This window comes from Hylobates moloch, unplaced genomic scaffold (assembly GCF_009828535.3).
Source record: "Hylobates moloch isolate HMO894 unplaced genomic scaffold, HMol_V3 SCAFFOLD_13, whole genome shotgun sequence".
Taxonomy (NCBI): domain Eukaryota; kingdom Metazoa; phylum Chordata; class Mammalia; order Primates; family Hylobatidae; genus Hylobates; species Hylobates moloch.
Genome location: NW_026652288.1, coordinates 26,357,472 through 26,498,510, shown reverse-complemented (window position 1 = coordinate 26,498,510; position 141,039 = coordinate 26,357,472). Strand labels below are relative to the sequence as shown.

At 50.5% G+C, this 141,039-nt stretch overlaps 3 protein-coding genes and 1 pseudogene across 5 annotated transcripts in view; 1 reads left to right on the top strand and 3 right to left on the bottom strand.

Annotated features, from left to right (window-relative positions):
• Positions 1-27,767, bottom strand: part of CENPA (centromere protein A) — a 46,437-nt gene extending 18,670 nt beyond the window's left edge. Inside the window, exons 1-5 of one of the 2 annotated variants that reach the window (XR_009209507.1) lie at positions 27,539-27,767; positions 21,695-21,804; positions 21,102-21,179; positions 20,609-20,790; positions 20,045-20,126 (exon numbers count right to left, since the gene is read on the bottom strand). Coding sequence is in view for 1 of the 2 variants with exons in the window: in XM_032172471.2 (XP_032028362.1) it covers positions 20,656-20,790; positions 21,102-21,179; positions 21,695-21,804; positions 27,539-27,629 (414 nt within the window). In the remaining variant the exon portion in view is untranslated. Of the gene's footprint in view, positions 1-16,392; positions 20,127-20,608; positions 20,791-21,101; positions 21,180-21,694; positions 21,805-27,538 lie in introns of those variants that run through there. The other variant, XM_032172471.2, reaches the window with a different exon arrangement.
• A 7,085-nt stretch (positions 27,768-34,852) lies between these two features.
• SLC35F6 (solute carrier family 35 member F6) lies at positions 34,853-49,666 on the bottom strand. 2 transcript variants are annotated; one of them, XM_032172470.2, is made up of 6 exons: positions 49,520-49,666; positions 39,392-39,464; positions 38,499-38,670; positions 38,044-38,256; positions 37,238-37,348; positions 34,853-35,665 (listed from the first exon to the last, which is right to left on the bottom strand). In XM_032172470.2, exons 1-6 carry the CDS (start codon positions 49,594-49,596, stop codon positions 35,196-35,198), a joined length of 1,116 nt encoding a protein of 371 aa, XP_032028361.1. In that variant the 5' UTR covers positions 49,597-49,666; the 3' UTR covers positions 34,853-35,195. The 2 variants fall into 2 exon arrangements, with proteins under 2 accessions (XP_032028361.1, XP_058283008.1); XM_058427025.1 differs by lacking the exons at positions 39,392-39,464; positions 49,520-49,666 and adding an exon at positions 39,018-39,237.
• Positions 49,667-82,101: 32,435 nt separating this feature from the next.
• On the bottom strand, positions 82,102-125,425 carry KCNK3 (potassium two pore domain channel subfamily K member 3). Its single transcript, XM_032172469.2, has 2 exons — positions 124,949-125,425; positions 82,102-87,942 (listed from the first exon to the last, which is right to left on the bottom strand). The coding sequence occupies exons 1-2, from the start codon at positions 125,229-125,231 to the stop codon at positions 87,041-87,043; spliced, it is 1,185 nt and encodes a 394-aa protein (XP_032028360.1). The 5' UTR covers positions 125,232-125,425; the 3' UTR covers positions 82,102-87,040.
• Positions 125,426-140,269: 14,844 nt separating this feature from the next.
• Positions 140,270-140,588, top strand: LOC116480449 (large ribosomal subunit protein eL37-like; annotated as a pseudogene).
• Positions 140,589-141,039: the final 451 nt, after the last annotated feature.

Genomic DNA, 141,039 nt, shown 5'->3' with positions numbered 1-141,039 from the left:
GGGTTATGTTGGGAGGCCAGCACTGAGGAGTGGGTTCCTTTGGCCCACATCCAAGAAGGTCAGTTCCAGGACTTGTACAGGAGATGTGAGGATTCAGAGCTGGAGGTCACCCCGAGGCCTTGCAAGTTCTACGACAGTTGTGAGGAGAGGGGGTGAGGAAGGAAGCCACTGTTCTGAGAGAAATAGGAAGAATGATGCTTTTGTGGAAGGACCAGGCTTGCAGAAAAGCCCAGTATGCCTGAGAATTCCAGCATCCTTGTCAGAAGTCAAGGAAGAAGCTTCTTGGAAAAGCTGCAAGATGGAGACTGGTTTGAGGAGAAGACGAAGGGTCTGGGTTTAGAAACAATGTATTGGGGCCGGACGCGTAATCCCAGCACTTTGGGAGGCTGAGGCATGTGGATCACCTGAGGTCACGAGTTCAAGACCAGCCTGGCCAACATGTTGAAACCCCGTCTCTACTAAAAATACAAAAATTAGCTGGTCATGTTGGTGTGCGCCTGTAGTCCCAGCTACTCCGGAGGCTGAGGCAGGAGAATCACTTGAACCTGGGAGGCAGAGGTTGCAGTGAGCCAAGATTGCACCACTGCACTCCAGCCTAGGCTACAGAGTGAGACTTCGACTCAAAAAATAAAAATAAAAATAAATAGCAACATTGTATTGGAAGAGCCCAGGAAGTTGAGCAGCCAAGGAGCTGAGACCTCCTGGATTTAGAAACATAAACCTCAAATCTGGGATGGGGATTGGAGCCAGAGGGGTGGGCTTGGGGACCCACCTGCAGAGAGTTTTGGCTGAAGCCAGGGGAGAGTGGAGGAGTGAGGTGAGAGTGATGAAGGAAGAAGCTCGGGATGTGCATGGGTGGAGGCACAAGGCGGGTGCTGGAGGAAGGGGAGGGCTGAGGTCTACCTATGCCAGGCACGTAGTGAAGGCTGAGGCCGGGAGGAGAAGCCCTAGCTTTAGACTTGGACTGTTGGGAACTTGAACCCAGATGCTTACTGTGAGCCTCCATTGCCTTGTCTGTAACCTGGCTTAACAGTACCCATCTCACAAGGTCATTTTAAAGTGGATGGCATAGCACCTGCGGCTGTAGACTCCTCAGTATGCGGCAGTTATTATTTAGGAGAATGGGAATGGTGATTGGTGAGCAACGGTAGTAAAGGGTTAGGGTGAAAGTCTGCTTGGAGGACTCAGTAGCGTGTAGGGAAAAACTAGAAGTGATCACGTAGATCAATCCAGGGGAAGCGTGTAAGGAGAGGAGGGGGTAGGAGGGGCAGGGGGCAGTGACTAAGCTGATGGATGATAGGGTCTGGGGAAGCTTTTTCCCAGGTGAGAGGACATGGCCACGTTTGTAGACAAGGAGAAATGTCCTTAAAAGATGCAAGAAGCCTAGTGCAGAAGGGAGATAGAGGTGTGGGGGACTGAACAACAGCCCTGGGTGAGTGGAGGGGGAGGGATTGAGGGCACAGAAGGAGTATGGGGGTGCCACGGGAAGGAGAAAATAGCAGACTCAGCAATGCAGGGAGGATGCCTCCCCAGCGTGAGACTTAGTGTGGCTGGGGGATCTGCCTGTCATTCAGGCTTCAGAGGCCCAGGAGGCCACTTCCATTGTACTTAGGCACCTGCTCCTGGAGTTCAGAGAGTGGGGCATTTGCAGCACTATTGTGAGCTGTTGATTCAAAGGCCAACTTCATCCTGGCCTTCCAGGACCTGGCCCTGTTGTGGTCTGTGTGGGTTTCACAGTGGGCCATGGAGATGCCAGTGTGCTGTGGCCATCTGTGAGGGGCAAGTCCTCACTTGGGAAAGGCTCTCAGGCTCCCTGGGCTCCCACTTGCCCGTCTGTAAAATGGGTCAGTCCCACCGGTCTACCTCCCAGGGTGCCACTGAGGCGGCATGCCAAAGCCTTTTGGAAACAGAAAGAATTCTACAATCTCAGAGATGGTGACTGACACCAAGCTATCTCGTAGATGAAACAGGTTTTCCTCCCTGGCTTCTTCTCAGGAGAGTCTGCAGGAAATGATTTTGAAGTGCTTTGATCTCCTTTGCAGAAAGACACTGAATCCATTCAATATGTTATGGCACATTAGCCCTTCTGCTTTGGAACCGAGGGTGACCAATTTTATTCAATAGCTGGTGACAACCTTTTGGAATTGCCTAAAACCCCTGAGCACCATGAAATCCTGGCCCCTATACTGGCCTGAGTATTGTTTCTGCTTCTGTCCCCACAGAGGACCCTGAAATAGGCCCGGGCTCCCTGTGAAGGCGATTCAGGGGCCGGCCCCCTGCTTATGCCGTCATGTTCCTCGCTTGGTACCAGGGTGCCCATTCTTGGCAATTTTTCCCGTGACTTGGGTCTGCTGGCTGTGCTCAAGTCCCAGTTCTGCCTTGTGGTTACTCTGCCTCTCCGAGGAACAGGAATAATCCTTGTTGCCACCACTTACTGGGTGCTGGCACTTTCCCCACATTGGTAAGGTTGATGCTCACAATACCCCAGTGAGGAGGTCTCTCATCTCCATCTTCCAGACTAGGTAACTGAGGCTTAGAGGGAATGAGCGCCTTGCCCGGGTCACTGAGCTACTGTGTCAGAGTTGGGGTTCACACCTGGGGCTGTTCCATGCCAGGCCTGTGTTCTTTCCACTGTTATTACCTCCTATGGAAGCTGGGGATCCTACTAACTTCAGAGGAGTGTCATGAGCAATAGGTGAGCGTTGAAACATAGAAGGTGGGCATGGTGGCATGCACCTGTGGTCCCAGCTCCTCAAGAGGCTGAGGTGGGAGGATAACCTGAGCCCGAGAGGTGAAGGCTGCAGTGAGCTGAGATTGCACCACTGCACTCCAGCCTGGACGACAGAGTGAGACCCTGCCTCAAAATAAACAGAAAAGAAAAGAAACCTAGAAAGCTCATGTGTACATATATGAGCCTTCTGGGTTTCTTTCATACGTATACATGTTTCCCAGGTGGGAGGACATGGCCACATTTGTAAACAAGTAGAAATGTCCTTACAAGATGCAAGAAGCCCAGTGCAGAGGGGAGATAGAGGTGTGGGGGACTGAAGAAGAAGGGCCCTGCGTGAGTAGAGGAAGATTCTCAGTCAGACCCTTTGGTGAGCCCAGGTTCTGGGCCCCTGAACGTGCTCACCCCCCATGCTCTGTCTGGTTGGCTCAGTGATTTCTGCAGCCCAGTGTCTCCTCTCCCACCTTCTCTGGAAATCCTATGGCTTGGAGACTGACCGTTCAGTCCCTCCTTTCTGGTCCTGTCCGGTGTATCAGCAACACAGTGATGTGGTTTTGTCTTTCCTTTCCATGCTGGGCTCTGCGACTCCCCATTGTGTCTTCTGCTCTGGGACACCCTCATCATGCGACAGCGAATGTGAAGAACCTATGAGAATAGGATTAGCCACATCCCCTTTCCGTTTCCCCCTAGTCAGAGGGCAGGCACACATTCAGCTGTCAGGGAGAAAACAGCACTTCTCCTCAACCCTCACAAGTTCATGGTTGGGACACAGCCCTTTAACAGAAGACAGATTAACAAAGAAAAAACAAGCAAGTGTATTAACATGTGCACTGCACATCTTGCGGGAGAAACCTCGATGAAAGGTAACTCAGCAGTGGCTTAGAACTCTGCCCTATAAACCATCTTCAAAAAGAACAATACATTTTAGAGATGTGACAAGACAAAGCAAAGCAGTTCTAGGCTTCCGAGGGCAGGAAACTGTGGGAAGGTAAATATATGAAAGTACACTAACGGGGCAAGATTTGTTGGCAGCTTCCTCTGGTGCCCCCTCTGATCTGGTAAGAGCTGTCTCCAGTAAAGAAGAATTTATATCCTGTCTTCAGGTGGAAAAGGGGGGAGGACAGAAAGCACTCTTTCTCCATTTCCTGCTGCTTTTTAAAAAATTTAATTTAATTTAATTTAATTTAATTTTTTTGAGACAAAGTCTTGCTCTGTCGCTCAGGCTGGATTGCAATGGTGCGATCTCGGCTCACTGCAACCTCCGCCTCCTGGGTTCAAGTGATTCTCCTGTCTCAGCCTCCTGAGTAGCTGGGATTACAGGTGTGTGCCACCACACCCGGCTAATTTTTGTATTTTTAGTAGAGATGGGGTTTCACCATGTTGGCCAGGCTGGTCTCGAACTCCTGACCTCAAGTGATCCACCTGTCTCAGCCTCACAAAGTGCTGGGATTACAGGTGTGAGCCACCACGCCTGGCCCATTTGCTGCTTCTTAATTGCCTTTAGCTCAGAAGTAGTTATGTCAAAGAGACATATCCTGGGGTGACACATTCTGGATTCCCCCAGTGGTGCTGGGCCTCCCCTCCTCTTCACCTTGCTCAGTGCCTCTGCCCTCACTACCACCCCACTGCACCAACTGCACACAGGTCACAGCCACACAGGAGTCACATCCTTGGGATGTGTTGCCCTGAAGAACAGGTGAACAAGGCTGGCCATGATGGCTCATGCCCATAATTGCAGCGCTTTGGGAGGCAGAGGTAAGAGGGTCGCTTGAGACCAGGATTTCGAGACCATCCTGGGCAACATGGCAAAACCCCATCTCTATTAATAAAAAAGTTTTAAAAAATTATCCAGGCATGTTGGTGTGTGCCTGTAGTCCCAGCTACTGAGGAGGCTGAGGTGGGAGGATCCCTTAAGGTGGGAGGACTGCTCGAGACTGCAGTGAGTCATGATTGTGCCACAGCACTCCAGCCTGGGAGACAGAGTGAGATCCCAACTAAAAATAAAGAAGAGGGGCTTAAGAAATGTAAATTTTGAGTCTTAAAAAGGTTTCGGTAGGCCGGCATGATGGTTCACACCTCTAATCCCAGCACTTTGGGAGGCAAAGGCAGGAGGATCACTTGAGCCCAAGAGCTGGAGACCAGCCTGGGCAACATAGTGAGATGCTGTCTCTTATAAAAAATAATTAATTTAAAAAACGAGCTGGGCACAGTGGCTCATGCCTGTAATCCCAGCACTTTGGGAGGCTGAGGCAGGAGGATCACTTGAGGCCAGGAGTTTGAGACCAGCCTGGCAAGCATGGTGAAGCCCCAACTCTACTGAAAAAAAAAAAAAGAAAAAGAAAAAGAAAAAAAATTAGCCAGGCGTAGTGGCATGCACCGGTAATCCCATCTACTTAGGAGGCTGAGGCAGGAGAATTGCTTGAACCCTGGAGGCAGAGGTTGTAGTGAGCCAAGATGGTGCCACTGCACTCCAGCCTAGGTGACAGAGTGAGACTCTGTCTCAAAAAAAATAAACAAATAAATAATTTAAAAATGAAAAAAGGAAATGCTCAAGGGCCTACAAGAAGCTGTCACCTCCTTCCATACACATCGAATGAACATTTTCCAATCCATAACAGAAAGATGCAGGTGGGAGCCATGGATCCCTTCCTGTAGAATATTCACGTCCACCAGAGATTTCAGGCCTCCCTGGAACAATAGTGCTATCTAAGTAAGCCCTGCCCTTTGAGTTTAACCCTGGAAATAAAAGTGCAGGTAGGTTTGGCAGTTAGACTGACATCAGACTTAGAACCAGGCTCCCTGCTTTTCTAGACAGTGTCTGGTACCCAGAAGAGCCCTACCCCTGGGGCATTCTCTGTGCAGCTAGAAACGGGAAGGGGGGTGCTTTCCCCTTACCTCCTGCGGGATGGAGAAATGGGGTCTCCAAATGCACCTCCTTAGCTTCAACAAAGACTTTGACCCAGAATATTCTCTGTTCTCTCCTGGCATCTTCTGCTGCTGCCCTTGGCTGGCCTCATTGCCATGGAAACAGAAGGGGAGGATCGTTTTGGACTGGCTCAGCAATTCCCATGTGCTTGCCTCCTGGAAGGCAGCATAGAAGGCACGGGGATGTTATCTCAGAAGGATTCGCCAGATCCTTGATTTTCAACTTTGAATCACTATGATGTACCTATTCTACTTTATGTAGAAAGAAGTATAAAAATCTTGGAAAATTCCTGCTGCTTCCATGGCTCTTTGATGTTTATCAAAAAGCATGCTCTCCTGGCTGTCAGGTTGGCTGCACAGCTTCCTGTTCTGCCCTTTTTTTTCCCTCTTCATTTAGTATTAATAGTACACTTACATTTTTATAGATGAACATAGTCACATACTTGTGATCTTTTCAAGTTTTATTATGAAAATATTAAATGCCAGCCTGGGCAACATAGTGAGACCCTGTCTCCAAAATTTTGTTTTGTTTTGTTTTTGTTTGAGACAGGGTCTCACTTGGTCACCCAGGCTGGAGTACAGTGGCATGGTCTCAGCCCACTGCAGGCTCGACCTCCTGGGCTCAAACAATCATCCCACCTCAGCCCCCCAAGTGGCTGGGACTACAGGAATGCACTACCACACCCAACTAAGTTTTTGTAGAGACAGGGTCTCACCATGTTGCACAGGCTGGCCTAGAACACCTGAACTCAAGCGATCTGCTCAGCTCGGCCTCCCAAAGTGCTGGGATTACAGACATAAGCTACTGTGCCTGGCCCACATTTTTTTTTTTTTTTTTTTTTTTTTTTTGGTGATTAGACAGGCATGGTGGTGCACACCTGCAAAGATCATGCTATTGCCCTCCAGCCTGGGCAACAGAGTGAAATCCTGTGTCTTAAAAAAAGTTTTTTTTATAAGTTTCTTTTTCTTTTTTTTTTTTTTTTACTTTCTTCTTAACTGCTTCTTCAGCATTAACAAAAATTTTTTTTTTAAAGAAAACAGGCTGGGTGCAGTGACTCACACCTGCAATCCTAGCACTTTGGGAGGCCAAGGCAGAAGGATCGCTTGAGTTCAAGAGTTCAAGGCCAGCCTGAGCAAAATCGAGACATCCTGTTTCTATCTTTTTTAAGTTAAAAAAAGAAAATATTAAATAAGTCATAATGTTTATTTAACAGGTAAAAATGTATATAAATGTTCAATAAATTGTAAAGAAGAAAGAAGTTCCCTTGTGATCACACTTCCTACCCAATGATGGTTTGCATTTTGCAGAGTTCTTCGTCCATGGACACACAGGTATTGGTGGTGTTGCCACGATTATAACAATCCCTTTTGCTGGCTGCCTTGTATCCTGTCCCATCAAGGACCATGTGTTTTGAGGCAATTGATCTGTCCTGCACCTTCCCAGTGCCAAGCTTGGCATGCACCAAACATGTGGTGCTTGACAGAGGAAGGTGAAGATGCTATTCAGTTCAAGGCTCCAGGAAGGTGATTTGGGAGGTGGGGCAAGTCTTGAATGGAGAGACAGAGAGGGCAACCTTTGTGCCAGGAGGAAAGGAGAGGCTGTGGGGACCTGGGTGTGGCCCTCCGAGCCCCTGTGGTTGATCTCCACTGCCTGTCCCATAGCCTCTGGTCCCCTTCTGCCTTCTCTTTGGGCGCTGTCAGCCTGGATCCTTCTTACAGTGAACCCTAGGAAACCACTCTAGGCACCCATCCTAGGGTGATGCTTTTGACCACTCACTGGTGCCAGATGTGCCTGTCCTTGGGGGCAGACAGGTGGACAGGGACTGTGGGTTGCAGCCACCCAGAGCTCTCACCAGCTGGAGGAGCAGCACTGCCTCTGGGGCGGTTCAGGTGGAACATCCAGATCTCTTTTCCCAAACAACATATGCCAGGGAATCATAAACTACCAAACATTATGAGTGGCTGTCATCCAATTCTGAAAGTAAAACTTCCTACTTTAGTAGCAGAAACCAAAATTGGGCATGAGAGGATCACCATTAGGTGCCAACACCATTTCAAGTGGAAGCCCCATCTTCTCTGGCTTCTGGTAAAAGTATGCATGCATCTCTTTTTAGTTCACAAGTATTTGGATGTATATTAACTTAATTCCCAAATCGAGTCTGCAAAGTGGGGCAGTATTCCTTATTTTGAAGATTGATATGGTTTGGCTGTGTCCCCACCCAAATCTCACCTTGAATTGTAGTTCCCATAATCCCCACCACGTGTCATGGGGGGGGACCCAGTGGGAGGTAATTGAATCATGGGAACCGTTACCCCCATGTTGCTGTTCTTATAATAAGTGAGTTCTCACGACATCTGGTGGTTTTATAAGGGGTTTTTCCTCCTTTTGCTCAGCACTTATCCTTGCTACTGCCATGTGAAGGACGTGTTTGCTTCCCCTTCTGCCGTGATTGTAAGTTTCCCGAGGCCTCCCTAGCCATGATGAGCTGTGAGTCAGTTAAATCTCTTTCCTTTATAAATCACCCAGTTTCAGGTATGTCTTTATTAGCAGTGTGAGAATGGACTAATACAAAGATGAATATCCAGACTTAGGAATAAGACTTTGACTATAAATCCTGCATTCCTTTCCATGTATTTTTCCCACACTACCTACTTTACGAAGGGCAGTGATGAGTCAAACTGTGTCATGGGGTGAGAGGCCCTGAACCACATAATAAAGAGAACAACTGAAGAAAGTGGGGCCTGTAATCCCAGTGACTCAGGAGTCTGAGGCTGGAGGATTGCCTGAGGCCAGGAGTTTGAGACCAGTCTGAGCAACGTAGCAAAACCCAAATAAAGAAATTAGCTGGGTACTGTGGCATGTGCCTGTAGTACTAGCTACTCAAGAGGTTGAGGCTGGATGATCAAATTCCTTGAGCCAGGAGTTCCAGGCTGCAGTGAGCCATGATTGCACCACTGTATTCCAGCCTGGGCAACAGAGTGAGCCTCCAACTGAAATATGGAAGTAGGAATAATTCACCTGTGGAAGGTGTGAAAGTTGCCAGAATCAAAATGGACTCACTGTGTTAAAAAACAAACAAACAGACTGGGCTTGGTGGCTCGTGCCTGTAATCCCAGCACTTTGAGAGGCCGAGGCAGGTGGATCCGCTGAGGTCAGGAGTTCGAGACCAGCCTGGCCAACATGGTGAAACCCCATCTCTACTAAAAATACAAAAATTAGCCGGGCGTGGTGGCAGGTACCTATAGTCCCAGCTACTAGGGAGGCTGAGGCCGGAGAATGGCATGTACCCCGGGGGCGGAGCTTGCAGTGAGCTGAGATCATGTCATTGTACTCTAGCCTAGGTGACAAAGCGAGACTCCGTCTCAAAAAATAAAACAAAACAAACATTAATAAACAAACAAAGCCAGAAGGCCATGAAGAGAGGGTTCTTATGCATTAATGGCTGATGACAAAAACTATCATAAAAGATGCTACAAAAACCAAAACCTTACTTAGACCATTGTAACCTTAACACACACAAAAATTCTTCAAGGACATCTGCTCAGCAACTGCCTGTTCAACCTCAGACTGCTGCCACCCTTGTTATTGATCGTTGTAGCCAAGGATAATTATCTCAAAACAATATGTAATCCTCATTTTTCCTTTAAAAACCTTTGTCTTTCTTCCCTTCCTGAATATGCAGTTTACTGTGGCATGTGTATTCCCATTGCAATGCTCTATTGGTGAATAAATATTTTATTTTAGAGACAGCCTCTCTGTTTTTTAGGTTGACACAGGGAAGATAGTGGGGACCTGATGACTCTCTTCAGTTACGTGGAAGATAAATTAAATTCTCTGGTGGCTGGGTGCAGTGGCTCACGCCTGTAATCCGTGTACTTTAGGAGGCCAAGGCAGGTGGATTGTTTGAGCCCAGGAGTTCAAGACCAGCCTGGGCAACATGGTGAAACCCTGTCTCTACAAAAAATAGAAAAATGAGCTGGGTGCAGTGGCGTGCACCTATGGTGCCAACTACTCAGGGGCTGAGGCGGGAGGATTGTTTGAGCTGGGAGGTCAGGGTTGCAGTGAGCCAAGATTGCGCCACTGCACTCCATCCTGGGTAACAGAGTGAGATCCTGTCTCAAAAATAAATAAATAAGATAAATTATTCTCTGGGGTACCAAAGGCATAATTAATGAGGTTAAGACAAAGGAAAGCAAAGTTGAGATATATATGTGTGTGTGTATCTTAAATATTTATACCTAATATATATATATATATCTCCCTATGCATAATATATATGTATATATCTCCCTATATATATAAAATAAATACTTAAAACTTTCTGAAATGTAATTACTTGAGTGACTTTTATTTTTTAATCACTGAAGATATTCAAATAAAGGTTGACTGTTACAGAAGACATTCAAGTAAAATGACTTTTTTTTTTTTTTTTTTTAGACAGAGTCTTGCTGTGTTGGCCAGGTTGGAATGCAGTGGCATGATCTCGGCTCACTGCAACCACCACCTCCAGGGCTCAAGCATTTCTCATGCCTCAGCCTCCTGAGAAGCTAGGATTACAGGCATGTGCCACCACTCCCAGCTAATTTTTTTTTTTTTTTTTTTTAGTAGAGACAGGGTTTCACCATGTTGGCCAGGCTGGTCTCGAACTCCTGACCTCAGGTAATCCACCCGCCTTGGCCTCCCAAAGTGAGTCACCACACCTGGCAGTAAAATGACTTTTAAGATATGTTTTGAGGCCGGGCGTGGTGGCTCACGCCTGTAATCCCAGCACTTTGGGAGGCTGAGGCGGGTGGACCACCGGAGGTCAGGAGTTTGAGACCAGCCTGACCAACATGGAGAAATCCCGTCTCTACTAAAAATACAAAATTAGCCAGGCGTGGTGGCGCATGCCTGTAATCCCAGCTACTTGGGAGGCTGAGGCAGGAGAATCACTCGAACCTGGGAGGCGGAGGTTCTGGTGAGCCGAGATTGCGCCATTGCACTCCAGCCTGGGCAACAAGAGCGAAACTCTGACTCAAAAAAAAAAAAAAAAGACATGTTTTGACCCTGAAATTCTATGATGAGTTCAAGCTGAACATCAAGTATGGCAACAGGGAGAGCTGAGGGATCACAGGAAGGGCGCGGTGGCTCGCGCCTGTAATCCCAGCACTTTGGAAGGCTGAGGCGGGTAGATCACCTGGGTCAGGAGTTCGAGACCAGCCTGGCCAACATGGTGAAACCCCATCTCTACTAAAAATACAAAAATTAGCCGGGCATGGTGGCATGTGCCTGTAGTCCCAGCTACTAGTCCCAGCTACTAGGGAGGCTGAGGCAGGATAATCACTTGAACCTGGGAGGCAGAGGTTGCAGTGAGCCAAGATCATGCCACTGCATTCCAGCCTGCAACAGAGCAAGATTCCGTCTCAAAAAACAAAACAAAAACAAATAAACAAAGCCAGAAGATCATGAAGAGAGGGTTCTTATGCATAAATGCCTGAAAACAAAAACTATCATAAAAGACTCTACAAAAACCAAAACCTTACTTGGGCCATTGTAACCTTAACACACAAAATAATGGTCTGTAGGCTGGGCACAGTGGCTCACACCTGTTATCCCAGCACTTTGGGAGGCTGAGGCTGTCGGATCACTTGAGGTCAGGGGTTCAAGACCAGCCTGGCCAACATGGTAAAACCCTGTCTCTACTAAAAATACAAAAATTAACCGAGTGGTGGTGGGCGCCTGTAGTCCCAGCTATTCAGGAGGCTGAGGCAGGAGAACTGCTTGAACCTGGGAGGTGGAGGTTACAGTGAGCTGAGATTGTGCCACTGAACTCCAGCATGGGCGACAGGGCAAGACTCCGTCTCAAAAAAAAAAAAAAAAGGGTCCATGAAGCACTTTCAGACCCAGTGCCTTAGACCTAGTGTCATCCTGGAAGTTGCCATAGCCCTTTCCTTTCCCCAGTTGGAGCTTATCACTGCCTCTTAGCCCACTGCTGGACGAGACTCAGCTGTCCTCCTCCACTCCTCTCTCCAGAAAACTCCACTGTCATGAGCATGGAGGGAAACAGCCTTGTCCCCCAGGATCACAGCCCTGTAGAGTTCCTGTGAATGTGCACAACTCAAGCAGGCTCTCCCCACAGCCTAGGCCAAAACACAGGGCCGGAGACACCAAGGGCTCCAGCCCAGCCGAGAATTTCAGGGCTCTCAGGAACGGATGAGCAATGACTTTTTTTTTTTTTTTTTTGAGACGGAGTCTCCCTCTGTCGCCCAGGCTGGAGTGCAGTGGCCCAATCTCAGCTCACTGCAAGCTCCGCCTCCCGGGTTCACGCCATTCTCCTGCCTCAGCCTCTCCGAGTAGCTGGGACTACAGGCGCCCGCCACCACGCCCGGCTAATTTTTTGTATTTTTAGTAGAGACGGGGTTTCACCGTGGTCTCGATCTCCTGACCTCGTGATCCGCCCGCCTCGGCCTCCCAAAGTGCTAGGATTACAAGCGTGAGCCACCGCGCCCGGCCGAGCAATGACTTTTTAAAAAGTCATCAGTAAAGTGAAGCAGCTGAAGATGTGCTGAGTCCCAGTGGTGTTTGAAGGGTGCTGGTTGGGGCTTGGGAGAGGATGAGTATTTTCAGGGAGAAACAAGGATGATTTGGGGCCCCCTGGATTTGGTGGGCCAGGCCAAATAGAAGTGAGTCAGGCAGGCTGCTGGTAAATACAGAGCAGACAAATAGGCTTCTCTAAACAGCATTTAGGGCCATGGATTTGGAGGTTTGTAATAAGAGGTTGCAGAAAAGCAGGGAACTTAAATTGATCTTAGAAACAATTAGGAATCTACTTCTACCCTTCTGCAATATTGGCCCAGTGCCAGGAAGGGAGGGGAGAAATTCTCAATTCAAATGCTTCGGCTGCTCCTTCAAGATGAATTTGGTTTTTCAATCCACTCAGTGTCTTGGGAGCTCCAAATCTGTCTTGTATAAGTGATGTGTTGTCTGCAGTTGAGAGCATCAAATCAGGGCTAAAAGAGCATTATACACTGAAAAGCTGTATCAGTGTAAGGCATTATTATTACTCTGTTACTCAAGTGGAGGGATGTTCTGCGGGATGGAAAATTGAGGCAAATATTCAACAAATATGTGTCAAATGACTTTGTTACACATTTCTTAAAAATCTATGCAAAAATATGCAATATACTTACTGAGAATATTAATGTGAGGTTGGAGGCAGAATAACTCAGAATTTTAGAAGGGGGGCTCATAACCATCTATGGAGGGTGGACTTGAGGATCTCATGGAAATCATGGCTTCTCTCAGAAAAGTGCACAAAACACAGATTTATGAAGTTACACAGAATTTTTTTTATTTATTAAAAAAAAAAAAATAGAGACAGGGTCCAACAGGCTGAGGCAGGAGAATCGCTTGAACTTGGGAGTTGGAGGTTGCAGTGAGCCAAGATCGTGCCACTGCACTCCAGCCTGGGTGAGAGAGTGAGACTCCGTCTCAAAACAACAACAACAAAAAACAAAACAAAACAAAACAAAAACAGAGACAGGGGCTTACTGTTGCCCAGGCTGGTCTTGTCTCAAAATCCTGGCCTCAAGCAATCCTCCTGCCTCAGCCTTCCAAAGTGCTAGGATTAGAGGTGCTCAGTCGGAATTTTTAAATATATATATTTAAACATATACACAAATATATATATATATATACATATATATATATATTTGTGCATTGGAAATTAATTTCCTTCACACATTCAGAACATTTATAAAAACTTTACAAAGAACTGCCTCTCAGGCTGGGTGCAATGGCTCACACCTGAAATCCCAGCACTGTGGGAGGCTGAGGAGAGTGGATTACTTGAGCCCAGGAGTTTGAGACCAGTCTGGGCAACATGGAGAAAACCCATCTCCACTAAAATAAATACAAAAATGGCTGGGCACCGTGGCTCACGCCTGTAATCCCAGCACTTTGGGAGGCTGAGGCGGGCAGATCATGAGGTCAGGAGATCAAGACCATCCTGGCCAACATGGTGAAATCCCATCTCTACTAAAAATACAAAAATTAGCTGGGTGTGGTGGCGTGTGCCTGTAATCCCAGCTACTCGGGAGGCTAAGGCATGAGAATTGCTTGAACCTAAGAGGCGGAGGTTGCAGTGAGCCAAGATCGTGCCACTGCACTCCAACCTGGTGACAGAGTGAGACTCTGTCTAAAAAAAATAAAATAAAATAAAAATTAGCCAGGTGTGGTGGCGTGCTCCTGTAGTCCCAGCTACTCAGGAGGCTGTGGCAGGAGAATCACTTGAACCCGGGAGGCAGAGGTTGCAGTGAGCTGAGATGGCACCACTGCACCCCAGCCTGGGCCACGCACCCCACCCAGCCTGGGCGACAAGAGCAAAACTCCGTCTATATATAAACAAACAAACAAACAAAAAAAAAACCAGTCAGGATAACAATTATCCTTGGCAAAGTAAGTATTGACTAGAACGGGGCAGGATTCTGAGATGCATTGATTTCAGTTTGTGAAAACTAATTGAGCTGTAAAATTGTAATCTGTATACATTTGGATTTTTGGTATATATGTTATACTTTAATTAGAAAATCTTTTAAAAAGAATGGAGCTTTTCAGTTCCTGTAAACAGCATTAAAATAAATCCAAAGTATATAAAATAGAATAAAACTCTAATGCTGCTCAAAGTATATTACTAAGTTGGCGCAAAAGTAATTGCCGTTGTTGCCATTGAAAGTAATGGCAAAAAAAAAAAAAAAAAAGTAGGTGCCATTGGGCTTTTAAAAATTTGTAATTGTGACACAGTGCTTCATATGGTGTGTAGGGAGAACTCTAACCATGTTTTTCCTCACTCTCACAGCACAACAATCATCCATGCAGAAGATTTCTGTGACAAAACGTTGGAGGTGGTTTCCCCACACACCAAGCAGTGGACACCAGCTGGGTGTCCTCTAATTCACTTCTGACAATGTCTACCCAGAGATGGTGTCAGATCCCGTAGGTTGAGGGTTCAGTCCCCAAGACTGCCCACCCCCCAAAACCGGTCACAAGTCCGGGCCTCTAGAACTGACTGGCTTCAAGTTGGGGTTCCCATGACCCCCTCTTTGATTAATTTGGTGGAGTGGCTCACAGAGCTCAGGGAAACACATTTAGCAGTTTGTTATAAAAAATATTACAGGCCGGGCGCGGTGGCTCACGCTTGTAATCCCAGCACTTTGGGAGGCCGAGGCGGGCGGATCACGAGGTCAGGAGATCGAGACCATGATGAAACCCCATCTCTACTAAAAATACAAAAAAAAAAAAAAAATTAGCCGGGCGTGGTGGCGGGCGCCTGTAGTCCCAGCTACTCGGAGAGGCTGAGGCAGGAGAATGGCGTGAACCCGGGAGGCGGAGCTTGCAGTGAGCCGAAATTGCGCCACTGCACTCCAGCCTGGGCTACAGAGCGAGACTCCGTCTCAAAAAAAAACAAAAACAAGAACAAAAACAAAAACAAAAAAAAACAATTACAGGCCGGGCGTGGTGGCTCACGCCTGTAATCCCAGCACTTTGGGAGCCAAGGTGGGCGGATCACGAGGTCAGGAGATCGAGACCATCCTGGCTAACACAGTGAAACCCTGTCTCTACTAAAAATACAAAAAATGAGCCGGGTGAGGTGGTGGGCGCCTGTAGTCCCAGCTACTCAGGAGGCTGAGGCAGGAGAATGGCGTGAACCCCGGGGTGCAGAGCCTGCAGTGAGCCGAGATCGCGCCACTGCACTCCAGCCTGGGCGACAGCGAGACTCCGTCTCAAAAAAAAAAAAAAAAATTACAAAGGATACAGATGGCTGGGCGTGGTGGCTCACACCTGTAATCCCAGCACTTTGGGAGGCTGAGGTGGACAGATTACCTGAGGTCAGGAGTTCAAGACCAGCCTGGCCAACATGGCGAAACCCCGTCTCTACTAAAAATACAAAAATTAGCCGGCTGTAGTAGCCCACGCCTATAATCCCAGCTACTCGGGAGGCTGAGGTAGGAGAATCGCTTGAACCTGGGAGACGGAGGTTGCAGTGAGCCAAGATCGTGCCACTGCACTCCAGCCTGGGCGACAGAGTAAGATTCTGTCTCAAAAAAAAAAAAGAAAAATAAAAAATAAAAAAATGCATGAAAAACAAAAAAAAAGGAAACAGATGAAGAGACGTGTGGGGTGAGGTATGGGGGAATGAAGACAGAGCTTCTAAGCCCTCCGTAGGGGGTGGGGGGTGTGGGGGACACCACCCTCCAGGAACCTCCCCTTCAGGTTCAGTTATCAGGAAGCTCCCTGAACCGTCCTCATGGGTTTCTATGGAAGCTTCAGGACCTCCGCATTCCTTCCCCTAGGGTATAGGGGGAACCTCTCTGGGGAGGATCTTAAGACCCACAATCTGAAAGCCTGAGAAAGATTAGAGTTCTGTCTTGGGGCAGGTGAAATGAGGGCAGGAGAAGGAGGGATTCTGTTTCCTGAGGCCTAACACATACCCAATATTACAACAAAAGAACTAACAAGGGCTATGGGAGTTATGAGCCCGGAACTGTGGACGAAAACCAATGTCTATCATAACACCACATGTGGTATAGCAGACATCTGCTATTTTTGTCTGCCCTGTCTACATTCTCTCTTACCTGTTAAGAAGCCTCAAATTTCCTTGGGAAACCACTTGTATTAGTTTCCTATTGCTGCTGTAACAAATTAGCAACAACTTAGTGGCTTAGATAAAACACAAATTTATTCTTACAGTTCTGTAGTTTAGAAGTCTGACACGAGTTTCGCTGGGCTAGAAATCAAGGTATTTGGCAGGTCTGTTTTCCTCTCTGGAGGTTCTAAAAGAAAATCCGCTTCCTTGCCTCTTCGCTGCTAGAGGCCACCTAGACTCGTCAGTCTGTGATCTCTCCCTCCATCTTCAATGCCAGCAATGTTGCATCTGCCTGACCATTCTCCTACTCCTATCTCTAACACACTTCTCTCTCACTCTTCCATTTTTAATGGCACTTGTGATTACATTGGGCCCACCCAAAATTCCAAGGTACTCTCCCCATTTTTTGCTTTGTCCTTTTTTTCTTCTAAAATCTCCCTATTTTAATGTCAGCTGATTAGCACTCTTAATTCCCCTTTGCCATGTGACATGCCAGATTCACAGGTTCTGAAGGCCTGCCTGAAAGTGACACTAACAGAAGCAGCGAAGGGTGAAGAGAGAGACCAAATCTCATGACTTTGTTACAGCCCTTTGATTTGACTGTAGCGAAACCAGAAATGCCTCTGGGCTTTTCAGTTACATGAACCTTCTCCTCTTAAGTCAGTTTGAGTTGGGGTCCCCAAACTTGCAATTGAGAGTCTTGATTGTTATATATGACAGCATGTGTTATGTTTGATGTTGAATACATTTATTTTTGTTTTATTTTAATGGCAATAACTACATACTAAAGTAATGATGAGTATGAGAATATCAAGAGACACATCAAACTTCAACTTCCAGTAATGGTAGAAAAGGTCATTTGGACCACTCTCCTATCAAAGAAAACTGAAAAAGTTGGAGATCGCACCACTGCACTCCAGCCTGGGTGACAGAGCAAGACTCTGACTCAAAAAAAAAAAAAAAAAAAAAGAAATCCATACTGAAGACACATCAAAATGACAATGCAGAGCCAGCCAGGCATGATACAATGGTCAGAGCTGGGGATCCTGACTTTGCTCAGCGGCAGTGGTACAGTTCAATGCAACGGTGGCAGGGATATGCTTCCAGCAGAGCAGCAGTGGGGGTGGGCACTGCGAGCTTCCTGATCTTTGGGCAGCATCCTCTTCTCTTTGGCTCATCCAGCCTTCCTGACATTACTATAGCCAACCCCTTCCACCAAATCCCTTTTTGCTTAAAATATCTGGAGTTATTTCTGTTTTTTTAAGTGAATGCTGACTGACTGGAATACTATAAAAAAGAAACATTCCCAAAATAAGGAGTTAATTGGATATTAAAAACATGAAATCAGAAATAAAAAATTCAATTGAAAGATTAGAAAAGAATGTTGATGAAATCACCCTGAAAGTAGGGAAAAACAAAATAAAAAAATAAAACAGGGGCGTGGTGGTGAGCATCTATAGTTCAAGATACTTGGGAGGGCGAGGTGGGAGGATTGCTTGAGCCCAGGAGTTTGAGGCTGCAACGAGCTATGATTGCTCCACTGCATTCCAGCCTGGGTGACAGAGCGAGACCCCCCTTTCTCTCAAAAATAAATATGGCGAGGCCTGGTGGCTCACACCTGTAATCCCAGCACTCTGGGAGACTGAGTCAAGCAGATTGCTTGAGTTCAGGAGTTCGAAACCAGCTTAGGCAACACGGCAAAGCCTTGCCCCTACAAAAAATAAAATTAAATTAAAAATTTAAAAATAATAATAAAAGAATTCATAAAACCAAAACCGAGCCAGGTACAGTGGCTCACGCCTGTAATCCCAACACTTTGGGAGGCCGAGGCGGGTGGATCACGAGGTCAGGAGTTCGAGACCAGCCTGGCCAACATGGTGAAACCCCACCTCCACTAAAAATACAAAAATTAGCTGGGCGTGGTGGCGTGGGCCTGTAATCCCAGCTACTTGGGAGACTGAGGCAGGAGAATTGCTTGAACCCGGGAGGCAGAGGTTCCAGTGAGCCAAGATCACGCCACTGCACTCCAGCCTGGGCGACAGAGCAAGACTCCATCTGGGAAAAACAAAACACAAAAAACCCAACAACATCATAAGTGCTCAAAATTTATAGTAAACTGTAACAATATCATGATGTAAACCACTTATTCTCATGTTATCATATAAATATTATGTGGTGCTGAGAGCCCGCATCCTGCCTGGCATTTGAATGTGATGTACATGTATTGCAGCAGTATATTGGTTAATACAATTTCAAGAGAGCTGAGAAGTGTCAGTTTAAAGAAAACTAGAGGAAGATTATACTCTTCTAACTAATGACCACTGACAAGAACATTAAATATATTTGTGGCTAGATAAGCTTTATTCAAATGCCTGCATAAAAATAAGCTGATGTTAAACAGGAAGAGGTTTTTCCAAAGGCTTAAAATTTATTAAACAGGCTGGGTGTGGTGGCTCACGCCTGTAATCCCAGCACTTTGGGAGGCCGAGGCGGACAGATCACTTGAGGTCAGGAGTTCAAGACCAGCCTGGCCAACATGGTGAAACCCTGTCTCTACAAAAATACAAAAATTAGCCAGGCATGATGGTGGATGCCTGTAATCCCAGCTACTAAGGAGGCTGAGACAGGAGAATCGTTTGAACCCAGGAGGCGGAGCTCGCAGTGAGCTGAGATCGCGCTACTGCACTCCAGCCTGGGCGACAGAGAGAGACTCCGTCTCAGGAAAAAAAAAATTATTAAACAGTAGAACTTGGCGCATCTCTTTAATCTGTCTCTGAACTCAGTTGACTGACACATCATTATTAGTAGTCTGCCCTCACTAATCATTTTCACCACATACAGATCTTTGGGTGACACTTCTCATGTCTCTGGAAATCTTTTAAATTGCTTTCAGTTACAACAGAAGGGCAAGGTTTTCATCTGGTCATACTCTACTCCACCAGAGGCAAAACCACCTCCCTTAATTATCTTGTTTAAATTGTGGCTGTTTGCAAACAAATAAAGAACTTATTGTTAACACATAAAAAGTACAGTATAATCTCTATGCTGTAACAGTAAGTCCATTTTCATTAAATAATTATTTTGATTTTTATTATCTCTCTACAAAGAAACTACAAAAATACCTGTAAAAGCATCGAAAAGGTACTTTAAAATCCTGAACTGATATGATACATCTTCTATGATTTACAAGAGTAAAATGTTAAATTCTCCAAGTTAGAATTTCTCAATTGATTTTGACAGGAATTTACTAGAAGGAACCAGAACATCAAAGCTTACAGATTTTCTATTCAGCCCCAATTAAGTTTCTGAAAAGCTACACATCTGTTGACAAGCACAGTCCACTCAGTTACTTGATGCTGCCACTAATGGTGAGGCTACTCTGAAGGGCAGAGGTCTATATGCTAGAAATGCCCAGCCTTCCAGGCAACTGCTCAAAGTGGTCTTATTTTTTCCCTTATGTGTAAAATAAAAGTACAAATGTACAGATGGTAAAAAATGTAAATATTACAGAAAGAGCTAAAATAATAAGTACATATCCTTTTCTCCCATACCACAGCAAGTCTGATGTTTTCAAAACCCTCAAATAGTCACATGAGTAACTCGCAAACTAAAGTCAACCTTGGAGTCTCTTTATCTGAAAATTATTTTCAGGCCTTTGGAACAGTGTTGATTGTCTCATATATTACCTCTGTTACAAAGGAAAGTCATGCAGACTACTCCTTCTCAAAAAACAAACAAAAAAATGCTTAAAGCAACGCACACATACTGTTCAGAGACAGCAAAGTCCAGACAGCATCGCAGAATCCATTGGATCTAGTCATGGCTCTGGAGAGTCCCCGGTATCATCCCTGAAATTAAGGAAGCACACTTACTAACAAGCCATTTTCAAAAGTAAGAAAACTTTCTCTTAATCAAAAAAGAGAAAGTTTTTATTGGAAAGTTTTCTCTTTTATCAGAAAGTTTATTAGAAAGTTTTCTCTTAATCAAAATGAGGTCATCTGATTCTTGTAATTTCAACACTTTGGGAGGCCAAGGCAGGAGCTGCAGTGAGCCACGATGGCACCACTGATGACAGAGACCCTGTCTTATAAAAATAAAACAACAATAACAACCAAAAGAAATTGGGGTCATCTGGTCATTATTTAATAGAAAGATATCTTTTATCTAACATTGTACAAAAGGGCACAAACCACAAAGTCCCAGGCAGTCAAAACTAGATCAAACCTTTACTAGAGAGCAAAGGGAAGGTGAGGTGGCAAGCACTATGGATGGAGAAAGGAAATTCCTTGAGAAATTCCAGCCCCAGTCCTGTGAAAGAGGATGAGCTTACCCCCTGGCTGAGCAGGAAAGACTGACAGAAACACTGGGCGCAGGAGCTCAGCCGAGTCCCTCCTCAAGGCCCCGGATCCTCCGGGCCAGTTGCACATCCTTTGGGAAGAGAGTAACTCGGCCGGCATGTAAGGTGAGGAGATAGGCATCCTCAAAGAGATGAACTAGAAATGCTTCTGCTGCCTGGAGACAGAAAGAGAAAAAGACGGACACAGATGAAGGGCCATGGGCTGCTTTTTCTTGGAGACCTGGTAAACTTAATCTCTGAGGGCTCAAAGGATTGTAGGAAACTGTTCACAGAATGAGACTGAACTTTGCTAGGGAATTCTGCTGTCACCACACAGCATCCAGCCTCCAAACCCTCAGGGGTTACCTCGTTGTTCTTTTCAAGAGGTCAGATTCAGCATGTGACACTCCAGTCAGCGTTGGAGAATTCTAGGCTGCCTCTTTCTCCCACTCAGCCCTCACCCAATTGTGCCTTGGTGCCTTCTTACCTCTTGTAGGGCCAATAGGGCCTGGGCTTGCCAATTGAAGTCCACACCACGCGTGAATTTAACACATATTTCTCTTGCCTGTGAAGGAGTGGGGAAGGGGAGGAGTAGGAGTAGGGAGTAACAGAAGAGAGATTCAAGGGACAATGATGCTCTCCATGAGTTCCAGTGAATCCTCCTTTCCATTATTTTTTCCTGGCCCTTAATCTTAGGACCCAATTAGGAGCAGGTGTTGACTCCTGGGAGCTTAGGAACTGGCGGATCTCTTACTGGTGATGGGGAAATCACCAGTAATTGGGTGATGGGAGGCAATCTCCCAGGATAGGAAAAGGGATCTAAGGTGGACAAACGAGAGAGTTCCTATTTATACAGTCAAAAACTACAGTTTTAAAAAGGTAGTAGGGGTTAGAAATCAATTCCATAAAAAATTATACGGTGCTCTTGGAGGGCTCATGTTTTCAGAAAAGATTCCCCTACCAGGTTACAGAAGAGGTCCCTTGGCTATTTAGTTAAGAGACAATAGGGTTCCTAATACCTGGAAAAATTTTAAAAAAGGAGGGTGGCATAGGGGTTGGTGGGAAGCTCCCAGAGCTCACCAGGCGGCTGAAGGGGAGCTTCCTTATCAAGAGGTGTGTGCTCTTCTGAAGCTTTCGAATCTCCTTTAGCCAACCTTGTCTCCGCCAACCGTGTTGACGGGAGGAAGCGCCTGAGCAAAAGAAAGGTAAATTCAATGGAAAACAGGTGGTGCCTCGTAGCTTGGCTGAGTCAGGTAAGCTGTCAAATCGCTAGGCTATATCTATGTGCCTACACTCCACAGAGCAGGGATTTTTGTCTGTTTTATTAGGATGCTGCAAAAGTCATTGCAGTTATGGCAAAAACCACAATTACTTTTGCACCAACCTGATATATAGTCATTTTTCTGCTATCTTCAGCAACTAGAAAATGGCAGATAGGTGCTAAATAAATATTTGTTAAATGAATGAGTGAATGATCCTCTGCGGTTGATTTTAAATGCTAACTCTTCCATGAAGCCTTTCCCGAATCCTGATCCTTCCAAACAGATGGGTGACCGCCCTCCTCTGGGCTTTGCAGGACTTTGTACAAGTCTTAGATCTTTCCTACCTAGATTGGAAGCTCAGTTATTTTGTTTTTAGATTTTTTGTTGGTTTGTTTTTTACACCTGGAAAGAATCTGAGAGACTAGTACAATTCCCTTGTCTTGATCATCCTGAGGCCCAGTGAGGTGAAGATGGTTGGCCAGCCCTCATTAGTGGCCAAGCTGAGACCTGTGTAAGGAGTGGTCTAACTCAGTGTCAGTGTCAGGCACCTGGGCTGTGGAGACAGAGCCTTTGCCTCAAATCCTGGTTCCAACAAGAACAAAAAAGAAAATAATTTTAAAAACGTTCCCAAAAGTAGAAATCAAAAAAGCCATATTCTCTAATTGGAAATTAAAAATTCATGAATCAAAAACCAGTTTCTTCTAACTAACCCTGTGTTGAAGAGGAAACTTAATTGAAATTAGACTATTTAGAAATGAATAACAATAAAAAGTCCATATCCCAAAACTTATGAGATACAGCCAAAATAGTACTAGAGGAAAATGCGTAGCCTAAAAGTGTTCCTATTAGAAAACAAGAACACTAAAAGGTATCTGAGCTAAGCAGTCAAATTAAGTATTAGAGAGTTATTAAAGTAAACCAAAACAAGATAGAACAAAAGAAATATTAGATAATAAGTTAGTGAAAATGAAAGTTAAAGAAAAAACAGCACAGTTGTTCCATAATTACAACCAAGGATCAAGATGAGTGAACCTCTGATAAGTTGAACAAACAAATAAAATACAAAAATAACATTTTGAAAGATAAAATTGTTTCAGAAATGTTATTCAGGATCCAGCCAAGAAAAGAGACTCTACACCAAGTTCAATAGAAGGCATTTAATACAATAAACTAATCACAAAGTGTTAGAAGAGCTGCAAGAGCAAGTAGGGTAGGTGAGACAATCCAGATATGGCCTGTGCCAGGCAGCCAGCAGAGGAGACCATCCCTGGTTGAGGCTAGAGAACATAGGCCAATGAAACAGGGCAGTGTCCAGGAGACTGATGACATTTAAAACAGGGAAGACCCATACCCAGGAGACAAACTACTGACACCTCCTTCCCTCCCCACCACCAGTTGGCAATCCAGTCACTGGAGGCAGTCTTTAATAAACAGACATAGGGCCGGGTGCGGTGGCTCACGCCTGTAATCCCAGCACTTTGGGAGGCTGAGGTGGGTCAATCACCTGAGGTCAGGAGTTTGAGACCAGCCTGATGAGCATGGAGAAACCCATCTCTACTAAAATAACAAAAATTAGCCAGGCATGGTGGTGGGCACCTGTAATCCCAGCTACTTGGGAGGCTGAGGCAGGAGAATTGCTTGAACCCAGGAGATGGAGGTTGCAGTGAGCCGAGCTTGCACCATTGTACTCCAGCCTCGGCAACAAGAGTGAGACTCTGTCACTCTTGTTCACAGAAAATGTGAAGATGAACACAACTAAAGATCACCCAACAATTTAAGAAGGCCAATACCATGAAAGAAAGGAACCAAACTCAACAAACAAAATAACCAATACCAGAGGAAATTGAGTTAATAGAGAAAAGAGACAGAAACTTTGAGAGAAAAATGGATAATAACCTCAGAGAGGTAACAGAGATATGAAACCATGACCCAAGAACAAGTGGTTATGAAAAGTAACCAATTAGAGAGATCATGGAAAAGAACTGGGATCAAAAATTTAGTAGTTGAGTCTTGAAATGCCAACGTGAGGAGATGGAATTTAACCCTAACGTAATAAGAAGCCAGGGAAGAGTTTTATGCAGGATAGAGATGTGGAAGGTCATTCCAGCTACTGTGTAAGGAAAGAAGTAGAAAGGGACAGAGTGGAAGTGGAGTGGCAGCTGATTAGGAGGCTCTCACAGTTGCTCTTGAGAGCTGCTGGTAGCTTGGACTAGGCTAGTGGGAGCAGAGATGGTGAAAATGGAGTGATTAAGGATGCAGTTTGGAAGTAGAATTATCTGGACCTGCATTTGTATTGGAAATGGGGGTCTTCTAGGCTTGTGGTCTGAACAACTTGGTGGGTAGTTGTGCCATTTACTGAAATGGGGAAACTGAGGATGAAGGGGCTGGAGGGGAGTAACCAAAAGTTCAGTTTTGGGTGTGTTAAGTTTAACATAACCAAGAGCCTTCAGGTAGAAAGGCAGTTAGATATAGGTATCTGGGGTCAGAGGAGAGATCCAAGTATACATAAATTTGAGAGCTGTCAATGTATGTGTGGGATTTAGAGCCACGGAGATGAGACCATCTAGGGAGGGGGTAGAAAGGAAAAGGATGTCAAGGAAGTCCAACATCAAGGAGCCGAGGGAGGCAGCACAGGCAGTAGAGAACACTAAGCAGAACTGCCAGAGTGCACAGTGGCATGGAAGCCAAGGGAACAGAAAAAGAGGCCCACTGCATCAAATGCTTCTGAGACACAGTAAGAACACAGACTCGCCTACTGGATCTGGCACTACAAAAGGTGCTAGTGACCCTGACAGTAGTTCAAGCAGATTAGAAGTGGGGGTAGTGGTTGTGGGGAGTCAGATTGGAGTGAGTTGTAGGGTCACTAGGAAGGGAGGAATCAGACGCAATGTATGTGGACCTAACAAGTCTGGCTATTTTAAAAGGAGAGCTATGAAGGGAAGTAGAGAGAAATGGGAGGTATAGGGAAGTGAGAATGTGGGGTCAAGGAAACACTCCTGCCCTTTCTCTTTTTTTTTTTTTTTTTTGAGACGGAGTCTCGCTCTGTCACCCAGGCTGGAGTGCAGTGGCGCAATCTTAGCTCACTGCAAGCTCCGCCTCCCAGGTTCACGCCATTCTCCTGCCTCGGCCTCTCCAAGTAGCTGGGACTACAGGCGCCCGACACCACGCCCGGCTAATTTTTTGTATTTTTAGTAGAGACGGGGTTTCACCGTAGTCTCGATCTCCTGATCTCGTGATCCGCCCGCCTCGGCCTCCCAAAGTGCTGGGATTACAAGCGTGAGCCACTGCGACCGGCCTGCCCTTTCTCTTAAGATCGTAAATACGGCCGGGCTAATCCCCGGCACTCTGGGAGGCCAAGGTGGGCGGATCACTTGAGGTTGGCAGTTGGAGACCAGCCTGACCAACATGGTGAAACCCCGTCTCTACTAAAAATACAAAATTAGCCGGATGTGGTGATGCATGCCTGTAATCCTAGCTACTCAGGAGGCTGAGGCAGGAAAATCGCTTGAACCCGGGAGGTGGAGGTTGCGGTGAGCCGAGATCACGCCGTTGCTCTCCAGCCTGGGCAACAAGAGGGAAACTCCGTCTCAAAAACAAAAACAAAACAAAACAAAAGATCATAAATACTAGAGCACATGTGCCAATGCCAGTGTGAAGTGTCTGGATTTATCTAAGCACAGGTAGAAAGCTTCTTTGTAGGTGAAAGAAGGATATGACCAAGACCCCATGTAGAAGGAAGGGCTTTGATAGGAAGGGGGACACCTAGTCGAGGCCATTATTGGCTAAGAGTGAGTGGGGGGAATGGAGCTGTAGGAAGTCGAGGAGGGAGAAAAAGGTATGAAATAGTCATGGGGAGAATGGAAAAGCAAGAATTCCAGACAAAGGCCAGGCACGATGGCTGTTTTTTTTTGTTTTGTAGAGACAAAACAATTTGTCTCTACAAAAAAGGTTTAAAAATAGTCAAGCATGGTGGTGCACGTCTGTCAGGCTGAAGCAGGAGGACTGCATGAGCCCAGGAGGTCAAGGCTGCAATGAGCCAAGATAGCACCACTGCACTACAGCCTGGACGACAAGAGTGAGACTCTGTCTCTAAAATTGAAGAAAGAATACCAGACAAAGGTGGTAGGACTGCCAAGAAGTGTTGACTGCCCATTTGAGATAAACCTTCCATTTAAGCAGGAGTAGAAGGATGCTTCTACCTTGGAAAGCAACAGCAAACATCATACTTAATATTCCTGTTAAAATTACAAACAAGACAAAGATGGCCAAAACACCACTCTTCGTGAGTCTCAGGGCCTTACTAATACCATACAATAATAAATAAAATGTGTGGAAACGAAAATGGAAGATTCAAAAGTTATTTGCAGATGACATAATAGTCTACTTAAAAATTCCAACCGAAGCAACTAAAAAAGACTAGGATGAATGAGAATTCAGCAAGTTGGCTGGAAGCAAAGGTTAAATGTTCATGTTTTGGGAAAGAAAAAAAATCCCATTCGCAACAGCAACATCTAGAAACAACCTACTCCGGCCTAGGCAACATGGCAAAATCCCATCTCTACTAAAAATACAAAAAATTAGCCGGCATGGTGGCATATGCCTGTAGTCCCAGCTACTTGGGAGGCTGAGGTGGGAGAAGCACCTGAGCCTGGGAAGTTGAGGCTGCAGTGAACCCTCGTGGCATCACTGCACTCCAACCTGGGCGATGGGCCTCAAAAAAACACAAAAAACCAAAAAGCTTATAGGCACAGTGGCTCATGCCTGTAATCCCAGCACTTTGGGAGGCCCAGGCAGGAGGATCACTTGAAGCCAGGAGTTTGAGACCAGCCTGGGTAACATAGGGAGACCCAGTCTCTACAAAAAACAATGAAACAAAGAAACTACAATACACTTCCCATCTTCCTCATAGCTACGTAGCAAGAGTTAAGAGATAAGTAAAGCAGCTGTTGCCACCGTGTAGCATACAGGCATCTGCCTCCTCCTGCCCTTGGGTCTCCCATCCACCAGCTCACCATTACAGGCAATGAAGACACAGACTTCGGCCCCGTTCCCCGGACACAAACTCTGGAAGGCAACAGAGTGAGCAGCGCAGAGGGCCTCGGTTCAAGGCCTAACTGCCTCTCCCGGAAGGAAAAAAAAAACCTGAAAGACACCTCCTAAGAGGACTCCTGTTTGAAATCGTCACCGAAAGCAGTCAATACTTTTGCAATTAAAAAATGCACAAAAGTATTGGAAATGCACAGAGGATTGGAAATCCCGTGTCCGCCAGAACAACAAGTTGTGTGACTCTGCTCAAGCTCTCTGGCCTGTGCGTCGGCTTTCTCATTAGCTGTAAAATGGGCACGATATGAAGCTGAGATAACGCACGAACAGTGGGAGGCAATGCCTGGTTGGCAGTGGGCGGTGGGCGCTGGATAACCACTAGTCCTAACAAGAAGACGGCGTTAGGAGCCAAGTGGCTACGCCGGTCCCTTCCCGCTTTCGGAACCGCCTGCTCCAGTCCCTCGCAGGGCTGGCACCGCCCGTGCCCGGAGCGGATGCCGGACGGCGGAACCGCGTCGTCCCCCAGCAGGGAAGGCCACGGGATCGGGACTCGGGAGAACCGGGCTCCGCCTGCGAGCCTCGGTTTTCTCCTCTACGAGATGGGGCCGCGGCCGGTTACCTGAGGGGCCCCGCCGGGAGGGGCCGGGGGTCGGGCTCGGGCTGCGCCTCCTCGGGGCCTCGGGCTTGCGGATCCGGCGGCGCGGGCCCATGGCACGCCGCGGAGGGTGCTGGTGCCAGGCCCCACGGCTCCTGCTCGGGCTGCCTGGTCCGGGAGCGAAAGGCTGGCTTCTGGGGAGCCCAGAGAACGCTGGGCCGCGAGCCTCACAGGAGCCGGTGCTTGGCCGCAGTCCGCGCCGCTCTCGTTCAAATCTCTCGCTCCGCCCACTTCACGGCCGGCGTTTTTTAAAACACGAATCTAGCGACTCCCAGTGGCTGACTCTGGAACGCCCCTTACGTAAGCGACTGCAGGTAGGGCCAATGAGAGCATGCACCGAGATACAAATAGCGGCGGTGATAGGAGGATAGGGGAGACTGACGGTAAAATCAACCAATAGACGCCTAAAGAAGAGGGGGCGGGAAATTCTCCTGCCCTGCTTCCAAATCTGGTTGCTGGTCTTTGAGGGACCGTACTGACATCCTCAGGTGCCCTCCAGTCAAAACACCGAAGCTCAGTTTGGAACGTGGATGGTGTGTTTGTAGAACGTGCTTTTCTAGACAAGTCGCTTTCCTCAAACATTTTATGCTTTGCCCTAGCAACGCAGAGATGGCTTTTAAAGATGAGGAAACAGACCCATAGAGAATGTGACAACCCCATGTCGTATCTGCGACCCTTCCAGGAACTATCCACAGATATACTCAGAAGCCAGTTCAACTGCAGGAACTTTGCTGACGCCTGGGGTCGCGGGGACGGCGGGATCGGCGAGGCTTTGAGGATGAGGTCCGGGCAGGGCAGGCCTCGGCACTATAGCAACGCAATTGTCCCAGAAAAATGATCTCTTCCCTTTGTTGGGGATAATAAAAATTCAAGTCATGTCTCGGTATGTAGAGTAAGGGGAATTTTAATTTTCTAAATTTTATTTCTTACATTTTCTAAATGTTCTACAGTGAACATGTACTGTAATCAGGAAAAATGTTAGTTATAAAATTTAGTGATTTCATGGAACCCTTGTGCATTGCTGGTGGGAGTGCAAAATGCTGCGGCTGCTGTGAAAAATAGTATTGGTGGTTCCTCAAAAAATCAAAAATAGAATTACCAGATGATCCAGTAATTCCACTTCTGGATAAATATCCAAAAGAATTTAAATATAGCCAGGGACTTGAACAGATATTCTCACACCCATGTTGATAGCGGCATTCTTCACAACAGCCCGAAGGCAGAAACAGCCTGAATGCCCGCCAACAGATGAATGGATAAACAAAATGGGGTGTAAACCACAATGTTATTCAGCCTTTAAAAGGAAGGGAATTCCGACACCTGCTGCAACACAGATGAACCTTGAGGACGTTACGCTAAGTGAAATAAGGCAGTCCACCAAGGTACAAATGCTGGGCCGGGGTGCTGTGGCTCACGCCTCTAATCCCAGCGCTTTGGGAGACCAAGTTGTTCAGAACCCCTGAGTTCGAGTTCGCGTCCAACCTGGCCAACATGGCGAAACCCCATCTTGCCGAGAGTGGTGGCTCACGCCTGTAATCCCAGGACAATGGGAGGCCGAGGCGGGCGGATCACCCGAGGTCAGGAGTTCAAGACCAGCATGGCCAACATGGCGATACCCCGTCTCTACTAAAAATACAAAAATTAGCCAGGTGTTGTGGCGCACGCCTGTAATCCCAGCTACTCAGGAGGCTGAGGCAGAATTGCTTGAACCCGAAAGGTGGAGGTTGCAGTGAGCCGAGATCATGCCACAGCACTCCAGCCTAGGTGACAAGAGACTCTGTCTCAAAAAAAAAAAAAAAAAAAAAAAAAGGACAACGCCGGGTGTGGTGGCTCATGCCTGTATAATCCCAGCACTTTGGGAGGCCGAGGCCAGCGGATCATGAGGTCAGGAGATTGAGACCATCCTGGCTAACATGGTGAAAACCCGCTTCTACTAAAAATACAAACAATTAGCCAGGCGTGGTGACACGCGCCTGTAGTCCCAGCTACTCGGGAGGCTGAGGCAGGAGAATTGCTTGAACCTGGGAGGGGAGGGTTGCAGTGAGCTGAGATTGTGCCACTACACTCCAGCCTGGGCAACAGAGCAAGACTCTGTCTCCAAAAATTAAAAAAAATAGGGCAAATACTGTATGAGGTACCTGGAATAATCGAACTCATACACAAAGTAAAATGGTGGTTGCCAGCGAGTAGGGGAGGAATGGGGAGTTAGTATTTAATAGGTGGAGAGTTTTAGTTTGAGAAGATGAAAAATTCTGGATATGGATGGTGGTGATGGTTGCACAACACTGTGAATGTGCTTAATGCCACTGAACTGTACACTTAAAACTGGTTAAAATGGTAAATTCTATGTTGTGTGTGTGTGTGTGTGTGTGTATATATATATATATTCCCCCCCAACAGGGTCTTGCACTATTGTCTAGGCTGGAGTATAGTGGTGCAATCACAGCTAACTGCAGCCTTGAACTGCTGGACTCATGCAATCCTCCCACTTCAGCCTCCTGAGTAGCTGGGACTAACAGGAATGTACCATCACACTTGGCTAATTTTTTTTTTTTTTTTGAGATGGAGTCTCACTTTGTCACCAGCCTGGAGTACAGTGGTGCGACCTCCACTCACTGCAACCTCCGCCTCCCGGGTTCAAGCGATTCTCCTGCCTCAGCCTCCCAAGTAGCTAGTACTACAGGCGTGCGCCACCACGCCCGGCTAATTTTTTTTTGTGCGTATTTTAGTAGAGACAGGGTTTCACCAAGTTGGCCAGGATGGTCTTGATCTCCTGACCTCGTGATCCACCCACCTCGGCCTCCCAAAGTGCTGGGATTACAGGCATGAGCCACCGTGCCCTGCCACTTGGCTAATTTTTTAAAAAACATTTTGTACTGCCCTGGTAACTCTAGCTTATCATATAGCCCTTACTATATAGTCATGTATATATAATAAAGGCATTATATAGTTCCCATGCTTAACAATGGGGATATCCTCTGCGAAATGTGTTAGACGATTTTGTCATTGTGCAATCATAAAGTGCACTTACACAAACCTAGATGGTATAGTGTATTACACACCTTGGCTATATGGTATAGCCTATTGCTCCTAGGCTACAAACCTGTGCAGCATGTTCCTGTACTGAATACTGTAGGCAACTGTAACGCAATGGTATTTGTGTATCAAACATATCTAACCTAGAAAAGGTACAGTAAAAAAACAGTGTAAAAAATGGGCTGGGTACACTGGCTCACCCCTGTAATCCTAACATTTTGGAAGGCCAAGGCAGGAGCATTGTTTGAGCCCAGTAGTTCGAGATCAGTCTGGGCAATGTGGTGAGAACTCATCTCCGCAGAAAATAAAAAAAATTAGCTGGGCACGGTGGTGCATGCCTGTAGTGCCAGCTACTCGGGAGGCTGAGGCAGGAGGATCGCTTGAGTCCAGGAGTTTAAGGCTACAGTGAGATAGCATCATGCCACTGCACCCCAGTGACAGCAACACAGCAAAACTCTGTCTCTAAAAAGAAAAATTTTCCTTCTTCAGTAATAAATTAACCTTAGCTTAATGTACCATTTTAACTTTATAAGCTTTTTAACTGTAAAATCTGACTCTGTTAATAACACTTAGCTTAAAACACACACTGTGCAAGTATACAAAAACATTTTTTCTTTATATCTTTATTCTTAAGCTTTTTTTTCTTTTTTGAGACTGAGTCTCACTGTCACGCAGGCTGGAGTGCAGCGGCATGATCTTGGCTCACTGCAAACTCCGCCTCCTGGGTTCAAGCGATTCTCCTGCCTCAGCCTCCCGAGTAGCTGAGATTACAGGCTTGTGTCACCATGCCCAGCTAATTCTTGTATGTTTAGTAGAGACAGGGTTTCGCCATGCTGGCCAGGCTGGTCTCGAACTTCTGACCTCAGGTGACCCGCCCACCTCGGCCTCCCAAAGTGCTGGGATTACAGGCGTGAGCCACCATGCCTGCCCTCTGGCTGCAGTATCTGTGGCAGAATGGGACAGGCAAGGACTGAGAACCAGGACATCTGACTTTTGCCTGTAACTGGCTGTGTGACCCTTGGGAGGTTCCTTCTGCTTTTTGGGTTTCTTCATTAGAACAATGAATGGAAGACTAGGCAATTGGTATGCTTTTCAAACATTAGATTTTCCACACCAACATTCTAGAGGCTAGCTCCAGACACCCTCTTGTGCCCCTTCTCTTTCATGAAAAATGTCCAATACTGCTGATATAGTTTGGATGTGTCCCCACCCAAATCTCATATTGAAATGTAATCCCCAATCTTGGAGGTGGGGCCTAGTGGGAGGTGACTGGATCATGGGGATCAATTTCTCATGAATGGTTTAACAGCATTCCACTTGGTACTGTCCTCTTGAGAGTGTCCTTGTGAGATCTGGTTGTTTAAAAAGTGTGTGGCACCTCCTCCTGCACCCCCTTGCTCCTAGTCTGGCCACGTAAGATGTGTCTGCTTCCCCTTTGCCTTCCACTGTGATTGTAAGTTTCCTGAGGCCTCCTCAGAAGCAGATGCTGCTATGCTTCCTGTGTAGCCTGCAGAACTGCGAGCCAATTAAACCTCTTTTCTTTATAAATTAAATCACCCAGTCTCAGGTATTTCTTTATAGCAATGCGAGAATGGATTAATTGCCAATTTTCCTTTTCTTTTTTTTAAAAAATAAAGCCAAAATAACACTCTTAAGATCCCAGGTTTTAGACAAGGCAGCTGTAGTCTCTCCATCATCCTCACTGTCCATTTGCTTCTTCCTGGGACAGACACTGTGGCCAAGAGAAGCTGAGGGGACCCTGGGATTCAAAGCTGGTGGAATGGACCCTCTTTTCCCCCACAAGCTATAATAACCTGCTGGAATCCCACACAACCTGAGGGCTTCACTTGTCAACAGCTCCCTTCCCTCAGAGGCTATTTTAAGGCAGGCATTCAGTGTTTTATGACTGAGCTGCCCAGGAGAATGGTTTAAGGCTGCACTCAACTGTTCCAAGGAGCAGCACTGGACCAAAGTCTGCTTGGTTCCCTGAGGTTCCTGATGCCACCCCTTCTCTTCAGGGTGGTTACCTAGAGGACAACAGTACATGAGGCTTCCAGCCCAGCCCTAGAAGATCCATCCCAAAGACCCCACAGAGACCTGCATGGGAGGTGGGGCCACAGGTCTGGTATCAGGTAAACCTAGGTTGGAATACTGGCTCCATAAAGAGGAAGTCACTTAACTTTCTCTGGGGTATGGTTTCTTCATCTGTTCCCACCTCTGAAGCCTATCATAAGACAGAATGAAAGTTAAGCAACTTAACGCAACGCCCAGGATACCAGAATTACTCTAAATGGCAGAATCCTGGGAAGTCTGTCATCTTGGGGGTTCTCTAGGCAGGCAGGTTGCCAGGGGTGGAGCTGAGATCCAGATGTGCTCTAAGTCCCAGTCTGCTACAGAATCATGTGGCTGCTGGACCTGGGGGTCCCCCAGGTCCTTGCAGGAACTGAGAGTAGGAGACTCCATTTGCCAAACAACTTAGAACTTTGGGCCCCAGTTTCCTTGTCTTTAAAGGAGCAGGTAAAGAATTCATAAAAACATGGCCGGGCGCGGTGGCTCAAGCCTGTAATCCCAGCACTTTGGGAGGCCGAGGCGGGTGGATCACGAGGTCAGGAGATCGAGACCATCCTGGCTAACACGGTGAAACCCCGTCTCTACTAAAAAATACAAAAAAATTAGCCGGGCGTGTTGGTGGGCGCCTGTGGTCCCAGCTACTCGGGAGGCTGAGGCAGGAGAATGGCGTGAATCCAGGAGGTGGAGGTTGCGGTGAGCCGAGATCGCGCCACCGCACTCCAGCCTGGGGGACAGAGAGAGACTCCGTCTCAAAAAAAAAAAAAAAAAAAAAAAAGAATTCATAAAAACAATTGACAAGGGCTGCCTGGAATTTCCCTGCAATCTCTCCCAGGCAGAGGAGGCCTCGGAGGTGAGAGTAAGAGCAAGAAAACAGGGACAGGTCTCACTCTGTTGCCAAGGTGTGGTGGCTCAGGCCTGTAATCCCAGCACTTTGGGAGGCTGAGATGGGAGGATCGCTTGAGGCTAGGAGTTTGAGATCAGCCTGGGCAACACAGTGAGACCCATCTCTGCAAAAAAAAAAAAAAATAAATAAACCAGGCATGGTGGTACATACCTGTTAGTCTTAGCTACTCAGGAGGCTGAGGCAGGAGGACTGATTGATCCCAGGAGTTCAAGGCTGCAGTAAGCTGTGCCTGGGTGACACAGCAAGACCGTCTCTTAAAAAAAAAAAAAAGGGCTGGGTGCGGTGGCTCATGCCTGTAATCCCAGCACTTTGGGAGGCTGAGGCAGGTGGATCATGAGGTCAGGAGATCGAGACCATCCTGGCCAACATGGCAAAACCCCATCTCTACTAAAAAATGCAAAAAATTAGCCGGGTGTGGTGGCACACGCCTGTAGTCCCAGCTACTCAGGAGGCTGAGGCAGGGGAATTGCTTGAACCCGGGAGGGGGAGGTTGCAGTGAGTCGAGATCACACCACTGTACTCCAGCCTGGCAACAGAGCAAGACTGTCTCAAAAAGAAGAAACAAACAAAAACAAAAACAAAAACAAAAAAACAGCACAGAAGGGTGGTGCCGTGGGCAGAGGGGTATTTCCAGTGGATGGGCTGTTACTGTTTTCTCAGGTTGGTCAAGATCACAGTCCCATGGAATGCTGGGGCCGGAAGGCACTAAGGCCACAACATCAACATCTACTTCCCAGAGCATAACACCTACTACCCAGAGCAACTGGGTAATGTGCTGGGAGCTACAGTGAGTTTGAGGCAGAGTGTGGGCTAAAACCCAGATCTCCAGATGGGTTTAGGGAGGATCTTAGAAGTTTTAGAAAACATAATGCTTAGTTATGGCTGGGCATGGTGGCTCACACCTGTAACCCCAGCACTTTGGGAGGCCGAGGCAGGCAGATCACCTGAGGTCAGGAGTTTGAGACCAGCCTGGCCAACACGGTGAAACCCCCATCTCTACAAAAATTACCCAGGCATGGTGTTATGCACCTGTAATCCCAGCTACTTGGGAGGCTGAAGCAGGAGAATCATTTGAACCTGGGAGGCAGAGGTTGTAGTGAGCCAAGATCGTGCCACTGCACTCCAGCCTGGGCGACAGAGCGAGACTGTCTCAAAAAAAAAAAAAAAAAAAAAAAGAAAATATAATGCTTAGTTCTGGTTTAAATTTGCTCACTGACTTTTCTTCTTTGGAGAATCAAATCTAGCTTATGATTCATAAACTAGATAACTATGATAATCCAGTTTATGATTCAGATACACTAGGGTGGTAAATTCCTACAATTCAACTTCATGATTTAGCTCTAGTGCTGTAGGAGGGGTCCAGAGAGCTGGGGTCTGCCACTGCACTCAGGCTTGTGGGGGCTGGGTAACACCACCCTGCAGGTTGTAGTGAGAAAAAGAGGACTTGGGTGTTGTTATCTTCTGTGGCAGCAGCTGCCCTGGGGGTTCTGCAGGGAGGGGACAGGGTGAGGCCTTGGGGACAGGGCATTTGGGGCCCACCAGCCTGTGTGGCCTCAGTCTCAGGGTGAAGGAGCACCCGGGTGGCAGGATTCCTGAGGCATCCAGGAAACCTCAGTTGGCATCATTGATGGGAGTCCGGGTGCCACCCAGCAGTCTCTCCTGCTCGCTCTCCTCTGCCGGGGGCCGGCCCCTGGACAGGCGGCCCAGCAGCGGACGGTGTAGCCCATTGTAGAGGGCAGTGCCTATAAGGAGTATGAGGAAGCCAAGGATCTGCAGTGCATGGAAGGCCTCCCAGCCCAGTGCCAGGCTCAGTGCCCAGATGACAATAGTGCGCAAGCTGTCCAGGACCATGCGGGTGGTGGCACTCAGTTCCTTGGTGACGCTGATGCCTGCGAAGTTGAAGAAGGCAATGCTGCTGATGTTGCCCAGCAGTGCCACGGCAATGAGTGGCTGCCGGCCCACCTGGCAGAAGGCGTCCAATGCATCCTCCAGCGTCCCACGAGGGTTTCCACTGAAGGAGCTGGCAGGGATGTAGTACATGGGCACCAGTAGCAGGGAGAGGATCACAAAGCCAAAGAGGCCTGGGGAGTAGAGGAGACAGTTACACTCTCCACCTTCCCCCAGACCCCCAGCACAGCCCACTGGCTTGGCCTCCTCTGATCTCGGGTCATTCCCTCCCAGTGGTCCTCATGCCGGCTCCCTCCTTTCACATCCCTCAGCCTCTCATCAGGAGCTTGTGGCCTATTAGATGGGTTCTAGCTGTCCCTTCACTTTTACTCAGGGTTTTTTTGACTGCATCAAGAGTAAGAAATACATTTTATATTGTGACCCAGTACACGTATGCACAGGTTCATGGACACACACACATACACACACACACACACACAAACATAACCACCCTTACAGTATACAATGCTCTGATATTTAAAAATTCTACTCATTTAAAAATAGAACTGCCAGCTGCAACTGACTACATTATTTTCACAAGTTTGGAAAAACACAGCTTTCTAGTTCAGTGTGTTACTGGTCTGTGACAAGGAGCTTGCGCCAGAAGGTAAGTCCATGCACTGCTTCACTCATTAAGGTCTTGCTAGAAAACAGAAATGAGTGGAAGTAGACTGCATGCTCAGTGACATAGCTGATTCACATTCTGCCTAAGTCCCTCAGCTCACTGGGGGCCAGATAAGAGCTGCTCCCCAACAGGCACTAGCCCCCAGGCCATTCTTTGAAAGCACAGCTCTATCTTGCTAATCTCATAATTTTGATAGTTATTTCCCTGCTCAAAAACTTTCAGTGATTCCTCCCTGACTGTCATTTAAAGTCTAAATCTACTTGGCTGATAGTAAAGTTCCCTAATGACAGGACCCTGACCTACTTAATTCCTGATTATTTCCCCAACATCAAACCTGTACTGCACTCAAATTATTATTATTTTTTGAGATGGAGTCTCGTTCTGTTGCCCAGGCTGGAGTGCAGTGGCGCAATCTCGGCTTGCTGCAGGCTCCGCTCCCCCATTTCAAGTGATTCCCCTGTCTCAGTCTCCTGAGTAGCTGGGACTACAGGCATACACCACCATGCCCAGCTAATTTTTGTATTTTTTGTAGAGACGGGGTTTTGCCATGTTGGGCAGGCTGGTTTCAAACTCCTGACCTGAGGTGATCCACCCGCTTTGGCCTCCCAAAGTGCTGGGATTACAGGCGTGAGCCACCGCACCCGGCTACACTCAAATTATTCCTCACTGGTTTTCAATTTCACGTCCAGCCACTCGTGCCTTTGCTCTGTTTGGAGTTGCTCCTACTACTGCCTGTTGAAATTTACAGCTCGAATGCCACCCTCTCTGTCCTGAGAGACTCAGATAGGCATGGCCAATGAGACATCAGTTGAGCACAAGTGGTCCAAGTTTGAATTCACTGACTGCCCTTTCTTCCTGCTGGTCACCTCCTCTGAAGGCCTTGCATCTCATTCATCTCTGTCCTTGGTCTCCTCTAGCTCCTGGCACAGCAGGTGTCAGAAGATTTGTCAAAACACATCTGGAAGGCAAGGGGGGGCAGGAAGTTCACCCCCCACAAGTGAACCCTGGCACCTTGTTCTGTGCTCAGCTCCCCACGCTCCCTTCTACCCCACTCCTTCCAGGCCCCTGTGCCCACACACACCCTCAGTGCCAACTGCCCGCAGTGGGTGCACATTGTGTTTGTAGACGAACTTCTCCTCTAGCACCATCTGGATGGCGACGATGATCTGGGCCATGATGATCAACAGGTCCCCTGTGGGGAAGAAGGGACCCAGATGAGAACAGGGCTGCACTGGGGCTGGGGGCCAGGAGAGCATGGCCACAGGGACAGAACATGCCAGCCCCTGACCTCTGCAGGGCCCCCTATAGTTCACAGGCACAGTCACCACTGCCGGTCCCTGATTCCCTGGTCCCTGAGGGGCAGGCCAGCAGCACCAGGCTGAGGCCTCCGAGGCCTGCCTGTGTCTAAGAGCTGCCCCACGGGGTAAGACGCAGGTCTTTCAAGAAGCAACGGGCTTTAAGATAGACATTTCTTGGTTGATCCTGACCCTAAGTGACCCAGGACAGTCACTTCATTGTAAAATGGGCTGTGATGCATCCCTTCGGGGCCTGTGGGAGTCACTGTGATGATGAACACACAGTGCTCAGCACCAGGCTGGGCACTTGGTAAGCACCCATTCCTTTCCACTCCCAAATCCAGTAGTTTGTATGTCTGCATCTATATCAAAGGACAAGCCAGCCCCTCGCCCTGCCCAGACTGCCACACATCCTTGGTGGAGCCACATCCCTTTGCAGTCTTCCCTACATTCTATCCATCACCTCCAGAACTACCCACCTCACCCAGGGCTTGGCATATGGCACATGGCAGAGCCTGTATGAGTCTTTGCTGGGCTCCCAAGGAGGACAGGGCAGGATAGGGCAGCCTCGTGTCCCTGCCCCTGGACGCACCTGTGATCACTTCGCTGAGCTTGTGCTGACTGTCGTGCTTGCTCAGGAGGTCAGCCAGGCCCACGACCACCAGCCCCGCGATGGTGGCTAGGATGCCCAGCCACTGGCTCAGCACCAGCCTCCGGCCTAGGAAGGCCACCGAGAACAGGCCAGTGAATATGATCACCGCACCCCGCAGCATCTGGAAGCTGGAGGCACTGGTCATGTTCAGAGCTAGGAAAGGAGAAACAAATGACAGTTAGCTTCCCAAGGCGAAGGCCATCTGTCACTAAGGGGTCTTTGGGGATGGACACATGCCAAGCTCGTAGTAAGTGCTCGATCAGTCCTGCCTATGTGCCTGTGCGTGTGAAGTCTGGTGGGATGAAGTGGAGGCGGGTGGGATGGGGCTGTTTCACCAGTAGCCCCTTCAGCCACAGCTTCCCCTAAGCCCTTCTCAGCCTGGCCTGGTTACTCACCCACATACATGAGGCTGGTCCCTGTCATGTCACAGAGCGCGGGGGGCAGGAAAAGAAGAGGGTTGAAGGGCTGCTGGGGGTCTACGCTGGAGTCCGAGTGCCCTGCGGCTCTGCACCGGAGGAGGTAGAAGGCAGCCAGGCAGGAGAATTCTCCCAGGAACATGCCCACTGCCTGCAGGGATGAAAACCCAAGGACTTCAGAGCTGGAAGGGACCTTGGGGATCATCTTTAACTATTTTTTTTTAATGCAAACTTCTGTCAAACAAGAGCTTACCCAGAACCCCAACATGTACAATAGACAAATGTGGACCAGCCATGGAGGCTAGAGACAGCCTCCTAGGTCTGCCCCAAAGCCCCCATACATCCTGATGAACCCTAAGGCTGTGCAGAGCCCTTTCTGAAAGCCATCCATCTAGGCCAACCCCTAGTCAAATTGCAGGTGGAGAAACCTAGACCCAAGAGAGGCTCAAAGACTTATGTAAGGCCACAAAGCAAGTTGCTGGTAGAGCTAGGGCTTACATTTGAGTCTCCTGATTCTCAGTTCAACAAATAGTGTCTTCCATTTATGGTGTCTGCCCTGTCCCAATTGGGGTCTGGCCTCCCAGTGGATAGAGAGCCAACTCTTGTCACTAGGGTTGATGTTTTCCATGTGTCCTGACTTGGATGTGGTGAGGACATGACCACTTGCCAGGGCTTTTGCAGAGGATGGTGCTCTTTGCCCTCTTCTAGACCTTGGATTCTGCTCTGGGGAGGGAGAGAGAGAAGTGGATGGCTCTTCTGGGAGCAGGAGACGCCTCCACTTCTAGGTCAGGAAACAGCCTGGCCTCATGGGTGGAGGGAGTGCCTGGTCTGAGGCCCGGGAGACAGGAGGTAGGAGGGACAGGGCCAGATACCTGGAGGAAGGGATGCTGGAAGCTGTGCTCTTTGCTCCCTCCGCAGCCCTCAGCCGTGAAATTGTCCGCCCATCTGTAGGAGAGAGAGGGAAGGTCAGACCCTGGCAGAATCCTGCCCTGGTGCTAGTGAAGAGGCTCACACTTCTCAATGTCAAGAGGCCCAGACCTGGGTGACTGGGCCCCAGAGTGGGGCTCCCTCTCTCAAAGGGGCCAGTCTTCACCTCAAGGAGTTTTTTTGTTTTTTTTTGAGACGGACTCTTGCTTTGTCACTCAGGCTGGAGTGCAGTGGCACGATCTCGGCTCACTGCAAGCTCCACCTCCCGGATTCACACCATTCTCCTGCCTCAGCCTTTGGAGTAGCTGGGACTACAGGCGCCCGCCACCACGCCTGGCTAATTTTTTTGTGTGTTTTTAGTAGAGACGGTGTTTCACCGTGTTAGCCAGGATGGTCTCGATCTCCTGACCTAGTGATCCGCCCGCATCGGCCTCCCAAAGTGCTGGGATTACAGGCGTGAGCCACTGCGCCCGACCCAATCCTTGGTCTTTTTATTTACACATTTTAAAACATTACTGTAAGAAGAGGTCCATAGGCTGTGCCAGACTGTCAAAGAGTCCCATGGCATGAAAAATATCAAGAACCTCTGGTCTACAGGAGTATTTGGGCCCTGGGAAATGACCACCTAATACAGACCACCTGCTCACCTTCAAAGAGCCTGAATGGTTTGGAAGATCTTTCTAATGCTGACTTTCAAGCAGGTGGCAAAGACATCACACTCATGGCATGAACTCGAGTCAGCACCCGGCAGATGGTGATGACTGATTATGACATACTTCCCCAATGAGCCTAGACACAAGCCCAGAATCCTTTGCGGCATAGTGCTTTGGGCAGCTTAACCACCAATCACTCTGAACTGTCTGCCATCTGTGCATGAAAATTCTCTGTCTTGAATTTCATCTTTGCTGGGCTTGGTTAGGTCTGTGGAGTCTTGTCTGATCTTTCATTTGAAAGCCCTTTAGGTATCTGGGGACTTGTTGACCTTCTGAATCTTCTCATCTCCTGGCTAAACAGCTCCAGCCTCTCCTAACTTTTCACCCCTGGCCACTGACTTCTGGAAGTACTCTGGTGTACTCAGGCCCAGAGCCAAGAGCATATGATCTGGCCCAGACTGAGGCTAGCAAGGCGTGGCCCCTCCCTCATGTTGACACCCTGGGTTTGTTGACACAGCTCCAAATGCATCAGTCACATCACAGTCAACACGGACCCAGAGCCGTTTCCTGTGGGCCACCGACCTGCTCCCACTGCAGCAAACCCTGCATAGGCAGTGGATGTCTCTAAAGTGCAAGACTTGGGACTTCTTTTTATTAAATGCCTTTCCTTGAAATGTCTTTCCAGGGCAGTCAGATTGCAGTGCACAGCCATTGGCTCATCTCTGTAGCGAGCCTCAGCTCCCAAAGGCGGGGGGAGTCCTCTGGTTCCTGTACCTCCCCCGCAATGCCCCAGAGCATGTGCCACTGGTTGTGCCGCAGTTAGGGTCTAGATTTGACAAAGACCCTGTCCAGCTTTGGCTTTTCTATATGCCTCTGAGTTTGAGGAAGAAAACAGGGCTATGGCAAACCTATTCCACAGTGAGAGACCCCACCAGCTCCTGGAGATGTGGAGAAAGAGGGGTAGTTAGTACTAGGTTTCTTCTAGGAGGGACTAAAATGTTCTAAAACTAGATGCAGTGATCATTGCTTATCCCTGTAAATATATTAAACAATATTGAATTTACACCTTAAATGGGTGAATTGTCTGGTATGTGAATTATATCTCAATAAAGCTGTTAAGATAAAAAAAAAAAAAGAAAGAGGGGTAGTTAAGACTGCTTGTGGTTCTTGGGAATGGCAGGGGCAAAGGAGAGTTGAAGGGAGAAGTTCGGACAGAACTGTTTAGAAGGCAGAGAGAAACCTAGAGCCTGGCATGGCTTGGGGACCAGGCTGTAACCAGTCCCAGTACCAGTGGGGCAAAGAAAGTGCCTGCTATGGAACAGGGAGTCTGGGAGCTGGGGAAGCCTCCACCCCAGGTCAGGAAAACACCTGACCTCATGGGCTGGAGTCTCATTTCTTTCTCTTTTTTTTTAGAGAGAGGGTCTCACTATGTTGCCCAGGCTGGTCTTAAACTCCTGGGCTCAAGCAATCCTCCCACCTCAGCCTCCTGAGTTGCTGAGATTATAGGCATGAGCCACTGCACCCATGGTGCCTAATTTCTGCCTGATTTGCTGGTGGCTCTTGGATCCCTGGCCAGGACAGGACATGGAACGTGGGTAAGGGCCACAGACCCAGCAGGGCTGCTCTCGAACCCAGTCTTGCTTTTGCAGAAAGAGCCCCTGAGAAGGCCTGCATGAGGCAACTGAGTGAAAGAGGCAAAGCAAGGAAGAGAGAAGAGGTCAAGCCTTAACAAGGGCACAGAGCCAACTGCCCAGAGCAAGTGAAGTCAGAGAGATGGGAATCCCCAGGCCAGGAGCCAAGGCTCCTCTAGGAGGGACAAGGGAGCTATTGCCAGGTCCATGAAGGTCGATCAGAAGCTTCAGGCAAGGATTATTGTTTATTTTATTATTATTTTTGTCTGTAGGGGGCAGGTATGGAAGCTGAAGACACGTTTCCATGAGTCCTACTTCCCACCCGAGTCTGAGGGCCCCCTGCTGGTAGAACAAGTTGGTCCATAGGGGAAACACCTCGGGGCCTGTCCTTCCCCAAGTTTGGGGCGCTTCTCGGGGAGCTGACTATAGGGCTGGTGCTGAGCTCCCCACCTCCCACAGGGGTTGTCTTCGCTTTCTCCACGGGTAGGTCTGCCTAGACAGGCCTGGCTGGCAGCGCTCCCGGCTGGGGAAACGGAATCTTTTTGTATCTGAGGGCCTGGGGCAGGCTGACAGCCCAAGGGATTGGGTGTCAGCAGCATGGGCTGCCTTGCCCAGCCTGAGATGCTCAGGCCTGCAGGTACCTTGGGGCAGAAAGCCAGGCTTCTCATCCTGGATTGGAGACAGGCTTCAACTCCTGGCGCAGAATCAGAAAGACCCCAGCCTCACAGGCTAGAACAAAAATCCAGCCCCAGTTTGCCTGGGGATGACAGCAGTGACCCCTAAGGTGGGCAGCACTTTGCTGTCAGTCCTTCACAACGTTTGTTTTTTGTTGTCTTTTGTTTTTGTTCTTGTTTTTTTTTTTTTGAAACGGAGCCTCCCTCTGTCACCCAGGCTGGAGTGTAGCGGCGCAATCCTGGCTCACTGCAACCTCTGCTTTCCAGGTTCAAGTGATTCTCCTGCCTTAGCCTCCCAAGTAGCCGGGATTACAGGCGCCCACCACTATGCCCAGCTAATTTTTATATTTTTTGTAGAGACAGAGTTTCACCATGTTGGCCAGGTTGGTCTTGAACTTCTGACCTAAAGTGATCCACCCGTATCGATCTCCCAAAGTGATGGGATTACACGTATAAGCCACTGTGTCTGGCCAACGACGTTTGCCTTTTTGTTTTGTTTCTTCAGACAGGGTATTACTCTGTCGCCCAGGCTGGAGTGCGGTGGCACAATCACGGCTCACTACAGCCTCAGCCTCCCAAGGCTCAGGTGATCCTCCCACCTCAGCCTCCTGAGTAGCTGGGACTACAGGCATGGGCCACCATGCCCGGCTAATTTTTGTATTTTTTGTAAAGATGGGGCCTTGTTTATGCTGCCCAGGCTGGCCTCAAACTCCTGGCCTCAAGAGATTGACCTGCCTCAGCCTCCCAAAGTGCTGGGATTACAGGTGTCAACCACTGCACCCAGCCCATGTTTCCTTAAATGCACAATTCATAGGACACTTCATGGGGGCTGTCCCGTTAAGCCTTACAACAAGGATCCTCATTTTAGATGGGGACTCTGAGGCTTAAGGCAGATCCAGGGTCAAACCTTGCTTGAATTTATACTCAGAAAAGGCAGAATACAGAGAAAACCCAGAGTTTTGAGTCCCACAGGCTGGACAAGTTACAGGGATAATCATACCAACACTGACAAACTGTCAGAAGCAATACATGATATAAGGATATATACATGACCTGGCACATGGCAGGTATGCAGCAAAACTCATTTTCTGCCCTTTCTCCTCTCCCTTCACTGAGCAGAAGCCATCTCCCCCTTGTTGGGGTCAACGTGGCCCCAGCTCCGCTTCAGCCTGAAAGCTACTGGAAAAACATCTGGAACCTGTCCTGCTGGCTAAGGCAGAGGTGGCTGGAAGGGCCTCAGGCTGTTGTCCCTGCAGTTCACGGAGCCACAATGCTGAAACAGAAGAAACTCAGCCATCAGCTGAACGAAACTCCTTATTTGACAGACAGGAACCCAGCGCCAGAGAGGGCTCGAGGGGCCCACAGCTCCTCAGGTGTTGAGACAGGGCCAGTACCCTGGAAGCTCAGCAGGCAGTCATGCGCCCCCTCCCTGATGCTCTGAAGCTCTCCTGAGTTCCTGCACCCCTAGCTGGTGGGAGGAGGGGGCAGCCCAGCAGGTGGGCCTGTCTTCTCCACAGACACTGCATTCTAGGGGAGATGACCTCCAGGGCAGGAGGCCCGAAGGGCCCTAGCGGGGACAAGCTGAGGCAGCTCCTTTCGGCGGGCAGGCTGGGGAGTGGGCTCTCCGTGCTGGGTGGTGAGTCACTCCCTAGCATGGCCAGGCCCAAACTCAAAGCTCAGCATTCTGGGAGGTGTGCACGTCCATGTGAGTGGGGGTGGCGAACACAGACTGAGGAAGTGGCGATGGGGCTGGCTTGGGCAGATTAGCTGTGGCCATTCTCACAGAATCTCTGCCACTTCCTCTTGTGTCCCCAGCTTGTCAGGCCCAGTGAGTCCCCTTCTTTCTCCTGCCTGGGACCAACAGAAGGGCCAAGGCTTCTCCCCTCTCTGGGGTGCCACAGCAGGTGGCCCTGGCTCCTGAGGTGACAATGGTGAGCCCTCTCATCTCTATGGACTAGAAAACTTTCCTCAAGCTGGGTTTGGTGGTGCATGCCTGTAATCCCAACACTTTGGGAGGCTGAGGCAGGTGGATTGCTTGAGCCCAGGAGTTTGAGACCAGCCTAGGAAACATGGCAAGACGCTGTCTCAACAAAAAATACAAAAATTAGGTGGGCATGGTGGCAGGTGTCTGTGGTCCCATCTACTTGGGGGGCTGAGGTGAGAGGATGACTCAAGGCTGCAGTGAGCTGAGATGGCACCACTGCACTCCAGCTTGGGCAACAGAGAGAGACAGTGTCTTTAAAAAAAAAAAAGGCTGGGCACAGCGGCTCACGCCTGTAATCCCAGCACTTTGGGAGGCTGAGATGGGCGAGGTCAGGAGATGGAGACCATCCTGGCTAACACAGTGAAACCCCGTTTCTACTAAAAATATACAAAAAAATCATCCGGGCATGGTGGCAGGCACCTGTAGTCCCAGATACTCAGGAGGCTGAGGCATGAGAATGCGTGCAGCTGGGAGGCGGAGCTTGCAGTGAGCTGAGATCACACCACTGCACTCCAGCCTGGGTGACAGAGCGAGACTCGGTCTCAAAAAAAAAAAAAAGGAAACCTTCCTCAGTAGATCTTCAGTGTCCAGGAAGAAGGTAGGGCAGGGATCACCAAGTCTATTTTACAGATGAGGAAACTGAGGCTCAGAGAGGTCCAGTGGCTCATCTATTCCCCAGCTCCCAAGCTTCATGAACTTTCCACTCTACTACACTGTCCTCCTGAGTTAAGGCTTCCTCAAGCTGGCCCAACAACCCCTTTAAAGCAATTATCCCACGCCAGTTCATGGAACCCAAGGGTGGTGGGGGCAGCTGCCAAGGGCAAACATTGGAGCTGGCACAGAAAGGACACAGAAGAAGAGCAAACACCTCTTCTCTAGTAGAGGCCTAGTGGTTTCCAGGCTTCCTGCCACTTTCTTGGCAGGGTCCCTGGCCTGGGCATGAAGGGAAGTCAGGCTCATATCCCTGCCTGGCTGGGAGGGCCCTACAGCCTGCAGAACTTAGGAGGGGAGCTGAGCCTTACTTAGTGGGCATCTACTTGACCCTGGCTCTATTAATTAATTAATTATTATTATTATTTATAGAGAACGAGGTCTCCCTATGTTGTCCAGGCTGATCTTGACTCCTGGGCTCAAATGATCATCCCACCTTAGCCTCCCAAAGTGCTGGGATTACAGACTGGAGCCACAGTGCCCAGCTGATCCCGGCTCTTCATATGTAGAACCTCAGTTGGATTCAGGAGACTGGGGTTCTGAAATGAGTACCTGCGGATGGGGTACTGGCTCAGGCAGACAGAAATGGCTTGGCCTAAAGAAGATGATCGACAGAAGGTGCTAGTGAGGAGGTTTTGAGAAAACAGCCAGGGAAAGAAGAAGCCACTTCACAGGGAGGGGCCCCCTGCCAGGACCCAGGGATGGGGCCACAGGGCCAGCATGGCTGGTGGCAGTCTCCCAAAGCCTGCTGAGCGTGCAGAGAGGAAAGCTGACCTGCGGCCCCAGCACAACAGGCAGCACGTGCTCAGATGTGCTTCCTCATCCACTGCCTTTCTTCCTCCCAAGAACCTGGGAAGGGAAACATCATGCTCTTGTCACAGGCCAAGAAACTGCCAGAGACAACCATAGGCTGTCAGTCTGAACCTTGAGTGGCCTGGGCTCCAGCGGGAGGACCCTGTCAGCAGGGTCTCCGGGCTGGCTGAGAGGCTTGCCGCCCAGTCCTGGAGAAAGGACACATCAAAGGCTGAGAGGGCAGATGCCACTTACAGGTTTACAACTTCCACAAGCACAGGCTTGTCTGTCCTGGCCTGGGGAGCTGTGACAGCAAACCCCCAGGAAGGAGGGACTTTGGGGTACCACAGTCATAAAAGAACAGGACTTAAAGTCCTGAGGCCTGGGTTCCAGCCTTCATTCAGACACCAAACAGTTGAATCACAGAAAGAAACTTCTCCTGAGGCCTCCTTCGTAAATTGTGGGGATTAGACTGGATGATTTCTATGCTTTTAACAACTGTAAATGACCCCAAAATGACTGGAGAAGTCCCCAGCCACACCCTCCAGTGGTGGTTAAGAGCATGGATACTAGAGCCAGACCATGCTGGCTCAACTATAAACTCTGCCACTTAGTAGCTAAGTTGAACTTGATTAAGGAATTTAATCATTTCCTACCTCAGTTTCCTTATACAGGAATATCAGCCCCTATCTCCGCCTGTTAGGGTGTGGTTATGAGAATTCCCTGAGTTCACACATGAAAGGGCAGAGCAGGGCCTGGGGCATGTGAGGTGCTCTTTGTGCATGAGATGCTTCTGCTAGTTGTTAGCACATGCTTGTCCATCTGTGCCTGCTGGAAATCGTGGGTCAAAAATGTGATTTCTTTTTTTTTTTTTTTTTGAGACCGAGTCTCACTCTGTCACCCAGGTTGGAGTGCAGTGGTGCAATCTTGGCTCATTGCAACCTCCGCCTCCCAGGTTCAAGCAATTCTCCTGTCTCAGCCTCCCGAGTAGCTGGGACTATAGGTGCACACTACCACGCCCGGCTAATTTTTGTATTTTTAGTAGAGATGGAGTTTCACCATATTGGTCAGGCTGGTCTCAAACTCCTGACCTCAAGTGATCCACCTGTTTCCGCCTCCCAAAGTGCTGGGATGACAGGTGTGAGTCACCGTGCCCAGCCAGAAATGTGATTTCAAATCCATACTTCACATCGGGGTGTACGCAGCTGCTCCCACACGTTCTTTCTCCCTAAGAGTATCCTTCTCGTGGTTTGACCTTAGAACACTGTTTAGGGTCCAATTTGGGGGCCCGTCTTGGGGTGGGAGGATCTTGAGAGGCCCCACACCAGCTGTCAGGCAGGGGACAGGACCAAAAGTTGAGTCTGTCACCTGGCAGTCTCTTTCCTGACTCTCAGGCAGCCTCTAAGGGTGACACTTTCTGGGATTGAGGATCTCTAAGCTTCCTACCTGACTGATTTGGAGTTTTCTAAGGAAGGAGGTGAGACAGCACAGCTTACACCAGCAGTAACTGGCAGTCTGGATTCTCCTTGCAGGCAGCAGCCCTGATGGACTTACAGCCACTCTCTAAGCACTTTACAGAGGCGTTGGCTGGCATGACAGAACAGAAGATTTGCTTTGCTGCGTTCAGATCCTGAGATGGGAGCCCTCAGGCTGGGGCCTCTGAACAGCTAAGGATTCAGCATGAGGAGTGATCCTCAGGAGGATGCAGGGCCTGGGAAGCTAGCAGTTCTCCACAAGGCACAGTTGGCCAGAGGTGAACCAGAGGAACAGGTGGGGCCCACCCAGGGCTCCACCGACTGTGCCCACCGTTTGAGGAAGGGAGAACACTGTGACTGCCGTGTGCGTACATGTCTGTCTCCTCCACCTCAGATTCCAAGCATCTCAAAGGCAGGGATCACCTCTTGGTCACTTCTGTCCCCTTCCCTCACACACGGTAGGTACCTTATACATGCCTGATGAGGCACTTTTCATACCACTGATGGAGTTTGCTAGGTATAAATGCCTCAAAAATGAATAAGAAATGGCCATTTCCCCTTAAAAAGCTCACAGTTTCTCAAAGTGTGAAGCCGGATAGAAAACCTAGGGGACCTGGAACACCATCTTCAGAGTGGAAAAGCTCCTGATGAGGGCTTCTCCACACCACACCGATCCCACCTCGCTCTGGAGCCTGACAGGGCCCAGATGGACATGAGGTCTAACCTGGAGAGGGCCACTGTCCACTGTTCTCCATGTACCTTGGTATCATTTCAGACAAAGGCCACTGGGCACTGCAGCTCTTATGGTGAAAAGGAGGGGCAGGGGCCAGGCACGGTGGCTCACACCTGTAATCCCAGCACTCTGGGAGGCCAAGGTGGCGAATCACCTGAGGTCGGGAGTTCAAGACCAGCCTGACCAACATGGAGAAACCCTGTCTCTACTAAAAATACAAAATTAGCCGGATGTGGTGGCGCATGCCTGTAATCTCAGCTACTCAGGAGGCTGAGGCAGGAGAATCGCTTGAACCCAGGAGGTGGAGGTTGCAGTGAGCCGAGATCGTGCCATTGCACTCCAGCCTGGGCAACAAGAAAAGGAGGGGCAGGAAGGCCCTGCCCTGAGATGGAAACAGAGAGAGACAAAGAAATGCCATCCTGCCCACAACAGAGGGGAGGCTAGGCCCTGTCCCTCAGCCTCATGACTGCCCTGGGTCCTTAGTCCCTAACCTCCTGGGAACTGTCCCCCTGTCTCACCCCCATACATCAGAGCTGAACTGGCCACTTGCCCTCTCTGTCTGAGTTAATGGCACTTCTCTTCTCCCAGGCAGAAACCCTGGAGTGATCCTTGTTTCTTGCTCATGTGGGTCAGGCCTGTGGCCATTTGGCACCTGGTCTCTCCCACCAGTTGTCCCTTCCTTTCTCTTCTCACTGCCATCTCCTAGTTCCCCTCATCTGCCATGCAGCAGTCTTGGAGTGGTTTTGCCTGCACCAAACGACTCTTCATGTCATTGAGTGAATCATATCACTTTCGACATGTCATTCCCCAGCTCAAAAGCACTTTTCTGATTATGGGAAAAAATCTAACCTGGGCATTTGATGCTGGTTACAATCGATTTTGATCTGGCCTTTCCGTAGACTTTCCTTGCCTTAAAGTCTCAGACACATTCCGAAATCCCACCTAAGCTTCAAGGCGCAGCTCTAACCCCTCATCCTTGAAGGGCCGTGGGGCACCTCCCTGTCTGCTGCTTGAGGCCTCCACGCTCACTGGGCCACTCGGCCTGCACAGCCACTACTGTGGCTCGTATGCACAAGTCCTGGGGTCTCTCCCAGATCGTGGAGGGAGGTGCTCAGGCTTGGACGCCAGCACTGGAAGGGCCGCGGAAAGGAATCCGCCAACCCTCCTGTTAAAAGATGTGGAAACAGGCGCAGAGGCTGTACAGCAAATCAAAGCCGGGGCTCGGATCCCCCCGCCGGGGCGCAGCCCCGCTCCGCATTTCCCCGAGCCTCGCATCCCTTGGGTGGTCATAAAGCGCGCGAACTGACCAGGGCAAGTGGGAAAGCAGAAGAAGCCGCGAGGGCAGGGCCAAGAAGTGGGAAGGCGTAGAACGAGCGCGGGGGTCGCCAGGGCCCGCACGCCCAGCAGGGCCCAGACTCACTTTGCCGAGAGCGTGTTGATGGAGCCCGTAACGAGCATGAGCCCGGCTAGGAACAGCTGGTACTTGGTCCAGGCCATGTCGGCAGACGCTGGGGCTCGGTCCACTTAGCGGCGCCCGGCCCCGTCACCCGGGGTCTCCTGCGCGAGCGCTTCCGGGCCGGGTGTCACGTGACCCCTCCCGCTCGCCCCGCCCCCGGGGAGCGCGCCTGAGCCACGGTGCCCGCGCTCTGCAGAGTCGTCCTGGAGCGCTTCGGTGGCCACGCCATGACCCTGGCAAATCATGGCCCAGGTCTTCCAATTTTTTTTTCCTTCTCTTCCTCGCTCTCCCCCCTTTTTTGGGTTTCTTTTTTCTATTTTTTTGAGAAGGAGTCTCACTCTGTCGCCCAGGCTGGAGTGCAATGGCATGATCTCGGCTCACTGCAACCTCCGCCTCCTGGGTTCAAGCGATTCTCCTGCTTCAGCCTCCCGAGTGGCTCGGATTACAGGCGCCCGCCACAACGCCCAGCTAATTTTTTGTATTTTTAGTAGAGACAGGGCTTCACCATGTTGGCCAGGCTGGTCTCGAACTCCCGACCTCATGTGATCCGCCCGCCTCGGCCTCCCAAAGTATTGGGATTACAGGCGTGAACCACCGCGCCTGGCCTTGATTTCTTATTTTTATCTTTGGGTCTTCCTATTTGTAAAAGGGGCGGATGGGACAGTGCAGTGAGGGTGCATCGTGGATATTACAGCATTTTGTGAATCGTTTTGAGAGTCTGAGCTGGGCGGTGTCAGAAAGGAGCCCTGAAGTGGGCCTGCCGGGAGTTCCTCGGGGACCCTGTAGAGAGGAGATTCCCACGCTGGACGTTTCCACTTCGGGGCTCCTCTCTGATACCGCCCACCTTGGGCACAGTTCATATCTTTTTTTTTTTTTTTTTTTTTTTTTTAAAGGGGCTTTCCCTCTGCCCCCCCGCCTGAGGTCAAGGGGGGCAATCTTTGTCCCCTGCCAGCTCTCTGTCACCCAGGCTGGAGTGCAGTGGCGCAATCTTGGCTCACTGCAAGCTCCGCCTCCCGGGTTCATGCCCTTCTCCTGCCTCTGCCTCTCCGAGTAGCTGGGACTACAGGCGCCCGCCACCGCGCCCGGCTAATTTTTTTTTTTTTTGAGACGGAGTCTCGCTCTGTCGCCCAGGCTGGAGTGCAGTGGCGCGATCTCGGCTCACTGCAAGCTCCACCTCCCGGGTTCACGCCATTCTCCTGCCTCAGCCTCTCCGAGTAGCTGGGACTACAGGCGCCCGCCACCACGCCCGGCTAATTTTTTTGTATTTTTAGTAGAGACGGGGTTTCACCTTGGTCTCGATCTCCTGACCTCGTGATCCGCCCGCCTCGGCCTCCCAAAGTGCTGGGATTACAAGCGTGAGCCACCGCGCCCGGCCTAATTTTTTGTATTTTTAGTAGAGACGGGGTTTCACCGTGGTCTCGATTTCCTGACCTCGTGATTCGCCCGCCTCGGCCTCCCAAAGTGCTGGGATTACAAGCGTGAGCCACCGCGCCCGGCCCACAGTTCATATCTTTCAGCAAAGTGGTGAAGGCATCTAGCTCCAGTTGCCGAGGAGACCATTTTATAGCTGAGGACAGTAAATTCAGCCAAACAGAGTGATTTGCTTAAGAACCTGCTGGTGAGCAGTGGGGTAGGGATTTGCACTTGGGTTCTCCAGTCTCCAAAAATCCGTGCCTTCCGCATGGCCCCTGCACCAAGCCCTGCTTCACTGCTCCTTTGTGGACTTTCTGGTCGCAGCTCAGAGGCATCCAGGCAGAAAGACCATCCCTAGGTTTGTTTGAAGAGGATGTTGACGAAGAGTGAAACTCTGAAATATTTGAAGGGATTTATTCTGAGCCAAATATTTGTGACCATGGCCCGTGACACAGCCCTCAGGAGGTCCTGAGAACGTGTGCCCAAAGTGGTCGGGGCGCAGCACTTTAGAGAGACACGAGACATCAATCAAATACATTTAAGAAATACATTGGTTTGGTCCAGAAAGGCGGGACAACTCAAAGACGGGAGGAGGGGAGAGGGTGGGGCAGGAAAGGGGAAAAATATCTGTCTATGTTAATAGAGATTTTTTTTTTTTTGAGACGGAGTCTTGCTCTGTCGCCCAGGCTGGAGTGCAGTTGTGCGATCTCCGCTCACTGCAACCTCCACCTCCTGGGTTCAATCAGTTCTCTGCCTCAGCCTCCCAAGTAGCTGGGACTACAGGCGCCTGCCACCACGCCTGGCTAAATTTTGTATTTCTAGTAGAGATGGGGGTCTCACTATGTTGGCCAGGCTGGTCTTGAACTCCTGATCCACCCTCCTTGGCCTCCCAAAGTGCTGGGATTACAGGCGTGAGCCACCATGCCCGGCCAGTAATAGAGATTCTTTACAGATGCAAATTTTCCCCCACAAAGGACAAATTTGCAGGGCCATTTCAAAATATGGCAAAGAAACATGTTTTGGGGTAAAATCTTTTGACTTTCTTCTTAGTCACATAATATTATGCCAGAGTCAGATTGGAAAGTAAGTCATGATATATAGGGTTAAATAAAACCCATCTGATGAGAATTTATGGTTTGTAGGGCATGACTCTCCAGACCTCTTAGGTAGGAATTTGGGCAAGGTAAAAAAATCAGAGCTTAGTCCTCAAGGGGTTCTGGCTTTTAAAATCCCACTCTTGGCTGGGCGTGGTGGTTCACACCTGTAATCCTAGCAGTTTGGGAGGCTGAAGTGGGCTGATTGCTTGAGCTCAGGATTTCCAGACAAGCCTGGGCAACATGGCAAAACTCAGTCTCTACTAAAAATGCAAAAATTAGCTGAGTGTCATGACAAGTACCCGTAATCCCAGCTACTCAGGAGGCTAAGTAGGAGGATCCCTTGAGTCCCTGGAGGTGGAGGTTGCAGTGAACTGAGATCGTGCCACTGCACTCTAGCCTGGGTGACAAAGTGACACCCTGTCTAAAAAAACAAACAAACAAACAAAACAAAAAACAAAAAAAAGGCTGGGCGCAGTGGCTCACGTCTGTAGTCCCAGCACTTTGGGAGGCTGAGGCAGGTGGATCACCTGAGGTCGGAGTTCAAGACCAGCCTGACCAACATGGTGAAACCCCATCTCTACTAAAATACAAAAAATTAGCCGGGTGTGGGGGTGCATGCTTGTAATCTCAGCTACTCCGGAGGCTGAGGCAGGAGAATTGCTTGAACCCGGGAGGCGGAAGTTGCAGTGAGTCAAGATCGAGCCATTGCACTCCAGCCTGGGCAACAAGCGTGAAAACTCCATCTCAAAAAAAAAAAGAAAGAAAAAGAAAAGAAAAAAACTGCTCCTAATATGCCATTCCCAGCGCTCTAGTCTGCACCCATGCCTTGTCATGCCAGTGACAAGACCCTTTTGTTACCAGAAAGGGGTTCTGATCCAGACCCCAAGAGGGAGTTCTTGGACCTGGCACCTTGCGGGGAATCCATAAAGTGAAAACAAGTTTATTAAGAAAGTAAAGGATAAAGAATGGCTACTCCATTGGCAGAGCAGCCCCAAGGGCTGCTGATTGGCTATTTTTATGGATATTTCTGGATTATATGCCAAACAAGGGGTGGATTATTCATGAGTTTTCTGGGAAAGGGGTGGGCAATTGCCAGAACTGAGGGTTCCTCCCCTTTTTAGACCATGTAGGTTAACTTCCAGACGCTGCCATGGCATCTATCAACTGTCGCGCGCTGGTGCAAGTGTCTTTTAGCATGCTAATGCATTATAAATAGCGTATAATGAGCAGTGAGAAAAACCAGAGGTCACTTTTGTCGCCATCTTGGTTTTGGCCAGCTTCTTTACTGCATTCTGTTTTATCAGCAAGGTCTTTGTGACCTGTACCTTGTGCCCACTTCCTATCTCGTCCTGTGACTTAGAATGCCTAACCTCCTGGGAATGCAGCCCAGTAGGTCTCAGCCTCGTTTTACCCAGCCCCTATTCAAGATGGAGTTGCTCTTATTTAAATGTCTCTGATACTTTGGAAAACGACTTCAGACCCAGCCAACACACTTCCCCTATGCTGCAAATCTTGTTTCTGTGGTGAGAAAAGAACTTTTACCTGAGGAATGCGAGTCCTATAAGTTATCAGGCCCAGAGAGACATTAAAATGAGACAGCAATCACGTCCTACTCCCACTTTGAGTTATGTATTTATGTCTTGAAACTGCTTGCTATTGCCACAGGTAGCTATAACCTAACAATGCTGCACTGGACACCATATCTCACATCCTATAGCTTAACACTGTACAGCCAATCACTAATCAATGTAATTTCTGTAAACCAATGAGAATTTCTGACAAAGAGCTTTGTATCAGCCCACTCCCTGTCCTCCTTTTTCTGCCTTTAAAAACCTGTTTGTAACAAAGAGGGAAGGGAGCTCACATCCAAGATTACTTGGGTCTGAGTCTTTTGGGCAGCTGTCCTCATTTTGGCTCAAGTAAACTCTTTAACTTATATTTTGTACCTTGGCACCTTCTTGTTTTTTTAAAGACAAAGTCGTGCTCTGTCGTCCAGTCTGGAGTGCCGTGGCACAATCTCGGCTCACTACAACTTCTGCCTCCCAGGTTCAAGCAATTCCCCTGCCTCAGCCTTCCGAGTAGCTGGGATTACAGGTGAGCACCATCATGCCCAGCTAAATTTTTTGTATTTATAGTGGAGATGGGGTTTCACCATGTTGGCCAGCGTGGTCTTGAACTCCTGACCTGAAGTGATCCACCCACCTTGGCCTCCCAAAGTGTTGGGATTACAGGTGTAAGCCACCACGCCCAGGTGGCTAGCAACTTCATTTTAGATGAACAGGAGGTGGCCCATGTGGTGGCTCACACCTGTTATCCTAGCACTTTGGGAGGCCGAGGCCTCCTGATCCCAGGATTTTGAGAGCAGCTTGGGCAACATAGACAGACCCTCATCTCTACAAAAAAATTTAAAAATTAGTCAGGGGTGGTAGTGTGGGCCTGTGAGCCCAGTTACTGGAGAAGCTGAGGCAGGAGGATTGCTTGAGCACAGGACTTTGAGGCTGCAGTGAACCGTGGTCACACTCCTGCACTTCAGCCTGGGCAACAGAGCAAGACCCTATCTCACACACACACAAATTTTTTTAATTAAAAAAATAGATCAACAAGAGGTATAGAGATAGGACCTGTCTGCCAACTCCTCCTACTTGCCCTAAGACAGCCTTGAACTTGTGAAAATGGCCAGAGTGGACTCAGAACTCTCAAGGGGCTGCACCAGACCCCCTTATTGCAGGAAGAACTGCTGGAGAAGATGTGTAAGTGGGATCCTGGAAAAAACATAGGAGGTCCCCAGATAGATAGTGGAAGGGCTTTCTTGCAGATGGACATGGCATGTACAGCAGTGCAGAGGTGTGAGTGTGGAGCAAGTCTGGGACTCACAGAATGTTCTAGAATTTTCTTTAATTGGAACCTCTTCTCCTTTCAGTCAGTGCAGAGTTGGAAGACCCAGAAAAGGTTTCTTCCGAACTTTTGTTTTTTGAGATGGAGTCTTGCTCTGTTGCCCAGGCTTCTCCTGCCTCACCCTCCCAAGTAGCTGGGAGTACAGGCATACACCACCAGGCCCAGCTAATTTTTGTATTTTTAGTAGAGACAGGGTTTTACTGTGTTGGCCAGGCTGGTCTCAAACTCCTGAGCTCAGGTGATCCGCCCACCTCGGCCTCCCAAAGTGCAGGGATTGCTATCGCCGCAGGTAGCGTGAGCCACTACACCTGGTCTCTTCTGAATCTCTTGTCTCCAACAACACCTCTAGTTTTGTGTGATTTCAAAGGAGTTCATTGATTTATCAAAAAATGTTTATTGAGATGTAGGATGAATAAAACACAGCTTCTGTCCCAAGGGGCAGACTGGAGCAGCCCACAGCAGCAGACACTAATCTCTATCAGAGGCCGTTCCTATAGGGCACAGTGACTCAGTCAGTGAGGCTCTGGACCATTTTCCCCACATGTCCAGGCCAAGGGCACTGTCCTGAAGCAAACGTTACTAATGATCATTATTAATTACCAGACTGACATGATGTCACTAGCAGCACAGTCTCTGTCTGTGTCTATAGCCACATCAAACAATGAATTTTGATTTATCACAATGTCCTGACCATTCATCAAACTGCTGTCTGTGGATCCCAGGAGACAGAGTTTATTGGCAAATATACATGGAGTCCACTAAGTTTAAGGCCTAGAGCCAGATATGGGGTCCTAAGGAAGCAAGACAAGGTCACTGCCCTCAAGGAATTTGAGATTCATTGGAGGAGAGGGGTCAACCCTGCATTAACCATGCAGCAATGTGAGAATGTGTAAGAGACAGAGGGGGTTGAGGGAGAGATGGATTACCTAAGGGAGTGGGCAAGGAGAGGGGACAACAGTGACAATCAGAGCTGTCCTGGACCAGGTGCCCTGTCTGTGTCAGGCCTGTGCCTGGAGCTTGACCTCCGTGGCCTTGGTTTTCACAGTAGCCCTGTAGAACTGGAATTCAGAGGAGACCTGAGTAGGGACTTGAAGGAGGAGCAGGATTGCTCCAGGTGCGGAAGGCAGGGTCACCCCAGGCAGAAACAACCATGTAGACACCATGGGGTGGCTGATCAGCCCTCATGCCAGGGTGTGACCTACAGTGAGGCTCCAGGTCCCTGCCACCTGGCTAGAATGGGCTTTAGGGGAGAAAACTAGGATTGCGTTAGTGCCTCCAGGTAGCAGTGAGCCCCAGGCTAAGGTATCAGGGCCCAAAGAGACAGGAATTCTGAAAAAAATACAGAGGAATTGTCAGAAGCATTTGAACGAGAGCAATTCTATCTTGAATAGGGGCTGGGTAAAATAAGACTGAGACCTACTAGGCTGCATTCCCAGGAGGTTAAGCATTCTTGGTTACAGGATGAGTCAGGAGGTTGGCATGAGATACCGGTCACAAAGACCTTGCTGATAAAACAATATGCAGTAAAGAAGCCGGCCAAAACCCACCAAAACCAAGATGGGGACAAGAGTGACCTATGGTCAAAAAGGGGGAGGAGGAACCCTCAGTTCCAGGAAATCCCCACCCCTTTCCTGGAAAGTTTATGAATAATCCACCCCTTGTTTAGCATATAATCAAGAAATAACTATAAGTATACTCAGTCAAGCAGCCCATGCCACTGCTCTGCCTATGGAGTAGCCATTCTTTTATTCTTTTATTTTCTTAATAAACTTGCTTTCACTTTACTCTGTGGCTTCACCTTGAATTCTTGTGTCTTGCTCGAGATCCAAGAACCCTCTCTTGGGGTCTGGATTGGGACCCCTTTCCGGTAACAGAATTAGGGTGAATAAGTACATGCATAGGCTTTGCAAAATCTGTCTATCCACCTGAAATAATCAAAAGGTTCAGAATTCAATTTTAAAGAGTTTATGCAGGTGAAAAGCTGGGAGTAGCCACCTGAGAAACACAGGCACCAGAGAAATGGGGCCAGTGCTCTAAAGTTCAAAGTTAAGGTCTTTCTCATCCTGGTTGGCTTGGGGAAAAACCAAAAAAGTTAAGGTTTAGCTTATATAGGCAGGAAACAAATACATTTAGTAGGATTATAACATTTTCTACAACAGGCTGGTTTATGAGTTACAACAGTTAGTTTTTCTTTTCCATAGAGCTTGTTTTCTTTACAACTTTTTATTTCCTTTCCAATTGAGAAGAGTGTATTTAACATCCCATCTTAGACAACGTGATAGTCATGAAGTCTTTATATAGAAAGTTAATCTGTAATGGCCGGGCGCGGTGGCTCACGCCTGTAATCCCAGCACTTTGGGAGGCCAAGGTGGGTGGATCACTTGAGGTCAGGAGTTTGAGACCAGCCTGGCCAACATGGTGAAACTCCATCTCTACTAAAAATACAAAAATTAGCCGGGCATGGTGGCGGGTGCCTGTAATCCCAGCTACTTGGGAGGCTGAAACGTGAGAATCACTTGGACCCGGGGCGGAGGTTGCAGTGAGCTGAGATTGCACCACTGCACTCCAGCCTGGGCAATAGGGCGAGACTTGGTCTCAAAAAAAAAAAAAAGTTAATCTGTAATGAAGATCAATAGTGAAGCAAGGGGGTCTTCCTTGGCACCCTTTAGTCATTTATATTTTACAAAACAATGTAGGTAAGGAAAAAAGCTAATCTAATAGGAGAAACAGAGGTTACAGCGGCCTGTCATGTGACCCAAGCCTCATAATCATATTCCCTTAAGGCTCAATATATGTTAAAGTTCCAACAGCATAAATTTTGAATTACTAATTTTCACACATCAGATTATTATTTGATGGAATTTAGAGATAGAACTTAACCTGTACGTTGGATAAAAATTTGCCTCATATTTTTGTAAGTCCTGATTTCCTGGGTAAAATATTATATCTGCAAACCAGCACAAATGTTAACACTTGGCCTGTGTCTCCACCCTTCTGCATTCCTGGTATCCTTGAGGACACAGCCTAGAAAAGACAATTGGTGGCTGTGGCCTGCAGTCAGTGAAGATAAGGGCTAGGGCAAGGTGGGACAGGGTTCTCTTTCCTTTTCTGAGTCTTTAGAAAGTGAAACGTCAGTCAGCCTTAGTTGTATGGTGACCTCAGCCATACAATTGTCTCCTGATTGCTCACATTTTTTTTTTTTTTTTTTTGAGAGGAAGTCTTTCTCTGTTGCCCAGGCTGGAGTGCAGTGGGGCAATCTCGGCTCACTGCAACCTCCACCTCCTGGGTTCAAGCGATTCTCCTGCCTCAGCCTCCTGAGTAGCTGGGATTACAGGTACCCGCCACCAGCTAATTTTTGTATTTTTAGTAGAGACGGGGTTTCACCATGTTGGCCAGGCTAGTCTCGAACTCCTGACCTCAGGTGATCCACCCACCTCGGCCTCCCAAAGTGCTGGGATTACAGTCATGAGCCACCACGCCCAGCCAATTGCTCACATTTGATTTGTTAAAGCTGATAAAAGACAGCAGCTTTTGTAAAGTTACAGATCATGAAAGGGAGCAAATTCAGCACATTTTTAGCAAAGGAAGGAATTTTACTGTGAAGGGTGCCCCTGCCACAGAATCCTCAAGTGTGAATGGGGTGGTGGGAGGACATAGGAGTTTCTTCATGTATCCCTAAGAATGCAGAATCTTCAGACATGCAAGGACACCTACGCAAGTTGTCGCTAACTAGGGAAAAGTGAGAGGAGGGCTCTGGCTGGGTTTGCCACTTTAAGCAAGGTGACGATGTTTGGGTCACTGAATCACTCAGAGCCCCAATTTCCTAACTGTAAAATGGAAATGACATTCATAGCTTGTGTAGAGAGAGGACAGATGTGGAAGTGCAGTGCAAGCCCCGCTGGGGAGAATTACTACAGCTGCTGTAAGACCACAGCCCACCCAATGGGGGTATGGAGAAAGCCCTTAGCCCACTGTGCCTTCAACAGCACTCCTCACGGTTTGCATACGAGTTTGATCCAGACTTCCAGCCTTTTCTCCCAAAGTTGGGGACATTTTGAACACATTTGCATGCTACCTGCAAGCAGGCTTTAATTTCCAGTCACTGCAAACCCTGCATTTGTATTCAATGCTTACTGCCAGCCTGTGGCTTGTCTGAAAGACTGAATGCTTTCCCAATCAATGTAATCACATTCTGGATTAAGAGAGAGTCGCTTTACCCTGGAACGGACAGAAAGACGTGGGCAGACAAGCCAGGTCACACCTGCTTTTGTTTTTTCTTTAAACAAGCTTTTGCTGTGTATCCTTGGGCCGTTTCCCTCCTGTGTAGTCTACTCCCTGGCTAGAATGTGACTTCCTCGTGGGCAAGGACTGGGTATCTTGCTGCCTGTCTCTCCCAGTGGGCTTGGTATTGATGGGCAGCCACCTGAAACTGTGGCTAGAAAGAGGAACAAGAGGCTTGAGAGGAAGAGGACTGGGGTAGATTCCGGCTGGAAGCAGGTCTGACAAGAATAGGTCTTGGAGGAAGGGAGTGTGGACTGTCTACAGTGGCAGAGAGGCATAGATATTGGAGCTCATCAGCTCATTCTGGCTGAACTTACAGCTGGTTTCTATGGTGACCAGAGATGATCAGATTGTAACTCACCTGCTCCTTCTAGCTGCAGGCCCTCCTAATGTCATTCTGAAACCTTCTCTTTTTTCTTTCTTTTTCAGTTTTTTTTTTTTTTTTTTTTTTGGAGATGGAGTCTTTCTCTATCACCCCGGCTGGAGTAGAGTGGCACGATCTCGACTTACTGCAACCTCCACCTCCTGGGTTCAAGCGATTCTCCTCCCTTAGCCTCCCAAGTAGCTGGGATTACAGGCATGCACCACCAAGCCTGGCTAACTTTTGGATTTGTAGTAAAGACAGGGTTTCATCATCATATTGGCCATGCTGGTCTCAAACTTCTGACCTCAAGTGATTCGCCCGCCTTGGCCTCCCAAAGTGCTCGGATTACAGGCATGACCACTGCACCTGGCCTCTCTTTTCTTTCTTATCATCTCCTTTGGTCTCTACCCACCTCCCTGCTCCCACCTCTCACCCCCATCAGTGCTGATCACTAATCTTTTTTTTTTTTTTGAAATAAGGTCTCACTCTGTTACACAGGTTGGAGTGCAGTGACACGATCTCGGCTCACTGCAACCTCTGCCTCCCGGGTTTAAGCAATTATCCTGCCTCAGCCTCCCGAGTAGCTGGGACTACAGGTGCCTGCAACCATGCCCAGCTAATTTTTGTATTTTTAGTAGAGACGCAGTTTCACCATGTTGGCCAGGCTGGTCTGGAACTCCTGACCTCAGGTGATCTACCCGCTTTGGCCTCCCAAAGTGTTGGGATTACAGGTGTGAGCCACCATGCCCAGCCCTGATCACTAATCTTGAGGTGGTCATTGGATTCTGGAAGCTTGGTCCTCTAAGAGCAGGATCAAGTCAGATTCAGATAAAACAGAGACTCCCAGTTAAATTTGATTTCAGATAAGCAATGAGTCACTTTGTAGTATGAGTATGTCCCTAGTGTTTAGGACATACTTATGAAGCTGTCCTCATAGGGTTAACAAGAATCCTGGACAGAAATAGAGTTGTAATTAAGCATTAATGAGGCTGCACTTTCACCCACTTCCTTGTAACAGAAAGTCACATAGCACTAGATACTGACCACTTGAATCCCCATTGTTCCTATAGATTGGATCTCTGACATTAGAATCATAAAGCTTGGCTGGGCCTGTGATCCCAGCATTTTGGGAGGCTGAGGCAGGTGGATCGTTTGAACTCAGTGACCCACCTGGCCAACATGACAAAACCCTGTCTCTACAAAAAATACAAAAAATAGCCAGGTGTGGTGGATCTGTGCCTGTAGTCCTAGCTACTCGGGAGGCTAAGGTGGGAACATCACCTGAGCCTGGGGAGGTTGAGGCTGTAGTGAGCCATGATTGGGCCACTGCACTCCAGTCTGGGCAACAGAGTGAGACCCTGTCTCAAAAAAAAAAAAAAGAATCATAAGGGTTTTGTTTAAGAATTGCTTAAGATGTTTTTCAGGTCCCTGAATTCCAGTGAAACAGCTGATGCCCACCAGTTTGAAGACCCCCACAGAGGAATGAAAGCAACATAAGAATAGTTTCTTCATTTCCTTGTCCCATGACTTCATGCACTCTTTGCCTAATCAATGATCTCCACACTTCAGCCCTCTCTAAAACCCTTAAAAACCCTAGCCCCAGGCCAGGCGAGGTAGCTTACACCTGAAATCCCAGCACTTTGGGAGGCCAAGGTAGGAGGATTGCTTGAGCCCAAGAGACCAGTCTAGGCAACAGAGACCCTGTCTCTATAAAAAATAAAAAAATTAAAAAAATTGAACCAGGCATGGGCACACGCCTGTGATACTAGCTGTATGGGAGGCTGAGGCAGAGGATTGTTTGAGGCCAGGAGGTCGAGCTCCAGTGAGCCATTTTTGCGCCACTGTACTCCAGCCTGGGTAACAGAGAGAGACCCTGTCTCAAAAAAACAAAAAGCAAACAACAAAAAACCCCCAGCCCCTGACTCCTTGGGGAGATAGATTTGAGGTTTCCTCCCTGTCTTCTCATTCAGTGGCCCTGTATTAAACCTCTTTCTCTGCTGCAACCCCGTGTCTGGGTGTATTGATTTGACAGGAGTGTCGGTCAATTAACCTATTACAGTTACGCTTAGAGTAAAAAATGATTCATTATTTATCTGAAATTCAAATTAGATATGCATCCTGAATTTCATTTCTCAGTCTGGCACCCTGCTGGTCTGGCATCCAGCTCAGAGCCCTCGCTCAGAGACAGTGACTATGACAGCAGCTAATTGAATTAGTGCATCTCAGGCACGTTTTCCTTTCTATTATGCTGTTGACTAAGCTTATGATATTTTCTCCCTCTGACTCCGTTACATCTCTAAATTGATACCAGCCCCCTTGGACATGGCCTTCACCCTAGGAAAGTCTAGGTTCCTGTATTTAACACCCTTCTCTTTTTTTTAATTTTTAAAAAATGTGTTATTTAAAAAAAAATAGAGACAGGGTGTTGCTATGTTGCCCAGGCTGGTCTTGAACTCCTGAGCTCAAATGATCCTTGTCCTTTGGCCTCACAAGGTGCTGTGATTACAGGTGTGAGCCACTGCACCCAGCCCTGTATTTAACACCATTCTGACGCAGATCATCAACTCCAGTAGTCTGGGGCTGGGCATCTAGAAAATTCAGAGCACAGACAGATTGAGAACACTTTCCTCTTTTGCATACAGTTTCAGGGTATTCCCAGATCTCCTGAAGCCCAGGTGTGGATTGCCCCTGAGATAACTTCTTATCCAACCCCCTGCTTTTCAGAATAGAAAACACAGGCCCAGAAAGAAGGTGACTTGCTCAGGTCAATAGCAAATGACTGTGAGCTAGTCAACTCCATGTATTTATTTATTTGGCTTAGATTTATATGAACTAGTTTAAACCTGATAGTAATAAAAAAATTCACTGGCCCTACAAATGCTTAATTACATTTAAAGTAATACAACCTATGAACAAATGAACTGTAAAAAGATATTTTTGGCCAGGCGTGATGGCTCACGTCTGTAATCCTAGCACTTTGGGAGGCCGAGGCAGGAGGATCACTTGAGTCCAGGAGTTCCAAACCAGCCTGGGCAACATGGTGAAACCCCATCTCTACAAAAAATAAAGAATTAGCCGGGCGTGGTGGCACGTGCCTGTAGTCCCAGGCTGAGGTGGGAGGATCACCTGAGCCGGGAGAGGTTGAGGCTGCAGTGAGCCATGATCGTGCCACTGTACTCCAGCCTGGACAGTAGAGTGAGACTCCCACCTCACACACACAAAAAAGATATTTTTGAACTTTTGGGAGAAAGTAAAAATGATCTATAGAATGAGTTCTCTCGCTAGTTTTATTGGTTGTATTAGCTTCCTGTTGCTGCTATAATTACCACAGAGTGAGTGGCTTCCAACAACAGAAACTTATTATCATACAATTCTGGTGGGTAGAAGTCTGAAATCCAGTCACTGGACTAACATCAATGTATTGGCTGAACTGTGCTTCTGGAGGCCCCAGGGGAGCATCCATTTCCCTGACTTTTCCAGCTTCAAGAGGCCGCCTGCATTCCTTGGCTGCTGGCCCCACATCACCCTGACCTTTGCTTCTCTAGTCACATCTCCTCTTACTCTGACCCTCTTGCCTCCACAGAACCTTTGTGATTACATTGGCACTACCTGGGTTATCCAGAATACCCTGCCCATCTTAAGATCTATATCTGAAAAGTCCCTTTTGTCACATTAGGCAACTTATTCCTGGGCTTTGGGAATTAAGGCATGGGCATCTTCAGGAGGCCATCATTCTTCCTACCACAGTTGTGATAAGAGGTATCATGATTACATTTTTTGAAAAAAGTTCTTAGCTATTAGAGAGTGAACTGATTATAGGTGAAATTATTTGCTTTAAAATCCTCTAGACCAGGCACAGAGCTCATGTCTGAAACCCTAGCACTTCAGGAGGCTTAGGTGGGAAGATCGCTTGAGTCCAGGAGTTCCAGACCAGCCTGGGCAACATGGCAAAACCCCATCTTTACAAAAGCAAAACAAAGATTAGCCAGGCATGGTGGCATGGATCTGTAGTTCTAGCTACTCGGGAGGCTGAGGTGGGAGAAACACCAGAGCCTGGGGAGGTTGAGGCCTCAGTTAAGCCAGTTAAGCATGATCCTAGGTGACAGAGTGAGACCCTGGCACTCCAGCCTGGGCAACAAAGTGAGAGCATGTCTCAAAAAAAAAAAAAAAAAAAAAGAAAGAAAGAATGAAAGAAAATTGAAGGGATGTGTTGCCTCTCCACACCTGTGGGCGTTTCTCGTTAGGTGAGACAAGAGACTTAGAAAAGAAAGAGAGGGGCCGGGCGCAGTGGCTGAAGCCTGTAATCCCAGCACTTTGGGAGGCTGAGGCGGGCGGATCACGAGGTCAGGAGATCGAGACCATCTTGGCTAACACGGTGAAACCCCGTCTCTACTAAAAATACAAAAATAGCCGGGCGTGTTGGCGGGCGCCTGTAGTCCCAGCTACTCGGGAGGCTGAGGCAGGAGAATGGCGTGAACCCGGGGGGCGGAGCTTGCAGTGAGCCGAGATCGCGCCACTGCACTCCAGCCTGGGGGACAGAGCAAGACTCCGCCTCAAAAAAAAACAAAAGAAAAGAAAAAGACACAAAGTATAGAGAAAGAAAAATGGGCCCAGGGGACCGGCGCTCAGCATACGGAGGACCTGCGCCGGCACCAGCCTCTTGAGTTCCCTTAGTATTTATTGATCATTATCGGGCATTTCCCGGAGAGGGGGATGTGGCAGGACAATAGGATAATAGTGGAGAGAAGGTCAGAAGGTAAACATGTGAACAAATGTCTCTGCATCATAAACAAGGTAAAGAAAAAAGTGCTATGCTTTTGATGTGCATATACATAAATATCTCAATGCCTTAAAGAGCAGTATTGCTTCCAGCATGTCCCACCTCCAGCCCTAAGGTGGTTTTCCCCTATCTCAGTAGATGGAATATACAATTGGGCTTTACACCGAGACATTCCATTGCTCAGGGACGAGCAGGAGACAGATGCCTTCCTCTTATCTCAACTGCAAAGAGGCGCTCCTTCCTCTTTTACTAATCCTCCTCAGCACAGACCCTTTACTGGTGTCGGGCTGGGGGATGGTCAGGTCTTTCCCTTCCCACAAGGCCATATTTCAGACTATCACAAGGGGAGAAACCTTGGACAATACCTGGCTTTCCTAGGTAGAGGTCCCTATGGCCTTCCGCAGTGTATTGTGTCTCTGGGTACTTGAGATTAGGGAGTGGTGATGACTCTTAACAAGCATGCTGCCTTCAAGCATTTGTTTAACAAAGCACATACTGCACAGCCCTTAATCCATTTAACCCTGAGTTGACACAGCACATGTCTCAGGGAGCACAGGGTTGGGAGTAGCGTTACAGATTAACAGGATCTCAAGGCAGAAGAATTTTTCTTAATACAGAACAAAATGGATTATCTTATGTCTACTTCTTTCTACACAGACACAGTAACAATCTGATCTCTCTTTCTTTTCCCCACAAAAATAGAGAGGGGGAAAAAAAACCCTTAGAAAACACAAATGGCAGAAAGTTGATGATTGTTTGTTTTGTTGTTTTTCTGTTTTATTTATTTATTTATTTTTTTAGATGGAGTCTTGCTCTGATGCTCAAGCTGGAGTGCAGTGGCGTGATCTCGTCTCACTGCAAACTCTACCTCCTGGGTTCAAGCAATTCTCCCGACTCAGCCTCCCAAGTAGCTGGGATTACAGGCATGTGCCACCACACTCAGCTAATTTTGTATTTTCATTAGAGACAGTGTTTCACCATGTTGGCCAGGCTGGTCTCAAACTCCCCACCTCAGATGATCCACCTGCTTTGGCCTCCCAAAGTGCTGGGGTTACAGGCGTGAGCCACCGTGCCCGGCCAGTGATTGTTAAAGCTGAGTTATGTGTACATGGAGGCTCACTGTACTATTTCCTCCAATTTTTTGCATATTTGAAATGTTCCATTATATAAAGTTAAGCATTATAGATCTTTATGTTGTGGTACTGGTCCATGGACAGATGAGTAACTGTGAAAGAATAGGAAGTCCAGAAATGCACCCTAACACATGCAGAAATTTAATAAATACAATACAAATGTGGCATTTCAAATCAGTAGGGATTATTTAAATGTTATTGGAACAACTGGGTAGATATCTATGAAAAATAAGTTTAGAGGCCAGGTGCGGTGACTCATGCCTGTAATCCCAGCACTTTGGGAGGCCGAGGTGGGCAGATGGCCTGAGGTCAGGAGTTCAAGACCAGCCTGGACAACATAGTGAAACCCCATCTCTACTAAAATACAAAAATTAGCTGGGCATGGTGGCGTGCGCCTGTAGTCCCAGCTATCCCAGCTACTCGGGAGGCTGAGGCAGGAGAAATGCTTGAACCTGGGAGGCGGAAGTTGCAGTGAGCCGAGATTGCTCCACTGCCCTCCAGCTTGGGCGACAGAGCAAGACTCCGTCTCAAAAAAAAAAAAAAAAAGTTTAGATTCCCACCTTTTACCTTACACCAAAATAAATTCCAGCTGGATAAAAGATGTGACTGGAATAAAAAAATTAAATTGTAAAATCTCTAGAAAGGAACGTGGAAGAGCCATTTTGAAGACATTATAATAGTTCTGGAGTAGGAAAGGTCTTCTGTGTGTGATTAAAAAAAACTTGCATGGGGGAAAAAAGCATAAATAAAATAAAAGATATATGACAGACACAGGTTGAATTTCCTTGACATATAAAGAGGTCTGTATGGCGTAGCCATACAATGGAACATCATGCAACAATAAAGAAGAATGAAGTACTGATACATGGTACAACATAGATGAAACTTTATTTATTTATTTATTTATTTATTTGGAAACGGTGTCTTGCTCTGCCGCCCAGGATGGAGTGCAGTGGTGTGATCTTGGCTCACCGAAACCTCCACCCCCGGGTTCAAGCAGTTCTCTTCCCTCAGTCTCCTGAGTAGCTGGGACTACAGGCGCATGCTGCCATGCCCGGCTAATTTTTTGCATTTTAGTAGAGATGGGGTTTCACCAGGTTGCCCAGGCTGGTAACTCCTGAGCTCAGGCTCTGCCTGCCTCAACCTCCCAAAGTGCTAGGATGAGAGGCATGAGCTACCTCGCCTGGCCAGATGAACCTTGAAGCCATTATGTGAAGTGAAAGAAGCCAGCCACAAATGACCATATATTGTATAATTCCATTTATACAAAATGTCCAGAATAGGCAAAACTATGGAGACAGAGAGTAGATTAGTGGTTGCTTAGGTGTGGGGGTGTTTGGTGGGGGAGGCATGGAGGTGTATGGTGTATGCATGGTGGGGGTGATTGCTAATGGGTACTGGGTTTCTTTTGACAGGGAGACAAAATGTTCTAAAATTAGATTGTGATGACAGTTGCGCAGCCCTGTAAACATACTAAAACCACTGAATTGTACATTTCATATGGGTGAATTTTATGGTATGTGGACTGTATCTTAAGAAAGCTGTTAACAAAAAATCAATACAAATAAGGCCAAAAACACAAAAGCAAAATGGACAATGAATATAACCAGACAATCCATGGGAAAAGAAGTACCTCTTAGGCCCATGAAAGATGCTCAACAGTGCTCATAATAAGAGAAATACATTAGCCGGGTGTGGCGACACGCACCTGCAGCGCCAGCTACTAGGGAGGCTGAGGCAGGAGAATCACTTGAACCCGAGAGACAGAGGCTACAGTGAGCTAAGACTGCGCCACTGCACTCCAGCTGGGGCGACTAAGTGAGACCCTGTGAAAAAAAAAAACAGAGAGAGAAAAAAATACAAGACTGAGCATGGTGGCTCATACCTGTAATCCTAGCACTTTAGGAGGTTTAGATGGGAGTATTGCTTGAGCCCAGGAGACCAGTTTAAGCAACAAAGTGAGAAGGGTATCTCTACAAAAAAATCAACAAAATTAGCTGGGTGTGGTGGCACGTATCTGTAGTCCCAGCTACTTGGGAGGCTAAGGTGGGAGGATTGCTTGAGCCTGGGAAGTTGAACCTGCAAAAGTGATATAAAAGTACAATGAGTATCATTTTCACCTGTTCGGCTGGGAAATTTCAAACAAAGTATGATAATGTGCTGTTGGTCTGACTGTAAGGAAACGCTGTACACTGATGGTGGAAATCAAGACAGTTCAGCCTTTGAGAAGGGCAATTTGGTAATATCTATATAATTAACACATTCATACCCTTTGTCCCAGCCTGGAGCTACCATGTGCCCATGAACTGTCTTCTTCTAGGCTTGTTTGCTGTGAGATAATGAGGCTTTACATAATTAAACTCTTATTATGATGGGTTTTCTGGTCTGTGAGACCAAAATGAAAACTGATAATTGTAGCAATTCCACTTCCAGGAATTTATTCTAACGTGTTTTCCCTACGTGTTTTTCTTTTTCTTTTTTTTTTTTTGAGACAGAGTCTGGCTCTGTCCCCCAGGCTGGAGTGCAGTGGCACCATCTCGGCTCACTGCAAGCTCCGCCTCCCGGGTTCACGCCATTCTCCTGCCTCAGCCTCCCAAGTAGCTGGGACTACAGGCGCCCGCCATCACGCCCGGCTAATTTTTTTGTATTTTTAGTAGAGACAGGGTTTCACTATGTTGGCCAGGATGGTCTCGAACTCCTGACCTCGTGATCTGCCCACCTCGGCCTCCCAAAGTGCTAGGATTACAGGCTTGAGCCACCGCACCTGGCCACGTGTTTTTCATAGCAATGAATTGGGAACCACCCAAATTTCCATCTAAAGAAGAGTAGTTAAATACATTATGGCACCTCCATATACTGCCATGCAGGGAATACAGTATTGCTTTACAAAGGAATGATGATGCTCTTCATGTGCAATGGACAATGATCTCCAAGATGTGTTGTTAAGAGCCCCATGTACGGTTGGGCACAGTGGCTCACGCCAGTAATCCTAGCACTTTGGGAAGTCAAGGTGGGCAGATTGCTTGAATTCAGGAGTTCGAGACCAGCCTAGGCAACATGGCAAGATCCTGTCTCTACAAAAAATACACAAACTTTAGCCAGATGTACTGGCATGCACTTTTAGTCCCAGCTACTTGGGAGGCTGAGGTGGGAGGATTGCTGGAGCCTGGGAGGTGGAGGTTGCAGTAAGCCAAGATCACACCACTACACTGCACTCCAGCCTGGGTGACAGAGTGAGATCCTGTCTAAAAAAAAAAAGAAAAGAAAAAGCCCTGTGTATGATATGCTACTATTTATGTAAAAAGCTACAATATATGTATATATTATACTTGTAAATATAGAGAAAATCTCTGGGTGGAGATGTGGAAAGTGATAATTGTGTGGTGGAGGGCTGGGATGTGAGAGACTCACTTTTCACTGCATATCCTTTTTGTGCCTTTTGAATTTTATACCATGTGTAAATTGACCTATTCAAAATGATAAACAGAATAAAGGATGCCACGCCAGGAAGATGGTGCACACTGAGAATAGGACTGTTTCTACCTTCACTTCACAACTATCAGATATGGCTCCAGATATGCAGCTTCTCCAGAACACCAGGGAAATTCGAAAAGCACAGTCTTGTTGCCCAAAAGCTGGGTTATGGTCCTGGAGATGGATTCTAATTTGCCATGTGCCTTTAGTCGGGTTACTTCCCATCTCAACCTCTGCTGGACCACCTGACTCCTAGGGGCCTTCCAGATCTCAGGCTCTGCTTCTGCCGCTCGGCCAATACAAGGCTCACTAGACAGCCACCAGATGGCGCGCTGACCCTGCTTCCAAAGGAAGATGAGGCTGGGCCCATCCAGCTTTTACAAACGATGGGTGTCACTGGAGGGAATTTTAATACTGAAAGTATCAAAAAGGTCACTTCTGTAATCCCAGCACTTTGGGAGGCCGAGGTAGGGGGATTGCTTGAGCCCAGGGGTTAGAGACCAGCCTGGGAGATATAGCAAGACCCTTATCTCTATTTATTTATTTAGAGACGAAGTGTTGCTCATTGCCCAGGCTGGAGTGCAGTGGCACGATCTCGGCTCACTGCAACCTCTGCCCCCCGGGTTCAAGGGATTCTTCTGTCTAAGCCTCCCAAGTAGCTGGGATTACAGGCGTGTGCCACCATGCCCGGCTAATTTTTTTTTTTGTTTGTATTTTTAGTAGAGACGCGGTTTCGCCATGTTGGCCAGGCTGGTCTCGAACTCCTGACCTCAAGTGATCCACCCACCTCCGCCTCCGAAAGTTATGAGATTACAGGCGTGAACCACCCCACCTGGCACCCCCATCTCTATTAAAGAAAAAAAAAAAGAAAGCATCAAATGGGTGTGATTCAGGGAGCTGCATAAAACAAAAAGAGGTGCTGAGGGCTGAGTTTCTCCAGGAGTCAGATGGTGGAAGACACAGTCAAGTGCCCTCAACCAGGAGGGCAGGGTGGCCTAGCATAAGAGGCTAGCGGGACTGCAGGCTGGCAGGAGGTTTCAGCCTCCCTGTGAGCTGGGGAGGCCTTGGCTGGGGCAGAGAGCCATGAAGGGCATGAGCTGTGGAATCAGGGGTGGGCAGGTCTGTTGACCTCTCTGAGCTTGTTGCCATCTGTAAAATGGGGTAATTCTGTCAACTGTGATATTGATTGTCATTCTTTTAATAGTGTTTGTTCTTGACACATTAGAAAGCTCAGTAAATGTAGCTGTTATGTCTATATATAACAGGGAAGCTGCCTCTACAGAGGACACCTTTTCTTGGGGCTTGATGTCTAGGCTCCTAGCCCAGAGGGTAGGCACGAGGGCTTCTTGGAGGAGGGAGACACCCGTGTGAGGCAGCGGTACTCTGTAGGAGCTGTTCATTGCTGGGCTCAGAAGGAATTCCCTAGTTGTCTAATGTATGGCAAACACCGCAATTACTTTTGCACCAACCTAATAGATATTTCCCAGTTTTTCCTTTTTATGTGGACATGTGAGGAAAGTCCTGTGTATCTTTGCCTTAAAATGGTTCTGTTTAAATGTTATAAAGTATAAATGCTATGGATTAAAAAGAGCGGGTGGCCTTTTTAAGACATTTCTGGCTGAAGCCAGCATTTGAAACTGCTGGAAACCACTAGGGCTGTTAATGTGTAATTTTTAGCGACTCCGGGCAAAGTGACCTTTTCTCCAGAGCAGAGATTGGCGTTAGTGGGGAGGGGTGCCGGCAGGATAAATGCTGCAGTGGGACACTCTTCTCCGGAGTGAAAGTGACCAAGTGGGAGGAGCGTCTGCCTCAGGCCTCTGCACTTCTTCCTCTCTTTCTCAGCTGAAGGAATCTTGGAACTATGCGCTTATAAGAAGGGAAATCTTTTTTCCCCCCGCGGAAAGGGGCTCTTTGCTCACCACATGAGGTTGTACCTCCTGGAAGAGGCTCCTTGTTAATTCCATCAAGGGGGCATATCAGCTGGCTTTGGCCCTGGTGGAATAGAGTGGAAATTGGTTTTCCTTCCTCAAAAACAGGACCAAAGTCTTTCCTGAGAGCAGCAGATTCCAGTCTTTATTTCTCCAGAACAGTGCTTCCAGAACCTTCCTGTTAAAATGCAGATTCCCAGTGGCCATTACACAGTGATTCTCAAGAGGGTAGGTCTGGTGACTTGGTCCTGACAGGCCTGGTGGCAAAAAGCAGTTCCAGCTGCCTCAGCCCTCCAGCAGGGGCTGGCGGATGACAAGGACATGGAAAGACCCCAGAGCATGGATGGGAGGGAGCTGGCTCAGGGGCCACAGGGCCCAACCTCAGGGGTGCAGGCTGAGCAGGCAGGTAGGGCAACACTACCCCAAAGCAAATAGCAGGGTGGCCTCTAGGTCTGAGGGGAAGGAGGTGGAGTGGGAGAACATTGCATTTGCAGTCCAAGCTCTACTCCTTACCACCTGGGTGACCTCAGACAAGTCACTCAGCCACTTGGGCCTCACCTGTAAGTTGGGCATGGTGATTCCTGCCTGGCATCTGATAGAAACTCAACAGAGGTAGTGGTTTTCTTCCTTGCATTAGATTATCTGAACTTGGCCCTCAGGTCCCTTGGGGAACAGGCCTCAGAGTGTCTCTTGTGCTGTGAGAATAGGGGAGGGAGTGAGCTAGGCCTACGCCCTTTGTAACAGTACCCACACATACCCCTGCCCCTGCTGCGGATCTCCTTGGCTCACCTGTTCCAGTCGCTCCCGGATTCTTGGTCTCTTATGGCAACTGAAAGTACAGATGGTCGTGACTGTCTCCTGGGTCCTTATCAGGCCTCAGTTTCCCTAGGGGTGAAATGAGGCAGGCTGAGATGCCTTTGGGGCTCCTTGCAGCTCTGGCCAAATCTTGCAAGAGGATTTGTTCTGCCCTGTGCTGACTGAGGCAGGGAAGGGGAGCCATGTCATCCTTCATGGCCCTGCTGCAGGCGTCCCCTGGGGACCTCGGCTGACTTCCTGACTACTTTCAGGTTCTCCTCATGGACATGAGGCTTTGTCTGAATGCAGTGGTCAGATTTTTCACCGTGAACCCACCAGAAAGAAGGGGAGAAGTCCTCTCCATGATTGTCCAAATCAGAGTGGCTTTTTGGCTTTAGCCTGACTCTGTTACTTTTACGGTGTGACTCTGAGCTTATCTGAGCTTTCTGTATCCAGCCTCCTCATTAGCAAATAGAGGGGGGGAAGAGGTGGTCCCTGTAGGGCCTTTCTGTAAAGGCAGACACACTTGGTCCCACTGTGAGACTCTGTACATTTCCACTGAAGATCCATTCCTCATGCTTTGAGGGCCCTTTTTGAGGCTGGCTGGGGAGCCAAAGCTCCCTCTTCCTGAGCATTTTAGCTGTGGGGTTTAGACAGGTCCACTGGCCTAGTGGAAGCATGAAGCCCTCATTCACAGAGTGGGCACGATTTTGACTGCCTTGCCCACTTCACAGGTTCAGAGAGTGGACAGAAGGGTCCACTAGAAAGTAAGTACTGTGCTGGGTATGGTCGATTACGAGGTCCATTTTTGCAGCCCCAAGCAGGGGGGAAGTGGGAGCTGATGTTCACTTTTGATGCTTGGACTGGGATGCCTGACAGCAGCCTGGCCCCGGCAGCAATCTGCCTTCAGCATCCTGGAGCCCCTCAGCATGCCCCTCACCACACCCAGCCACAGGAGGTGGCGTCCTAGGGGAGGGTCGTGGGCCTTCCGAGGCTCCTGAGCTGTTAAGTGGTGAGGGAGCCAGGTGGACAGGTGGTACCAGCCCATCCCCAGCCTCAGCCCACTCCTGCCCGTCACGGCTCCTGCTCCCTGCTCTGAAGGCAGGGCTGCTGGGGCCACCGAGGCCACTGGCATGACTATCAGGACATCTGATTCTTGAGTTGGAGGCTGCTGTGCAAATGTGAGGCCGAGGAGAGCCCGGAAGATTCCATTACAGTGTTTTGACAATCTTCTCCCTTGGCTGTGCCACAGGCTCTCCTTGGCCTCCCTGCCAGGCAGGGGAGTAGCTTGTTCTCAGCTCTGGAAGCAGCAGCTGGGGCATCCCGGGCCCTCCCAGCCCACAGAGAAGGGCTTGCTATGTACCCTCCTGCCGTTCCCCTGCCTAGGCTTGTGTAGAGAGAGTGATCTTACAGAGGGTAGGCGTTGGGCTACGAACATCTGTCAGGAGTGAGTGATGCCAGGTGAATCTTCTAGAAACTCTAAATTCCATGAATTTTTCCTCCACTCTGAAACTTTTGCTGGCTCCCTGCTGCCTGTGAGTAACAGAGCTAAGAGCTGAACATCCTGTCTGGTGGATGCCTCCAATGTCTCTTCCATTCTCTCCTGCCTTTCCGTACTCCTTCCCTTCTCCCCACACTTTCACAACCATCTTTGATGCCTATTAAGTGTAGGTATGGCCTGAAGCTCCAGAGATAAAACCACAAAAGAGACGGACACAGCCCCGGACTCATGGAGCCTCACCCCCTCCCCTTCCTAAGGAGATCCCCGGGCTCTTCTCATTGTTCTCCAGCACTCTGGGAACATTCCCCCATGGGGCCTTTGCTCAATTTCCTGCACCTGAAATGCTGTTGCCATGTGCTAGATCCCACCATTCCTTCCAGGCTCAGTCAGGCCCAGCCCCGGCCCCATGTCCACACCTCCCCAGCCTTGGAGCCCTCTCTGTCTCACTTGGCACTCAGCCCACACACCTTTACCTTGACCTTCATTTCTGTCTACAAGGCTCCATCAGCCCTGTGCTCACACTCATGCTGGCAGGCAGGAGCGGGTCCTATCCAAGTCCCTCCCTGGGGCCCAGCTCCTAGTACTGGAGAAGGGTGTGGGGGTCCCCATGGGGTCAGCACTGGGCTCATCCAGGAATGCAGACCTGACTGGCTGGGCTGAAGGGCTTTAGGGGCAATTTTGCATCAGGATCTGTGGTGCTTCTTGGCCAGCCTCATCTGAAGGGAAGCAGGCAGACCACAAGGGAAATAAATAAAAGCATAGCAGAGCATAGCACTGAGGTTTGTATGGTTCCTGCCACACAGCCCAGTCCTCATGCACTCAGGAGAAAGGGCTAAGTCACAGAGAGGAGGCTGAGTACAAATCCGAAGCGTTTTCACTAAACCCACCGTGAAAGTTTGGAGCACCAGACAACATGCTCTGAAGTTGCAGGATGGAGTGTCACAGTAGGTGGGTGGGGTTTGAGGACTGTGCTCATTGGGGCAGACTCTGCAGCCTGAGCAGCAGGATGGCCCACCTGTCTTGACTGCTGTAGGCAAAGAGGAGCCTGTCTCCTTGAGCAGCTCCAGCCCCAAGCGGCAGGTAGCAGAACGATTGGGCCACATGGCACCTTGTCCCTCACCCTGGTATGCGTGCCAGCCTAGGCAGAGGTTACCCCATAGTGGTTTAGATGGGATGAGACCCTTTGGGACTCCTGGAAAAATTTGGGAGAGTAATTTTAATATGTGAAGGAACAGCCAAAGAAATGGGGTTTCATGGGCTCTGGGGATTTTCCATTTACCCTCCGCCTGCTAGGGCCTGAGAGACCTTGTTTCCCTAGGCAGAGGCACAATGTTTTAGATTAGCTCCTGCCCCATTGACCTTTGCTTGATGTCTGGCTTGTGCCAGCAACAGCCCATGGGGACCTCACGGTTGCTTGTTACATCCATATACTGATATGTGTCCAGCTTCGAGTGACACTAGTGACACCTGTGCTGACAGCTGGCCTGGTCTGGGGTGGGCAGAAGTTGACCAGAAGCATTGATCGCCTCCCCGCTGACCCTCTCATAAAGAGGCATGGGGGACTTACACCCCCTACCGTGGCCATCAGAACAAAACAGGTGTGGGTGGGAGTGCTTAGCTCATCTGCTGGGCCGTATGCAAAGCCTCTATGGTTTGTTTTTTCCTAAACAGCTTCTTTGAGATAAAACTGACATAAAATAAACTACACATATTTAAAATGTAGAATTGGGTAAATTGACAGATGTATATACATGTGAAGCCATCACAGAGAGCAAATGCATCCTTCGCCCCAAACCTTCCCTTGCTCCCCTCCTGCTCCCCGCCCCCTGCCCCCCAACTTTTTTTTTTTTTTGAGACAGTGTCTCACTCTATCACCTAGGCTGGAGTGCAGTGGCACAATCACAGCTCACTGCTGCCTAGACTTCCTGGGCTCGGGTGATCCTTCCGTCTCAGCCTCCTGAGCAGCTGGGACCATAGGCGCGTGCCACCACACCTGGCTAATTTTTTTGATTATTTAGTAGAGATTGGGTCTCACTATGTTGCCCAGCTGGTCTTGAACTCCTGGGCTCAAGGAATCCACCCACCTTGGCCTCCCAAAGTGCTGGGATTACAGGCGTGAGCCACTGTGCCTGGCCTGCTCACCTTTTTAATCCCTGCCTCCTCCCCTGGGCCAGGGCAACTGTTCATCTGCTTTCTGCCCCTCTAGATTAACTTCTGTTTTCCGGAACTTTAGAGTAATGGAATCCTTCCATATGTGCCCCTGTTTGTCTGACTCCTTCCTCTTTTTGTGTGTTTCAATAGCTTCTTCCTTTTCATGGCTGTGTTGTATTCCTTGCCATGCATATACCCAGCTAACGTATCCATTTCCCTGTGGATGGACACGCAGGCTGTTTCCAGTTTTGGCCTGTTACAGATAGAGTTTTGAAGCTGGTGCAGACAGGGGAGAGTGCTAGCCAGGGAGCCCAGAGGCCCATTCCCTCCCTCTTTTTTGTGAGACGGAGTTTCACTCTTGTCGCCCAGGCTGGAGTGCAATGGCGCGTTCTTGGCTCACTGCAACCTCTGCCTCTTGGGTTCAAGTGATTCTCCTGCCTCAGCTGCCCGAGTAGCTGGGATTACAGGCGCCCGCCACCACGCCCGGCTAACTTTTTTGTATTTTTAGTAGAGACGGGGTTTCACCATGTTGGCCAGACTGGTCTCGATCTCCTGACCTCAGGTGATCCACCCGCCTTGGCCTCCCAGAGTGCTAGGATTATAGGCGTGAGCGACCGTGCCCGTCCTCCCTCCCCGCTTTGTCTTACTGTTCTCTTCTGAAACGTGAAGCACTGGACTCACAGTTCCTAGGGGCCCCTTGGCCTTAACAGCTGGCTTCCTTCATTTTTCTCTGTTATTGCTGTGCTCCTGTGACAGTGAGGGCCAATGGCAGAGGCTGGGCCTGCTTAGGACCTGGCAGCGCTGGGCTCTGCACTGCCTAAGCCTCATTCCGGAATTCAAGTGGTAAATTTGTAGACCCTCAGCTCCGGTGAGCTTAGGCTACAGAATTTGGAGTTAGAAAGGACCTGAAGCATTGTCTGTATGGTCGCCCGACTGGGTGCATGGGTCCCCTGAAATGCGTGTTGAGGGTCTGCTGGAGCCAGCCCACTATGGCAGCAGAGTGCTGACACTTGAATCCCATCCACCCTGGGGGGCTAGGGAAGGGTGGGGTGGGGCTGGGTTTGTCCCACCCCTACTGTCTCCACTGCCCCCTTACCCCGCCACGGCCAACTGGCCTCCCTCCCTGCCTCCCAGCAACCTCAGCAGTGCCCTACTTAGACCCCGGAGAGGGGTCTGCCCATCTGTTCACCATGATGAAGCTGGAGGGGGTGGTGGCAGTGGGTTCCTATTGTGTCTGTGTCACCAGATTTGGAGATTAACTCCAAATCACTTCGGTCTCAGGAACAATGAAGTGGCTCCCCCACAGCCTGATGTCACCCCACCATCCTGCTGCTCCCTCTGGGAAGGGAGGATCAGGAAGGGATGGGCTCTGGCTTACTCTGCCTTCCAGAAGCTGCTGAAGCAGCATCTGGGATCCCCATTTGCTCTGGGGCAGGGATGAGGTTGGGGGGCACACCTGGGAAGGCAAAAAAAACAATGTGGCCCCAAGGGCCAGAGAGTGTGGCAGCTGGATGGATGTGGAAGGTGGAGCCATGTGGCCTTGGGTTGGAAACCTAGTTCTGCCACTTGGGTGACCTTGGATAAGTAAGGTGACCTCCCTGAGCCCCAGTCACCTCACCTCTGGATGGGGATAATTGTACCTCCCTCTGCAGGGGTGTTGGGAGAATTGAGTAGCACTCCTAGCCCAGCTCCTTGCATATGCTTCATATCTATTGTTTGCTACACACACCTCAGCCCCAACTGATCTAAGAGCCCTGGCCATCAAGTTTCCTGTGGCACATTTCAGCCCTTGGAGGCTGTCCTGAGTGCTAAGGGACAGCCCTCTTGCTCCCTCTCTTCAAGGACAGGACAGGTGCCTGAGAGAGGAAGGGGCTCAAGTCTGAGCTGAGAATGGGCTGGGAAGGGCCATGTCCAGGTCAGGAGCTAGGGATGGGGTTTGGGCTGGGCAGAGCTTGGCTAAATGAAGAAGCCCAGATAAAGTAGTGGTGGCTGGGGGAGAAAGGGTGAAAGCTTAGTCAGGCAAGGAAGCATCTCTCTTTTTTTTTTTTTTTGAGACAGAGTCTCGCAGTGGAGCAGTCTCGGCTTATTGCAACCTCCGCCTCTTGGGTTCAAGCGATTCTCCTGTCTCAGCCTCCTGAGTAGCTGGGATTACAGGCGTGAACCACCACTCCCTGCTAATTTTTGTATTTTTAGTAGAGACAGGGTTTCACCATGTTGGTCAGGTTGGTCTCGAACTCCTGACCTGGTGATCTGCCTGCCTTGTCCTCCCAAAGTGCTGGGATTAGAGGCATGAGCCACTGTGCCTGGCCAGGAAGCACCTTCTATCTTTAGCAAGTTCAAATCTCCAGGTCACTGACATCTAGGGACTAGGAAGCTGTGCTGATGTGACTGGAGCCCAGCCACCTGCTGGCTTTGATTAAACAGATAATTTTCAAGAACAGATAAAAGGAGTGATGAGTAGCCAGAGCCAGCAACAGTCCACCAAGAACACGCCAGAATAAATGTCACCCTGAATTAGGGTCCCTTATCTGATTCTGTCCTCTGATATTTTCATCAAAGGCTTGAGTAATGGCACAGAAGGCTATATTACCAAATTAGTGGGTGATATGGGGCCAGGAGAGAGCAGGAAGAGATTTAATGTGGAACCAGGCTTCAACACCTGAAGCATCATCAAAGGCCTGGAGCTACTCAGTGGCAATAAAGTGCAATCTGGCGCTGATATTAAAAAGGGTAACTGCTCAGCTTCGGCACAGGAGAGGCCTGGCTCAAAAGGTAACAGGCTGGGCATGGTGTCTCACACCTGCAATCCCAGCACTTTAGGAGGTGGAGGTGGGTGGATCACCTGAAGTCAGGAGTTCGAGACCAGCCTGGCCAACATGGCGAAACCCCCGTCTCTACTAAAAATACAAAAATTAGCCAGGTGTGGTGGCAGGTGCTTGTGATCCCACCTACTCGGGGGGCTGAGGCAAGAGAATTGCTTGAACCCGAGAGGTGGAGGTTGCAGTGAGCTGAGATCGTGCCACTACACTCCAGCCTGGGCCACAGAGTGAGACTCCATCTCAAAAAAAAAAAAAAAGAAAAAAAAAAGAAATTAACAGGCACTGATTTTTTTCTCTTGTCTTGGAATTTGCCACCAGTATGCACAGCCAAGGACAAAGAGATGCTCTCAGTTCTCCCCAGCCTGAATAACTAAAAGAAAAGGAGGATCCCTCTAGTTGTGGGTTGCCAGCCTCGGAGAGGAAACCTGGCAGAGTTGGAGCTGCAGGCTCCCAGGCATCACTCATAGAAACTGCAGGAAGGGGAGATGGCATCTTCTTCCCAGGTTGGATGTCTACTTTGAAATGAGCTCACTGCTCTGCTCCCAGTGCCTGTTTGAACAAGGGCAAAGAGCTTGGGGAGAGGTGGCAAGGGTCCCTGGGGGCCGTCTCACTTCCATTGTCCAGCATGTATTCCATAGTCAGTAGTGGCCTGGTCGCGTGTTTCCTCTTCCAGGAAACAACAACTGTGGGAGAGTGTTGATCTGGGGAGTCAGCCCGGTCAAAGGCGTGACCTTTTCCCCAGGAACCTTGGTCTCCTCTAGCCAAAGGGCAGAGGTCATTGGCTGAACATTTTGCTGCCCTTTGTCCCGAGTCTAGGCTCTGGGCAGGGTTTGCTCAGGACACGTGGTGAAGTGGGTGAAGTGTTCCTAACTCCTGTCTCCTTTGGATGATGGGTTCTGTGAACCATGTCCACCTGGGGGCTCCTCCCCCCATGGGAACCTGCCCAGTGAGCTGGGAGGCTGGTGAACAGCGGGACACTGCTGGCCCAGAGCTATTGTGACTGGGCTGCAGCCCTGGCCCAGCACATCCATCACCACAGAAATGCCTGTGGCTCTGCCCAGTGCTTCACATACAGGGTGAATGTGGAACAGTCCCTGCTTGCAGGACCTCGGGTCTTTCTAAACTGTAGTTTTGTAATCTGTAAAACAGGGGTATTAATCCTCACTTAAACCACAGTGTTGTTCTTTTTTTTTTGTTTTGCGTTTTTGTTTTTGAGACAGAGTTTTGCTGTTGTCACCCAGGCTGGAGTGCAATGGCGTTATCTCGGCTCACTGCAACCTCCACCTCCTGGGTTCAAGCAATTCTCCTGCCTCAGCCTCCTGAGTAGTTGGGATTACAGGTGCCCACCACCACGCCTGGCTAATTTTTGTATTTTTAGTAGAGATGAGGTTTCACCATCTTGGCCAGGCTGGTCTTGAACTCCTGACCTCAGGTGATCTGCCTACCTTGGCCTCTCAAAGTGCTGGGATTACAGGCATGGGCCACCGCACCCAGCCCCACAGTGTTGTTCTGATGATCAAATGAGAGAGTGATGTGAGAGCTCTGTAAATGCAAAATGCTGTTAATATGGATTCTCAAGGGGGTGCTGTTCACTGGCCAGAGAGGGTCACGGAGGTCAATTCCATCACAGTCCTTGCCCTAAGGGGCTGGCACCACCCACGAGGCCCTCCCCTTGCAGCTGGGAGACTGAGGGGCAGGAGTGTGAGTCTCTGTGTTTGTCCAGATGTGGATGTGGTAAATTTCCAGCATCAGAGTGACTCAACCTCAGAGATTAGCAGTTTTCATCTGAAATCAGAGTCAGAGAAGGCTGGGCCCTTACTGATGTGTGTGTGTGTTTGTGTGTGTGTGTGTGTGTTGGAAAGTTGGGCTATGTGAATACTAACTCTGGCTACACCATTATCTCGCTTCATGACCTTGAATATGTCACTTCCACTCTGAACCAAAATCCCTTCCTCTGAAACAGAGGAGCTGGAACAATTATCTGAGTGAGTGTGTGTGTGTGTGTGTGTGTGTGTGTGTGTGTTTTTTTTTTTTTTTTTTTTGAGACGTAGTCTCGCTCTGTCACCCAGGCTGGAGTGCATGGCGCGATCTCAGCTCACTGCAAGCTCCGCCTCCCGGGTTCACGCTATTCTCCTGCCTCAGCCTCTCCGAGTAGCTGGGACTACAGGCGCCCGCCACCACGCCCGGCTAATTTTTTTGTATTTTTAGTAGAGACAGGGTTTCACCGTGGTCTCGATCTCCTGACCTCGTGATCCGCCCGCCTCGGCCTCCCAAAGTGCTGGGATTACAAGCGTGAGCCACCGCGCCCGGCATATCTTTGCAACTCTTGAGAAAAGGTAATGGCTGCCAGGCTCGGTGGCTCACACCTGTAATCCCAGCACTTTAGGAGGCTGAGGCGGGCAGATTACTTGAGGTCAGGAGTTCAAGACCAGCCTGGCCAACATGGTGAAACCCTGTCTCTACTAAAAATACAAATATTAGCCGGGTGTGGTGGTGGGCGCCTGTAATCCCAGCTACTTGGGAGGCTGAGACAGGAGAATTGCTTGAAGCTGGGAGGTGGAGGTTGCAGTCAGCTAAGATCATGCCACTGCACTCCAGCCTGGGCAACACAGCAAGACTCCATCTCGATAATAATAGTATCAGTAATAAAAATATGCTGTTGTTCCAGCATCAAGGCTCCTGCCTCACTGGGCAAGAGGAAGGTACTGAGTCCACGACAGATTGAACTTTTCAGGAGTTACCTGAGAAACAGAGTCATTCAACCTTTTTACCTGAATCCAGCTTTGGGATTGAGAGGGGGCCACAGATTTGTGCTGCTCAGTGGAGATGGTGATGTGAGCTGCAAGGGAGGGAGCTTGGCTTGGTCACTGTCAGCAGTGCCTCTTTCTTCTGCCAACATGTCTGTCCTAAACACATCCTTCCCTAGCCCTGGACAGCCCTCTCTTGCCTCTAGCTTCCTGAGATAAGTGATGTGAAGGCTGTTGGGCTTGGGGGTAGGGGGGAATGCTGAGCCTGCCGAAAGAGCTAAATGTGGGAATGTGAGGGCCTGAGGTAAAATAGGATTTCTTTTCTTTCTTTCTTTCTTTCTTTCTTTCTTTCTTTCTTTCTTTCTTTCTTTCCTTTTCTTTTCTTTTTTTTTTTTTTTTTTTTGAGAGAGAGTCTCACTCTGTCACTCAGGCTGGAGTGCAGTGGCATGATTTCGGCTCACTGCAACCTTTGCCTCCCAGGTTCAAGTGATTCTCCTGCCTCAGCCTCCTGAGTAACTGGGATTACAGGTGCACGCCACCACACCCAGCTAATTTTTGTATTTTTGGTAGAGACAGGGTTTCTCCATGTTGGCCAGGCTGGTCTCGAACTCCTGACCTCAGGTGATCTGCCCACCTCTACCTCCCAAAGTGCTGGGATTGTAGGCATGAGCCATCGTGCCCGGCCAGAATAGGATTTCTTAGCTCCAATGGAATCTGTCATCTTTGAAGGATGACATCTTTAGATTACAGCCTCCTCTCTCACAGAGGTTCTGAGTAAGAAATGACCACATCATAAATAGCTCTGAACTTCTGCCAAACGTTTGCTGAAGACGTGGATCATCATGGGACAGTACACAGCAGGTGGGTAAGAGCATACGCCTCGCAACCATTGGCCTGTGTTCAAATCCCTGCTTTGCCATCAATTCACTGCCTGATATTGAGCAAGCAGGCTGCTTTGAGCCTTGGTTGAATCTGGCACGTAATTGAGAATAACATATGTATTTTATATTGTTGTGGTCTTCACTTATAGAAGGACTTGCAAGCTAAACTTCTTTTATAATTTAGTGCGGGGTGAGGAGGAAGGATCAGCCTTCTCTCTTCATCAGTGAGATTTCGATAGATCAGCATTTCCCAAATCATGTGCTATGACATACAGGGCTGGGAGAGATGTCATGCAAACAGAGGCTCTGGTATTTGGAATGAGTTTGGGCAGTGCTGGGTTAAGCAGGGGTAAACAGCATCTTTGCTGCAAGACTTTTCATCATCTTTATTAAGCTAATATGCCTTGCGAAGCTCCATGAGTCGGTGATATTGACAGCATTTTCCCAAATTCATTTGACCAACAAACCCTTTTTTCCACGAGGCATACCATGGGACACGTTTTGAAAAGAGTTGTCGTTACATCCCTCTTTCTCTCTTGGCCCCCGGAAACTTCTATTTCCATCTGATGCTCACCCCGAGTAACCAAATCAGCGGGGATCTGGGTATATTTATACCCCACCTCCACTCTGCTGTGCTGGTTTTCTATTTTTGTTTTGCTGTACATATATCTTTTAGTGCAGGATGCCTCAGATGCTGTGTGGAAATGAAGGGGGTGGGGATGGCATCATCTGGAGAGAAGGAGCCCACGCTAGAACCTCAGGCGATTCTGAGCTCTTAGGAGATGTGAGCAGGGACATGGGTGCAGTTCACCGCTGCTCTGCCCAGCTGCCACAATGCTGATCACCCCCAGGGAGATGGGGATACATGCAGCCCCTTAGGGGACTCCTCCCAGGTCTGTTTGTAAAGTCTGTCCCAGGCGATAAAGAAAGGAGGGCAAGTGTCATCACATTTATGTCCTGCAAGCACTGCTTAAGAAAACAAGAGTCACCTTGAACTGGTCATTGCCAACCTCAAAAACAAGCTAATTTCTGCTATTGTTGCATTTAGCTGTTTTAAGAAAGACAGAGGCAGGTGGGCCAGGGCAGTAAGCCTCAGATTTTGATGTGGTGGCCTTAGGAGTGGGTGAGTCAATGGCAACTAAGCCCCCTGAGGGCTGCAGGCCAACAAGGAGCTGCCAGGAATGCCGTCACAGGAGGGCTGGCTGTGTCCTGCCTCTGGGGGCAGGGAGTGCAGGTGTCATCATTTCTTCCTTTGAACTCTGAACCTCCCATCAAAGCTTCCCTCTCTGTATCTTTCAGTTGACCTATGAGGGTAAGGAGGGGCGGTGGGGGCACTGGGAGAAAGTGTCCCTACTCCCACTCCCTTTATTTCTCCAGTATATTGCAATCTGCAGGTATTAAACCATTAGCAGGTACAGACATCAATTTAGTGGATCGTGACCAGATTTTATAACATGTAATAGAACAGAACATATTAGAGTCATTGGCTGTAGCAGGGTTGCTGAGAATTATTTTGTGAAAGGTAGGCGCATAGATAGGCATGGAGCTAGATAGGTACGGAGCTGTGTGCTATTACTGTGGATTGTGCTCTATGAAGTTCGGGGGTCGCTGTAGCTGACCTGGGGAGCTGGCACCAGATGGGTAAGGTGGGTCTGCTCTCAGGGTCTGTCCTGGGCTCTGAGGCCCAGTCCCAAGCCTGAGGTGTCCCTCTAGACCCAGAGAAAAATCTTCTCCAAAGAAAGGTGCTTGTGATGCACTCTCCTTCAAAGACATATGTTTAAGTCAATCAGGTCACTCAGCCAGGGGGCCCCTACTGCAGGAGAAGGAATCCATACTACCGGCTGACTGGGAGGTACCACTGTCAGGTTGGGTGTGTCCAGGCGGACTCCGCAGGCTGTGTGAGGATGGGGAGCACTGGAATAGGAATCCCCAGTTCTAGTTCCTAGCCTAGGTCTGCCACTCACTGCTGTGTGACTCAGGCAGGTGATTTGCTCTCCGTGGGCCTCAGTTACTCATGTACGGGGGGACAATAGGACCAGGTGATTTCTAAGGTGTTTCTTTCTTAGTCTGTTCCAGGGGGACTTAAGAAAATCTGGATCTTCTGGGAAATCCCAAAAGGGAAGCCAGTGTCACCCACAGGCCAGAGAGCCCATGGCGAGTCAGCTATGCATGTTATTTTATTTTATTATTATTATTTTTTTAGATAGGGCCTCACTCTGTTGCTCAGGCTGGAGTGCAGTGGTGCGATCTCAGCTCACTGCAACCTCTGCCTCCTGGGTTCAAGTGATTCTCGTGCATCAGCCTCCTGAGTAGCCGAGTAGTTGGGACTACAGACACGCGCCACCACGCTCAGCTAATTTTTGTATTTTTAGTAGAGACGGGGTTTTACCATGTTGGCCAGGCTGGTCTTGAACTTCTGACCTCAGGTGATCTGCCTGCCTAGTGCTGTGATTACAGCTGTGAGCCACGGCGCCCAGCAGCTAGGTATGTTTGTAGACCCCGGCAGGGGAGGGGGTGGGAGATGGCCCCTCCCTGGTAGCAGCAAGGGCATACGATGACAGAGGCAGCTGGAGCCTGAGCCTGGTCTCCGTGGATAGCATTTATTGGGCGCCATTCTCAGTGTGAAGACAGATAGGCAGGAAGAGCTAAGGGGAGGCTGTGGCAGCCACTGCCTTTGGAGTCCGGGGGCTGCCTGGGGTGGGGGTGTGGGCGTGAGGGCATGGTCACCCACACATATTGCATATTCTGTGGCAGTGTGCCCAGGCATAAGGCATTGGGGAAGCAGAGAGGCTGCCTGCAGTGAAAGGGAGTGAGGGGGAAGCAACACTGGCCTTCCAGGTCCCTAGGAAAGACCCAGCAGAGACTGAACAGTCTGCCATGCTGTGCCCCACAGCCATTCCGCACCCTTCCCCACCTTCTCCCCGCAGCTTTGGTTGTGGCTCCCTCGGGACTGACAGGACAGGACCCTTCGAGGGCAGGGTCACACACAGGACAGAGGCAGCCAGCACTGCCCCCCCACCCCCAACATAAACACAGAGGGCACCTCCAGGTCCTGGGCCCTGCTTTCCTGGCATGTGGGCAGCCAGTTCCTCCACACCAAGACGGGACTCACAAGCAGGGTAGACTTCTTCCCCCCAGGGGTCCCCAGAGACTAGAGGACACAGCTGGGGTGTGGCCTGAGGCTGGCCACCCTGTGGGTGCTGCCCTCCAACTTCCCTGAATGCCAGGGCTGGCCTTGGTGGGCAGTGTTAAGGAGCTGGCAGGGGAACAGCATGGGAAGGCAGTGTTGTGGGAGGAGAGGCCCCTCATCCACCCCTAGATGTTGTCCCAGTCACTATACCGGCTCCAGCTGTGGGGCCCCAAAAGTGAGCCTTGAGCCTCACCTTCGTCAGCTGCGTTCCATCTGGGCTTCCGGGTTGCGGGTGTGGTGGGCAGAGGGCACCTCTGGTCCAAACTCCCCCACCTGGGAAGGGTGTTTCTTGCTGCAGCCTCAGCTTATCACTAGCTACTTGGGACACAGGCACCAACAATGACAATGGTGCCAGGTGTGATGTCCCATAGGATATGCCTGCCAGCTTTCTTGGCCACTCTGCCTAATTCTCAAATTCCTAGAGCCCCAGATCCTGGCCTTTCTGCCGTGAGACCCAGCCCTGCTTACCTTGGTCCCAAGAACTGCACTGTTTGTAAGCATGCACCCCAGTGATAAAGGCCCCTGTGCAGCCTCAGGGGCCCATTCAGAGCTGCTGCCTCCTGGCCAAGAAGAGAAGAGGCTGAGCCTCAGCAGTGCCCTCTGACCCAGGACTTCTGATTCTGGTTTAAAACCGAGGTAGCCACACAATGCCAGGATATACACTGCAGGAGCTTTGCTTTTAAGAGCTGGCCAAGCTGGAAGGAAAGAACACTTCAGCTAGGAACAAATTGGCTGGGCTCTTGTCTCCCTTTGCCATTTTTTTTTTTTTGAGACAGGGTCTTGCCCTGTCACCCAGGCTGGAGTACAGTGGTGCGATCAGGGCTCACTACAGCCTCGACCTCCCAGGCTCAAACAATCCTCCCACCTCAGCCTCCCAAGTCGCTGGGACTCCCAGGCACGTGCCACCACACCTGGTTAATTTTTTATTTTTTGTAGAGATGGGGTCTCACTTGTCACCTAGGCTGGTCTCGAATTCCTGGGCTCAAGCAGTCCTCCAACCTTAGCCTCCAAATGTGTTGGGAATACAGGCGTGAGCCACTGCACCCAGCCCCCACCCCTTTGCCTTTTGCTCTCTGGTCACTTCACCTGTCCAGGCCTCAGTATTCTCATCTGTAAAATGGGAGTGAGAACTCCTGCCCTGATGACCTAAGTAGGGTTTTGTGAGACTCAAAGGAATCAGTGGCCAGCATAGACTTTTCAGAGGCTAAAAATCACTTGACAAATTTAAGAGTTGGTAATTATCAGCAATTATGGTGAGTCTGAAGTTTTCTGTTCCAGATTCTAAGGGCAGTGTCCGGAAGGCTGAAGTCCTACCTGCTATGAGAATGTGGCTAGAGGCCAGTTAGCTTGAACCTCCAGTGCGACCATTCTGCAGACTGACAGGCCGCTGCCTCCTGCCTCCCAGCTCACCCCTCCTGCTGCCTGCCTGTCCCTCCTTCTTTCTGTCCTGCTTTCTGGGGACCAGCTTTAGGGACTGCTGGGTTTCCACTTTCTCCATAACTGCAAAGCCATGCAAAACAACACCGAAGGGAGGTTGGGAGACACAGCTGGGGATGAGGAAGGGGAGTGGGGCTGAGTAGGGGTGACTTGGACAAAGACACCCTGGCTTTTGGAACCAAGGGAAGGTGGGAGACCTAGCAGGACAGAGGTATAAATAGAGATGCAAACATACACGGAACATGAAGTCCCCTCCGGAGGTGGGGGTCTGGGTACCAGCAGGGTCTCTGAGGACTGGGAGCTTCTTAGATTTTCAAAGGGAAGGGAGGCTCCCAGCTTCTGCCTTTCCTCCCTGACCCCACCAAGTTTCACATTTCTCGGAATTTGCAGGGCTCCGATGGGGGCCCCAGGGGTCCTCAGAGCCCGGCTTCCTGCCGGCTGGTGCAAGCAGGCACAGTCGGAGATGGGGGTGCTGGGGGAGAGTGGTGAGGGATGTTGTGGGGGGTCCCACTGGGCAGAAGGCAGCAGGGGCAGTCTCCTGGCCTCCCAGCAGGGGTCCCCCGCCCGCGCCCCCAGGTGCTCCAGGCCCCTCGGGGCAGTCACACGGAGCTCCTGCGCTTCATGAGGCCGCGGAAGGTGGACAGGCTGTGCAGACCCGTGGACACCGAGCTGATGGCGGAGCGTGGCGCCCCGCTGCACAGGCAGCGTCGCGAGGGCGTGTCGCTGTAGCGGCCGCCCCCTCCCGGCGACGAGTGGCTCTGCTCCACGCACGTGTCGGACGTGGAGAGGTCCCGCGGGATGATCATGGGGATGGAGTACTGCAGCTTCTCGCGGCTCTTGTACCACAGGCACGAGCACATGGACTGGAAGTGCAGCACCTCCGCGTAGACGTTGCGGAAGCCGCCGCCGCCCGCTGCCGCTGTGGATGAGGCGGTGTCCGTGGTGTGCGCGCTGCCACCCCCTCCGCCGCCGCCCGCCTGCCCGTTGCGCGTGAGCAGCGCGCGGTGCTCGGCGTCGCGCTTCTCGTCCTCGGCGTTCATGGTCATGAAGCGCAGCACCACGAGGTTGAGGAAGGCGCCGATGACCGTGAGGCCCGTAAGGATGTAGACGAAGCTGAAGGCCACATACTGCGGCTGCGTCTGCAGGGCCTGGTCCTTCTGCAGCGCCACGTAGTCGCCGAAGCCGATGGTGGTGAGCGTGATGAAGCAGTAGTAGTAGGCCTGGAAGAAGGTCCAGTGCTCGTAGTGGGAGAAGGCGGCGGCGCCGATGCACAGTGTGCTGATGCACGAGAAGAAGCCGATGAGCACCATGTTGGCCATGGACACGTCGGCGCGCCGCATGCCCAGCCCCTTCTTGGCGCGGTGCAGCAGGTACCTCACCAAGGTGTTGATGCGCTCGCCCAGGCTCTGGAACATGACGAGCGTGAGCGGGATGCCCAGCAGCGCGTAGAACATGCAGAACACCTTGCCGCCATCAGTGCTGGGCGCCGCGTGCCCGTAGCCTGGGGGAAAGTGGGGGAGGACAGAAAGCACACGTTTTGGGGCTGCCCCTCCAGAAACCCTCTTCTCCCTCCCCGTCGCGCCGCCACCTCCCCCACCTTGTGGGTCTGGGTCCACAATGATGAGCGCTCCTTATCCCCAGGCACTGTGCTAGGCCCTGGCTCATGCTTTCTATTGTACTCTTGTGACACCTGCAGAAGGTATGTAGGAAGGAAGAAATAGGGAGGGCTGACTTCCAAGGTCACACGGCTTGGGAGCAGAACAACCGTGTTTGAACTCGAGTCCATTTGACCTCAATGACTGGACTATTTTGTATGCCTAGAGAAGGGGTGGCCTGGGTGCTGCTGAGAACTCGTCCAGAGGCACAGGGAGAGTGTGAGGGCACAGGTCAGCTGGGAGAGCTGGATTCTAGTTCAGTGTCCTGGGCTGCAGGCATGCTCCTTGTCCTCTCCATGCCTCAGTTTCCTTGACTACAAGGTGAGGTGGTTGCCCTGAGTGGGTTCTGACATCTTGTGATCCAGTGTACAGGAAGGGCGACTGAGGCAGGGCTGGCTTCTTGGTGGATTCCCTGCTGCCAGCCAAAGCTTATGTGGGGTTGGTTGGCAATAAGGGCCCTTCAGTCTCCCTGGGGCAGCTGGCCCACTGTGCCAAAGAAGAAAGGAGACTGCCTGCCCATCCCTGCAACAGCTGGATGAATGAGTGTTCCGGGGTCCTCATCAGCCTCCAGCCGGAGGCCCTGGGGTCATCCTCGGTGCTTGACCTGATGTAGGGTCTGTCCTCATGGGGAGGTGGTGTTACCCTTGGCAAAGCAGGAGCCCTCGGTGTCCTTCCAGGTGTGTTACTATCATCAGCCAGATAACCTCTCTGTGCCCCGCCCCCACCCTTGTCCACCCTGAGCCAGGATCAGGGCAGAGGCAAAGGTTCCCTCTGCACCAGCCATTCAAAGGCCTAAGTCGAGAATTCTTCCGGCTACCTGGAGGGAAAATGATCCCGGATGGGAGCTCATCCCTAGTGACAGGGCCCCAGTGGCTGTGTGACCTTGGGCAAATTACTCCCCCTCTCTGAGCATGTTTCTTCATTTGTAAAGTGTTTTTACTGGTGCTGGCCTGCTTCTTTCATTGTTGATATATTTACTACTTGTATTAATAGAATTATGATAATAAAATGATGCTGGCATTTTCTTCCTTTCTAAGCCTTATCAAATCTTAACCAAATGTTTCTTCTTCCATGCAGTCCTCCTGGATTCCTCACAGCTAAAAGTGATCTCTGCCTTATTTGAGTGGTACTGAAAATGTTCAGCTTGTAATTCCAGGGCCAATATTACCACCACCCCCTGTCCTCTAGGATCCCTAACTACATAGAGCTAAACACTAGCTTTGGGGGGAAGGGGTGGCACTGATGAGTCTTGTCACTTTCCTCTCTGGCTTCCACCTCCACATTGCCAGCCATACCTATGGAGGCCCAGAATATGTTTGATAACTTAATTGCAGGGCAGGATACTGTGTGACTCTGTCCTGGACTTGCTCTGTCTGTCTGTCTCTCTCTCTCTCTCTCTCTCTCTCTCTGTGTGTGTCTGTGTGTATGCACGATTTCTCTGAGCCTTAGTTTCCACATCTATAAAATGGGGTTAATAATACACTTGCCTCACAGGACTTTGGGGAGGAATAAGTAAGATAATGTGTGTAATGCACTTAGCCCAGAGCCTGGTACATATCAAGTGCTCAATAATGGCTCCCTGTGATTAATAATGAGTGAAGTGCCAGATTACTGTCATGTTTCCAAGACAGCAGCCAGGCTTGAGGGCAGCTCAGTTCCAGTAAATCTGGCACCTCTGTCAACCCAGGGCCATTTGGATTTTAAAGCTCAAGGAGCTCTGGGGACAGCTGCTTGGGGCTGCCCTTAGAATCAGCTCCCCTGCCCCCCTCCACAGCGTCAGGCCAGTAACTGTGTCACCATTTGCCAGGGACCTGGACAGCTGAGTTGTAGAGCCACTGTGCTTGGGACGTCTGTGCTCCAGCAGGATGAGAACAGATTGCACCCGCCAGCTGGGCCATGGCAGCCAGACCACAACTCACCTCGACAACTGGGCAGGCCTTGAGCCAGAGCTGCTTCTCATCCCGTCCTTCCCTGTCCCCCCAGGCCGACACTACTTGGTGGAGAGGGGAGGGCATGGCACCATGGATGGAGCTCAACAGGGAGTAGGGAGCGTGGACATAGCCCCAGCTTGGCCATGTGATAGCTGTGTGACCTTGGGCAAATCCCTACCCCTCTCTGGGCTCACTTGCCTTTCCTGCAATCTGGAGGATTGAGCTAGAGCTATTAACCCCCACCCTCGCTGCCCGCCAGAGCCGTCTGCAGGAGCACAGGAGAGACTGGGCATTAGAGCTCTTTGGAACCTGTAGCTTGTGAGATGGAAGCAGTGGTCGTGGGATCTCACAGGGGAAGGGTGACCTGAGAGCCTGGCCCTGGGGGCAGGGCCATCTCCGTGGGGTCAGGCAGACACATACCACCATCAGGGGCCCTCACCCCCTCTCTGCCACCACGGCCGTGACTTCCCTGGGCCCACCGTCTCTTAGGAAAAGCCAGTGCCCACCTGTCTGGCAGCCTCACTGCCCACTGTGACTGCGCTCACAAAGCACCCAGCTTCAAGGAGCTACGCATCCCTTCCTTGCCCTTCTTTTGCTATACCCTGCAGCCACCCCAGAGACCCATCCTTATCCCACACCTAGCCAAGCCGGCCCCTCCTCCACAGCGCTTTCTGCACTGCCTCGTGGCCCTCCTCTGCCTCTCCTACCCCAGCCCACAAAGACCCAGCTCCTCAGGACCCAGCTTCAGCAGCAAGTGACAGCCCCTTCCTCTGCCTTTCGTCCTGTTGAACTTAGTGACTTTCAAAGCAAATGACACATCCAGACTTAACTAGAGGCTGTTATCCCAGGCAGCACCTCATGCTCCACCACAGCCACTGCCCTGTCCAGGCAGCCCTGGTCTAGATGTGCCTCCGCTTTGGGGCCGGATGCCCCCAGGGCTCAATCTCACTTCCTACCGCAGGCTGAGGCTTAAGAATAATAAGTTCTTACCCTTCAGATGTATTTTTAACTTAATCCTCAAAAACTTCTTACAAGGTCACTATTATGACTATCTCCGTATTACAGTTGGTGTCATGAAGTCCAGAGAGGCCTTGGGTGTTGGCCAAGGCCACTGGGCCTTTCTGACTCAGCATTCATTCCGGTACATAGGAGCCAATGCATCACCCAGGAAGGGCGACCAGGCCGGGAGGCCTTGGGGGGAGAGCATTTCACTTGGGCATCAGCCTCAGGCGTTACTCTGAGCCAGATGCAGCAGAGGTGGTAACAGGAGGGTCATGCTCAGGCAGTCAGATGCTTCTCCAAGTATCCGGCTTAGGGTGCCCCCCGTCCCATTGCCTGTCCCATTGTCACTGGGTGAAAGGGCAAGGGAGTGTGAGGACCTGCTGACGTGGGCGCCCAACTTGGAGGGGTGCCAGCTGGGTGGAGCCACTCCCAGGGGGCCCTGGAGCTTCTGGGAAGTAAGTGGGAGTTTGGCAAGGCCCGTCTGCCTGCCAGCAGGCCTGCTGCCTGCCTGGTCCTTGCCCACGTCGGGCTTGGCTTTATGAGGCAGGGGGCAAAAGGTGTTCTCTATCTTCTCTTCTCTATCCAGCCCTTCGAGTCTCTGGGTGAGGGGCTGCATCTGTCCTTCTGTGTGGCTGACTCTCTGAGGACCCTCTGTCGCAGTACCTGCTGGGCTGATCAGCCAGAGCACATGTTCTGACCAGGAGACTCTAGCCACTGCCTCTCAGAAAACTACCAGGACTATCCATACCGCCTCCTCTCCCAGCCTCCTTTCCCTGAATCCAACATAGATTTTAAGGTTCTCAGAGCCAGAAATACCCTTGGCCATCATTTGGTTCAGTCTTTACATTGTACAGATGAGGAAATGGAGGCCCAGAGAGGGAAAGCAATCTGTTCAAGGTCACACAGCTTGTGAATGCCAGAACCAGGATTCTAACCCAGGATACTTGGTTGTAAAACCAGTGCTCTGTCCACTGCAATCCAGCTCAGGTATGACCAGAGTTGTGCCTCTTCATTCGATCGTGGCCCAGCGGCTCCTACTTGGGAGCAACTCAGCTAAGAGATGGCCTGGGAACCTGGCTGGAGGCACAGAATCCACCTAAGGAAGCCAGGTGGCTAGACATAAAAATTAATTATTAGTGTAAATATTTTAGGGCAGCAGGAAAACTGAGAGATCGGAGGCAAACCCTGGGCTACCTCAGTTCCTCTGTTTTCCTCCCAGAATCACCATGGAGGTCAGAAACTGGCTGAAGCTGTCTTCCAGGGAGATGCGGGGTGGGGATGGTGGTATGGGAGTGGGATTGGGTCTGGTCCTCCCTTTTACTGGTCTTTCTCTCCCTGTGGCTTATTTCCTTCTATTCAAAGCACAACTAGCCACTCTGAGCCCTTGGTCATGGCCTTGGCTGGACTGGGCTTGGCTGCTTGTTCCCCACTGGCCTCCTATGCCTGCTAGCCTGCTTGCTTGACCTCCTACCCCTGGCCTAGCTGGCCACAGCCTTGGGCAGAGGAAAGAGCATGGGGCTAGGAGGCAGGAGATCTGGGGTCTGACCTGACCCTGATCAAAGACAGCTTTGTGTCTTGGCAAGTTCCTTCTGGGCCTCAGCTTTCCTCATCTGTGACATGGAAGATAGGGCAAGAGATGAGGTTCCCACCTTTTCCCACTGCCTTTTATTATTTTCTCTGTTCACTCACCCATTCATAGAGTCAAAATTTTGGAAGATTTTATTTATGAAGTTCGATGTGGTGATCAGTGCAGTGTGGATACTCTCTAGAGCAGGCACTGAATAAATCATTGTTAGAGCCATAATTAATTTCTTTCCCCATCAAAATTAATTAAGAACACATCTGCCAGTCAGAAAGTCTGATTAGCCTGAGATAATTGACTCTTTGAGATGGAGTTAAGTTATTGTTGTATGTTTGAAATACTGAACACAGGGAGAGGATCTCTGCAGTTTAGTGGAGTAGAGAAGATCACAGGCTGTGAAGCCAAACAACTTTATTTTTGGCCACACTGCTTAATCCACTGTGCCTCAGTTTTCTCATCTGCAAAATGGGAATAATGAAGTACTCACTTCATAGACTTGGTGTGGGGACTTGATTGAGTTCGTAGACCTAACATGCTTAGGGCATTGAGATCAATAAATATGAATTATTAATATGAATATTTTGGGGAGCACCAAGATGTGATGATCTTTAAAGTTCCTTTCAGTGCCAACATTCTATGATCAGTGTTTACTCAAGTTATTTTTTCTGAAATACCAGTTCCATAGAATGTTAACAACTGTTGGATGAGAAAAGTGTTGCTTGGCTCAATTAAATTGGGGAAATGCTGAATTTAACAGGACTCACCATCATTTGATTTGAGCCTAGGCTTTCTCAGGGCTATGTATGTGTTCATGGGCAAGGTCGATCAAGGCCGGGAAAAGGTGCCTGTCTTCCCACTTCCTTGACCGTGGAGCACTTTTCTCATAGTGCACATTACCGCGCAAGTGTTTCTGGGAGCACAGTTTGGGAAACGCTCCTGTGCAGTATCAAGAACCTCTAAGGTCCTCCCCCCAGGTCTCTGACGATGATTCTTTGATCTCCTTCTCTGGGTGGCCCAGCCCTTCTGTAGATTAGAAACCACAGCCCTTGGCAATGCCAGCTGTGCCTGTCTCCAGGCTGACCTAGTTATCTAATGTAAATAGGCAATGGCTGGGCTAATGTTTGTCCTGAGGGAAGGTGGATGGCGGACCTGTGGCCTGAGGTGCCCAAAGGCCGTGAACTCTGGGCTGATGCCGAAGTGACCTCAGTGTGGCTTGGCCCTGGTGTGGCAGCCAGAGAGGAGTGCGGGCTTGGGGGAGACAGAGGCAGCTCTGGGGGCTGCAAGACACAGAGAGGTCCCTCAGAGGAAGGCTGGGCTCCCCTGCTGGATGGCAGAGGGCAGCTGGGCTCAGAGGGCACCTAGGGGAGGGCCCACGAGGAACCGGCTCAGGGGCGTGAGGCACAGACAGGGACCGCCCCTCAGTGTGGGGATGGCAGCAGTGTGGAGCCAGGAAGTGGGACTGCAGGCTCTGAGGGAGTCTAATTGGCATGTTAAAGGAGATGAGGCGGAAGGAGCCCAGCTTCTGTGCCCAGGTCTTGGGGGAGGAGAGGAGGGAGGGGCTGCAACTTGGTGGAGACGGGAGGAGGGCGCAGGTGTTCTCCCTCCTCCTGTGAGATGCAGCTCAGACACTGCCTTTCCCAAGAACCTTCTGGGAACCTTCTCTGGGCACTGAAGAGGCCTCTCCTCCCTCTGTCCCTCTCAGGCCCCCACCCTGTATTTGGGCACTCATGTCCACAGAGGAGTCCTGCAGGGCTGGCTTGTCCCCTCAGTGTCCAGCACAGGCCTGGGGTGGGAGGGCTGCAGAACCCAGAGGCTCCAGTTCTGAAGGACTCTGAGGTCTGGGATGGTGATGAGAAACCACCCCTCAGACATCCAGGATGGGGGCGAGAGGTGGCCCTTGGCAGGAGGGCCTCGGGTGACTCATAGCTCCTGCCTTCACTGTGGCCTCTGGCCCCTTCAAAATGAGGTCAGCTTCAAGGTTCAGAAGGAATCCCCCCTGCACTGGGCCTGGGCAAGCCCCTAGCTAGGCCTGGGAACCACCGGGTCTCGTGGAGCTGGGGTAGGGGTGGGACCGGTGTACAGAATGGGGTCTGGAGTTTGTCCCTCTTCAGGCCAGAGTTCCTGGGAAGGACAGCTCTGAAGTACAGCACCTATCCGCTTCCTCTGCCCTGCCCCTTTCTGAGGCCTCTCTTCCCATTGTCCCATCTCCTCTCCCAGCTCTTCCCCCCACTACCCCCAGCAGCTTCTCTCCCTGCCCCATGCTTCCTCCTGGACTCCCCACTCCTGGGCCCACTGCTCTCTCCTCTCTTGCCTTGAGCTGCCTCCCAACCACAGGTGGCCCTAGTACTGATCTGGGGTCCTCTGATGTAGGACAAACCCCCAAAGCCCCCATCCCCCACCCTCCTCAGGCCCATGTATGATGCAGGGAGCTCAGAGGGAGGGTGCTGGTGTCATGGAAAATCCCTGCGGCAGCCAAGGTCAGTGTTTGCAGACACAGCCTGGCCTAGAGCCAGGCCTGCCTCCCTGGCCAGCTCCTTCTGGCCCATCCCAGAGGCCGGCTTTGTGCACAGGCCCTCAGAGGCACCCCAGGGCTGCTCTGGGTGCCTGGGGATAGGGACCTTAGGAGCGATCAGTCCTGGTGTGACAACGTAGTTCAACCCACTCGTTTCTTGTTTTGTTTTGTTTTGTTTTTCGAGATGGAATCTCGCTCTGCTGCCCAGGCTGGAGTGCAGTGACATGACCTCAGCTCACTGCAACCTCCACCTCCTGGGTTCAAGTGATTCTTCTGCCTCAGCCTCCCGAGTAGCTGGGACTACAGGTGTGCACCATCACGTCCGGCTAATTTTTAATAGAGACAGGGTTGCACCATATTGGCCAGGCTGGTCTCAAACTCCTGATCTCAAGTGATCCACCTGCCTCGGCCTCCCAAAGTGCTGGGATTACAGGCATGAGCCACAGTGCCCTTCCCCCTACTCATTTTATAGATGGGTAAACTGAGGCTGAGAGAGGAGCAGGGACTAGCCCAAGGTCACAGCAACTCAGTGACACAGCTAGGACTGGAATCCAGGGCCCTCATGTCGTCTTTCACTGCCCTATGCTGCAGAAGGGAGCATCTTGAAGTCTATTCTGATAGGCCACGGAATAACAAAGGCTGGTTAAACACTTCTGTTACACAAGGGCTAGCTTGAGGTTGTGCTGGACTTGAGTTGGTGATGTAGCCAGGAGAAATAGACCTAAATGATCTATTGATGAGGTCCCTGACCTCAAAACACTTTCCATCTGGGATTGAATCAAATGAAACCTCTCAGTGGAAGCACTTTGAAAACTTCAGTGCCCTGTATAAAGCAGAGGTTATTATTACACGAATTATTAAAATGAATGGCAAAGGTGGGAAATGTTTTAGGAGGGATTTAAGACAGAGGCTGAAGGAGGGCTGGAGATAGAGAACTTTGGTTGGGTTATCAGGGAAGGCTTCATGGAGGAGGTGACATTTGCTCTGAGCTCTGAAGGGTGGATAGGAAACGCAGGGTTCTGATGAGGGGAGCTACTGAGGCAAGGATACAATGTTAGGATGACACATGATGTGTTAAGGTCAGAGAAAATAGACCTGCATGGGACTGGTGGGTGTGCTCACAAATGGGGTTGGTGCGGGGGCCAGCGGACTCTCTCAGAAAGGCAGCTGCATGATACGCATCAAGAAGCTTAGAAGTGTGTCTACCCAGTGGCCCTGCAGTGGCACTTCTAGGAATCTCTGCTCGGAAAATAACCAGAGATCAGAACAAAGATTTATGAACAAGGATGTTTATAGCAGCATTTTCATTGTGAAAAATTGTAAACAGTCCAAATATCCACCAATAGAGTTTGGTTAAACATATTAAGGTATATTTATGTGGTGGAATACTGTGCGACCATTAAAGTGCAGTTCTTGAGAAGTCTCTTGATTACATAGAATACTACCACATCATGTTAAATTAAAAGGATAGGAGACAACGCTTTCTATATTGTGGGATCCCACGCTAATATGAAAATATGAAAAATGTGGCTGGGCACACTCGTTCATGCCTGTAAACCCAGCATTTGGGGAGACTGAGGTGGGAGGATTGCTTGAGCCCAGGAATCTGAGACCAACCTGGGCAACACAGTGAGACCCATCTCTAGAAAAAACAAAAAATTAGCTAGGCATGGTGGTGTGTGCTTGTGGTCCCAGCTACTCGAGGGTCTGAGGTGGGAGGATCCCTTGAGCCCGGGAGGTCGAGGCTGTGGTGAGCAGTAATTGCACCACTACACTCTAGCCTGGGTGACAGAGGGAGATCCTGTTTCCAAAAAAAAAAAAAAAAAGTATATTCACATATACATTTTGTATGTGTACACACACATATATAGCTGTAAGGAAATATTCTAAAGCTCATATAGCTTATCTCTGAATAATGGGATCATGATTAATTTTAATTTTCCTCTTATAAATTCTACACTACAAAAACCTATTACTTTTGTAAGTAGAAGACGATGAATATTATAAACCTAAAAACAGCACAAGTTCTTCTGGTGTTCTTGGAGCAGGAAGTACAGTTGAAAAGTGAAGACTGTCAAGGTGAGCAGGGGCTGAAATTTGAGGAGCTTTCAAGGGTGGGTTCAGGAATGAAGTCTTCATTCTAAGGCAATGAGGAGCCATGGATGGCTCCTGAGCAGGGGAGGGCTGTGCTCAGAGAGATATTGAGCTGAATGCCTGGCAACCCTGGGCAGGGGCGTGGCTGTGGGAGATGGGGGCAGGTGGATCCACTGGGAGCCTCTGCATGGTCCAGTTGTCAAGTGCTCAGGTCTGAGGTAGAGGGAAGTGGAGGATCCAAGAGTTCGGGATGAGAGGAGGAGGTAGGGGCGAGGGGCCGAGAAAGGAGAGGAGAGGAAGGGGCGAGGGGAAGAGAGTGGATGCATGGTGTGTGGGATGCCCTGCATTCATGGGTGAAACTGTAAGCCCCATGAGGACAGGGGTTCTCATCTCTTTTGTTTGCTACTGGATCCCTCACACCTGGAAGGGGGCTTGGCACAGAGCTGCTGCTTCATCAATTTCTGTTGAATGAATGACTGAGGGAGAGGGAGGCATCAGAGATGAGCCTGAGGTTTGAACAGAATGGAGACAGAGAGGATAAGCAGAGAGTGAGGCCTAAAGCGGACAATGCCACACCACCAGCCAGTTATCCTGGGGGTCCTGGGCAAGGCCCTGACCTGGGGCCGGTGGGGCCTGTTCTAAGCTAGCCATTGAGCCAGGTGCCATGGCCCAGGCCTGTGGCCTGTCTGCATCCTCGTGACCAGCTGGACAGGGCATCTGTGAGCTCAGAGCTTCTAACAGATTGGATCTGGTGGGGTTTTAATTAAATGAATCCACCAGGAACAGCCTGGCATTGAGAAAGGAATTCCACAGCACAATTTAAAGTGGACTTGGCCCTCTTCGCGGATGGCTGAGGTGCCAGTTCTCCCCCACATGCTTTTTTCAAGGCCCTGTCCATGACGCTGGCATCTGGCTGGCCCGAGTCTTACACATTTACACTCCCAGGCCTTTCCTGTTGAGCCCATTGAGGAGAAACAGGGGTGTGTTGGCATCTCCTTGCCACAATCCCCAAAAGGGAATGAACTTCTCCCAACTGGAAGCCCTGTTGGGTCTGAGGAGCAGCAGAGGCCAGCCTAGGTGTGGGCCCAGAGTCTGGCTGCCTGAAATCTCACCCTGTGGGCAGTGTTATGGGGGCAGGGCAGGGCCCAGAGGGTGATGGTGTATAGGAATTACAAAGTACTAGGAGTCAGGAGGCCTGGCTACCATCCTAGCTCTACTATTACCTTGCTGTATGACGGGGGTCAGCAAACTTTCCTATAAAGGGCCAGATAGTAAATACTTTAGGCTTTGTGAGTCTATGGTCTCTTGCAACTACTCGACTCTGCTGTAGAACCAAGAAAGTAGCCATGGATACTATGTGACAATGGGCATGGCAAATTTAGTGTTCCAATAAAACTTTATTGACAGCAACAAGTGGTGGGCCAGATTCAGTCCATAGGCCCTAGTTTGCTAAGCCTACTGCAGGGTGTTTGTTAAGCCACGCCAGCTCCCTGAGACTTATCTGAGTCAGTTTTCTTATCTCAATTTTCCTACCTTCAAAAGAGAAGTTGGATTAGAAGATCCCTAATGTCTCTTCTTCCCTGAAAAGTTGTATTTTAGCATTGAATAAATTGCTAGTTCCTCCTATTCCATGTACCATGCAGAGGCCCTGAGGAGAGGGGTACATTTTGAGCAGGGTCTGGTGCCTAAACCTGGCTGCGGACATGGTGTCAGCAGCTCTTGGGAGGGCCCCTTTCCACATTTCTGGACACTGTTCGTGCTCTTTGTTCTGCCTTTTGGGCTTCTACTCCTCCATCAAAGCCCATTTCAAAAGTCACCCCCTCTCTGAAGCCTTCCCTGATCTCACCCACCTAAACAAATCAGTGCTCCAGGGGCCCTTTGTTCATTACTCATCATCCTTCAAACATTCCTCCACTCCAACCAGCAGGTGTTTTTGAGTCCTTAATATGTGCTGTGCTCCGAGTTCTAGAATAATAATCCCTTGTATTTCATTGGTGCAGGACTTTATCATTTACAAAGCAATCTCTATACATTCTATTGCTTGAGCTTGCATTGCTATCCTTTAGAGAAGGTGCTATTATTCCTATTTTACAGATGTGGAACCTGAGGCTGAGAGAGAGAGGCAGTGTTTTATCTCAGGCCATAAATGCTAGAATCAAACCTGAAATTCAAAGGCAGTTTTTTTCTGCTGCACTTGGCTGCCCCGGGACTCTTCACACCAAGATGGAAGTCAGAAGACCTGGGGTGTGGTTCTAGTTGTGCCGCTGTGTGATCCCAGGCAAGACACTGCCCCAATCTGGGCCTCAAGTGCTTCCTCTGGGAAATGAAGAAATCAGAAGACGTTCTAGAGGCCCTTCAGCGTTCTAGGATTGAGGGCTTTCAGAGGGCCACGTTCTCTCCGCCACAAACAGTGGAGACAGCAATGGTTTCAGTCAGACAAAGGCCACTGGGAATGTCAGCTGGCTCAAAGCAATAACACTGGGCATTTGGGTGTATGCCAGACCGACAGTCCTGGTGGGCACTGATCAGATGCTGTGGAGAGGGTGAGGGACCTGGGGCCGGCCTGGCCAGCCCAGCTCTGATTGTAACTTTCCCCAGCTGAAGCGGAGGGGCAGGCAGAGCTAGGTGGAAAATCCCCGACCCGGCCCCATACACCCTTCCGGCCCTCAGGGGCACATGGAGTCAGGGAGGAGATGGCCACGTGTCCCTGCCTGAGTCTCCCACGCCAAGACAAGCCAGAGCATTTGAGAATCGTGTTGGTACCCGCTTCTCCTCTACTCCCTGCCACTCATCTCACGCAGGAGACCAGGATCCTGGGGCCTTGAGCCTTTGCTTTCTTTCATTTATTTAGCTGCTGCTGCTTTTTATTTTGGGTGTCATTTTGTCCTGTAAGTCTGGAAGCAGAGGCTATGGAGGGCAGGGGTACTGCCTTGTACTTCTTAGTGGCTCAGTGCCTGGCACACAGCAGCTAATGGTGGTGGTCGTGGTAACAACAGCAGCAGTAGTAATAATAAAATTCACATTTATTAAGCACTTGTATTCCAGACACTGTACACTGTACTAAGTGCTTTCTGCGCATTAGTTTATTTAGTTTTCACAAACATTTCAGATGAGTATTATGTCCACTTTGCAGATAAGAAAACTGAGACACAGAAAGTTTCCATGACTCATTCAAGCCCACAAGGCTAGTGAATGTCTGAGCCAGGGGACAAGCTCAGGTCTGTCACCTTGTCCAGTCTAACTAATGTTAGTTGAATGGATGCTGCATTCCGGAAGGCAGGTGCCCTGGCTTTTCAGCTAAGGAGACTGGGCTGAGTGAGTGGCTGGTGATTTGGACAAGGCCACATAGGTTTGTGGCCTCCAGGGCCTCTGGGCTGGGGCCCAGGGATCAGGATCCATGGCCCATCGAAGGGGACCTTGACGCATCCCTCCTTTTTTATTTATTTATTTATTTATTTATTTTTTTTTTTTGAGATGGAGTCTCACTCTGTCACCCAGGCTGGAGTGCAGTGGTATGATCTCGGCTCACTGCAACCTCCGCCTCCTGGGTTCAAGTGATTCTCCTGCCTCATCCTTCTGAGTAGCTGGAATTACAGGTGTGTGCCACCACTCCTGGCTAATTTTTGTATTTTTAGTAGAGGCAGGGTTTCGCCATGTTGGCCAGGCTGGTCTCGAACTCCTGACCTCAAGTTATCCACCCACCTTGGCCTCCCAAAGTGCTGGGATTACAGGCCTGAGCCACTGCATCCTGCCTGCATCCCTCCTCTTAAGGTTGTTCTGGAAAGTGAGGGCCTGGGGAGGGCAGGCAGGCGGGTGCTCTCTCCAGCTCTGCTTCCTGATCCTTCCTGCTCAACCCCTCCCCAGCAGCAGTTGGGCCTGAGAGTGCACTGGGTCTCCACAGAGGACACATCCACTGGCCTGAGCCAAATGGCAGGAGGCCGCAGGCTGAGGCTGGCCACAGGCTGTTGGGGGCTCATGGCCAGCCCTGGAAGAAGACACCCTGCCTCTGGCAAAGGGAGCTGTGGCACCTGGGGAGGCTGAGTGGGAAGCAGGGTCCCCAGGGAGGCTGCGGCACTTGCCTGGTCTCAAGAATATCATCTGGAAAATCAGCAAGGCGAAAATGGCTTTATTCCCTCTTAGCTTGTCTTAATTAATTAATTGAGCAAACATTTCTTAAGCACCTACTACTCTGTGCCAGGCACTAGGCTAAGTGAAGAGAGGATGCAGAGACAGGCCAGCTGGATCTTGCCCTCTGGGAACAAAGACTTGTTGATAAAGGCAGGGAGGTCTTTGCACTAACTCTAGAAATCTGAAACTGTTCGAAAACAATTGCCAGCAGGCAGGTGGGAAATGGCTCTGGGCAAAGATTTGCCCCAGGATATGATACGTCTATGCCAGAGGGGCCCATTCGGTGAAAGCAGGACCCAGGAACCTGGAAAGGGAGTCAGAAGGCCCAGGCCTCTTGCCAGTGTTCCTGTGGCTGGAAGCATGGCATTTTCCACTTCTTGCAGCCTCGGAAGATGACCCTGGACATCTGGAAACATTGTTCAGGGTCAGTGTGAACACCTGGCTGGTGTGCAGAGCTGCTTGGCCCTGGTTGTCACTACAGATTGGATCAAGGGCAATGTCTGAGGCTACACTCTCTCTTTTCCTCCTTCTTTCTTTCTTTTCTGATTTGTTTGCTATTTACTATTTTTTAAAACCAACTTTTAAATTTTAGAGCAGTTTCAGATTTATAGAGTTAGTGCAGAGACCTCCCTTCCCTTCTTAACACTCAGCACCTCTCCTACGTTGATGCAGTGCTAGCTGCTGTTCCTCCCCCTGCACCTTGCCTTCCCCCAGGAAGCCTCCATCCTGCTGTGGCCCCAGGAGCCTCCTCTGCTCTCCCCATATAACATCCGTCTCTGCCACTCAGTGGGCCTCTCTTGGCAGGCACTGGCTGGCCTATTTACCCATCTCCTTATGCACAGCGGTGCCTCTATGAGCAAAGCTCCTTTTAGTCAAGTCTGCCTACACAGCACGAGGGATGAGGGCTGGCTCACACGGAGTGGTGCTGGCCACTGGACAAGCCTTTTGGGAGGTGGTCAGGGCTCAGGCCTGGACCCCTGGGTGGGTGCTCTCCTGCTGGGCTCCCCTCTGTGCAGCTGAGTCTGGGCTGCAGGTGGGAATGCAGAGGATGGAGCATAGGAAGTCAGGGCGAGAAAGGGAGGCATTCACATGCCGGAGCGGAGCCTGTGCTGTGGGAGCCTCTGTGAACAGTGGCAATGGTGGCAGGGAACCTGGATGCCCTCACACTTGTTATCCCTAATGTTCCCCATGACCTGAAGGTGGCCATGATTTGCGTCTTTTTGATGGGGAAACTAAGGTTCAGGAAGGTTAGACACTGCTGGCCCAAGGTCACACAGATAAAAATTGGCAAAGGTGGGATTCAACCTTGTCTGACCCCCTTAGATGTCCCCAGGACCACTCCCTTTGTCAAAGCACATAGAAAGCATGTCCAACAGGCCAACATCCCAAGACCGCTGTACTCCGCTCTGGGCAGAATCTGGCCTTGCAGTCTTGGTGCCGTGCACACAGCAGGTGCTCAAACTATGTGAGGATGGAAGAGGCCTTCCTAGCCAAAGCTCCTCTCTCCTGAGCCTCGCCCCACCCTGCTTTCTGCCAGGCAGATGCACCCTGAAGTTGGGTAGCCAGTCCTTTCTGTCCTAGGGATGTGTCAGTGTGGCCTTGAGCCAGACAGAGCAGGAGGTGAGAGGGGGAAGCTGGAGTGCAGGGGTCAGGGCTCCAGGGAGGCTGTCTGTGGTGGGCATAGTTGCGGGGTATGCTCGCTTCTACCTTTTTGGAACTGTCCGTCCTACAACAACCCTACTCAAGGGTGGACCTAGGCAGCCCCTTTCTACCATGTCATCCTGGCACCAGAGCAGATTGGACCAGGGTTGGACACCTGGGCTGAGAGGACTTGGCTGGGCTTAGCAATTCACATTCTCTCTTCCAGGAATTGTGATGGGCTGAGGGGCTGGGTCAGCTGTGAGGAGCTGAGCTGCAGGGTTAGAAAGAGGTGAGTCCTGGCTGGGGGCAGGGTAAGCCAAAGCCACATGCGGGGGAAGAGAAGCCCGAGAATGGCAGAGCAAAGCAGAGACAGGAACAATGAAGCCTGAGGGACGGGAGGGAGAGGCCTGGGCTTCTGCCTGCTGGCCTTTGATGTTAGCTGTGTGGCACTGTTTCCTTTCAGAAGTCCCCTATACTTGCTCTGGTCCAAAGGGGCACTGTGCCCTGTCTATGCCCCAGCCACTCCAGACAGAGGGCCCCAGTCCCCAAGCACTACGTCCCAGGGGTCCTCAGCCTAGTGAGCAGTGCAGGGCCATTCCTGTTGAATCCCTGTGGCTCACTGGGCGGGGTGGTGTCCATTCAACAGTCGGGGACACCGAAGCCTGGAAAGATTGGGTGTGTCACCCGCAGTTGCAGCTCCTGAGCTGGACCTAGGACTCCAGCCTCTTGATTCCGGGCCTGCTGCTTCCCCTCCACCCACACTGCCTCTCTGAGCCCATCTCTTGCTAGGTGGCTGGGTGACCTTGCGGTTAGAAGACAGCATGTAAAATAAAGTGTCCAGTACAAGGCCTGGCATGTGGAGGGTCTCACAAAGTAGGAGCTCTCATTAACACATACATGTTCCTTTCTTTTTCTTTTTTTCTTCAAGAAAGAGTTTTCGCACTGTTGCCCAGGCTGGAGTGCAATGGCGTGAACTCGGCTCACTGCAACCTCTGCCTCTTGGATTCAAGTGATTCTCCTGCCTCAGCCTCCAGAGTAGCTGGGATTACAGGTGCCCACTACCACGCCTGGCTAATTTTTGTATTTTTAATAGAGACAGGGTTTCACCAGGCTGGTCACGAACTCCTGACCTCATGTGATCCACCCATCTTGGCCTCCCAAAGTGCTGGGATTACAAGTGTGAGCCACGGCACCCAGCCCTTTTTTTTTTTTTTTTTTTTTTTTTTTTTTTGAGATGGATTCTTGCTTTTTCGCCCAGGCTGGTAGTATGATCTTGGCTCACTGTAACCTCCAGCTCACAGCAACCACTGCCTCCTGGGTTCAAGCAATTCTCCTGCCTCAGCCTCCCAAGTAGTTGGGATTACACACCCAGCTAATTTTTTGTATTTTTTAGTAGAGATGGGGTTTCACCATGTTGGCCATACTGGTCTTGAACTCCTAACCTCAAGGGATCCGCCCACCTCGGCTTCCCAAAGTGCTGGGATTACAGGCATGAGCCACCATGTCCGGCCCACATACATGTTTCTAAGCCCAGCTCTGTGTTGCCATTCACCACTCAGAAACCTTCCTTAGTTCCCCGAGTCCACACAATACAGTCTGGGGGTTTCCTGGCCAGCAAGTGGACTCTCCATCCACCACCTGATCCCGCCCTACTAGTCTGCCGTCTCCTGACTCCCTCACCATTTCTGGTCCCATCTGTCCCATGCCTCGCCTCTGAGCACTTCCACTGCTGTGGAGTCACTGGAGTCGCTGCTGCCCTGACTTCCCTCCCTCATCTCTTCTGGCCTCCAACGAAAGCCCCAAGGCTGCCTCCTCCTTTGGCAGTCTCCCTGGAGAATGGCATCTTCTGCCCTTACCACCATCTGCCAGGTATTAGGTTTTGCGTGGAGATGGCCCCTCTCCTACTGGCCTGCCTTGCCCAGTGCCCACAGTGGAAAACTAGCAGATCCATGAAGCTAGTCTTGATGAATGGGTTGGGTGTTGTGGGGGGAGCTTGGGGCGTGTGTGGCCCCATCTCCGTCTTCTGCTCTTCACTCTCCATTCTGGTCATGGCCCAGACAGCTCTGGGCTGGCAGGGAATTTGGAAGCAGATGCCAGGAGATGTGAAAGGAGGCTTTTCTTAGGCTCAGCACCCTCCCCAGGGCTCAGGAGCTCAGATGGTGTAGGTTGGCATAGTGCCCAGGAAGAGAGGGACTCCAGGCAACAGGGACTTCAGCCTGGAGGCAGCTGCTGGGACCTTCTCTCCTTCAGAGCCAGCCTGCAGACATGGGGTCCCCACCCTCAACATTCACATGTGTGTGCACACTCCTACACACACACACACACACACACACACACACACACTCCAACACCCAGCCTCTCCCCTACTGTGGCCTCTGGGCATGCCTCTGCCCACCATCCCAATAGGTTACAGGGTGGACAGAGCCAGGGAAGGGGGACATCTGCACAGACAGAGAGGCAGCACCTCACAAGACCTGGCCTCTGGGCCTCCCACTCCTCCCACTGTTCTCACAAGCTCCAGGCCCTTAGGGATCTAAAGAAGCCACTGAATTCAGCCTCCCCTTCTCTCCAGCCAAGGGGACACAGACTCTTCTAGGAGGCTAAGATTCCACCACTCTCCATAGAAACATACTCACTCAACCCTGCACCCTATAGGAAATGCTCTTTCTGCAGAATGAAGTGAACAAGGCTTCAGCTGCTTGACTCAGCCTGTCCTCCGTGGAGACAGCAAACAGCTGTCCCCATCCTTGGGGACACTGCCCTTTACATGGAGACAGGGAGGCAGCTGCCCACCCCACCCTGTTTCTGAGACCTGACTTGCCCTGGGCTTGCTGCTGTCTTCTGACCTCTGATTTTCCAGCCTTTCCAGTGGCCTCCGCCACCCTGAAGCCCTCCAGCTTCTCTGTTTGCACCCACTGTTCACAGTGCAACATTGGCAAGAGATCAGCCAGGCCAGGGTATAAGAGGAGAGTGACTTCCTGGCTCCTGTGATCTATAGAGGCTGCCTGTTTATGCACTGGTGTCCTGAGCTTGCTTTTTATGGTGCCAAGAGCTCCAAGCTGGGCAGCCTCCCCAGGACCCAGGCAGTCTCCCCAGGACCCAGCTCCCTCCAGCTGCAGCTTACAGTGCTACCCTGCTCCCTCCCCCCAGCCCCGATATGGAATCTGGGCAAGCTGGCTTTCCCTGCACTTGACTTTATTCGAATGATTAAATGCCTCTGTCACTGATCCTCCTCTCCAATTCAAAACAATACTAGCTAACATTTATAGAGCGCTTACTACGTGCCAGGCACTGCTCTAAGCGAGCTAATATATGTACATTGTGTAATCTTCAAACGACCCTATTGGTATGTATTATTATTATCCCCATTTGAAGATGCAGGAATGGAGCCACAGAGAGGTCAAGCAGTTGCTCAAGATCACACAGCAAGTAAATGCAGAGCTAGGTTCTCCCTCATACTGTCTCCCCTATACTGTCTCCCTTCACCCCAGGCAGCCTGGATTAGGGTTCAGCCAAACAGAAAATGTGGAGGGCAGGTCTCAGGGCTGGTGGGAAAGGGAGAAATGGAGAGGAGCCTTCCAGACTGGGAGTCACTCCTCTAGGGAGAAAGACGTGCCTTGGAGGGGACTTAGTAGGAGAGTGCGGGGCAGCATGTTTGTATGGGAGTTAATCATGCTCTTCCTTGATGTCTGTGCACCAGTTCAGTTTATTGCACACTTCAGAGTGTTTTCACGGTGAGTAAGGCAATGTCACTTTCATTCATCCCACTGAGAAATGAGGAGGCGATGCTGGGACAGGTGAGGTGACTCGGTCAAGGTTAGGCAACATGTGTATCAGCTTCACGACCGAGACGTGGTAATTTCCCAGGGGTCTTCTACTGCCGGCCCACCTGCTTGCCTCAGGCTGGACTCTGGGCTTCAGTGCAGCAAGAACCCCCCTGGAGCCAGTCAGTGAGGGGCCGGTTAGCTCTGGCACTCAGGGTGGGACCATGAGGGAGGGGGTACATCTTGCCCTGCTCCATTCCTGGCCCAAATTGGCACAGGCACCTGGGAAGGGCAGCCAGCCAGCCACGTGCCAGTGTTACTTTAAAAATAAACCAGGGGAGAATGAGACAAAAATAACCCCGGGATATGTGGGGAGCTAATTACTACTGCAGCCCCCTGTCAGGCTTTCGGGAGAGCGGCTGGACCTCCGTGGTGTCTGGGTGTTGGGTCTACTCTATTCATCTCTTCCAGCTGAGAATCGGGTGCCAGGCCCTCCAGAGAAGCTGGGAGCAGCAGGGCCTCAGAATCCCAAGGCCTTAGAATCCCAAGGGTCAGAGCTGGAGGCTGCTACAGACATCCGACAGCCTCCTTTATCCCAGAGACCAGGGTAGGGAAGGGGATCCAGGCTGAGCAGGCCCTCATCTCCTGCCAGGGCTTCCCTCTTCCTCCCTACACTGTCTCTGGGCCTTGCACATGACTTCCCACTGAAGTCACCTGGCTCCAAAAGGGTCTTTGAGTTCCCAAGCCCCTCCCCTCTTCTCTGAAGCCTGTGTGGTAGTGGCAGCAGGCACCGGTGGGTGTTGCCGGCTACCTCTCCCTATTTAGGACTTGGGCCCACTGCTCTTCATCTGCACCCTTCTCAAGAAGCACCGAGGCCCTTCTTGACCCATCAGGGTAAGGAGGCACGGGCCTGCCGGCTCACTCCTGGCTGCCTCTGGAGGCATCGATGGACTGTGCGCTTGCATCTCATCTCTGGGCCTCTGTGCTGAGCCCAGCTAGGCCCAAAGAGGCCCAAGCTCTTTCCCAAAGAGCAGTCGGGGGACAGGGGCCACAATCCTGTCTCTCAGGCCCAGGTTCCCTGCAAAACTCTTGGTTACTCTTCAGCCCCCCACCCTTGGCAGAGGGTGTGGGAACATCTTGCAAGGACAGGGTGGGAGGGACATGGGGCCCAGCTGAGGACGCAGCAGAGGACAGACGTGCAGGATCAAAGAGAAAAAGCAGAGCTTTCCCGGAGGAGGGAGGCAGAGGCCAAGACGGCTGGAAGCTGACAGAAATGATCAAAGGACAAGGATGGATGAGGTGGGAGGGAGTGTGGAAGGCGGCGGCAGGGTAAGGCAGGCGGAGCTTGTGGGGCTGGGGTGACGGACTGCTGAGGAAGAGCAGGGGCTTTGGAGTCAGACACGCCTGGACTCGGCTTTCATGGCCAATGTCTCCGGTGACGGCCATGCTGCAGATCTACTGGTGGTTTCCATCCTATTTGACCTCTCAGCAGTGGCCAGCTCGGTTGACTGTTCCCTCTCTGGAAACACTCCCCCTGGCCTCTGGGCCACCACAGTGCCCAGGTCTCCTTCCTATCTCCTGGCAGGCTCCCTTCCTTGCTTGACTTCCCAGCACCGGAGGAAGGGCTGGGCGCTCTGCTCTTCTTGCCAGCTCTACCCTCTTCCCAGCTGATCTCATCTGGCGCATGACTTTCAATATTATTTCTATCTGATAACTCCTGAGTTGATATCTCAGCTTTGACTTCTCCCTCGAGCTGCAGACTTATTGGTCTAACTGCCTTCATGGATTTGAAATGAGCATCTCAAAATTAAGCTGGGTATCCAAAATAGAAGTCTTGAGTCTCTACCAAACCTGCTACTCTCTGGGTGTTCTTTTCCATCTAGTAAATGCTCATCCTCCACCTGATTGCTCAGGTCAAAAATTGAGGACCATTCTCGATTGTTCTCTTCCCCCAACTCCTACAGCCCTCTCCTCCAACATATGTATCGTACCCATCAGCCAATGCTGTCTCCTCTGCCTCTCAAACATAGCTCGACCCACTCACGAGCTCTGTCTCCACTGCCACCACCCTGGTCCAGTCCGCCATCTTCCTCTCTTTGGAGGGGTTGACCTGCGGGTGGGCTGGTGACCTGTGGCCCGGCAGTCTCCCTGCTTTTCTTTGCACTGCCACCACCCGATCTTTGCAGAGCAGCTAGAGTGCTCTTGTAAAAATTTAAGTCATGTCACATCACAACCCACTTAGACCCTTCCAGTGACTTCTATCATTCTTAAAAATCCAAACTCTTTTATTTTTATTTTTTATTTTTGAGATGGAGTTTTTGTGCTTGTTGTCCAGGCGTGATCTTGGCTCACTGCAACCTCTGCCTCCCAGGTTCAAGAGCTTCTCATGCCTCAGTCTCCTGAGTAGCTGGGATTACAGGCACATGCCACAACGCCTGGCTAATTTTTTTGTATTTCTTTTAGTAGAGACAGGGTTTCACCATGTTGGCCAGGCTGGTCTTGAACTCCTGACCTCAGGTGATCCTCCTGCCTCAGCCTCTCAAAGTGCTGGGATTACAGGTGTGAGCCACCGTGCCCAGCCAAAAATCCAAACTCTTGACCATGGTCTCCATGGCCCTGCAGGGTCCAGCCCTTACAGATTTCTGCCTCTTCTCCCCACTTCACTCAGCATGCCACAGCCACACTGCTCCTGTTCCTCAACCCACCTGGCACTGGCCTGCTTGAGGCCTTTGCATCTGCTCTTCCCCTGCCCAGAAGTCAGTTCTCCCACCTCTGCCTTCTACAGGCCCCTCCTGGAAGGCAGCTCTCCCTCTCACTCTCATTCCCTGGCTTTCTTGTCTTGCTGGCACTTATTACCACTGAGATGATGTTGTTTATTTTTTACAACATAATTTAGTTTGTTGACTCTCTACTTCCTCTAAAATGGCCCCATGAGAACAGGGGCTGCTCTTTTTCCCTGCTGAGTCCCTGGGGCCTAGAATGGGGCCTGACACAGGGAAGATGCTCAGAGAGGCCAAGTGGGTGGAGGAATGACTGTGTGGGTGCCTGAGGGGAGTGGAAAGAGTCGGGGGCCTGAGTTTGAGGACTGCTTTGTCACCGGACTGCTGTGTAGTGGGGGCACGCCACTGTCCATCTCCCCTGTACCCTGCCTTGGGTCTCATCCCCTCATCTGGAAGACAGAAGGGTTGGGCTGCATCAGTGGTTCTCAAAGAATCTGAAGCATCTGCAGAACTCTGGGAATTGCCAGAATGCTGTCTGCTGTCTGCCCGAGCCTCTACTCTGCAGGTGCGGACCATCAGCAGCACCCTGAACTCACCCCATCCTGGCCAAAGGTTGAGTACCTGACTGTGTAGGCTCTGCAGCAGGGAATCACACCAGGCCCCAAAACATTCTGAGTGATCAAACCACAGTGGGGACCCCCAGGGCTAAGCCCTGACCCTGAGAAGATCCAGCGGGTCACTGGTCAAGGTGAGATGTTGAAGGCTGGTGCATGAGCAGAACACAGCTCCCCGTACCCTGGCAGCCTTGGAGCAAGCTCAGGGCCTGGATGGCAGGACTGGCCACCAGTACACTCATCCTGGGCCGGCTGGGGTGCAACAAAGCTGTGTCTGCAGCCTCGCTCCTGGCCACTCCCTGTCGGAAGGCAGTGGCTGGGATCAGCCTGCCCTCAGCACCAGTGCTCCCTCCCGCACTCCATTCCAGGGACTACTGTGGGAGCCGTGAGCAGCTGACCCTGTCTGGGTGGGAGGCTCCTGCATTCCAGCAGCCCCAGGGGCTGGGGCAGTGGACTTGCTGTGTTGATAAGCAGGACCTCGGCCACACTCAAAAATGCTCTCTTTCCAGCAAGGGGTGACTTGGAGGTCCTTGACAGAGCTCTATTCTTGGGACTGGACACAGAGGAAGTCCCTCCAGGGCTCAGACAGCATGGGGTGAAGTGGGGACAAGAACATAATCCTGGGTAGCATGCTTCTCGGGAGGGCTGGAGGGGAGGCCAGGGCAGGTGCAACAGAGATGGCCCCAACTGGAGGGGCTTTAGACGCCACCAGCCCAGTCCCTCACAGACAAGGCCAGGGGCAGGTATGACTCGCCCCAGGTTTCACAGCCAGGTGGGAGCAGAGGAGCAGTGGAGGAGGCTGGATCCCCTCTTTCCTTGGCCCAGTCACAGCTTCAAGAAAGGACGAGACGCCTGCCTCTACTAGTTCACTGGCCCTTCCCCTGGAAGCAGGCAGGGGACAGCAGGGCCTCTTTGGAGCCCAGGCAGATGAGTGCTCGGGACTCTGGGGCACTTAGCTGGGCACGGCATGCAAAAGGAGGGCTGCCCACTGAGTTTGGTTCCAGGTTTTTTTCTCTCTGGCCCCTCCTGGAGGTGGACCAAGGACAAGAGGGGCCCCTGCTCCAGAGCCCCAGGAAGCCCTGGAGGGTCTTACTCTGCCTGACCCTCACGGTGGAAAATCCATGACTCAGAGTCACACTGAAGAAGGGGGCACCCTGGCTCAGCCTGGCCCCAACCCTGGATTTGTTCCCAGTGGAGGGGGCCTCCCCTGGGCTGACACCCTTCCCTGGGGTTGTTTGAGAGCAGGCAGTGAGAGCTAAAGCCATGAAGCGAAAGACAGACCTGTCCCCAGGACCCCAGGACCCCTACTGCGGCCCTCCCCAGCTCCTCCTCTGGAGGGAGGGGAAACGACCTTCTCCGGGGGCCACCCACTGACTCCTGATGTCTTGGCCACCTGGCTCATCCCGGGAGCTTTGGCTTGAAGATGAGCAAAGATCTTCCTCAGCCACCTTTGCATGTTTCTGAGACGCCAAGGACAGCCAGAAAGAAAATTCTAGCAGCTGGTGAGTGGCCCAGCCTTCCAAGTATGGAATACAGATCCCAACAAGCTCTCTTCTCCATCATCCCTGATCCAGGCTGCAGATTCCAGTCGCCTGGGGGGTCCTTCAGACTTGAAGCCTCCTGGGCTTACCTCAGCCCTAATGAATTAATTCCCGTGGGCAGGGTCCTCACACCCATGACTCTGGCTCCAGCATCTGCTGCTACGGGGGCAACCTCCGTACTCAGCACACAAGGGCCATCTGACCTGCCCCCATCCCCCTACCGCCGTACCAGGGAGCAGGTGAGTTGCCCAAGTCACCCTCTGCAAGGCCCCCTCTGCACTCAGTGGCCACTCTTAAGAGCTGTCACTCTGTTCCCATTCTGGTCTTAGATTCCCATCCTGTTCAGCGGGATGGTGTGGACAAAGGCTGGGAACCAAGGCCATTCTGTGACAACTGCCCCTTCCCCCAACGCTGCCTTTTTGCCCCTCATAAGCCAACACAACCCTCTGTGACATCTCTAACCTCCCTACTATGGGAATGACCTATTTTCTGCCACTGTCAAGGGGGCAAGGGCACTTGTGGTTGGGGTGGGTGGGGAGAAGCTCGGTGTTAAGGTTGGGAAGTCTGGACTGGACTCTGGCTCCCACATTCACTGACCCTCAATTGCAGGAAATGACCTTGTCTCTCAAATCAATTTCTCTGTTGGCAAAGTAGGAATAATGATGCCTACACCTTGGGGTTGATATGAGGCTCAGAAGAGACGCTCGATGACCAAGTGCTTAACGTATCCCTGTTCTGCCATTTGCCAGCTGCATGACTTTGGACACATCCCTTGACTCCCCCTGAGCCTCAGTGTTCTCATCTGTAAAATGGGGATAATAACACTGTCTCCAGGCCACATGTAGTGGCTCACACCTGTAATCCCAGAACTTTGGGAGGCCGAGATGGGAGGATCACCCAGGAGTTTGAGACCAGCCTGGGCAACATAGAAAGACCCTGTCTCTACTTAAAATTTAAAAATTAGCTGGGTGTGGTGGCACATGCCTGTGATTCTAGTTACTTGGGAGGCTGAGGTGGGAGGATCATTTGAGCCAGGGAGGTTGAGGCTGCAGTAAGCCATGATCGTGGCTGCCCTCCAGCCTGGGAGACACAGTGAGACTCTGCCTCCAAAACAAAGAAAGAAAGAAGAAAGAAAGAAAGAAAGAAAGAAAGAAAGAAAGAAAGAAAGAAAGAAAGAAAGAAAGAAAGAAAGAAAGAAAGAAAGAAAGAAAGAAAGAAAGAAAGAAAGAAAGAAAGAAAGAAAGAAAGAAAATAGTGCCTCCCTCCTAGGGCAGCCATGAGGATTGGATGAGGTAATGCCTGTAAAGGGCTCAGTCCAGAGTAACCTCCTGATGAATGCCAACCTTAGTTCACGACTCTGGTAACAGAGGCAGGCTCCGAGGAGTGGCTGCTCCATGTTGGGCGTAAGATCTGTGTGGAACAGCCCAGGGCAGATCCCTCTGTTGCATTGATTGGAGGCTTGCTCTGCCTGGACTGTCTGTACCATGCCTGCCCCCAAAGCCCCAGGGAATCTCCTCTGCACGGGCAGGGGGACTAGACCTCGTCCTGGAGGAGCGGGTCTGCCCCTGTCTGAGTGCCTGTGTAGATCTCTCCAGGCTGCCCCACTGGGGCCTGACAGTTCAGTTCCCTGGAGAAAGCCCCGGATGGTCCTATGGCTGGAGGGCTGGAATGTGACTCTCAGGATGTTTCCAAGATGGTTATTTCTGAATCGGCGTTGTGGTAAGGAGAGGCCCTGCGCATTCCTGATGAGGGACACTGAGTCCATGCCAAGCCTTGGAGCCTGGAGCAGAAATCAAGGAGGGTATGCTTGGGATCCAGAAATTCAGACTTGTGGGAGGGTGTGTGGGAGAGAAAAAGGGTCTGAGAGCAGGGGCCTGGGGTTGTCCATGCAGAAGCTATGCACTCAGTGTTGGATGACAGCATCATCTTCAGCCCAGCACTGTCCCGGTGCTCCTGCAAGCCGTCAATAAAACTGTGCTTGGTGAGAGCTCCAGAGTGGACCTTTGGCCCAGAAAAGGAAATGGGGTAGGGGAGTCAAAAACTCCCTGGGGGCTGACAGAGGGCTGCTGGGTGAGCAGGGTGGGCGAGAATTGAGGCAATCAGGATTCAGGTCACCATTACCCTTGGGTTCAACGGGAATCACGGGGCACCCACTGCTTCAACTGGGGTCATGGGGACATTCACTGGTCAGGACTCAGGCAGGGGCACACAGATTGGGTCTATCCTCTGTCTTCCAGTGCTTGTCCACTCAAGTCCACCCACTAGAGTCCAGAGCCCTCCAGGGTCTGCTCACGAGTACCTTTCCTTGGGCACGCTCATGCCCTGGCGTGTGTCATGCTCACCCCAGAAAGCTCTGGCTGCTGATCTTCACCTCCTGAAGTCCTCACTTATTGTTCAAGCCTGCCCCTGGACACCTTCTCAGGCCCCTCTTTGGGTCACTCTACTTGGATTCAGCATGTGCACCATGCAACATGTGCTTTTCAGATTCCACTAGACCCGAGGCTCCTTGGGGAAGGCTCTAGGTCTTAGTTTTTCGTTCTCTTGATGCCTCACATAGTGCCTGGCACACAGGAGATCTCAGGACATCTCAAATGATCTTTGGTTAACTGAACTGAAAGGAAGGCTGAAGCCAATTCGATTTGGAAGGGGACCCAGAGGGCCTGAGAGCCCCAAGGACGCTCCTGAGTCCTACTCTGGGTGCTCTAACTCGCCAGGCTGCCCCTTTGAAGATTAATAAATCAAAGCATTTCAGGGTTGGGAAGAATCTTAAAAGCCATTTATTGTGACCTGTAGTGGGATATATGGGTGGTGTGATGGTCTTTTTGATGTGTCATCTTGGCTAGGCTAAAGCCCCTAGTTGTTCAATCCAACACCAATCTAGGATTGCTGTGAAGACATTCTGTAGATGTGATTAAAGTCTATAATCAGTTGTCTTTAAGTTTGGGAGATTATCCTAGATAATCTGGGTGGGCCTAATACAATCAGTTGAAAGCCATAAGAGTAGAGCTGAAGCTCCCTCAAAGAAGAAATTCTGCCTGTGGACAGCAGTTTTAGTACATACTGAAGAGAGCTCCAGCCTGCCATTCTTTTTTTTGAGACAAGAGTCTCATTCTGTCACCCAGGTTGGAGTGCAGTGGTGCAATCTTGGCTCACTGCAACCTCCGCCTCCCAGGTTCAAGCAATTCTCCTGCCTCAGCCTCCTGAGTATCTGGGATTACAGGTGTCCATCACCATGCCCGGCTAATTTTTGTATTTTTAGTAGCGACAGGATTTCACCATGTTGGCCAGGCTGGTCTTGAACTCCTAACCTCAAGTGATCCACCCGCCTTTGACTCCCAAACTGCTGGGACTACAGACATGAGCCACCACGCCCAACCCAGCCTGCCCTTCTCGATGGCCTGCCATATGGATCTTAAATTTGCCAAGCCAGCCCCTACCAGCCTATACGCCAATTCCTTGCAACATATCTCTTAATATGTATCTCCTACCAGTTCTGCTTCTGTAGTGGAACCCTGGCTGATACAAGTGGCTTTTGCAGTACGTCCATCCAGCGTCTGCTTGTATACTTCCTGTGATGGGAAGCTCACTACCTCTTGAGGCAGTGCAATTCATCTTTGGTTAGCTTCAATTTTAACAAGTTCTGCTTTACAGTGAACTAAATCAAGTCTTTCTATGAACTTTACCCACTGCTGCTGGTTCAACCCCTTGGACACACTCAGAACAAGATTGGTCCTTTTACCTCACAATAGCCCAGGAGATATTTGAAGTTGGTACTCATGCTGTCCATGTCCACCCTACCAAGTGTCCCTCATTTGACCTGCTGCTCCCCTCCTCTGCCAGTCCCCCAGGTTGTTGATGTCCCTTTTAAAGTTTGCATACACACATGGCCCAAAGAAAACAGGTCTTGTGCTACTATCTGCATTCCACACTGTAGCCTGCAGCAGGGTGAGTGTCTGGTAGCACTCTGTCTCATTCTCTCTCTCTCTGTCATGTGAGGACGTGAGGACACAGTAAGAAGATGGCTATCTGTAAGCCAGGAAGCCAGCTCTCACAGCCACTGGATCCACACACTGGGGCCTACTAGAGGGTGGGGGATAGGAGGAGGGAGAGGATCAGGAAAAATAACTAATGGGTCCTAGGCTTAGTACCTCGGTGATGAAATAATCTGTACAACAACCCCCCATGTCACAGGTTTACCTATATAACAAACCTGAATGTGTATCCCTGAACTTAAAATAAAAGTTTTTATTGATTGATTGATTGATTGAGACAGGATCTGTCTCTGTTGCCCAGGCTGGAGTTCAGTGGCGCTTTCTTGGCTCACTGCAACCTCCGCCTCCCGGGTTCAAGTGATTCTTCCGCCCCAGCTCCCTGAATAGCTAGGACTACATGCATGTGCCACCACGCCTCACTAATTTTTGTATTTTAGTAGAGACAGGGTTTCACCATGTTGGCCAGGCTGGTCTCAGACCATTGATCTAAGGTGCCTTCCTGGCAGACAGGGGAGGAAATAGCAACAACTGAGGACCAGTGGTCCCCTGCTCCCCAGCCTCCTCATGGGGCAAGCCCTTCTCCACTTCTCTCCTCCCTTTCCATCCACCTTCTCCACTTCCCTTTCTTCTACCTCACGGTGCCAGCTACAGCACGCGGCTCCACTGAGGCTCTGTAGCTGGCTCCTATGGGGCAAGACACAGTATTGCTCCAGCCTCAGGGAAGGGGCCATAGCTCCTGGGCCCTCAGCTCTGACATTTTACCACCAGATTCCCAAGGTCTTTTCCAGCTGCAGACGTTCTTTTTCTTTAAACTGTGGTCCACACACCTCATGGCTATTCCCAGATGTCAGGTCTCCAGGTTCTTTAGAGCCTTGCTACTCAAAATGTGGACAATGGATCTGATCCACAGCATCAGTGTCCCTTGGGGGCTTTTTGGAAAAGCAGAATCTCAGGCTCTGCCCCAGACCTGCTGATTCAGAATCTGCATTTACACCAGATCAACCAGGTTATTCCCTGCACATTACAGTTTGAGAAGTATTGACTTAGAGAACTCTGCATTGCTGAGCTGGCCTCCTCAGTTCCCTCTGCGGACTGCTTCCTCTATACAGATGGGAGGACTGAGGTACACCAGGGAAGTGTCTGCTCCTTCCATGATCACAGAGCCAGCAAAGAGACAGAGAGAGTGAGAGAGAGAGAGACAGAGAGAGAGATATGATGATGATGATGGTGATGATGATGATGGTGATGATGATGATGAAGAAGGAGAAGCAGCAGCAGCAGCAGCAGCAAACAATTTGTCTAAGACCTCTCTAGCACGAAGGCCAGCCTCCTGGCCCACATTCCTGGCAGCCTTATGGCCCCTTCACTAGGGGATCTTTGCTGTGTCACTGGACGAAGCGGGGGTAGTAAGGAATTTGCTTTTGTGAAGGGTGAGGATGGGATGTCAGGCCCAGCCAGAGAGGCCACCAGCCCAGGAGAACTGGAGCTGCGGCTCCAGGTCACAGTTGAGGCTGGCTCTAGCAAATGGGAAAGTGAAGGTGTGACTTGTGGCAGTAGCTTGGGAATGCTGGCTTCAGCTGAGAGGAAGGTCTCTGGGAGCCACTTGGGAGCTGCTGTAGCATGGGCAGTTTCTGGACAATGAGAGAATGTGGACAGACAGGGAGGCAGTGGCATCAGCTGGGCGGTTGACTGCTCTTTGTGCTGCCATGAAAGACATTTGTCATGTGGCTCTCTGAGGACCAGAGCCTGGCGAAGGGGTCAGGAAACAGGGCTCTATGCCCAGCTCTGATGATAGATGTAAGCATGACCCTTCTTTAGCCTGGATTTTAGTCTCCAAACTGTGAACTGAGAGGATTGGAGCTAAAATTCTGTTCTGTCTTTGGGCTAAATGCTCTATCCATAGTTCTGAGGGCAAGAGACCCTGAAGCTGAGCCCACAACTGAGCACCCTGCATAGACCCTGGTACCCAACTGCCACAACTAGCTGTGTTCACATAGAAGGAATCGCAGAGGCTCCATGGGGAGTGGGGGTTGCATGACTCCATGAAGAAATACTCCCTACAGACCTGGGTGCAAGTCTTGGTGCTGTCATTTTATATTTGTAGGGTCCTGCCCAGATTTCTGAACCTCTCTGAGCGTCCTTTTCCTTGACTGTGCAGGATGATGCCGCCTGCCGTCCTGGAGCAGTGTGGAGATTCTGGTGACAGGAAATGTTGTGGACAGCACCCAGCCTGTTACAGACACTTGCCCATTCCCTGTGTCCAAGGTGGAGAGGGAGTAGAGAAGGGAGTGTCCGTCCTGGGTCTCCACTGAGCTTGGCCTAGACCCACAGTGGTCTCAGCTAGAGCCTGGTCTCCACTTGCTACTGGCTGACTGCAGGGAAATCATTTCTACATTTTTTTTTTAATTACAAAATCAACTCACAGATTCACCGTTTGTGCAGCCAGCTGAAAGCTGTTTATAGTGGTGATTTGCACTACATTCATCTGTGCTTGTTTATGTTTGCTTTGAAAATACTTATTGTGTTTGTCCTGTCCCCACTGTGGCCAGGCGTATGTCTTCTATTTTTGTCCTGTTCTCACCCCCACTCTCTCCGTGTCTCCAGCCCCTAACGGTAATGCATGGAAACGGGACCTGCAGATGGGAGGCATGGCAGAGTCAGAAAGATCTCTGGCCAAACACACTCCGTAGTTTCTCCTACCACCATGTACCTTTCTCCTTGGCTGGCTTGCTTTCTCTCTCTCCTTCCTTCCTTCCTTCCTTTCTTCCTTTCTCTCTCTCTCTTTCTTTCTCTTTTTTTTTTTTTTTTTCTGAGACAGAGTCTTGCTGTGTTGTGCACACTGGGGTGCAGTGGCGCAATCTTGGCTCACTGCAACCTCTGCCTCCCAGGTTTAAGCGATTCTCCTGCCTCAGCCTCCTGCGTAGTCGAGATCACAGGCACGTGCTACCACGCCCGGCTAATTTTTGTATTTTTAGTAGAGGCAGGGTTTCACCATTGTTGGCCAGGCTGGTCTCGAACTCCTGACCTCAGGCGATTTGCCCACCTCGGCTTCCCAAAGTGCTGTGATTACAGGTGTGAGCTACCACACCCAGCCCCTGGCTAGCTTTCTGCAAGGTCTGCCCACTTCAGCCTCCCAAAGTGCTGGGATTACAGGTATGAGCCACCACACCCAGCCCCTTGCTAGCTTTCTGCTCTGAGGAGGAGCAGGAGCCTGGACAGTTAGGGAGACACCAGGCATGGCTGAGGAGCGGGGAGATGGGGGGTGGGGAGTGGGATTGGGAAGATAAGGGGAAAGGGTGTGGCAATCTCCTGGCCCTCAACCTCACTGTTCCCACCTGTTAGGAAGCAGCAGAGGGAGCCGTGGTCATGGTACCCTTGGGAGACAGAGCAGTTCCTTAGTAAGGCAAGTAATAATACACAAACAATAGTATTAATAACAATAATAATGGCAAATTATTAAGTGCCTTCTCTGTACCAGGCACTTTCTTTTTATGATCCCATTTAATCCTGGCAGGCAGATATTATTATCCCCACTTTGTAAATGACAAAACAAGCTCAGAGAGATTAGATAATGTGTCCAAGGACATACAGCTAGTGGCGGTAGGGGAATGGGGGTAGGGTGGATTGAGATGAACCCAGGCACTCTGGCTTCCAAGTCAGTGCCTATGTTCCTCCGCTGTCCTGCAGAAATTGTGGGGTCGAAGCACGCCCACGGGCTAGCCTGTGGGCAGGAAGGAAATGCCAACTTAGGTGGGTGCCGGGACTTTCCTAGGCTAGGCTACCCTTCTTTCACCTTGGAAAGTCGAAAGAGTCCTCTTGCCGGGCGCGGTGGCTCACGCTTGTAATCCCAGCACTTTGGGAGGCCGAGGCGGGCGGATCACGAGGTCAGGAGCAGAGAATGGATGAACCGGAGGGAGTTGCAGTGAGCTTGCCCATGATCCACACTGGGTGACAGACGAGATCCGCCTAAAAAGAAAGAGTCCTCTAACAATGGAGTGATGAGCTGCCAGAGGCCTGAGTGCTAAGAGAGATGGTGGGGTGTGGGGGACTGGCTGGAGGATGCAGAGAACACCAGTGTGGGCACCGGAAGGCCTGGCTTCTAATCGGGGTCATACTCTCAACTCCCTGTGTGAGTGTGGACAAGCTGCTCACCTCTCTGGGTGTTTGGAAGATTGCTAATGTCTCCTTCTCTTATTTTAGGACCTCTGGGATTTTGGGGATGGCAGGTCACATCTGTACTTCCTTCTTGAAAAGATGTAAAAAAGCCGGGGGCGGTGGCTCACGCCTGTAATCCCAGCACTTTGGGAGGCCGAGCCGGGTGGATCACGAGGTCAGGAGTTCGAGACCACCCTGGCTAACATGGTGAAACCCCATCCCTACGAAAAATACAAAAAATTAGCCGGGCGTGGTCGTGGGCGCCTGTAGTCCCAGCTACTCGGGAGGCTGAGGCAGGAGAATGGCGTGAACCCAGGAGGTGGAGCTTGCAGTGAGCGGAGATCACGCCACTGCACTCCAGCCTGGGCGACAGAGTGAGACTCCGTCTCAAAAAACAAAACAAAACAAAACAAAAAAACAAAAGACGTAAAAAGTATAGGTTTCCTCATGCATCACCTGCTTGAGTTAACAGTCTAAGGGTTCTCAAGCCATGTGGTGGGCGACGGGAGGTGGTGCTCAGCTGAGCACAGGCTGGAAGCTGGGGAAAGAGCGGAACAGAAGGTTTTCTGCCCCAGCCCCATCAGCGAATCAATCACCTGGTCTCTTTGTTGTTGCCTTAGAGCCAAAAAGATTCCCAGGACCTGCAGTGGGAGAATAGGCACCTGTGAGCCCATGGCAGGTGCCCATGGTGGGTGCTGGGCACAGCTGTGACAAGTCATCTGGTTTGGTCAGGGGCCAGGGTGTGGGAAGCAGCAGGCCTGACTGGAGTGTGCTGGAGCAGGAGGCCCCCTGCTTCTGGGGAGGGCTTTGCTGGGGAAAAGGCAAGCCTTGGCTTCTAGGTGCCCTAGGCTGGAGTGCAATGGTGCGATCTCGGCTCACTGCAGCCTCCACCTCCTGGGTTCAAGTGATTCTCATGCCTCAGCCTCCTGAGTAAATGGGACTACAGGCATGAACCACCATGCCTGGCTAATTTTTGTATTTTTAGTAGAGACTGGGTTTTGCCATGTTGTCCAGGCTGGTCTTGACCTCCTAGCCTCAAGCGATCTGTCTGCTTCCGCCTCCGCCTCTCAAAGTGCTGGGATTACCAGTGTCAGCCACTGCACCCAGCGTGGAATGGGCTCTTGAAATGGAGAAATAATTCGTGAAAAATTCAGGGCAGGAGAGTCAGAGAGGTCCAATCGAACCTGGGCAAGTGCTGTGCTTCCAGGGCCTGAGGCCATGGGGGAGTCATCTACCCTCAGAGCCTCAGATTCCTCAGCTGAAAAATAGGGGTAATAATGCCCATCTAGAGAGGTTGGTGAGAGAATTAAATAAGGGGGTACAAATGAAGCGTCTAGTATACAGCCTGCCACAAAGTAAATAATAAATGGTGGTTGCCATTGTTATTGTTGTTGCTGCTGCTGTTGTTAATAAAAATAATAAATAAGTATCCTGAACAAGTAGAAGGAGTAGGGGACTGGGGGTCAGGTTTTTGCTACCCTCTGACTGTGTGATTTCTGTCACCTCTCTGACTCCTTATCTGTAAGAGCAGGGGGTGGTACCAGCTGATCTCCGAAGCCCCTTCCTGCTCTGACAGCCTCTGGGCTATGAATAGATGAGGCTTGGGCCCTGGAGGAGTTTAATGACTCAACAGCTAAAGAGGTTAAGATTTCCTAAGAAATGACTTTCTATTACTGTTGGGTGAACTTAGGGCACCAGCAAAGGAAGGGTTTCCTGGCTGGGAGACCAGGGACAGGGAGCTGGAGGAATCTTTCCAGCCAGTGGAGACGGTGACTAACCAGGTGAATGACTAAGAAAGAACCTGCTGACCTCCAACCAATCAGGGCTGCCCATGAGCACCCTGTGAGCTGGCATCACTAAGCACGGCTTGGCTGTGTCAGGCCTGGCTGGGTCTGAGCTTCATAGCATATGGAGGCAAAGGAAGCAGCCAAAAGACCAGCAGGGAAAGAGCACTGGGCTTGGAGTCAGAAGACCCAGCTTCTCACTCTGACTCTGCTGCTTACTAGCTGGGTGACTGGGGGAGCCACTTCCCTTCCCTGAGCCTTCAAGCCTTCATCTATGCAGCAGAGCTAACAATACCTGCCCAGCAACTTCGCCAAGTCGTGAAGACTGAGAATCATGACATAAGATACAAGTGCATTGTGATCACTAAGGTACCAGATGATGGGAGGTGTTGTCATTATTCCATCCCAATGGGACACCCAGTATCTCAGAATGAGACTCATTCACGTTTTCAAGGGGGTCAGGTGAACACAGGCTGCTGCCCTTGGGTTTGGAGCCATTATCAGCCTAACTTAAGGCCCCTTCCAACCATCTGATCACAGCTTAAATAGGTTCTTCTTAGAGCAGAGCCCCTGCGGACAGCTTCCAGCAAGGTGGCATAGCCGCAGTGGAAGGCAACACAAAGCCAGGATGGTCAGGTGGGGCAGGGAGGGAGCAGTGCCAGGTTGGGGCCCCCACAGAACCAGGGTGGGGGTCTAATGCTGTCTTTCCTCTTGCCCAGCACTTTATAAATAAATAATCACCAGAACTGCACTCTGTCTGCCTCTCCCCCCACGGCTTTCAGGGTCTCTCTTGGTGAGGACTGCAAGCACTTTGGGAAAGGGCAGGGGTGGAGGGAAGGATGCTGCCCTTTCATTTCTGCACACCTTAAACCCATCAATAGCATTCTGTGTGTGCTCACAGCCTCTGGGTACTATGCTGGCACTTGGAGCACAGAGACAGGAACTGCAGGGCCTTCTCACATGGAGGTTAAGTACAGTGTGGTCAAAGAGAAAAAACACTTCTCCTATAATGTAAATAACCATTCAAAACAGCCAACAGTGTGTCACCCAGATCATCCTCACAGTGAGACCTGCAGTTGTCCAGAGCAGTGGCCTGGGAGGCTTTGAGGAGGAGGTGGGATTTGAGCTGGACCTGGAAGGTTAGCATGGACAAGATAAATGGAAGGTAGAGCCAGGCGCAGTGGCTCACACCTGTAATCCCAGCACTTTGGGAGGCCGAGGTGAAAGGATCACTTGAGGCCAGGGGTTTGAGGTTGTGCTGAACTATGATTACACCAGTGCATTCCAGCCTGGGTGAGACAGAGTGAGACTCTTTCTCTCAAAAAAAGAAAAAAGAAAAGAAAAGAAAAAGGGTAGAGAAAAAGGCATGCCAGACAGGCATACTTAAGGTATTCTCAGAGGACAGATTGGCAGCTATCGAGAGGGATCATGTAAGAAGTGAGATGTGAAGTCAGACATAGAGGTTGGAGCCAGGTATGGAGATCCTCAAAATTTGAGATAAGGGGCATAGACCAGATTCCGTGGACAGTGGAGAGCCACTGAGGGATTCCAAGAAGGGAATTGGTTTGGTGACAGCTGAGTTTTTCTTTCTGGCAGCATTGTCCAGGGGAGCATGCCTTGTTGTGGGGTAGGCAGGGAGGTCAGTTGGGAGGTTACTACGAAGCTGGGGACCATGGGCCTGAGAAGGAAAGGGGACACGCGCAAAGGCTTGACATGTGGAAAAGAGGGAGAGAGAGGGTCCGAGGATGTTCAGTCTGATTCTTCTGATTCTCCAGACAGCTAAACAGCTACTGAAACCCTGGCAAATAGTAGCGGGGTGTGAGAGTGGAAGAGACTGCAGACCAAACCTGGTCTGGTCTTTTTCAGGAAGTGGGCTCCTCTTTGGGCAGACCTAAGTCTGATCATCCTATCTTAAACTCACAGGATCAGTAGGACCCAGAGGTGCCCCAGCTGGGCCACATCCACTCCCAGGGCCCTTTCCTCCCTCTTCCAAGAGAAGAATCCAGAAACGACACAGCATAGCTCCCCATGGTCCCCAGGGAGCCGTAGATTCTTGGAACAGCGTCCTGCAGTGGATAGACCGCAGGAAGAGCGTCTAGTCCTGCCTTTTACTCCTTCAGCTCCTGTTGACTCCCAGGAAAACAATGCCATCTTCATGGGCTGCGCTAAGTGGCAACGAACCTCTGGGAATCTGACCAAGGCAGGGAAGGGGACTAGGGAGAGGAGAGGGAACAGTAAAGACAGAGGAAACTGCTTCTGGAGGCATCTTAATGGGCTTTGGGGGAAGGTGGGTTTCATCTCAGAATCCAAGCACGTCGGGGCTGGGGAGGAGCTCTTGAGATCATTTTGGCCACCCCTCCTTGTCTGGAGGTGAGCCTGAGACCCAGGCAGGGGAAGGGACTTGCCCAAGGTCATATAGCACGGTAGTGATGGAGCTGGGCTGGAATCATAGGGTGTTGGGGACAGGTAAGGTGTTACTCCCCTCTAGACAGTTTTGAATAGCACCACCAAGGGCCTAGCTAGAGATTCCTTTCCTGGGCAACGTTTGTTCTCTCTCTCTCTCTCTCTCTCTCTCTGTGTGTGTGTGTGTGTCCGCCCTGTGTGTACCCTGTGAGTGCCTGTGTGTATCTGTGTGTGTGTGTGCCTATGCCTGTGTTGTCTGACAGTCTGGGTGTACGTGTGGCCTCCTACATGGTGATCTGCCCTGGCTTGGAAAGAACTGGGGTCATTCCTGTGAGGTGACTGTTTTGCTGGGACAGCAGAGAAGAAGGCTGACAAGGCCAGATCTGGCTTCCCGCACCAGTTCTGCCGCTCTGAGAAAATCACAGGCACTGACTGGTGGCGACCAAACTCCTGGAGCTGAAACACGCAGACACACGTACACTCACAGCCGCTGTTATAGGGTGGCCCCGAGTGCCCCGAATGCCGCATTCCGGCATCCTCATGCCTCCCCGGAGCCCAGCAGGTGTAGACCTGCTAGGCTGTGGAAGCCGATCCGCAGGGATACGGAGCAGTGGCGCGCTCCCGCCGCTCATACTCAGCGCCCTGTTCCAGGGCCTGGCCCGGCCACACCCCTCCTGCCCGAGCCTCCGCCGGTCGTCCCTGCCCCTCTCACACACTTCGGAGTCCCTGGGGGCCTATGCAACACGGCAGGGCCAAGTTAGGGCTGGCCCGGCCAGAGAGTCAGGTCCGGAGCCAGGAATCGACGCCTACCCGAGTTCCGTCCCCGCGGAGCACATACGCCAGGCTGAACTCGGGTTTCTGCGAGCGCGAGGTTCGGCGCCCAGCCCCTCTCGGGGGAGCCCCCGCCCCTAGCCCCAGCCGACCCCGCACTACTCCGGGAGCCCGGCGCCCAGCCCTGGGTTCCCGCCCCCCTCCCGACTAGCCGTTACCGATGGTGGTGATGACGGTGATGGCGAAGTAGAAGGAGCCGGCGAAGCGCCACTGCACGCCGGCCTTGTGCGGCTTGAGGCGCAGCACGACGCGCTCCAGCTCCTCGTAGCCGCCCTGGCTGAGGTTGTAGCGCGCCCGCAGCTCCTGCTGCCGCAGCTCCAGCCGCTGCCGCTCGATCAGCTCGGGCTCCGACTCCAGCGCGTCGAAGACCGCGGCGCCCACCAGCAGGTAGGTGAAGGTGCACACGATGAGCGCCAGCGTGCGCACGTTCTGCCGCTTCATCGTCCTGCCCGGGCCGCCGCCGGCCCCCCGGCGCCCCCGGCCCGCGCCTTGGCCCCGGCCGCCACTGCTGCTGCCCCGGAGGCGGCCTGGGGCATGGCTGCGCTCGCCGCTCTCCGCGCCGGGCACCCGCTCCGCGCCCGGGGCCGCCGCCGCCGCCGCCGCGGAGCTGTCCCTTCAGCACCACCCACCGCCCTCCTCCGCCCGGCCCCGCGCCCGCCCCCCGCCCCCCGCCCGCAGGCCGCCTCCTCCCGCCAGCCCTCCCGCCCAGCCAAATAAGGACTGGGGAGACGCGCCGAGGAGGGAGGAGGGGGGCTGGCGGAGGGGACGGGAGGGGCGGCCGCGGGAGAGCCCGGGCAGGACAGAGAGAGAGAAAGAGAGAGAGAGAGAGCGAGCCCGGGAGACAGAGAAAACTAGACAGCGGAACGCTGATAACTACGGAGAATGGGAGAAAGGCAGTGTAGGACTGAGGGAAGGGGGCTGTGTGACAGAGGAGGAGATAAAATCAGAGGTGCACTCAGACAGAAAAAGAAGAGAGGCGGGCAGAAAAATACAGAGCAAAAGATGGAAACAGAGAGAGCAACAGACTGAGACAGAGAAGCCTGGATTGCTGGAGATAAACTAATGACAGAGAAACGGATAGGAAGGCAAGGAAGGCAGAGCGAGCCCCTCCCCACCCCACCCTCCACCCTCATCACGACATATTGCAGCCAGGAGGCACTTGGGGCCTCGCTGTCCTGCCCTTATCCTATGGATGAGGAAATGGAGGCCCAGAGAGGTCAAGTGACACGCATGGGCACGCAGTGATTTCGTGACAGCACTGGGACTCAGCCAAGCGTTCCTTCCTCCCAGGCCACACTCCTTCCTCCCTTGGGCCAGACTCTGGCTGTCTTGGAAGCAGGCAGGGCCCAGCTGTGGACCTGGGCACACATGAGCTGACACCCAAGGGAAAGCCCTGTTCTCAGGCAATGTGTGCCTTCCCAGGTGAGCACAGTTCTTGGAACTGGCTGAGAAGGCACAGGCTGAGAGTCTAGGCCTCCTGCTTCGCTCCCAGGGGCTTCTAGGCTGTCCCGACTCCCATGATTCCTGTCCTGCACCCGTGCACCAGGCTGGGCTTAGGCTCAGCTGCCAGAGATATCACCTGCCACCGCCTTAGGGCATCCCAGCGGAACCGGGATCTAGCTGGAATTGGGCAGGTGGGGCCCAGAGCAGGAGGCTCACTGGCAGACTGCGGGAACTGGGGCAGGAGAGGGGGTCCCTATGCCTCAGTTTCGTCTTTGTCAACATGGTGGCTATGGTGGTGAGGTGGGAAGGGCAGTGGAAACTCTGGCATTACTGACCCTCTCAGAGCCTTGTTTCCTTATCTTTTCAATGAGGTGTCGTAGTAGATGATCCCATAGGCCTTGCCCAGCTCCAAACAACTCAACTCCAGACTTGGATGGGCTGAGTGAGCAGAATGATTGGAATGCAAATCTCAGTGCCAAGGAGGGTTAAAAAGTCCTTCACAGGACCCTGGCATGGGCCACGCAGAGAGACAGGGAAGAGACACCAAGGCCCCTGACTGAGAGCAGACTCAGGAGGCAGTCAGCCAGAAGCTGGAGCACTATCTACCCACAGGCTGGGCTGACCTGTCACTGCCAGACACCACACTCCTCCAATGACACCCCAGAAGTGCCACCAACCCCTTCATTCCTTCAACAAGTATTTATTAAGCATCTGTTGTGTGTCGGGGATTCATCATCTCTGGTCCTCACCACAATCCCGAAAGGTAGGTGTGGTCATGCCTATTTTATAGATGGGGAAACTGAGGCTAAAGGCAACGTAGAGAATCAGTAAAGTTCACTCAGCTGGGAAGAGGCTTCAGTCTGTCTGCCTCTTAAGCCCATGCTCTTTGCCATGACTCCTTGAGTTTCTCTTTTTTTTTCAATTTGTAAAGTGGAATAGATAATAATATCAGCTCTACCCACATCTTGAACCATTTGTTTTGAGAGATCAAAGAAGAACACATGTGTGCAAATCAGATGATATGAGGCTCTCTAATGACTTCAGAGCCCAATGGGAGAGTCCTACATTTATAGCACCATGTTCCCCCTCCCCCTTCAAGGGAAGATCTTTATTTCTTTGCAGGCACAGACTTTCTGGTCTTGCCCTCTGACCAGGAACTCAGCCTATTGCAGGCTTTCCCCCTTTGCATCTTCTGGCTCCCTGGAAGGAAAGTACTGCCTTTCCCAGCTTCTCAGAGGTGAAGGTACAAGTTAGGTTCTATGCATTCCTGATGTATTGGCTCCTGGTGACAGTCACCCCAGAAGCCAATTCCCCCAAAGCCTGTCTAGATGAGCAAGAGGGTTGCTAGGCCAGGTTTTCAAGGTAAAAAGGCTGTGTCCAGGTTCTGCTTGCTTGTGACTGCCAGGCCAGACAGCTGTACTGATGAAAGGTGATATTATGAGCGAAAGAGCTTTGGAAAAGGGAAAAAGCTGTCTTTAGGGGCAGGGCATGTATTATTAATCATGATGAAGCTTTTTCTCTGAGCACTTCAATACTGAAAGGACCTTTAGAGATCATTTAGCCCAACTTTCTCGTGTTACGTATGAGGAAACTGAGGCCCAGAGAGTAGGAAGAGTGTTGTCCAAGGTCACATAGTGAGTGAGGGGGGACCAGGACTCATGTCCCAAGGCTGGCACTTTCTTGTTGCACCTATTATGTGTGGGACCAGGGCACCTGTCAGTGGGGAGGCCCTGAAGCCCAGAGGGCAGCCTGGGTCTCCTTCTTCCTGCCCCTCCTCTCTCCTCTTGGGGAGAAGGTACTGGAGTAGGAGCCATGCTGGTACCAGTCTAGGTTTCTGAGTAGCCCCTGGGACTTGTAGGCAACCTGGGTCAGATTGTGCCAAAGACATATCAGCTTATCCCATTTCTTCCCATCCTGGGCTCTTCAGACCTGCCTGTGCCTGCCCAGTGTCAACCTGTCTCTGCCACCTATTTGCTCTGGCATTAGGGGCCAGTCACTCCTTCTCCCTGGGGCTTGTTGCACATCCATCAGTGGAGGTCTCTGGACCAGGAACTGTCTACACTCCCTTCATTTATAGCATCCCATGACCTTCCCGGACTCTGTTTCTCTAGTTCTTCCAATAATCAGACAAAAAGAGGAAATAGCATTACTTTTAAGATTCTAGTTTGTGAGGAAAGGGACACAGAGTTAGGTAGGATAAATTGAACAGAATGTGTCATTAGTTACTATATTTTATTATATACTAACATCATACACAATTATTAACCAGCTTTATCTTCCAGTCCATTCCTCTCTAAGTTCTAAACACATCCAAGTACTTCCATGCTTCACATGGCTCATGTGGCTCCCATAACCTGGGATGCTGGTGCCTCCTTGCCTTTCCCATCTTCTGTCTGTTGAACTCCTATTCAGGCTCCAAGACCCAGCTTAAAGACCACTCCCTCCATGAAGTATTTCCCAGTTTCCTCTGATCAGAACCACTGGCTCTTTTTGTGCTTCCACAGCACCCTGTCCAAGCATCAACTCAGCAGGTATTCCTCCTGCCTAGAAGATTAGCTGTTCTTTCATATCTGTCTTCCCCGCTGGCTCATTATCTTCTCCAGGGTGGAGGAAACCCTTCTCACTCATGCTACTCTCCCCGCAGTGCTTTGCACCTTAGAGCTGCTCCACATGTTTCCTTGGGTGACTCACTCAAATGAAGGCTTTAAGGAACTCTATACCTGAGTTAGAGACCATCAGTGTCAGAGGGAGAGGGGCACAGATGGCTGAGTCTGCAGGCAGAAAAACCCTGGCAATCTGCTTCTGTGGCTCTCTGAAGAGAAATAGTTCTTAAGCTGGAACAAGCTCTGTCTAGCTTAGGAGAGGAGGATAAAGACAGATGTGTGTCCCAAGGCCCAAGGAAGCATATGGGAGACAGCATTGAGCTAGGAGTCTGGAGGCTAGAGTTTGGTCCTAGCGCTGCCATCAACTACAACCAACTAGTTGGGTGGACTCGGGAAACTCACGTGGCCTCTATGTGTCTCAGTTTCCTTTTCTACAAGACAAAAGCATTGGCTGTATCCAAAGGTCCCTTCCTGCTCTGACATTCTGGAATGTTAACGAGAGCCCTGGCCATTTGACCAGCAGTGGTCATTGTACAATGGCCAAGAATGTGGCCAGAAGGATGAGAGGCCCAAATACCTCCCTGTCCATTGCTTTCCAGCTCCCTGTATTGGCAGTTTGGCTGGAGGATGGGGGCAGGATCAATGAGGTAGGACCCTGAGTCAGACAAGCTGAAGTTCAGATCCTGACTCCATCAGTTTCTAGACCAGATCCTCATATGAAATTCAAGTTCCTTCTGTTTAGAGCAGACCATAAGCTCCTGTAGGGCAGGGGTAGGGCCTTACTCATGTCTGTAACCCACAGCTCCTGGCACAGCAGCTGACACAGAGAAGGTGTTTGTAAACACCCCTCTATTTGGTCCAGTTGGCCTGGAGGGCTCAGGTGGGTCGGTAGGGCCTGGGGCCCGTGGTTCGTGTAGGAGGCAGGGTCCAGAGCCGTCTTGACATCAAGCCAGGGACAGGCCTGAGAAGGGGGAGAGAAGCCCAGAAGCTGCTGCAGAAAGCCTGGGAGGACATTGCTGACACCGAGCGCTACACCAGGGATCATGGCCTCTGACTGCAGGTTGATCAGATTTAGGGTGCTTTGGGTATGACGGGGGTGTTTCTTGGTGTATCTCTGTAGGGAGAGAAGTCAGGGGATTAGCCTGGCTTCATGGAGCATAACTGGTCCCAGTGCAGCCGGCTTGCGTTTGTCAAGAGACACTATTTGTTTAACATCTCAAGCCCAAATCAAACACAAAAGGCAACTGTTAACAAAGAGAGGCTCTGCGGGCTGTGGGGGAGAGCACACGGGGCTGGGAGGCTGGACACCTGGCCCTGTTCTTAGCCCTGCCCAGTCGTGCCGTCGGATGGGGAGAAAGGGTTCTCACCTGGGAATGAGGGGTCAAATTCAAAGATCTGTGAGGCCAGCACTAGGGTTGGGCTTGGCTCTCCTACTGGTGAGAGTGAGGACCAGCAGGGCTTTGTGGAGTTGCTGTGGGGTCAGGCTTGCTCCTGCTCACAGCAGCCGTGGACAGCATGAAGCCGTAGCCCTTATTTCACAGTCTGCATCCCCCGTGTGTGATGAACCTCTGCCCCTAGAGCAGCCTCCTAAGTGGCCTCGGTTTCCCTGAGCCTGTGATGAGCATCCTTGTGTGTGCGTGCTTAAGGATCTGCAGGGAATTGTTCAGTGGCCACAGTGCTTATGCCCACTGAACTGGCCCCCAATGCCACAGCAAACATGTGGCAGAGACAGGTTGACACTGGGCAGGTACAGGCATGTCACTAAATACTGCCGGGCTGTCCTTGGCGTGGCTGTCTTGGTTTTCATTCTCCCCAGCAGTGCACAAGATTCCCCCTCTGTCCTCACCGGCACTGGGATGATTCACTTTTCTGACTTTGCCATTTGTGTGCCTCCCTCCCCACTTTCTACTCATCTCACCCTCTTCCCCCTTTTCCTTTCCTCTTCAATGCTTTCTCCTTCCCACACTTGGGGCAGGGGCTGGGACAGACCCAGCCATTACTGGGGTTTCAGGAAGGCCAGCAGGTGATACAGAGCCAGACCTAGGAGGAAATCAGCCGTTGTTCTCCAGCCTGGAGTGTGTGTATATGTGTGTGTGTGTCTGTGTGTGTGTGTGTGTCTGTGTGTGTCTGTGAGTCTGAGAATTTCAGCTTCAGTCCTTGTCTCCTTTTCCCCCCTTCTTCTGTCTCCTGGCCCTTTGCATTTTCCCCTCCATGCCCAGTCTTCTCTGTATTTGGCCAAGGATCACAGAGTAATTAAAGCTGAAGAAAAGCATAGAATGCCTAGTGCCCATGAGGAAACTGAGGTCTGGCAAGGGGAGTGAACACCTCCAGGCTTCATGTCTATGCTACTTCCTAACCGAATACCACAAGATAAGTTCGCTAAACTCGCCCTCTTCCCACTGCAAGAATTAAGTCCCTTAAGCTTGTCCTCTGCAGAGGTTCTGGAGTGGCCACAGCCTGTATTTCCTGACAAACACATTGTTGCTAAGGAAGAAAGTGAGCCCGGAGATCGTGTCAACAGCCTCACAAATCTTGAAATCCTTCTGTGCAGGTTTATGGCTTCTGAGAAGCAAGCAGAGGCAGCCTGTTCTCAGCACCGAATGCAATAATTACAAGAACACTTGCAATGATTAATCAGCCCGTGCCTATTGAGTGGTGCCTGTGAGCACGCACGGCAGTGTGTGTGTGTGTGTGTGTGTGTGTGTGTGTGTGTATGTGTGTGTGTGTCTCGGGGCAGGGGAGAGGGCAGCAGAGGCGACTGCTACTGGTGAGCAGGCTGCAGGTGTTCTTCCCTCAGTGGACAGACTCAGGCAGCCACGATGGTGCTCCTTGGGTAGTGTCATGTTCTGCTAGGTCTGTAGTTGTTTCTGCCAAGGGAGGAATCTTGACACCTGTGGCCCCCACTGCTGGGCTCCGGACCAGCACGCTGGGAGGAAGGAATTGACAAACAGAAGCAGGTTCCAGGCCTGTCAACCAGATTAACGAGGGGCCTCACCAGCATGATGTACGTGGCACAAAGGAGGGGCCTTGGGATGTTCAGCCAGAAGAAAAGATGCAGGGGACATGAGAGCTATTACTTGAGGAGGGATTGGCTTTGCTCTGTGTAGTCCAGAAAGGGCCAGTGATCTGTGGGGATGATGCAACAGGGAAAGAGCTTTCAGTTCAACGTAAGATGGAACATTCTCCACGTCCCTGAAGAAGGAGTGAGCTTTCCAGGATGGTGATGAGCACTTGGTCACCAGAGGTATGCAAGCACAGTTTGGGTGGCTTGAGGCTATGTTAGAAGGATCCTAGGAACTAGCAGAGTGCCTGGCACATGGCAGGTCTGCAAGGATTGCCTTTTGACTTGACTTTTGAATATTTTGAGTTTGGGGCTGGACTAGATGCCCTTTGTGGATCCGTTGGGCTCAGTTTAACATTTATGGAGCAGTCTGTCTATGCCAGACTCTATCCCTCCCACCTGGAAATGCTGTATTCCCTGGCTCCAGGCCTCAGGAAGGGATGCATCTGGAGTTCTTGCATAGCCTCCACAGCAGTGCTTTCTTCCAGCTCTCCAACCCAAGCCAGAAGCCCACCCACATACACTGTACACCCTGTTACCTGCAGAGGGAGGTCCATCACGCAGAGGTTGGAGTGAGGGCCTGGAGGCCCTGGACTCCAGCAAGGGAAATGGGCCTCTGACAGGCTAATTACTGGGAGCTGATACTATTAAGCAGATAGCTCGCTCTAGGCAAAGCAATTACATCTAATCAGTCCCTTGCAGCGGTCCAAAGGGATAGCCGTTTGAGCCAGACACATGCGCGAGTGGGAGCATCAGAGCAGCCTGAGGTCCAGGCTTGGGCAGGCTGGTCTGAGGCCAGGGGCTGCTCAGAAAGCAGTTCCTTGGCCCCTTCCACAGGCTTCCCAGATCTCAGAGCACAGTGCACTGTAGAAACAGTATCAAAGGGGGACTCAAAGACCTGAGTTGAGGCTTGGCTCTGCCACCAAGGAGCTGAATTTCAGTGAGGAGAGCACTTCTCTATTCTGAGCCTCAGTTTCCCTATCTGTCAAACAAATAGGATGGACTAGAGAAGATCCATTCTAATCTTGAAACTCTGGTCTATCCAGCCCAGCTGGCTTGAATTTTGGTTCAGGTTAAAGTGAGCTGACCGGCTAGAGAAAAACCTGTTTGAAATCCCCAAACATACAACACACATACTACAGGATCTAATTATTCAGACTGTGTTTAAAAAATAACTCAAATAACACATTTTTAAAATAAAAATACAGATGTCCTGGTAGTATTCTTCTTTTTCTCTAGAAATTTTATGAAATGTGTGTTCCCCCAAAAACAGCTATGATATTTTGGACCATGATTTAGTGGCTTCGGAGTCCCAGATTCGTCAAGGAAGTTGGGTGGGTCATGTTAGAGTGTTAACAAAGGGGGAGGAGGGGTCCCTGGAAATGAAGGGTGATGAGCAAGATAGAGAGAGATGAGGTGTGGGCCACGATGGCATGTGTTCTATCCACGCTGCTTCACATGGCATTCTCCTTTTCCAGAGGAAGAACTCCCTGGAAGATTTTCTGAATGCTGCCCCCTCCCCATGCTGAAGGGGGATTTTAAACAGAAGTTCTAGAACTCTGGATCAGTACCAAACAACTGATGTGAACCAAACTCACCAGATGCGCAGCCCAGTGGAAGGGATCAGAATGCAAGAGGTCTCTGTGGTGACCTTGGGCAGGCCATGGCCCTTCTCTGAGCCTCAGTTTCCCTTCTGTAAGTGAGAAAATGGAGAGAGCAATGTCTGCATAGCCCACCTCACACAGGGGTGGGGAGACTGCCAGGGAGGTGTGAATGTGAAACTAATATAATATTTTGTTAAAAGCTGAGAATGTTATTAATAGCTGGGCTTTAGGTCTCCCTCTCCAACCTCCTCCTTCTCTCTGTTTTGATGGTTTTGAGACCCAGCTAGCCTTGCTGGAGCAGACAGTGGGAACTACCTGACTTTCAGCTTTTTCTGGCCTTGGTGATCTCAGATGCCTGGTGCCCATGTAATTAGATCAAAGCCTCGGTCTGTCCTCAAAGAAGAGCCCTGGTGCTGATTGGCAACCATTGGCCTTGCTGAGCCACACACAGCCTTTGGGTGGTATTTAGTGGGAGTGGGGCAGGGGGCAAGAAGCAACCTTGATTCAGAGACTGGGGTTGGGGAGAGCGGATTCTCCTGGATCAGGCCCAAAGGAGAAGAAAAGGAAGGAGGCAGGACGTGGGGTCCGGAGCACAGAGGTAGGCCCGGGCTGTCCTGCTCCTCCACACCCAGCACTAACCATTCACCGAGAAAGAGGCTGTAAAGAAGACATCACTTTATTCCCCATCTTTTTCAGAGAGTGATGGGAGAGAAGGCTAGACTGGATGCTTGCTGGAGAGCCTCAAGTGTTGGTCAAAGAAACCTGCACTGCCACTTGGAGGCAGTTGGGCGACATGAAGGTGCTTGGGCAGGGTATGACATGATGAGCTCCTGGCTTTGTTGCCTCTGCCTGGTCTGGGTTCCTTGGTTGGTCCTCCATGCCATGCACCATTCACCCAGCTGGCCTCTCCGGCCGCTTGCCCTATTGCTCCCCTAGGGCTCCTTGGACCTGCCGTTCTGTATTCTTTGCAGTTCCTCCAAATATACCAGCCTTTTTCTTGCCTTCATGCCAGAAATACACATCACACCAGGTACATATGTGAATGCATTTAGTGCTCCCAACCACCTTAGCAATGGCAGCATTCCCAGCTGACAGATGAGGAAACTGAAGCTTCCAGCGAAGCAACTTGTCTAAGTTTTCATAATTAAATAGACAACATGGCCAGGCTCGGTGGTTCACGCCTGTAATCCCAGCACTTTGGGAGGCTGAGGCAGGCAGATGACTTGAGGTTAGGAGTTTGAGACCAGCCTGGCCAACATGGTGAAACCCTGTCTCTAATAAAAAAAATACAAAAATTAGCCAGGTGTGGTGGCAGGCACCTGTAATCTCAGCTACTCAGGAGGCTGAGGCACCAGAATCGCTTGAACCTGGGAGGTGGAGGTTGTGGTGAGCCGAGATCACACCATGGCACTCTAGCTTGGGTGACAGAGCCAGACTCAGTCTCAAATAAGTATATAAATAAACAAATAAATAAACGGATGACAGGTCCAGGACTGAAACCCAGATAACTCTGAATCCCAAGTGTGTGCTTTGCCATCTGTGCCACACTCCTTCACTAGAAAATGGTGGGGGCCAGAGCTATCAATGACAGGGAGTAAAACAGTAGGTGCTGGCAACACTGGGCCTGGCACATAGTGGGAGCTTGGGAAAATACTGGTCACGTGCATGAATGAGTAGCTCAGAGAGGAAGCCTATTGGGAAGGCCAGGACCCAGCACCTGGATTCACCCAGGAGGAACTGATGCTTGACTTGGACTAGGAAGTATGTAGAGCTGTGGGCGATGCCAAGTGACTTGAGCTTGCAAAGGGACTGCGAGAGAAGACTGCCAGTGAATGTGCTAGTGACCCATGCAAGGTGGAGATGAGGGAGAGGAAGAGCTGTTCATGGCCCAACCTGACATCCAGCCTAAGCAGGGACTCATAAGGATCCCCATATCTGTGCACAAGTTAAAGGATGCTTTTGAGGCTTTGAGCTGGGTCCCTGGAGAAGATCCATGTCTCCAGGGCACCCAGTGATTTGAAGTGACAGGGACCATCCAACCACATGGACAAGGTTGGTCATGGTGTTGGGTCACCATGGGGAGGCCTGGGGTACTGAGGCTCTGAGCTTCACAGATCTCAGATGATCCAGAGATGACGCCCTCCAGCAAACCATGGAAACTACAGCACGTCAGGGAGATGGAGATCAGCTGAGAGGCAGTGCTCAGGCGGAAGGGCACGGTGCCTTTGCCTTCGGGAGATGGAAAAAGTGATGTCGTTAAGGAACAATGTGGGCCAAAGGAATGAGCTGTAACTTGCTGGATCCAAAAGAACAATTGGGAAAGTGGCTGCCAGAGGCCCACGGGTATCTGACGATGGCCTGACACTGCCCTGGGGGAGGGACAGAGGCCCAGCCCAGGGGCTGGAGGGGAATCACCCCATAGGTTCTGTGGTCCCTTTCTGTCCCCTAACACCACGCCAAGCAAACCTTCTGGTCTATTAATAAATATTTGATGAATTGAGTTAAGGCAAGACTCCTGGCCAAAGAACTGTGCCCTGCTTTCCCAGAGGAGATCTAAGGAGGCAGCACAAGGCTGAGGAAGGAGCTCAAGCTCTGGAGTTGGCACCTCTGGGTGGGGTCTGCCCCCGCCCCTTTTCTTAAAGTGGGGTTCCTGGCCCCATCTGCCTCAAGAGGATGGCAAGATTAAGGGAGATAAGGGAAGCTGCAGTCCTTACAGTAGGACTGGCATGCCACAGCCCCCTGTTCCCTCTTCTCTTGGTGAGAGCTGGAAACCAACCCATGCTAGAGCCCAAGAAGGAAGCCGGCCTGAGGCTTAGATGATCTGCCTGGGTGAAAGGGACTGCCAAGGGAGGAATCCTGACACCCATGTCCCCAGCTGCTGGGCTCTGGACCAGCATCCTGAGAGGAAGGAATTGACAAACAGAAGCAGGTTCCAGGCCTGTCAACTAGACTAATGAAGGGCCTCACTAGCATCTAGCCTGGGGTTAGGGAGATGGGCTGTGGAAGGACTGAGTTGATGAGAGGCAGGCAAGAGCCTTAGCAGAACTCAGAAGTCTAGAACCTTGAAACGAGCAACAAAGGGAACTTGCATGTGGTGCAGGAGGTCATCTGAGCTGAATTCCCATTTAACAGGTGACAGAACAGAGGCCCGGAGTGGGGAAGGGCGGAGGGCTAACATGATGATGGCGCCAACACTTGATTGAGCTCAAAACCCATTGCTGTTTCCTAATAAGAAAAATTGAGGCCTAGCAAAGGGATGATGGTATTCCAGGCAAAGGCCAGAGCCCTGGACTGGAGCTGATACTCGTGTTGACCTTGGGAATCTGAAGGAACTGGGACCTGCTTTTTTGTTGTAGTCAAAATTTCTGGGAACCCAATTAGCCCTGGGTGAGGGCGCCAGCTTACCTTGTGCTACCCTGGGGAGTCCAGCCTTCTGCAAAGGGGAATCCTCTCTCGGGATTTTTGGGGCCAGGAAGCTACTGAGTCTGATGGGCTGGGACCCCAGGAGGTGGTTGGTCTCCAGTGGCTTGACGTAGGTTGGTGGGGATCACAGATGGCCATACCAAGGCCTCTGTCCACCTACCAATGCTGACCTTAGAAATACACTCTCATGTTTGCCCCAAAACTCAGCAGTTGTAAGAGCATAGCCAGTGCAAATGTGGCCCCACAGCCACCTCCATTTTTCCAAGGAGGAAAGGTCACTCCAAGTTTCAGCCACACAGTAAATGGGGAAGGTGGGATTCCTGGAGAGTTCTCCACAACACTCTGCTGTCTGTGTATCTTCCCCCTCTCTCTGCTTATACCTCAGAGCCTCCCTTAGAGCTTATTGTCCTCTCTCAGCTGCCAGGCCAGGTCCCCCAACTTCAACTGTGAATCCTGCTTCTCATCTCCTGTGTCTGAGCCCTTTTGCTCTTGAGTTGGACAAATAACTCTTGGGAAGAGGGATAGAAAGGGAAGCCCCAGGCCTTTGTACGGAGGAAAACTGAGGCATGGAGCTGGCCTGTAGAGACCAGGTTCCAGGCATCCCTGTCCTCAGGTCCAATAAAAGAGGCCTAGAGCTTCAGGGACAGGCCAAGGCTGAAAAACGCAGATCTGTTTTCTTAAGCTCCCAGCTGGGGCTGAGAACAACAAATCCTCTTTGAATAAAACAGAAAAGGGATTTAAAAAAAATCAAGACATTAACCTTCTGAAACTGGATCCCCCCACCCCCATATAGAGATTAACTGCTTTCCTAAGCATTTTTTTTTTATTTCTGTAAACATCTTAATTCATGTCGACATCATGGCCATCCTGGATTACGGATGGATGGAGAGACAGATGATCTCGTCTCAGCCACGTATGTGTGTGTGTGCATGCACACACACACACACACACAGCGTGCACATGTGCATGCACACAGGGACCTGTGCATACACCTGGAGCAGTACGAAGAACAGCAGAAAAGAAGCTAAAGAGCTGGGCTTTATTTCCAGTTCTGCCACGGAACCCTGGACTTTAGCTTCCTCATCTGTGAAAGGGGTAGTTGGGAACTCGGTGGTGGCGGCTGGGCAGACCAGACTTCGCTCGTACCCGCGCGCCTCGCTCCGCTTTTCCCCTGCAACCATGTCTGACTAACCTGATATGGCTGAGATCGAGAAATTCCATAAGTAGAAACTGAAGAAGACAGAGATGCAAGAGAAAAATCCACTGCCTTCCAAAGAAACGATTGAACAGGAGAAGCAAGCAGGCGAATCGTAACGAGGCGTGCGCCGCCAGTATGTACTGTACATTCCACAAGCATTGCCTTCTTCTTTTACTTCTTTTAGCTGTTTAACTTTGTAAGATGCAAAGAGGTTGGATCAAGTTTAAATGACTGTGTTGCCCCTTTCACATCAAAGAACTACTGACAACGAAGGCCGCGCCTGCCTCTCCCATCTGTCTATCTGGCTGGCAGGGAAGGAAAGAACTTGCATGTTGGTGAAGGAAGAAGTGGGGTGGAAGACGTGGGGTAGGACGATAGTGAAATCTAGAGTAAAACCAAGCTGGCCCAAGGTGTCCTGCAGGCTGTAATGCAGTTTAATCAGAGTGCCATTTTTTTTTTCGTTCAAACGATTTTAACTATTGGAATGCACAATTTTTAAAATATGCAAATAAAAAGTTTAAAAACTTAAAAAAAAAAGGGGTAGTTGGACCTGCCGATTTCTAAGATTCCTTCTCAGCTCGCTCTCTGGAGCTGCTCTGGCTGTGTGGGCCAGTTCCTCTTGCTTACTTCCTTCTCCTCCTCCCCTCCTGCTCCTCCAGCTTCTCAAGGACCCTGTGTGTTTCTCCCAGAAGCTCCCTGACAGCCTTCAGGCCTGGAACACTCAACTCATTGTGGGGTGGGGGGAAGCAAGCACCCCAGCTTTAAGTGGGCCAGGGCTTCTTTTCTGGTTATTTCAGCTCTGCCATAAATGCAACGCCACATGTAAAGCACCTAGCCTGCTGCCTGAGCACACTGTAGGTGCCTCCCAAAGTCCATCCTTTTCCTTTTGCCTCCCTCTTTTTAGTTCACCTGGACCCCAATCCCCACCTGAGGTGAGATGAAGAAGCCACATCGGATTTTATAGTTTCAGATCCCCTCAGCCTTATGTCACATGGCTCTGATCCGAACCCTCCAATTATTCCTATTGCTTTCAGGATGAAGACCTGGATCCTTGAAATTGCCTGCAAGACCCTTGTGGATCTGGCTCCTGCCTACCTCTCCAGCCCAGCTTCATTCAGGTCCTCTGTCCTGCCCTGCCCTAACCCTGGGCTTCTGGAGCCTTCTTTCAGGACCCAAACCCTCCATACTCCTTCCATCTCAGCTCCAACATGGACCCTTCTTCCACCAGGCTCAACCCTCTTTCCATCTGCTCACTTCTGCTCCTCTGATGGTCCCATCCCCAGGAAGTTCCCCATGACCCCATAGAGGGTTACACCACATATATTCCCCCAGCTCTCACTCTCTTCCCCAGTGATGAAGCACCATTATAATGGAAAGATCAGTTGCATCTTAAGAACTGGGTATCTGCCTTCCTGACTAGATCTCAGGCTCTAGGAGGGTAAGGGCAGGTCACTATGCCTGCTTTCTTCAACACTGCCACCCGAGCACTTGTTTAATGTCTGGTTCTTGATACATATTTGTTGAGTAAATAAATGAATGTCATTTAAAATCACTCTCTTTAAACATATCTGAAACTGGGCTCAGCATCTTCCATGAAGTCCAGATATAAAATCCCCTAAAATAGCTTCACTCTTTTCTAGGTAGATATCTGACCTTCCCCAAAAGTCTCCGTCTTTTCCCTCCTGACTTCTTAAATTCTTAAAACCTCAAGTTTCTCTTTAAACCTATCTCCGATTTGCCAGTATCATCACCCCAATCAGGCATCAGAGTTTCCAATTTCTTCCACCTTCTTCTGATAAGCCCAATCATTTCCACACCTTGATTGTGTTTTGATTTTTGAGGCTGCAGCCAGCTGCAGTTATTCTCAGCCCTTGATGGCACGGAAGAGGAGGGTAGTTGTGGGGTATCCCTGACTCAGCTACAACCAGGAGAGAGATGCTGATGTCCTCACTGGTCCTGGACCTCTGCCGGGGGTGGAGCTATTGCAGTGGTCTGGTCTGGCAGGAGCAAAGGTTATGGGAATCCCCATTTGACTCTCATTTTGGCCAATATACCTTAAAGTATGCTCATAGCACAAAGGTTCTTTGAGATGTTCTGCAAAAGAAAGAATCCTGTGCCTGCTCTCTGGTCTCGGCCACAGAAGCAAGATGACAAAGGGAACATCATCGTTTGGAAAGCGTCACAATAAGACACATGTTGTGCCACTGCTGTGGCTCTAAGGCCTATCACCTTCAGAAGTTGACTTGTGGCAAATGTGGCTACCTCGCCAAGTGCAAGAGAAAGTATAACTGGCGTGCCAAGGCTAAAAGACGAAATACCACCCGGACTGGTTGAATGAGGCACCTAAAAATTATATACCACAGATTCAGGCATGGATTCCATGAAGGAACACCACCTAAACCCAAGAGGGCAGCTGTCGCAGCATCTAGTTCATTTTAAGAATTTCAATGATTAGTCATGCAATAAATGTTCTGGTTTTAAAAAAAAAGAATCCTGTGCCCAAATACACTTGGAGAACTCAGTACCACCCAATTAGTTCTTAATTGCCAGCAATGGAAGCCGACTTTCCTAATTTAAGCTTAAAAAGGATTTATTCTAAAGATCTTGGGTAGCTCACAGAATCTCCTGTGGGGCCAGAAAAATCAAGGTCAGAGGCAAAGTAGCCAGGAACAACACCCAAAGTCACATTGTATAATGGATCCCGGGAAGACCCTACTGCTGCATAGATACCTTAGCTTGTGCCACTAGCTCCATCCACCCCGGGTGCTGCCTCTAGGACCACCATAGCCCCTGCCACCGCAGCTGCTGCCACCTCCCTCACTGCTACACAATGGGCTCTGCATAGTCTCACTTTTCTGCATCATGAGTTTTGGATTCAAAGCCTGGGGAAAATGCATGTGACTGGTGGAGGGAGGTC

Bases quoted from the DNA above. Each gene is read 5' to 3' on its own strand.
- KCNK3 (XM_032172469.2), bottom strand. From the start codon at position 125,231: ATGAAGCGGCAGAACGTGCGCACGCTGGCGCTCATCGTGTGCACCTTC. The intron at 87,943-124,948 runs GTAACGGCTAGT...ACTTTCCCCCAG, and splicing joins CACCGTCATCACCACCATCG to GCTACGGGCACGCGGCGCCC.
- SLC35F6 (XM_032172470.2), bottom strand. From the start codon at position 49,596: ATGGCCTGGACCAAGTACCAGCTGTTCCTAGCCGGGCTCATGCTCGTT. The intron at 37,349-38,043 runs GTGCGTCCAGGG...TCTTCCCCACAG, and splicing joins GCTCAGCGAAGTGATCACAG to GGGACCTGTTGATCATCATG. The intron at 35,666-37,237 runs GTGTGTGTGGGC...TCTACTCCCCAG, and splicing joins GCGGGCAGTTGGCACTGAGG to GCCTCTTTGGCTTTGTGATC.